A 120542-nucleotide genomic window follows, 5' to 3' on the forward strand; every position below is an offset into this window, starting at 1 on the left:
TAGGCACAATCCCCCGCCAAGACTCGGAGGGCCACTGTCGCCCATGCATTCTCAGTACAGCACCGCTAGAAACCCACCCAAGAGGTCTCCCTCGCGCGCCCTCCCGGCTTGGAGGAGCCTGCAGAGGCGGGTGTGCAGATGGGGTCAACGTGAGCCGAGAGCCGAGCAGCAGGCGGGAGGGGCGGGGCTGGTGGGAGGCGGGGGGCGGGGCCGAACGGGGGGCGGGGGAAGGTGAGCTGGGCGGGGCTTGGCGCGCCTCCGCCCCCGCCGCGGCCACTGTTCACAGGCCGGGTGCTGATCCGCGCCGAGGCCCTCTGGCCGCCTCAGAGCGCGCCCGGGTCCGGGCAGAGAGGCGCGGGCGTTCCCGGAAGCTTCCCCAAAGTACGAGCGGCGGTGCCAGGCGAAGCCGGCTATGCCTCCCGTCGCTGCGGTTCCCGCCGGCGACCGCGCGCCCGCGGCCTCGGGGGCACAGCCGGGCCCCGAGAAGGCCGCGCTGTGAGGCACCGGGCCTAGCGGCCGCCGCGGCCACACCAGACAGGCACAGGGTCCGGCGTTCGCCCGCCTTCCTCGCGCTCTGCGGCCCCTCCTAGGCCCGCTGCCTCAGCGCCGGCCGCCATGGCCTTCGCCGCCCCGGAGAGCGCGGGCGTGGGGCGCGGGCGGCCGCCGCGGCACCTGGCGCTACGCGGGCTGCTGCTGCTCTGCTTGTGCCTGCCGAGCGTCCGCGCGTCCGGCCCGCCGTCCGCGCCGCTGTCCGAGCTGCACGCGCAGCTCTCGGGAGTGGAGCAGCTGCTGGAGGAGTTCCGCCGGCAGCTGCAGCAGGAGGGGCCACAGGAGGAGCTGGAGCTGGAGCTGCGCGCGGGCGGCGGGTCCCCCGAGGAGGGCTGCCCGGGCCCGGGCGGCGGCGGCTACAGCGCCATGCGGGATGCCATCATCCGCACCAAGGACTCCCTGGCCGCGGGCGCCAGCTTCCTGAGCGCGCCGGCGGCTGTGCGTGACTGGCGGCAGTGCGTGGCGGCCTGCTGCTCCGAGCCGCGCTGCTCGGTGGCCGTGGTGGAGCTGCCCCGGCGGCCCGCGGCCCCAGCCGCCGCCCCCGCCGCGCTCGGCTGCTACCTCTTCAACTGCACCGTCCGCGGACGCAGCGTGTGCAAGTTCGCGCTGCACCGTGGGTACAGCAGCTACAGCCTCAGCCGCGCCCTGGACGGCCGGCGGGAAGACCTGGAAGTCTCGCCGCGCACGGGTGAGCACCCCGCGGGAGGAGGCCGGGCCAGACCTCCGGGCCCTGCTGTCCTGACACCTGTTGGGTGGCGGCCCCCGGGAGACCACTTGGGCAGTACAGTCAAGTTAGAGATGAAGCAACCTCGTTCCAAGGGATTTTAGTTCGGGGGCATCCAGAGGAATGGCTTTGACTCCTGTTTTATAGATGGTTTCTGAGAAACCCGGAAGGTTGGGCAGAGAGGGCACCATGGCCTGCTTCTGGGATTTTTCTAGCCTGAGGCTAATCTGAGAGGATTCACAGAAATTCGATTTAAAGGAGGAGAAAAGCTCTAAAGGAGAAAAAAAAAAAAAGTTTATCTTAGGCTCAGATTTTTTTGTATTAAAGATTTTATTTATTTATTTGACAAGCAGAGATCACAAGTAGGCAGAGAGGCAGAGAGAGAGAAGGGAAGCAGGCTCCCCACCGAGCAGAGAGCCCTATGCAGGGCTCCATCCCAGTACCCTGAGATCATGACCTGAGCCAAAGGCAGAGGCTCAACCCACTGAGTCACCCAGGGACCGCTAGGCTCAGATTTTCAGTAGGCTTAGATTTTTATAAGTCGTGGTTTGTGTCGAGTAATCGCAGGAGCAAAATCCAATTAGATAAAGACTGCTCGTGGCACACCCGTTTCTGAGCTTGGCTCCCAGAACTCATGATTCCATGTGCAGTGGCTTTCATCAGACAAAAATGAGAAGGGAAACTTGGTGTCAGAAATTTTGAAGTGGGTCCAATTGATTCCCATAAACTATGGTCCCTTTTGTAAAGAAGGCTAGGAAGGGATTTGATTTTAATTGAAAATAAGAAAGTTGAAGGCACGCCTCTTTAAAAGAGTTAATGAAGTTTTTTTCATTCTGTGGTTTTACTTCAGGCAGATGCTATGAATGATAGTCAAAGCCCATACAAGAAGCACAAAAAAAAAAAATGTAGTTGGAAATTAAAGCCACTGAGGGAAGAAAACCTTGATTGGGCCCACATGTGGTTGGCTGTGTGTTTGATTGCATTTTGCTGTTTGATTTATGATAACATAAGAATGATATAGCGACATTGGGGGTGGTGGAGGGAGCCTCAGCCACTTTGGAAATCTGGAGTCTCTAGGACCTGGAGGTCCAAACCATACCCACAGGTGGGCCCATCTCCTTACTCAGTTCCACCTGAGAGAAAGCACAGGACCCTTGTCAGGGGAGCAGACATCAAAAGCCACCCTGTGACTGATCAACCCTGAGGCAGACATTGGAAAGAACCCCAAAGTTTTCTTCCTGAAGCAAAAGCAAGAGACACTTTCAGTGTCCACCAACCTCCACCAAACTCCACCAACATCCCTGAGCCTGCCCCAAGGCTATTACACACACATTCTTCCTCCTTGCTCAAGCATGGACTAAAAAAATCCCAGCAGTGAAGAAACAAACCCTTTCTCTTGTTCTCGCTCCACATCTGGAAGAAACCAACCTCACCAGGTTTCTTATAAGCTAGAGGAAATTAAAAGGAAAATAAGCAAGGGAAGAATATGCTCATGGAAATTTAAAAAAAAAATTTTTTTTTTAAGTTAGGTTTAGTAGTAGGAGTTTCTGAGTCACTTTTTTTCCTCTTCCTTCTTTCCCCTTCCCTTCCCTAAGGGGTGTTTGTCTGGGAATTCAATTATGTAGATGTTAGGGATAAAAATGTGTGGCCACAGGGCTCTATCCTCATTCTGGGAAACACTGTCATACTCACACTTCAGATCCCCAGCAACATGTCACTAGAAGGGTATAGCTCAGGTCCCCAGGTGCCCTCATTTGCAGCTAGGTCAAAGGTTATCTACCCACACACCCTGTGTTTGCCTTGCCTAGATGCTTAACCTCTTAAAGCTCTATGCATCTCAAACTTCTACGTTTTTCCTTCTAGAACTGCCTTTTTTTCCCAACTCTTGTGAGTATACAGAGTTGGAGGCTAACTGAGCATGAATATCATTTGGAAAAGCTCTTGCAGAGAATTTGTCAGGGGGCCATTTGAGATTAATAAAAACATGAAATGATGAAGGGGCACGTGGAATGAGATGGCACAAATTTATGGCAGAACCCATCAGCCACGTTTGTCACAGCTGCTCATTTTGGTGCTGGGCATTATTATAAGGTCCTTAGACACATGAACTCACTCTCCTCACAACAGCCAAAGATCTAGGTTCCATTATAATCCCCAGTGTACTAGAAGGCTCTGTGAGAGAAAGTAAACTGCCATAAAGGGCCTTGCCACACATGAGTCATGGAGCCGTGTCCAAGTGTCTCATAGGAAATACATAGCAGACACTATTAAAATGGTCATTCGTTCTTCTGGGATATTTTTATGGGAAAGTGATCCATACTAAAGAAAAAGTAGGAGCCAGGAAATTTATTGTGCCATTATTTATAATGGTGAAAAAAATTGATAAATTATATGTCCAATAACAGAGGTTAAAAATTAAAGTGGCAACTGTGAAATTTATGTGGTAACATAACTAGAAATGTTGCTAGAATATATAAGTAAATATAATTATTATTATTAGTAGCAATATTTATTGTTAATGTTACTAATGTTACTAGAATATATGAATAAATATCAATAAATAGAACATATTGGTAAGTTAGTAGGCTAATTCAGGATATAAAATTTATATTTCCTATAACTGGATATACTTTGGGGATATTTAGAAAGATCTGGGCTGACATCCAAACTGACGAATTTATCATTTGTGTCATGTTAGGCAACTAAGCCTCTGCCTCTCATTTCCTCATGAGTCTGACGCAGATGATAATACCTACCCCAGAGATTTGTGAAAGTTGAGTGACGTTAAGGCTCATGAGCAGTTAGCCTGGAGCCTGGTACAAAGAAATCACCCAATAAATGGCACCTCTTACTTATTATCATTAGCTCATACAGAGAAAGACAATAACGCTACACACCAAAAATGATGATAGTCACATTGAGGTTGTGAATAATCTTTTCCTGAAGTGTTACAATTAGGAAGAAGACACAATGAAAAAAGAAAATCACAAAAACCAACCACATGGATTTTGACACATAGTATCTAAGCCTCTTCCCTTAGTCTTGCCCCCTTCTCTGTCCGACTTCAGGAGTCTCTGTTAATTTCTCAACCTCCTCTATATCATTTGTGTCCACACAGTTCAGATCTAGGTTGCAAAACCTCCTTGTTATTATTAAGGCTTCGTTCACAGCAGTGTGTTGTAAATCAGATTACTTAGCAATATTCTTATCTGTACAAAATGTCTTAACTTGATATGCTTCTTCAAATTTGGTATGAGTCTTATTTTGCCTCTGACCAAGTGTGTTTAGTTTTCAAAAGAAATCAGTGTTTCTATAGTACTTAACATTGATTTATTGCAGTTTAAGATGAAAATTCAAATTTACCTTTATCTTGTTCTTTATCAGCAAGCCAAGCTTTTTTTTTTAAGTTGGGTGGGGATTTTTTGTTTGTTTGTTTTTGTTTTGAGACAGCAGGTGTTGGACGGGGGAGCAGAGAGGCAGAGGGAGAGAATCTCAAGTAACCTCCATGCCCTGTGCAGAGCCCCATGCCGGTCTTCATGTCATGACCCTGAGATCATGACCTGAGCCAAAATCAAGAGTTAGTTGCTTGACCGACTGAGCTTACCCAGGCAGCCCTTCAAGATTTTAAGTAATCTCCACACCCAATATGGTACTCAAGCTCACAACCCTGAGATCAAGAGTCCCACACCCCACCAACCGAGCCAGCCAGGTGTCCCAGCAAGTCAAATATTTTTAAATGATAGCACACTCCTTTCCTCTTCTGATTGTTGTTTATTTTTAAGACCTGTTCCTGGGTAGATAAGCTCTGACTTATTTCAAATACATTATGCAGCATAATTTGCCCAGACTTGAACTGAGGAGGGAATGTATCTGCTACTTCTGTTACAACAGTGTGGAAGATATGAGGGTTTTGCTATGCTCATATATCATATCTTAAAGCTTACCTAAAGAAAAGTAAACAACTAAAACTCCTTCTTCCAGGAGAGGCAGGATGAATTAGTTGTGTAATTATGTGGGATATTTCAGAACTTACCTAATTTTTCTAATTTAAGACTTTGGGGTTACATCTTTGAGAGCTTAAAAATATAGCATTCATTGTTTTTTATATTGTATAGGTATATTTTAGTTTATTTACTTACAAAAAGTATTTTAAAACAAATTTTCATGCAAATAGTTGCTAACTATAATGTATTACTGCAAAATATAAGATGATTTCCAGAATTATAAAATGGTAAACCATTGTGTGGAAAGCAATGAAACTTCCAGAGCCAAAAGAAAGTTCTCAGTAACACTCTGTAAAATGGCTTATTAGTAGCAAAATTGTCACCTCTTTCCTTACCTGGGAGAAGCAGAATAAAGACCTCAGATACTAGTTCTTTGCTCTGCGATGGAAAAGGTAAAACAAATTTCTTTTTAGGCAAAGGTTGCTTGTGTGGCTTATTTAAATCTGAATTATGAGTCTTCATTGTTTTAAATGACTATAAAGATAGGACTTGTCTTAGGGTGCCTGGGTGATACAGTCAATTAGGCATTCAACTCTTTTTTTTTTTTTTTTAAGATTTTATTTATTTATGTATTTGACAGAGAGAAAGGTCACGAGTAGGCAGAGCTGCAGGTAGAGAGGCAGACAGAGAGAGAGGCAGGAAGCAGGCTCCCTGCTGAGCAGAGCCCCAGCCCGATGCAGGGCTCAATCCCAGGACCCTGAGATCATGACCCGAGCTGAATGCAGAGGCTTAACCCACTGAGCCACCCAGGCGCCCCTAGGCATTCAACTCTTAATTTCAGCTCAGGTCGTGATCTCAGGGTCATGCCCCATGTCCAGCTCCATCCAGCTCCGCTCTCAGTGCCCAGTCTGCTTAAAGACTCTCTTTCCTTGGGGCACCTAGGTGTCTCAGTGGGTTAATAAGCCTCTGCCTTCGGCTCAGGTCATGATCCCAGGGTCCTGGGATCAAGCCCCACATTGGGTTCTCTGCTCAGCAGGGAGCCTACCTCCTCCTCTCTCTCTCTCTCTCTCTCTCAGCCTGCCTCTCCGCCTTCTTGTGATCTTTTTTGGTCAAGTAAAATATCGCCCTCGACCCCTCGACCCGCAAGGACGACAAGAAGCCCCAGTTCGGATGCATTTCTCTCTCCTTATTTCCGCAAGTCTACACACTTATATACGCTTACATGACCAATCAGTGAGCAGGATACAGGAGGGAGCGAATCAGGCTGTGCACCTAAACGAACAACTTCGCTAGCAACCAATGCTGTTTACTTCCTCTTTGGGCGTTCTGCTTAGTCTCCTGAGGCAATCCTAACCTGGCAACTAGCCAGGCGCCATCTTTTAATGGTGGAGGCCGCCCTGGCCAGGGGCCTGCCTCCGACAGTAAAAAAAATTAAAAAAAAACAAAACAACTCTCTATCCTCTCCTTCTGTCCCTTTTCCAACCTCTCTCTCTCTCTCTTTCTCTCTTTCAGATAAATAAATCTTTAAAAAAAACAAAACAGGGGTGCCTGAGTGGCTCAGTGGGTTAAAGCCTCTGCTTTCGGCTCAGGTCATGATCCCAGGGTCCTGGGATTGAGCCCCACGTCAGGCTCTCTGTTCAGCAGGGAGCCTGCTTTCCTTCCTCTCTCTCTCTGACTGCCTCTCTGCCTACTTGTGATCTCTGTCTGTCAAATAAATTTAAAAAAAAAAAAAAAACCAACAACAGCAACAACACCCGGAAGCCTGGGTGGCTTTATCATTAAGCATCTGCCTTCAGCTCAGGTCATGATCCCTGCTCAGGCACCCTGCTCAGTAAGAAGCCTGCCTCTTCCTCTCTGACTCCCCCTGATTGTGTTACCTCTCTCACCGTGCTTCTCTTTGTCAAATAAATGTATAAATAAAATAGTAAAAAACAAAAAACAAAAAAACAACACCAACAACAAATGGGACTCATCTTCTCAGTAGACAAATGTAACCATTGGCAGTAGCAAGTGTGCTTATTCCCTATAAATGGGCTAATAAAAAAGCCATCTCTTTTTGAGGCTACCAACAGCATTCTCATTCAGAAAAGCCATAGCTCTAAGAGCTGCCAGCCCCTTAGAGAAAACCTCTGTGTGGATATTGGGAGGATGAGTAGATGAGAAGATAGGGCTGGACAACTTCTGAAAGATCATGGTAATTTGTTGAAGAGTTTTTCTTAAGCAGAGAAATAACCCAATCAGATTAGAATCTCAAAAAAGTCATTTTAGCTGTAGTGTGTCAACAGTCACATTTGTTGCCTAGTGAGAAACAAATAGGATTGCTTCTAGCCTCAGGTGCTGGGATATCTGGGTTGGCCCTTAGATGTTTGCTTGGGAAGCAGCTGGGGCTCTGGAGGAAGAGAGCAGTGTCTCCACAACGCATTCAGAGAAAGTTAAGGAAGAATCCAGGCCAGAATCTGGGCAGAGCTTCAGCGTGGGAGGAAAGAGGAAATAGTGAATGCCAAAAAGGGTAAATTACAAGAACCTATAGATTTTCCCCCAGTTGTATTACTAATTTTCTTCAAGATATAAGTGCATTTGGGCAAGTTTACTAATAAACCTAAATCAATAAAATATTCACAACTCTGCTTTTAGATATGTTTTCTGTATGAAGCTTCTCCTATCCGTCAGCACTAAAGCAGTGATCAGTTAAAGGTTAGTGGATAGTGAACACTACTTCAGGTTAGCCTTGAATTATTTAGTACCATTCCAGATCAAAGGTAAATACATACTTCTTTTGCTATCATACAGAAACTCTGTGCCAGCTTCTGTTATAAAAATCAGTTGTTTGGGGCGCCTGCTCCCTGGGAGCCTGCTTCTCCCGCTCCCTCTGCCTGCCACTCCCCCTGCTTGTGCCCTCGCGCTCTCTCTCTCTGTGTCAAATAAATAAATAAATAAGATCTTAAAAAAAGGAAAAAGAATTTATTTTATTTTTTTGTAAAAAGATTTTATTTATTTATTTGACAGACAGAGATCAGAAGTAGGCAGAGAGGCAGGCAGAGAGAGAGAGAGAGAGGGAAGCAGGCTTCTTGCGGAGCAGAGAGCCTGATGCGGGGCTCGATCCCAGGACCCTGAGATCATGACCCGAGCCGAAGGCAGCAGCCCAAACCACTGAGCCACCCAGGCGCCCCAGGAAAAAGAATTTAAAAATAAATAAAAATTAGTTGTTAGAACCTGTGAATGTTTTCTATGTTCCAAGATTAAAAATTATATTCTGGAAAATTTCTAAGTGAGTTTTATGTTGTATGAATCCAAGAACTTGCCTTAACTTTCCAAACTATTTTCTACACTTTGAACACTTTATATCACTTGTATTTTAAAAACTTAAGGATAACGGAAAAAAAAATCCCTATCAAAGGTGGATTAAAAGAAAAAAAGATGTGTTTCAGAAGTCTTTTTTTGATAAAATTTTTTTTAAGATTTTATTTATTTATTTGACAGACGGAGATCACAAGTAGGCAGAGAGAGGAGGAAGCAGACTCCTGCTGAGCAGAAAGCCCGATATGGGGCTCGATCCCAGGACTCCGGGATCATGACCTGAGCCAAAAGCAGAGGCTTTAACCCACTGAGCCACCCAGGTGCCCCTTGATAAATTCATTTAATAGAATTTTGAACTTAAATTATTTATGAATTAAATGAAAACTTGACTCTAGAGAATTTAAGTACTACTCCAGAATGGATAGCTTAGTACTGGGTCTTGTACCCACCACCTTGTTCTAGCTACTGCCACTAGCTGATGCTCTACACTGCCTCTTCTGCACCTGTTATAGTTGAAGTCCATATTCCTACTATGTTGCTATTTTATTGTTTATTATGTAAAGAGAATATGATGAAAACCAGTGAGAAAATGACTTTTAGTTGCTATACATTCTCTTAGTAGTTGTTTGCTGGATTACATCTATTCTAGCCAACAAGATACTTCTTTAAATAAATTATTTTTAAAATAGGGGATCAGGGGCGCCTGGGTGGCTCAGTGGGTTAAAGCCTCTGCCTTCGGCCCAGGTCATGATCCCAGGGTCCTGGGATTGAGCCCCGCATCGGGCTCTCTGCTCGGCAGGGAGCCTGCTTCCTCCTCTCTCTCTGCCTGCTTCTCTGCCTACTTGTGATCTCTGTCTGTCAAATAAATAAATAAAATCTTAAAAAAATAATAAAATAGGGGATCATCCCTCTTGTAAACTGTTGATTTTCTTTCACAGAAAAGGATAAGCCCCCACTTAGCAAGGCCGGGCGGGATGTGATCTTGCAACTACCTACAGACGGAGTAGTTTTGGATGGCCGTGAGAGCACGGATGACCATGCCATTGTCCAGTATGAATGGACACTCCTGCAGGGTGACCCATCAGTGGACATGAAGGTAATTCGTGACGTCGTTGTAGCGGCTCCAAATAATTTCCCTGAGGTGATCTCTCATAATGTTTTTCTACTCCTGTTCCCAAAATATCTGTAAGCTGGCAGAAGAGGTGTCAGATGGAGAATGCGCAAGGGTGGTGGATGAAAAGGTGGTTTATTATATGAATTTACTTTCCTACTGAGTAAAAAGTGTTCTGATCCTTTGTTTTGAAGCTTTCTCTTGTTCTTGCTGCTTTTTTGGCAAAACACCTCAAGGGAAAAGACTCAGGCTTTGTTTTAATTACTCAGATTACTTTTTAAATTTTTTATTTCTTTTCTTAGCTGAAGGTGCAGGTAGAAAATTTTAAAAATATGAAGGAATATAAAGAGGAAAATAACAATAGAATAAACGAATTCTTCACACACTCCAGAAAGCAACCACCTCACCTAGCAATGAGGCCAGCGTGAGGTAACTGAGTTAGCAAGTGAGAGGAAGTGTTCCTGTTTAGGCACTCCCCACTGATTTTCCTCAGGCTTATGTGGGCCCATCTGGAGTTGCTACCGATGAGAATGAGTCACTCTCCCCTTGGCGGCCTACGTCCAGCAATCTTTCTGGGTTGGTTTTTTTTTTGTTGTTGTTTTTAATTAGCTATAAAAAATTATATTAGTTCTAGAAGAACAACATAATGACTCGACATCTATATATATTGTGAAATGATCACCACAATAAGCCTAGTTAACATCTGTTACCTCACATAGTAACATGTTGCTTGTGATCAGAACTCTTTTTTTGAGGAAGGCTTGAAAACTTTTTTAAAGGATTTAGTCTCAGTAACTTTCAAATACATAGTATAGTGTTATTAACATAGTCACCATGCTGTACATTACATCCCATGACTTAATTATTTTATGACTGGGAGTTTGTACCTTTTGACCCTACTTTACCAAATTTCACCCACCCCTCACACCCTGCCTCTTGCAGCTACCCATCTATTCTCTGTATATATGAGCTCAAGTTCTTTGTTTAGATCCCACATCTAAGAGAGATCATACAGCCTTTGTTTTTCACTGTGTGAGTTATTTCACTCAGCATGATACCCTCAAGGTCCATCCATGTTGTCACAAATGGCAAAATTCCTTTTTATGGCTGAGAATATATATATATATATATTCTATATATATAGAATGTCCATCAGTGGACATTTAGTTTGTTTCTTTATCCTGGCTATTGTAAGTAATGCTGCAATAAACATGGGGGAGTGCATGTATCTTTTCAAATTAGAGTTTTGTTTTCTTTAAAGAAATACCCAGAAATGGAATTGAGGGATCAACACAGGTTACCTTGAGTTGTGAGGCAAGTGGCTTCTTATTAACTCTATCAGGATCCTTCCTAGATAGGAGTATTTCCTGGCTGAACCACTTCAGTTGGAGGGGTGGAAAAAGTCTATATCGGTCAGCTGGGGCTGCCGTAACAAACTAGCACCGGCTGGACAGCTTCACCAACAGAAAGTTCTCAGTGTTCTGGAGGCTGGAAGTTCAAGATCCAAGAGTCAGCAGGGCTGGTTTCTTCTAAGGCCTCGCAGTTGGCTGTCAGCTACTTCCCATGTTTTCAGAGGGTCTTCCCTCTGTGGGAAAGCACTGATTTATATTCTTTTAGAACAAAAGCAATAATCTGCTGATCCTTCAAGACTAATTTATTTCCATTATTTACTCAAAGATCATACAGTCTTTGACTTGCCTGGACCTTTGATCAGCATCTTACCCAACCCCCATCCATCTAGGAGCCCCTTCCAGTGGTTGTCTACTCTCTGCCTGGTATTTCCGGAGGTGAAAGCTCACTACTTCACATCACATCCTATAACAGCTTTCATCACCTCTAATTATTAGGCCAACAGGATGTGCCTCCTATTACTTCTGTGTACTGGACTAGATCTTCTCTTTGGAAAAGTACTCAACACATCCTTTTATTCTGTGTATCAACCACTTAAGTTTTTGAAGAAAAAAAAAAATGAGAGGCTCTTGGGTGGCTCAGTCAGTTAAGCATCCACCTTTGGCTCAGGTCATGATCCCAGGGTTCTAAGATCAAGTCCCACATTGGGCTTCTTGCTCAGTGGAAGCCTGCTTCTCCCTCTCCACCCCACTGATGCTGTCTTCTCGTTATCTCTGTCTCTCTCTCTCTCAAATAAATAAATAAAATCTTTAAAAAAGAGAAAGAATGTTGAGGTTTCTGGGTGGCTCAGTCAGTTAAATGTCTGCCTTTGGCTCAGGTCATGATCCTGGGGTCCTGGGATGGAGTGTCCCATTGGGCTCCCCGCTCAGCAAGAAGCCTGTTTCTCCCTCTCCCTCTGCCCTTCCCCTGTTTGTGCTCTGCTTCTCTTCCTCTCTCAAATAAATTTTTAAAATCTCCAAAAAAAAAAAAAAATCTAACACCCTTATAAAGCCCATATGTAAACCGTGGTTCTTCCTGATAGACTATGACCTCCTATGATATAGACATTGTCTCTACTTCTACTAATGAAGCTTAATTTACATAAACTATTTTAGTAGCTGCTTCACACAACAGATTCAGGTTGAGTTTTCCATTAACAGAATTACCTAAAACCTGCTTCATCTTTCTGCATGAACTACTGCCCTAATGGCCTCTTCATCCTGTATTTGTATAATTGATTCATTGAAACCGAATGCAGGACTTTAAGTTTATTCTTTTTACGTCTCAGCCTTTTGGTTTTCATCTACAACAGAAATCATTTTGAAAATTGAGAGTTATCCAAGCATATTTATTATCCTTCGATGCATTTTGTCAGCTGCAAAATTAATGTATCTTTATTTAATCTTTGAGAACCAAGGTTGTTCAGGAAAGGTAGACAGATAAGCCATCGATCATACCACTAGAGAGCTCCCTTGAGATGGACACTGACTGGTAATTGGCCCTTCTGGGACATATTTGTTCAAGCAGCTATAAATCTGCCTCCACTATCATCTAGCTTTGGGTATTTGCTACTAAAAGCTTTATTCTGTAAGCAATGAATTGCGTATATGAGTGCTGAACAAAAATAATGCTGATGATTCAGTATTTAATTTATTGAAGGTATTTATAAAGGCCTAACAAAATTAGGCATTTCTCATGGGCTTTTACGTCTGACTGCTCTGCCGTCAAGACGGAAATATGGACCAACTCCCCAGCCAAGTATATAATGTGCTGGCAGATAGATCTAGAGTTATACAACCATGATCTAAGTGACAGAGTCTGCAGTAAGAGAGCCATTTGCTACCAGACTGTGACTGTCTTATAATGGTGTACACTCACGAATGCTCCCAAAGTAAACTGTCGTCCGACTGTGACTTCATCATAATAAAACTGTCATTGATTAAGCTACACACTCAATGCCAGGCCTTTTGGACCCCTCTGCCATCCTCAAACCAGCCTCCCAAGCAGGCACATCCCCATTTGTAGATTAAAATTATAATAAAACATCGTTAAAGACTTTGAAGTGGCAAGAGATTACTGAGTAGCTTTTAAGGAAATGCTGGGGGTGGAGGAGCAGGTCCTTCAAGGCTAGCATTTAGAGATTATAGAGAACAGACTGTAATGCAAATGAGTCTTGTCCTGAGAAATACAAATAGATTTTTCATGTAGAGATGCAATTGATTTCCGCCCTGTGGAAAAGTGGATTTCAAACATGACATTTTAACCCCTGAAGGTATTAATCTATTAATCCAGGCATGTCAGTGCCTAATAGGTACTAACAGGATACTTGTTTCAGCTTTGCAGCTGCTAGCAACTTCATCAAAACATTCTTGGCTGCTTATAACTGTCTGTTCTTCAAATTCTCCTTTGTTTTTTGTTTGTTTAAAATTTTTTTTTTCTTAAAGATTTTATTTATTTATCATAGAGAGAGGGAGAGAGCGAGCACAGGCAGACAGAATGGCAGGCAGAGGCAGAGGGAGAAGCAGGCTCCCTACGGTGCAAGGAGCCCGATGTGGGACTCGATCCCAGGACGCTGGGATCATGACCTGAGCCAAAGGCAGCTGCCCAACCAACTGAGCCACCCAGGCATCCCTAAAATTTTATTTTTATGAGAGAGAGAGCAAGCAAGCAGGGGGAAGGAACAGAGGGAGAGGGACAAGCAGACTCTGCTCTGAGTGTACAGCCCAACACAGGGCTCTATCCCAGGACCCTGAGATCGTGACCTGAGCTGAAATTAAGAGTCGCATGCTTAACCCGCTGAGCCGCCCTGATGCCCCTCAGATTCTCCTTTGAATCTATGGAATGTCTTATTGGTTTTCTCTTTAATTAATGAATTAAATTAAAAAAAAATTTTTTAGTTTTTATTTATTTATTTATTTATTTGACAGACAGAAATCACAAGTAGGTAGAGAGGCAGGTTGGGGGGGGGCAGGGCGGGGAGCAGGCTCCCTGCTGAGCAGAGAGCCCAATGCAGGTCTGGATCCCAGGACCCTGGGATCATGACCCGAATTGAAGGCAGAGGCTTAACCCACTGAGCCACCCAGGCTCCCCAATAAAATCTTTGAATCATGTTCATATTAGATTTGTCTGAGAGTCATAGTTTTAACATTTTGAGAATTTTCTTTTAAAGGAAATTAACATCCTTCAGCCACCATCTCACCGATCCCTTTCACTTGGGTAGCCTGATTTTATACCCCCAAATTTCCTTCTTCTTTTAAAGTTTATTTATGTTATTTTTTGATCTCTACACCCAATGTGGGGCTTCAGCTCACCACCCTGAGATCAAGAGTTGGTGTTCTTCCAACTGAGCCAGCCAGGTGTCCCTACAGCCCCAAATTTCTGACAGGAAAATTGGGACTGTCAAGTCAGGCGTGGGTTTTGGGTTGTTTTGTTTTTGTTTTTGTTTTTTTCTGAGAATGGGATCCAGTTTACTGGAATGTTACTGCAGTTCTCTATCCAGCTGCAAAATAGGGCTCACTTGGAAGGTTGTTGGGAATGGGGTGAGAGCAGTTCTAGGCTAGCACAGCAAAGCAAGTAAGTTAAAACCCAACATGGGATACACTTGTTCTTATGCCCCTTGATATTCTTATGCCCTTTGACTGTCCCCACCCCTCAGGAGCACTCACCGATCAGGCTCTCCACTGAGAACCCAATGTTTGCTCAAGATTCTCTCCCTCTCCCTCCCCGCTCTGGCCCTCCCCTTGCTCCTGCACAGAGAAAAACCAGAGCAAACAGGAACATGGATCCTTCTTGATAAAATCCAAGTTGGATAAAATCCAAGTTGGACACCAAGAGGTGTCCCCATTATTCTCATTTTTAAACCACCCCCAAATAGATAAAAATGGTATCTTATAGGAGTGCCTGGGTAGTTTAGTCAGTTAAGCCTTTCTCTCTCTCTCTTTTTTTAGGATATTATTTATTTATTTGAGAGAGAGAAGGAGAGAATACAAGGGGGAGGGGTGGAGGAAGAGGAAGAAGCAGGTCCCCCACTGAGCAAGGAGCCTGATGCAGGGCTCAATCCCAGGACCCCAGGACCATAACCTGAGCCAAAGGCAGACAGACACATAACGAACCGAGCCACCCAGGCACCCCCAAGCCTCTGACCCTTGACTTCGGCTCAGGTCACGATCTCAGGATCATGAGATTGAGCCCCATGTGGATCTCCACACTCAGAAGGAATCTGCTTGAGATTCTCTCCCTCTCCTCCCCTCCAATAGATCTTTTTTAAAATGGTATTTTATAATTCAGCCTTAGAGAAGAGGTTTCTGGGAAAGGAACATAAATAGAAACAATAGTTGACTTTTTTGACATAGGACGAGAGAGCGCAAAATAACTGTTGGATTTCACATTGCACTGTCTCCTTGTATAGGAGCCATTTTGTCACTTACTCCTCCTCAGATTTCCCAGGATATAATTTGGGTCAATTCTGAAAATGCTCACAAAAGGAACAAATCTTTACATGGTAAGGAGACAACTTAAAAACCTACTGAGAGACTTTAGAAAAATTTAATGAGCAGAATTTTCAAGGTAGCCTGCTTGTGTAACCAATAGGTTCCAGAGAACCTACCATGGTCTTTGAAGATTAAACACTAACTATATCTGTTGTCTTCTGTTTTCTATACATCTTCATTGATAACAGGTCAGAGAAATACATAAAATCTGTAAATCACACGAGAATTTATAACAATAACGAGAGATTCCCGTAGAAGTATTTTCAGAAGTATTTTTAGAAGGAACGATGAGCTGAAGAGAGGTTTTACTGACAGAAGGGCCATGTCTGCCTTTTCTCCTTCCTCCCTCCTTCCTCCCTTTATTCCTTTCTTGATGTTTTTCCCCTTCCTCTCCCAAAGCTTAGAACTGTGCTTATACTTACTAGGATTCTAATAATACTTTGGAATTGTTTGCTCAGCTAATCTTTCCAAAAGCATTCTTCTAGTCCCCAAATCTGTTTCATCCTTCAAAGCACAATGGGCAGAACAACATTGCTCAGGGCTCTGGACTCATACAGATACTTCAAAGCACCCTTGAGTGTTGTCTGACAATTTCTTTGCACCTCATCAGAGGAGAAACTAGGTACACAAAACCTATTGTTATTTCTCAGTTATTGAACAATTTCCTATCTTCATAAAAACAAAATAAAAATCATTTCATTAAAAGTTGTCCAAGACATTCTAGGCCTTTGGCTGAGGGAGAGAAGGCTGTTTCTAAATTTGAAAAAAAAAAAAGAGAGAGAGAGAGAAAAGTGGTAATTGGGTACCTGAGAGTTTCATATCGCACTTAACCTATTTCCTTCCTCCTTCAAGTACATCAATTCATCATAAATGTAAGAGAGCAAACAGGTAAGAACTGTAACAGAGCACCTACTTTGCTATGGTTTTTGAATCCTAGCTCTACCGCTTCCTGCCTATGAGACAGATGGTTTAAGCCATTTGTAAGATGAGAATAAGAGGAGCCCTCCTCTCAAGGCATTATTATTGGGGTTAAACAGGTTCAGGTAGGTAAGGCCCCTGGAGCTGTGAGCCACACACAGTAAACATCATGATATTCTATTTATTATGAGATCATTTTCCCCTTGATGGTATTCACACAATTCTTTTTTTTTCTTTTAAGATTTTATTTATTTATTAAACAGAGATCACAAGTAGGCAGAGAAGCAGGCAGAGAGAGAAGGGGAAACAGGCTCCCCGCTGAACAGAGAGCCCAATGCGGGGCTCGATCCCGGTACACTGGGATCATGACCCGAGCCGAAGGCAGAGGCTTTAACCCACTGAGCCACCCAGGCGCCCCATTCACACAATTGTTTTTTTTGCTTTGTTTTTAAGATTTTATTTATTTATTTGCCAGAGAGAGAGAGAGAGAGAGCAAGCGAGCACAGGCAGGCAGAGTGGCAGGCAGAGGCAGAGGGAGAAGCAGGCTCTCTGCCAAGCAAGGAGCCTGATGTGGGACTCGATCCCAGGATGCTGGGTTCATGACCTGAGCCAAAGGCAGCCACTTAATCAACTGAGCCACCCAGGCGTGCCTCACACAGTTCTTGATAGCTTTGTCTTACACCCAAGCAAGACTACGTTGCTGCGTGGGTCCTGTTCTTCTAGAGATTCTCCCAAAGGAAGCTCAAACCACAAAGACTCCCTCCACTCGCTCACCGGTACACAAAAGGACTTTAACAGGGAACAAAACCGCAAATGGCTAAAGAGTCAACCAAAAGGACTTTAAGAAGGAACAATTTTGACAATGAGAAAGCCAGAAGGTCTAGGTGTTTCCTGGGAATGAGAGCAAAAGCAGAAGGAGAAGAGAAGTGAAATATACCACACTCCACAGAACCGGACCAAGGGTGAACTGCCTCAAACTGTCACCCCCATCCTAGGACTCAGTCCTTCCATTCACCCAAAGCTTTGAATAAAGGACAAAAAGTAATGGCAGCCCACAGGGCATTTTCAGGACAAAGAAGATTCCCAGGGCTACAAATTTCCTAAGTAACACCTGGAGATAAGCTGGTGCACATGAATGAATAGTCTATTGTGGTTTTGAGGATTTCTTAAAAAATGAAGGGTGTAGAGGGGAGAAAAATCCAGCAAATTCTAGAACTCACAGCTCCAAGTAAGCATGCCAGATAGGGTAATAATTCATGGCTGCTGTGTTTCAATGTTAACTATGAGCTTAAACGTAGCCTACCCCTCACTTAGGTATAAATTCTTTTTACACAATACTCAAGACCTTGAATATTTAATTGCATTTTTTTTAATAACATTACTTATAAAGAAATGTTGAAAAATAATCTCCCTGGGGGTGGGAGATATATAATTTATGAAAAATAAATCTGAGTAAACCGAGTTAGGAAAGATCTATTCCAGTAAGGGTAGAAGCTTTGAAGTTCTTTGCCTGTTCAGAAACACACATACAACTTCTCAGACAATAAATCGACAGCACTGTAGGCTTCCAGAATCACAGGAGACTGTAGTCTATCTGTGCTTCCGGTCAGGTGGGGCTTCAACCTGATTTACTGTCTGCTTTTCTTAGACCATTACAGCTGGCCAGTCTGTATATAAACTGTGCCTAGGTTCTTTCTAAGAAACGGTTCTTGGAATAAGGACCTTGGAAGGCCTTACTCTGCTGACCAGGAGGTTGGATCTGGAACCACTGTGCATACGGAATTTGGAATCAAATGACCTGGACTCAAACCCAGTTTTGCCAATTCCCTAGCAGGATGTACTTGGGGAAAATATTTCATTCTTTAAGCCTTAGCTTCCTCAGCTGTAAAGGAAAATACCATTTGATAGAATTTCAGTAAGGGTCAAAGTAGGAAAATGCAAATAAAGCACTTAACTTAACACAGAGCATAACATGAGCAGTCCAGGAGAGGTCACTATTATAATGAATTCTAAACATCATGGGATTTAAATACTGGTCTCTTTTGACCAATAGTTCAGCTGAGCTACAAACAGAATAGATTTACTCACTTGTATATAAACAAGAAAGTATGAGGCCCTCTTCAAGGCAAGGGGCAAGGGTGTAAGGCACTGGGAAAAATTTTGTAGGGCCTAGTGCCCTTGACACCAGTTGAGGAGATTAGACACACACCTAAATAACTATCACACCAAGTAGAAAGGGCAGAGTTGTAAAAGGATGTAGATAAAGTGCTCCTAGAATTCAGAGAAGGAGAGATTACAATCCACTTCAGGGAAGTCAGAGACTTCACAGATGGGCGCCCTGTGGTATGTATCTCTGTAATCTTAATATTCTGACAAACAGGACTTATAAAATTATATTGACTTGAACTTTTCAGATTGAAAAAATCCACATTCTATAGTGCAAAAACTTTGGACATGCCGGATAGCATTCAAAATCAATGTGTATCCTATGAGTATGGTGACCTAGTGCCATAAAATCAGAATCCATTGAAAATGAGAATCAGGGTTGGCTTTGCCCAGTGGACAGTTGGCCATTTGCCCAGTGGCCTATATAGTAACATAACATACTTTTACTTTTTAAGTAATAACACAGAGAAATTTATATTATTTATATTTATATATTAATTTATATGTTCATAAATTTATTTATAATTGATATTTTTATTATATTGTTATATACTTATATATTATATACTATATTATATATTATATTAAATATGATTCATAATTATGCATTTATAATTTATAAGTTTTATCTACATATAGATTTATATTATATTATTAAATAATATTATTTCTAAGAAATATACAGAGATGAGTGCCTGGCTGGTAGAACATGAACACTTGATCTTGGGGTTCTAAGTTCGAGCCCCATGTTGGGTATAGGATTACTTAAAAAAAAGGAAAAGGGGGCACCTGGGTGGCTCAGTTAGTTGAGCTTTCTACTCTTGGTTTTTATTTCGGTCATGATCTCAGGGTTGTGAGGTCAAGTCCTGAGGCAGGCTCCGCACTCAGCAAGGTCTGCTGAGATTCTCTCTCACCTTCTGTCCCTCCCCCTGCTCCTGCTCTCTCTCTCTCTCTCACTAAAATAAAGAAAAATAAATAATACAGAGAGATCTTATGTACACTTTACCTACTCTACCCATATTTTGCCAAACCAGGATACCAATATTAATCTTCCCTAGTTTAGGAAGGAGAGAAGGGCAGTAGGAGAAGAAACAAGAAAGAAGCAGTACTAATCTTTTGTCTGTGGAAACTCTGCTTTATGGCCAGGTGTCAAGAACATCGGCTCATGTTCTCAGGGAATATTATCCTGAATCCTCTCGGTTCAAACAAGGAGAACGGTCGTCTTATTCTCTTTCTCCTATATGTATTTTTTACCCTAACACTTAGAAAATGTTTGTAAAATACTTTAAATCCTTCCCAATATCATATAAATATGAGAAGATATCTGGAAGGATTACCTGGGGGCTTGAAGGGAAAATATCCATCTCACTGTTCTAAATATTCTAAATATGTGATTTCAAGGAAAGATACCCTTTGTTAGCTAAATGAGTAATGAGGGTCGAGGAGGGGATATTAATCTGAATAGATCTAAACATAAGCTCACCCAGGACTTTGAAGGTTATCTCCATGGTCTGGATCTGGACCAGTGTTTCCCACATCAGAAAGGAGGTGCCTAGGAAGGCAGAGAGAGACATCCAAAGCCCAGGTGATCCTTGGCCTCTTTGACAGGGGATGCTCTGTCCTTCCAGCCCCAGCATTGAAAAGAGGGTTCCCAAACAACCTCCAGGTCCTCAGATTTTCAGTTTAATCCTAGTGTGTTAAATGTTGACATCCAAGGGGCTCGGGCACAGGCCTGGATAATGAAAGGGCCCACGAAGATGGCCCATCTGGATCCCTTGCTTCAGGGTCTCCCTGGTGTCTTTAAATCTCCATTCGCTTCACCTCCAGCTCACCCGTACGGCCCCACTCAGGGTCGCCCTGACCTTACAAATGTCATTCTGTTCAATTCTACAGTCTACCCTCTCCTCTCATGTACCCAGGCAGCAAAGCCCTCATCTGTTGGCTTTCTGCTGACTTAGGTCTTCTGTGCACTTGGGCAGACCAGCTGGGACAGCTTCTCTCCCTTGCAGCAATTTACTGGAGGCTGCAGGGCTCAGTATGGTCATCATCAGCCCATGTACCCATATGTCCCAAGAAGCAATAAGTAGTGGTCTCACCTGTTACATTGCTGCCCCCCAGCAAGGCCTCCCTGATTCTGAGCCAGAGCCTGAGAGAGTGAGAGTCCAATACCTGCACCAACCTTACCATCGCTTGCCCCTTGCAGTCATTGGCTCCCCTTGGTTCAGCCTCACACTCCTGCAGCCACAGAGAGAAGTCACAACTGACACTTACCTTACAGTCATGTGTACAGAGATGGGAGGAGAAGTTTCCAGAAGAAAGGGATGCTGGGCCCCAATCCCGCTGGGGTGCATATCTCAACTACTGCAATGACTCAGGCTAGAGACAGGGTGGGCTCAGACCAGAATGGGCTCAGAGCAGGATGGTGACAGTGACAGTGGACGTAATCAGAAGTGGTTAAATTCATTTTTATTATTATTATTATTATTCTGGATTTTTAAAAAAGAATTTATTTTATTATTAGAGAGAGCATGTAATTGGGGGTTCAGCAAAAGTAGAGGGAGAGAACCCCAAACAGACTCTGCACTGAGCACAGAGCCCACTGGGGAGCTTGGTCTCAGGAGCCTGAGGTCATGACCTGAGCCAAAAATCAAGAGTCTGATGCCCAGCTAACTGAGCCACCCAGGTGCCCCTGGATGTGTTTTTAAAGTAGGGCCAACAGGGGCACCTGAGTGGCTCAGTGGGTTAAGCCTCTGCCTTCGGCTCAGGTCATGATCTCAGGCTCCTGGGATCGAGCCCCACATCAGGCTCTCTGGTCGCACCTGCCTTCCAACCCCTCCCTCCCCACCGCCTGCTTGTCTGCATACTTGTGATCTCTGTCAAATAAATAAAATATTTAAAGTAGAGCCAATAGGATTTCTGGATGGATTGGATATGGGATGTGAAAGACAACAGGGGTTCAATTCGACCCTGCAGTCTCAAACCGCAGTTCTTGTCTCATTTTAAATCCCACTCATCTGAATCTCTGCTGTTCTCAGACATTGGCAGCACCCTTTTGTTCCCAAGGATCAGTGTCCCACTCCAGACTGCAATTATCTTGTCATCTTCAGCTTTCTCTCTGCGTGCCCCTCAGGTAGTGTTTTAGGTCTCACAGAAGTGACCCCTGTTTGATGTTCTCTTAGCATAGCTGGGCCTGAAGATCACATAACCATGTGGCAGTGAGCACTGCTTAACTTATCTTTGAAATAAACCACAAAGGACTGGTGGCCTTCTTTGCCAGCTGTCCAGCTTACAGCTTTTTCAAGGAGAGTGATGGGACTGCTTATAACTGGTTTTACACCTGGAGGTCTCAACTCTGTCACTGTCTCAGTTAGTGATAGTCATATTATTGAGATTTCATTTCCCTGTCTATAAAAGCTGGGTGACTCAGCTGAGATGAGAACTAATCAAGGGAGATAATGGATGTACTTAAGTGTTTACTATATCTCAAGATCTTTTGATATATATCTAGAATTCTATGTAACCCCTATTTTAAGCTCTTTTTACATAGCTATCTCGTTTGATCCTTATAAAGTAGGTGCCATTATTACTTCATATCACAGATGAAGAAACTGAGGCTTAAGTAGGTTACGTGACTAGAGCAAGGTCACATAGGTGGCACACGGTGAACCTGGCCAGTCCAGCTCTGTTGGACGCCAGACTCCACTCTTAACCACTTCACTCACATTTCCTCTGGTGTCATCAGTGTGCCATCTGGGTGTGCCTGCTACGCATGGATGCCCAGACCCATCCCTCACTCAGACCCTCTGAGTTAGACTCTGAGGCTGGGCTGGGAAATCTGTGCTTAACCAGAGCTCCAGGTGACTAATTCCTGAGAGGCCTGAAACGTGGCAACGATTGTATCTCCTTCCATTGCCTCTGAGTAATGGTAACACCTTCTGCTGGTGTGTGTATATAGTCCTGACAAAGCCTCAAAGCCAGGGTCATGTGCAGGAACCTCAGTTCTAGGATTTCATGAATACAAACCCCGTCGGATAGTTCTCATGGGGCAGCAATTCTCTGTGCCTTCAAGAGCGTTAGTGCAGCCCTGTAATAAACCAGGTAATGGTCAGGATTTATTTGTAGCCGCTCTCCAGACTAGTTCATTTAAGCAGAAAGGGTTTCTCCTGGAAAAATAGGATATTAAACCATTATAGTATCTTTGGGAGGGCTGAAAAATATGGTAGCTGGATTGAGCATCTAAACATGACTCCCGAAATCACAGCTGAGCCTCAGAAGCGATTGCCCTTCACCATGAGCAGGAGGCTGCTTGAAAAGTGGTATGAGGGGCATGGAGGATCAAGGGACCCTGGGTTTGGGAAGTGAGCAGAAGTGAAGTCCCTGGGGGTGATCAGCAAGGAACAGCTGGGGGAACTCAGACACAGAAACAGAAGCCAGGGATGTCAGAAGTTCCAGAACCCGGGAGTGGCCAACATTATAAAACACAGTAAGAGGGCCAGGGGACAGGGAGCTGGTGGGAGGCGAGGCTAGCAAGTACTATTTACCTTGAAAGCCTGGTGACCTTTGCTAGATCTGTTAGTGAGCTCTACGGGCAGTATCAGGGGTTTGGTGAGGAAAGAAACCAGATGGGTGGGATAAAAGACAAATGGAAAAGGAGCAAATGGAAGCAGAAGTGCAGCATGAACAAGGTTTTGAAAGGGTACATTGCAATGGAAAGGAGATGTGATTTGTGGCTAGAGATGATCTTGGAGTGTAGGGTTTTTTATTTGATATTGTTTGTTTTAGGTCCAGAGAAACTTGAGCATAGTGATAGCAGAGCCATCTGAAAGAGAAGTTATTTAATGGGTCAGTGTTCTGAGGGTCAGAGAGGGAAGCGGAGGATTGGCCTGGAGTGCAGGAGCAATAGCTCATCTTGTGACTGGAGGAAAGGAGGTGACAACAGCTACAGATACAGGTGCATTCCCAGCATGAGGGGAGTGCAGGAGCCATACTTGTGGCTGAAATTACATTCCAGATTTTCTTCTCAAAGCAGATGAGGTCATCTGCTGAGAAGGAAGACACCAGCCACTGAGTGTGGAGCTTGGAGGAGTTAGAGGTTTGGAACAGCGGCTGCTAAGGACAGGTGAAGGGTTGTCAGTCAAGGATAGTATCAGCCCAGATAAAATTGAGCATTGTGAATTCCAAGTGGGGCAAACTGCCAAAATAACATGTGATTTAGTAGTTCACATCCTTGGACCAGGAATGGAGAGGCGAGTCACAGGACTACTTCAAGGCTGGTGGGGGCTGCTGGACTCCATGCCTTTCTCTCTTTACTGAATGTGCTCTTTCCTGTTCGGTGTCAGGTGCCTCAGTCAGGAACCCTCAAGCTGTCCCACTTACAAGAGGGAACATACACCTTTCAGCTCACGGTGATGGACACCGCCGGGCAGAGAAGCTCCGACAACGTCTCAGTGACAGTGCTCCCAGGGGCCTTCTCCATGGGAGGTGAGAGGAAGGTCCTTCCCTTGCATTCACAGTGGCCAACCAACACCAGCTCTTCATGGAAGGATGGTATTACACTGGCATTTGATATTCTGACTGCATTTCATGGGCTCTTCCCTTCTTTTTTTTTTTAAGTAGACTCCACGCTCAGCATGGAGCTCAACCCAGGGCTTGAACTCATACACAGAGATCAAGACCTGAGCTGAGATCCAGAGTCAGTCGCTTAACCAATAGAGCAACCCAGGCACCCCTCTTCCATTCTATTTTTGGTTGTTGTTAAATAAGAGTCTCCTCTAAAGCTGTGACAAAAATAGGCTCCATTACATTTGGGGCTTTATGGCACTGCTAGGTTGGGGTAGTGGAGGCTCCGGGGGCAAGAGTAGACTGTGAACCACAGAGCCATCTAGGTTCATCTTACCTGACTTGCTTTTACAAAAGTCAATCATGTGGTTTTTCCCAGAGAGAATCTTGCTTAAAGGTGAGCAGTCTGTATGATATGTATGTTCAGAGAGTGCAGCTAAGAAGCGTATTTAAAACAAATTAAAATGAAAGATTTTAATAGTCCTGTTAAATTGTGTATGTCAATTTAAAAGGACTATTTAAAATTTTTCATGGACACATTAGACAGATACACTAATAATTTAGCTTTACATGTATGTGATGGGTCTCACACTCTGTTGCACGACATAAACTCACTCTTCTCATTTATCTATGTTTCTTACTTTCCCCAACACCTATGTTTCTAAGATTAGCTCATCAAGTTTAAGAAATATATGTATGGAACTTAAGAGCATTAAAGAAGAGGTATTGCAGAGGGAAGTCCACCACAACTCCCTACTGGAGAAATGCACAGATAAGTGTGTATCTGAGGGTCTTGTCCTTCGGTCCGCAGCTACTCTCGGTGTCTGCAGGATCATGGGGTACATGGGGCTGTGCTAGGCTCTGGGCGGATGGTGGTGTGCTCCATAGACCTGGCCCCGGACCCTCCCCCACATAGTGAGCCTTCATGGTCACTAGCCACGGCTCTAGTAAACCCACAGCTTGTCTTTGCCATCCCTGATTACTCGGTAATTAGATGGTAATTAAGCCAGCAGTTGGAATAGGGGTAAAAAGATTGGAAAATGACTGTATGTCGCCAATCTTGTCTTCCATCCCACATAGGTCAGAATGTGTACTGGAAACAAAGCAAGATTTTAGAATCCTGAGAACTTGGCAACCTTAATCATTTGCCTTCCGCAGGGACAGAGAGCACAAGTAGCATCCTGAATCTGGCTAGCTGACTCCCCATCCAACCCAGGTTCCAGTGTCCCTGGAGGAAGGAGGGTGACTGCCTGGGGACTGGCATGGCACCAAGCTCCTAGCCACTGCCGCCCTCTGAAGCCATGATGGCAAGTACGAGGAGCGTCCGGGTCAGGAATCCGAGCCAGCCCGGATGCCAGCTAGGTCACTGACTTAGTGCAGCCGCAAGGGAGAGCTCGGCAATTACTCAGAGTGTTTTTGAGGGGCACCTGGCTGGCTCAGTTGGAAGACTGCATGACTCTTAATCTCGGAGTCATGGGTTTGAGCTCCACATTGGGTAGAGCAATTACTTAAATAAATAAATAAATAAACTCTGAAAAATGAAAACATTTTTGGGTACCTTGGCGTGCGAGGCTTGCAGCAGGGCCATTGGAAACACGGCCTCAGCTCTGGCCACTCACTCCCTGTGGAGGACTGCTATCAGCCTGGGATCCAGGGTCACCTGCATAGAGAGCCAGTCAAGAGCTCACAGGAGGAAGGCAGGAATACCCCACTCTCCCTACAGAAGTTGGAAAGGGATTGCTTCTATACAACCAAGGTGCCTGGGAGGGAGAAAGGGATACAAGCACAGGTCCCAGGTGATGACCAACGCTGCACCAGCCTGGCATTTGCCTGGCTTATTTGCTCAGACCAATTTCCCAGGGCTCCAAAGGTCAATTACCAGTTGTCCATTTCTGGCCTTTCTCTGAGATGATAATAAAATGTATTTGAAGTGGCAGAAAGTTACATGAATCACTTTTGGTTACTGAAAGACCACTTGGATATAGGTCTTATGTATGTAACTTTATATAGAAAATAAAAAAGAATGTCTTTGTTATTGACAAATCTGGAATTGCTCCCCCCTAGACTGGAGTGACATACTATGAACTAAAGTGAAAAAACACCACATAGAGACACTGAAAACCAGAGTGGGGATAGAGAGGTGTTTCTCTCCCCTCTGTTATATACATAGTGGCCTTGCAGTTAACAATCCAGTTGTAATGGTAACCAAGGGTGTACCTTCTGGGGGAAACAGACAAGCATGTACCCCTGCTTATGTGATAATAATGTGATTGACTTTGGATATAGAGTCTGCATGTTTTCAAGCTTGGAGGAAAATCATCTCTTCAAATGCCAAGCCAAAAAACATCTCCAATATGATCTAGAATAGTGGTCTCCAAAGAGGATCCCCCAGGGATAGCATCTTTAGGATGGAGAAGAAGACACCTGAATTTTTATTTTTAGTAATTTTTAATCTCCTCCTTTAAATTATTAGTAGTTTTATAATGTGTTTAATATGTTAGTATAGTAGTATATGCATATTATTTCTAGATGGAGATATGTATTTACTAATATGTATAATATATAATACTATATGTATTGATCAGATGGGCAGTCAAAAAAAATTAGAGACCACTAATCTAGAAATGAATGGATAAGTTACAAATACCAATCTATCTCCCAAACTACAAATGAATAAGTAAAACCTTGAGATATTTGGGATTTTCATGTCATGATCTTAACAATGTGAGCAGTAGCTACATCCTGCTAGGTATGCAGGGTAACCTAGTTCCCCTTCACTTTTGTTCTAAGCTCCATTCCTGAAACAGAAGGAATTTCCCCCTTCTGGGCCAAAATCTTTGGTCATAACTGAAGCTCTTTGCTTCCTTTTCTTTCTCAGGAGCTTCTACACCATTTCTTCTCTTCTTCCTTCTGGGTCAAGGTATTTTCAAACTGCCTTGTACCCAGAGGGAGTCCTTTCCCAGGCCCCAATTTAACGGCCTTCCAAAGGAATATGTATCCAGGATTTCACCTGGGTTCAACCATTTGTTTCAGTAGAATATCATCATCTACTACGCTCCCATGTCCTGAGAGTCTAGCTCCTCCTGTACCCAGTAAATTATGAAGTTCCATTAGAGCTACTTCTAGCCTGATAACCTTTAGTCTGCATTAACCAGAGTAAAAGTTGTCCTGCAGTTGTTGTATAGCTAAGTCTGGCAAAGTTGGCTTAATCTGGAGCGGGGGAATGTCTTTTAAGAAAATACAGGTAACTCCCATGAATCACACTGTAGATTAAAAACTCCTAACAGCTCCAAACGGGAGGCAATTTTTTGGACAATTTTTTGGAGACCACTTGTCCTTATTTAAGGAAAACAAATTTGTACCAGCTACTAACTAAAGATCTTGGTTATTCTTGAGAGCACCAAGGATATATGATAGTTAACAAACAGAGTTCAATAGTAGAGAGTTAATCTCAGCAAAAATTATTACTTAGGAAACAAGACGAGACATAGCATGTGTAAAATGGTGTCTCTAATTAAGCTGTCTAGGTTAGAGCATTAGGAGGCCCACAGAGATGATGGGATGAATGAAGGAATGCAGAGGGAGAGCCGGGAGGCAGCAAAGCCAGGGATGTCTGGAGAAACCCAGAGCAGCTACTCCTCTGCTCGCACCTCTTAGGCACTGTTGCCTGGAGAATGCCACTGAGACAAGAGCCCATGGTGGTGCCTCAAAACATAGCCAGGAGGTCAAGGAGATATCCTTCACTATCTAGAAACCTGTTGCTCCAGCTCACACTGTTACGTGTCTCCCCATTATTTGCATCTGTAGACCCCAAAGCATTTCACTGTACATTTAGTCTTTGTGAATCAAAACACAGAACATGGTGAAGTGCTGACTATTCCCACATTCCTGTAATATGAGACTGTTTGTAAACAGGATGCCTGAAGGTTTGCTCACGCTACCACTTCTTTTGTGACGATGGCTGTTGCATTGACATCACGCTGGCTTGCGATGGAGTGGAGCAGTGTCCTGATGGGTCTGATGAGGCTTTCTGCCAAAATTGTGAGTCAGCTGCATGGCCTTTTCAGGCAGCGGGGGAGAAGGGATGTCTGTATTCTTATAATAAAACGCAAATTCACTATTGCTCTTTTTCTACCTAGTTTCAGGTATAACTTCATGTGAATAAGCTAAGGCCTTAAATTAAGTGAGCATTTAGTAGGAGTCTTAATCTGGGTTCTAAATGTCAAACCTTTTATATTGCTTACCTTTTTCAAAAATTGCTTTCAGTTTTCTAAAAGATTCTTCCCCATCCTAAAAAAGCTGTGTAGAATATGGTTTTTAGCGGCATCTGGGTAGCTCAGTCATTAAGTGTCTTCAGTTTAGGTCATGATCCCAGGGTCCTGGGATCGAGCCCCACATCGGGTTCCCTGCTCAGCAGGAAGCCTCCTTCTCCCTCTCCCACTCCTGCTGCTTATGTTCCCTCTCTCACTGTCCCTCTTTCTCTGTCGAATAAATAAATAAAATCTTTTTTAAAAGATTATGATTTTAAAGTAAACTAAGGTGAGTTGGGGTACCTGGGTGGCTCAGGGGGTTAAGCCTCTGCCTTCAGCTCAGGCCATGATCTCAGGCTCCTGGGATTGAGCCCTGCATCAGGCTCTCTACTCAGCAGGAAGCCTTCTTCCCCCTCTCTCTCTGCCTGACTCTCTGCCTACTTGTGATCTCTGTCTGTCAAATAAATAAATATTTTTTTTAAAAACTGAAGTGAGTTAGGATTTTGTTTTAATAATTTTTTTTGAAAATTTACGGTGTACTGGGTGTGCCTAAGTCAGGACTATAAACCCATCTTATAATGTCATCTACCTACACAAAAGGACACTGCAAGAAAGAAGGAAACTTCAGAAAGTATAATGAAGGTGCTGGTTTGAAGAAGGATGTAGAATCTCAAAACCTTAGATTTAAGCTTTGTTTTTGTCAATATATGGGTGACATTTAGAAAGTCAATTATTGGAAGAGAAGAGAAAATAATTTACCCATTGGAGAGAGAAGTTTTTTATGGGGCTCTGACATGCCTTAGATGATTATTATTCCCAAATACCCATGATTAAATCTACAGCAAATTTAGGTTTTGGGTTTTTTTTTTTTTTTAAGATTTATTTACTTATTTATTTGAGAGAGAGAGAGAGAAAGAGAGGAAGGGGGAGGTGCAGAGGGAGAAGGAGGTAAGTAGACTCCCCACTGAGCTCAGAGCCCAACATGGGGCTCTATCTTATGACCTTGAGATCGTGACCTGAGCTAAAACCAAGAGTCACCCACTTAACCAACTGGGCCACCCAGGCACCCCCATCAAATTTAGTGGTTTTAGTTAGAAACCCAACAACCAACAGTAGCTCTTCCATGTTCCAGTGAGCCTTGACCGGAAGATGGTGACCCACACAGCAACTGCCCAGTCTAGAACCACAGGACCAAGCAAAGATGCAGCAGGAAGCTCCTTCTTGGAAAAGTCCCTGAAAGTCCCTGTCCAAAACCAGCCACCAGCTTTATCAAACACGGAGAAGAGGAATCATTCCATGTTTGGGGGACCAGAGAGTCAAACCAGTCCTGTGATACCAGGTAAGGACCTGAGCAGGTGCTCCACAAACAGCATTATTTTCTACACTGACCCTTGGCTTCAAAATTCACGTTATATTTGGGGCACCTGGGTGGTTCAGTCAGTTAAGCCGCTACCTTCAGCTCAGGTCATGATCCCAGGGTTCTGAGATCGAGTCCCACATCGGGCTCCTTGCTCAGTGGGAAACCTGCTTCTCTCTCTGCCTCTCTGCCTGCCACTCTGCCTATTTGTGCTCTCTCTCTCTTTGACAAATAAATAAAATCTTAAAAAAAAATTAAGGTTATATTTGATGAGTGTTTAGGAAATACAAGAAAGAAGAGAGTTAAAATGAAGAATTTAGCCAAAAAGGAAAAAAAATCTATTTGCACTGGTTATTTATAGTAAGGAACACCTACTAAATACATTCATACATTCATGCATACTCCAGAGAGACCAGCACATTTATTAGTAAATAAGCTAGAATTAGGAAATTTCAACACCTGTATTAAGGAAACAAATGCCCTAAGTGTTAAATTTTAGGTTATTTTGAGATGAAACAGCATAACCCCTATGCATCCATGTAATTCCTCTTCACACTAAGCAAGTGAATGTAACGAAAATATATGTCACATGGAAATGGTTGCATGTGCCAGCAATTCGGTGTTTTGTCCCCAATTTAACTAAATCTGTAATTTTTTGTATTTTCTAATAAGGCTAATAAGAATTTTAAATATATTCACACCGCTGAAGGATTAGCATTCTATCATCTTAAATTTAGTTTTGCACATTTGTATTTGTTGATGACATAGAAAGAAATATAGAAGATCACATTTCTTTTTTTCTTCTTTTTTTTTTTTTTTAGATTTTATGTATTTATTTGACAGAGAGAAATCACAAGTAGATGGAGAGGCAGGCAGAGAGAGAGAGGGAAGCAGGCTCCCTGCCGAGCAGAGAGCCTGATGCGGGACTCGATCCCAGGACCCTGAGATCATGACCTGAGCTGAAGGCAGCGGTTTAACCCACTGAGCCACCCAGGCGCCCCTAGAAGATTATATTTCTATATGCATTTGTTAATGTCTTCTCAGTACTCCCAATTCTGCCTACAGTATATGGAAATAATCCGTCACTATTTTAAGAACTTCTTGATGAAAATTTTTTGTTCGTTGCAGATGATGCAAATAATAAAAAGGGAAAATGACTTAAAATACCACCCTTTACTAAAAACAACTTTTAATATTTGAGGATATTTCTTTCCAATCTTTTGTTTATCTACTATTTGTTTACTTATTTATTTTGGGGGGCACTTCTAATTTTATTTTATTTTTTCAATATTCCGAGATTCATTGTTTATGCATAAGAGCATCTACACAAAACCTTCCACTTTGTGCTTAGATTTAGGTGGTTTCTGTGCTCCTGCGTTGGGTCTCTCCCTTGTTGGTACTGCCACCTGCTGGGCAAATCAGTCAGTCCAGCCAAGCCTTGTAGTCCCTTTAACCAGAATGGAAGGTATGAATGGAGAAGACAACCCCACCCCACCCCACCCCCACCACCCCAACCCCCAACCACGAGGCCAGAGTCAGGAGAGACTTGTGCTCTGGGCAGCAGGGAAGGGCTGAAGAGCTGGCGGATAGGACAGAGGAGTTCTCACAGGATCTCTGTGGTAGAGAGTCTCACATGGGCGTGAGTGGATTAGCTGAAGACAGAGAAGAGACCAAAGCCCATGTCTCCTTAATTTGGGTCTAGTCTTGGCTTGGCCTTTAGAACCTTGAGCAAGCTGCTTCATACTCTGGGCCTGTTTCCTCACCAGTCAGTAAGTGATTTCAAGCAGACAACCTCTAAGCCCCCATAGCCCTGAGAGAGCTTCGGGAATGATCCACAGCCTGATGCTTGTGCTGGTATCCAGGCCAGAGTGCTCCCGGATCCCAGCACTGTCTCCTGGTCAGTGAGCACTCAGTCTCAGAATTTCTTTGAAAACAGTGCTCCAGGCTACACCACCACTGGATGGGAGCCATCAGTTTGAAAAGAATTTGCAGTCTCTGCGTTGTCCTTTTTGATAATAAGCCTCTGACTTTGGTTATAAAGATGTAAGGAATGGAGTTTCACAGATGCAGAGAGATTAAATGTCCAGTTACTAGGTTATATTATACATTATATTATAATATAATAACATATTTATAATATGTATTGTTCTTCCTATTTTTTTTTAAAGATTTTATTTATTTATTTATTTGACAGAGAGAGATTACAGGTAGGTAGAGAGGTTGGCAGAGAGATAGAGAGAGAGAGAGAGAGAAGGAAGCAGGCTCCCCGCCGAGCAGAGAGCCCGATGTGGGACTCGATCCCAGGACCCTGAGATCATGACCTGAGCCGAAGGCAGCGGCTTAACCCACTGAGCCACCCAGGTGCCCCCTTCCTAACTATTAAAGTAATACATATTTACTGTAGAAAATTTGAAAACTACAGAAAAATATAAAGAAAAAATTAAAACCATCTAGCAAAACTTACCGTTAACATTTTGTTACATTTTTTTCTGGTCACTTCAATTTATGCACATACGTACACACTTTTTTTTTAAGATTTTATTTATTCATTTCACAGAGAGATAGAGCGCAAGTAAGGGAACAGGAGTCAGAGGGAGAGGGAGAAGCAGGCTCTCCTACTGAGCAAGGAGCATGATGCGGGGCTCGATCCCAAGACCCTGGCATCACGATCTGAGCTGAAGACAGCTGCTTAACCCACTGAGCCACCCAGGTTCCCCGTATGCACATTTATTCACTTTTTAAAATATAATTAATACACAGTGTTCTAGTTTCGGGTGCACAATAGAGTGATTCAACAATTCTCTACATTACTCAGTGCTCCTCTTCATAAGTGTGCTCTCAATCCCCTTTACCTACTTCACCCGAACTCCTAGACCCCTCCCCTCTGCCAACCACCAGTTTGTTCTCTGTATTTAAGAATATGGTTTTTTTGGCTTTGTTTCCTTTTTTCTTTGTTTTGTTTCTTAATTTCAATGAGTGAAATCCTGTGGTATTTGTATTTTTCTGTCTGACTTATTTCACCTATCCTAATACCCTTTAGGTCCATCCACATCATTGCAAATGACAAGATTTCACTCTTTTTTATGGCTGAGTAATATCCCATTGTGTATAAATACCACCTCTTTTTTATCCACTCAGCTACAGAGGGGCTCTTGGGCTGCTTCCATATCTTGGCTGTTGTAAATAATGCTGTTGTAAACAAAGGGGCTTGTGTATCTTTTTTAATTAGTGTTCTGTTTTCTTTGGGTAAATACCCCTGTAGTGGAATTACTAGATCATATGGTAATTCTGTTTTTAATTTTTTGAGGTAACTCCATGTTGTTTTCCATAGTGATTTTACCAGCTCACATTTCCACCAACAGTATACAAAGATTCTTTTTTTTCCCACGTCCTCATCAACACTTGTATTGCTTGTTTTTTGTGTTCAGTTTTTTGTGTTCAGGTGTGAGGCGAGAGCTCATTGTGGTTTTGATTTGCATTTCCCTGATGGTTAGTGGTGTTGAGCATCTTTTCATGTGTCTGTTGGCTATTTATATATCTTCTTGGAAAAATGTCCTTAGATCTTCTGCCCATTTTTAATCAAAGGTTGTTTTTTGTTTCTTTGTGGGGGTTTTTTGGTGTTAGGTTTATTAAGTTCTTTATATATTTCGGATGTTAACCCATTACTGGATATATCATTTGCAAATATCTTCTCCTATTCAGTAGGTTGCCTTGTCATTTTATTGATGGTTTCATTTGCCATGTAAAAGTTTTTTACTTTGATGTAGTCCCAATACTTTAATTTTGTTTTTGTCTCCCTTGCCTGAGGAGACATATCTAGAAAAATGTTTCTACAGCTGACATTAAAGAAATCGCTGCCTATGTTTTCTTCTAGGGGTTTTATGGTTTCAGATCTCACATTTAGGTTCTTAATCCTTTTTTAGTTTATTTTTGTGTGTGGTGTTAGAAAGCGGTCCAGTTTTATTCTTTTGTATGTGTCTGTCCAGTTTTTCCAACACCATTTATTGAAGACTATCTTTTCCCCATTGTATATTCTTGCTTCCTTTGACCATACAGTTGTGGCTTTAGTTTTTTATTTTCTATCCTGTTCCATTGATTTATGTGTCTATTTTTGTGCCAGTACCATACTGTTTTGATTGCTACAGTTTTGTAATATATCTTGAAATCTAGGATTGTGATACCTCCAGCTTTGTTCTTCTTTCTCAAGATTGCTTTGCAATCCCAATCCAACATTGGGATGTTTTTGTGGTTCCATATAAATTTTAGGATTATTCTAGTTTTGTGAAAAAATGCTATTGGTATTTTGGTAGGGATTGCCTTAAATCTGGATTGCTTTAGGTATTATAGACATTTTCACAATATTGGTTCTTCCAATCCATGAACATGGAATGTTTTTCGATTTGTTTGTATCATCAGTTTCTTTCATCATCATTTTATAATTTTCAGACAAATCTTTTACCTCCTAAATTAAGTTTATTCCTAGATATTTTATTCTTATTGGTTCAGTTGTAAATAGGATTTTAAAAAATTTTTCTTTCTTCTACTTCATTATTAATGTATAGAAATGCAAAAAATTTCTGTATATTAATTTTGTATCTCACTGAATTTAATGAATTCATTTCATTCATTCATTCAATTCAATTCATTCATTCAATTGTATCCCAATGAATTTATTGAATTCATTTATCAGCTCTGGTAGGTTTTTTTGGACATTTATTCACTTTTAACAAAATTAGGAACATGTTATGTTTACGAAACTTTTATTTTTCTCAGGAGTATATTTGTTTGTTATTACATATCCATCAAAAACAAAAACTTTTTTAAGAAACAAACACCCAGGGGCTCCTGAGTGGCTCAGTGGGTTAAAGCCTCTGCCTTTGGCTCAGGTCATGATCCAGGGTCCTGGGATCGAGCCCCACATTGGGCTCTCTCCTCGGTGAAGAGCCTTCATCCTTCTCTCTACCTGCCTCTCTGCCTACTTGTGATCCCTGTCTGTCAAATAAATAAATAAAATCTTAAAAAAAAAAGAAAGAAAGAAAGAAATGCCAAAAAAAACTGATTCATAAATATAGAGAACAAACTGATGGGTGCTAGAGGGTACGTGGGTTGGAATGGGTGAAGAAAGAAAACACAGTATTCAAAAAGTCCAGGGTGGAGAAAGTGGGAAGAGAAGGACAGAACTTTGCAAATGTTTGAAAGGGTCCTCTCAACATGCGGTTTGTTGAGACAGCAACTATCTCCTCCCTCCCCATCCCTAAGACCCCCACACTAGCGTCCCCAGCCTCTGATTTCATGCAAGGTAAGTTATCTTCTACCCAGCATAACGTAAATAGATTTTAAAATGCACCACTGTTGGCAACCTGTGCCTGGGTTTTTCAAGGATCATCAGCTAGTATGATGCAAATGGACAAGTTAAATTTTCTGCCACTTCCTTCCCCCATGGACATGTTGTGAGGATAAAAGAAACTTAACTCATTGAAGGTATGTTAAAGATAAACTAGGATTGGTGTGCTCAGCTAGCAGGAGCTGCTGACCACCCGCAGGCGTAACAATAAAGATAAACTAGGATTAATAGTGATAATGTAGTACAGAAAGTGATGAAATGCAGTTTTTCCTATTCACATAAGCAGGGGAAAAAATATAATTACTGAACAAAGCTCAGAGAAACAAGATTCATGCACTTTGGGTGGGATTAGAATTAGTACAGTCACAGGTGCCTGGGTGGCAGCTTCCATGAAGCCACCGACTCTTGGTTTTGGTTTCTGCTCCAGTGGTGATCTCAGGGCCCTGAGATCAAGCCCTGCCAGGGCTCCCCTCTCAATGGGGAATCTGCTTAAGACTCTCTCTCTCTCTCTCCCTCTGCCCTTCCCCTCTGCGAGCACTCACTCTAAAATAAATAAATCTTTTTTTTAAATTTAGTACAATCTTCTAGAGGGCAGGTTCCGAAGCATTAAATCTGCATGTGGCCTGATTCAGTTATCTCACAATTGGGAATTTCTGGGGCGCCTGGGTGGCTCATTCGTTAAGCATCTGCCTTCAGCTAGTTCATGATCTCAGGGTCTTGGGATGGAGCCCTGCATCAGACTCCCTGCTCAGTGGGAAGCCTGCTTCTCCCTCTTCCACTTCCTCTGCTTTTTCCCTCTCTCGCTTTCTCTCTATCTGTGTCAAATAAATAAAATCTTTTTAAAAAAATGAATTTCTCCTAAGCATGTTACTACGAATAAAACCAAAGATGTGTGCAAACACTGGGTTAGGCAAACTCCTGCGCTGGGGTAGGGGCTGCCCAGCGTCCTGGCGCCGCCTGTGCTTAGCACGCAGAGGCTCCATGGCTGGATTGTTAGCCGTGCCTGCGTCTGCAGAGCCTGCCCCCTGGGTGCTCAGGTCTTCTCTCTGGCCCAGCCGGAGGAAAGAAATCTGCCCACCAGCACTGCAGAGTGCTAGAAAAGTGATGGGTCCACGTTTACAGTGAGTCCAGTTTTTTTTGAAACTGGAGGATTCGTGTCCAGCCCAGCAAGTCAGCCAGATTCCCTAAGGATCCAGATGGGGGCGCCTGGGTGACTAAATTGTTAAGCGTCTGCCTTCAGCTGGGGTCATGAACCCAGAGTCCTGGGTTGGAGCCCCAAGTCAGACTACCCGCTCAGCGGGAAGCCAGCTCCCTCTGCCCCTGCTTGTGTTCCCTCTCTCGCTGTGTTTCTTTCTGTAAAATAAATAAATATAATCTTAAATTTTTAAAAAAATTTTTTTAATTTTTTTTAAAAGGATCCAGAGGGAGCACGGACTGTGCTAAAAAAAATTTTAAATTTAAATTTTTTAAATTTAAAAAAATTTAAAAAAAAAAAAGGATCCAGAGGGAGCACGGACTGTAGGGTCACATGGGGCTCGGCCTGCACTTTCTCACATTCCCCTCCCCGAAATGTGCCAAAGCCCCGCCCTTCAGCTTCTTTCTGGTGGTAGCTTCAGGGAGAAACTGTGACCTTTGATTTATTGCGGGATGTGTTTTATCCAGAGAGGATATCCTTATAAATGGTATTCAAAGGGATTTTTTCATGTACGCTGTATTTTTTGTGGGTATTTCATCTTTTCATTATGCTGGACTATCTCTTTTCTTATTGAGAAAACATCCTGAATCCATGAAACAACATTTCTGGGAAGGTAGTTTGAATTTGTTGGAGCCTGATAAACAGCATAGCTGAATAGCCTGTTGGGCTCCAAGAAATTCAGCTGTTTTCGGAAATGGACAGATCTTATCCTAGAACGATCCAGAACATTTCTTGAAGAGAGCTCCCTCTTCCCGACTTTGCAGCATGCAGTGTTCTCTGCCAGTGAATAGTGACAAAGAACAATTCTGTTGTCTGTGTTAGTTGGCAGGTGGTTGCAGGAAGCCATAGAACATTCTGGAATGCAAGCCCATATTGTAGTCACTTTTCCAGCTGGTATTTCCACCTTCCTTCCAGAACATGCCTGCATGTTCTATGGTGACTGAAAATTAAAACAACTCATATCCACCTTCCAACTCCTTCTGTGAATGCAAGGCTGTGTGTGTACATATAACACAATAGGTCATTCAGAAAAGGGAAAAATCATTTCCTAAGACATTAACTTTTCTAAAAGGGTTATTAGAAAATTTATTTACAGAAGCAAATGCTATCTTTGTCTTGTTTGTTCTGACTTGTCACTCTTGTTAGAGCCTACCGTAGGACACGTGGAAGTGAAGCATTTCTCTCGGGTGTTACATACGTTGGTGTCTAGGAAAAGTGAATCAGTCTGGGAAATGGCAGTGAATTCCTCCCTGAAATGTAGAAAACAGAAATTTACATTTCAAATACCGACTTGGGCAAGACAAATCCCCTGAAAATTCTAGTCTGTGGCAGTGTGTCTTCTTAAGTCTCCTGTGTGCACTGCCCTCTCCCTAATGCCGGATCCCTCCCACCTCCTACAGCACTGGCTTTCTCTCCCCAAGGAGTAAGGGCAGCTAAGAAAATACTCTTCACGGTTGGCAACTGAAGATGCAGAATGAATTTGTCTAGTTTTCCACATGAACCCATCGCCAAGGCAATACCCCTTTCTAAGTACAATTAACTTCTTTCTCCACTGCATCCTTAATAGGCCTTTGTCTCAGACTTCCTAAGGAAATACTTACATTGGTGGTTTTTGCCTAGGTATTTTGATTTGCCTAGATAGGAGTAAATAAATACAGTCTCAACTCTAAATTTTTTGGATCTGTGGCTCTGAGAGCAGTGTGGCTGAGTAGAAATGTTCCAACTCTGGACCAGTCCTGGGTTCTAATTCCAGCCCCACAAGTTACTAGGATCCAGGGAACTAACTGCTCTCAACCTGCCTGTGAGAGGACAATAGTAGCTTCTCACAGTGTTGCTACAAGGATTGCATGAGACTTTGTATGTAAACATAATCTAGTCTCTCAGTAGCTATTCGTGCCTGACGAATTTTTGCTGGAGCATTTGAGGGCAGTGGCTTTCACTAGGAACCTCGGGTAAGAGAGCAACAAGCCTGTAAGACAGTTAATTCAAATAAAAAATAAAAACAATGCAGTGGTGGCCCCAGTACCGAGTTCCTCCTCAGAATGAGGATGAGCTATCACTCATCTCCATTGGAAAGAGACAGTTGGAGGGGGATTGTGAATGTAGTTATTTTATATTTTTCTACTGGGTAAAAGACAAATGAGCCAATCCTCTGAAAAGAATTGGAGGTTGGTAAATTTTGGTGTTTTTATTCCTGGCTCATTATTTTTAAAAAGTAGGACATGAGTTCTCAGCCATGTGATCTTCCCACTGCCAGATATATTATTGGAGAGAGGACTTCTTGAGTGCCCGTCACTGCGACTTCTTTGGTCTTTATAGCAACTGGTGATGTGCAGGAATCATTAACCGCATTTTATGGATGAAGACAGTGAGACACAGAAAGGTGAAGAACTTAGAGTCACACAGCTAGTGTGTAATTTAACTCAGCATGTCATACCAGCCCCAGTGGGGTGACAACTTCAGCAGCAAGCCTCTTTGAGTTCAAAGACCTTTTCTCTTGGTTGCAGAGACAAGAAACAGCTACAGTTCCCTTAAGACCTGCTTGTACAATACTTTCTATTAGGGCATTAGAAGCTCAGAAGGAAGAGAACAGTGGGTACTGGAGAAGTTGGGGTTGGCTACTTGTAGATCTGAATTATGACTTCCCTGGGCCCACTTAAAAAAAAATTACTCTTTATGACTGTGTTGTTATAAAGATTAATGTAATACAGGCTAGATTATGTGTTATTATCAGATGCATTGTGTTTTTGTGTTTTGTGATTTTAAGGGAAATCAAATTGAAACATTTTTACAGGCTCTGTGCCCATTGTGCCTCGTGGATAGGTAGCCCTGCCTGCAAAAGGCGTGGACATTCCACTGTGCTCTGAACAATGGGCAGAAAGAGTTTGAATACATGGAAAACAAGGGTTCTAGTTAATTGCATGAACAAATGGGTTTGGGAATGACAATTATAGAAGCAGGTGATCCCAGCTACCCAAAGAGAAGGGTGTTTTCGGGATTCGAGGACAATATGGGGACCTCGAAAGCCCACTAAGGCTTCCAGACCCTTGGAGTCAAGAAGGAGGGTAACCGAATTTAGTCCCAAAGACAGCAGAGGAAGGAACAGTACCCACCCATAATAAACCTTTCATTCATTCATGGCAAAAAGAGAAATAAGAGCAAAGCAGTCCATTTTTTATAAGGCTGAATTTATTCCATTTAAAGAGCTGTCCTTTTTATGTATTATGTTCTGTGGGTTTACACATTTCCTCACTTTATCATGAAGTGAAGGCAATGGCCTTCGTAAATGACCATTTCTTTCAAGATCTTTATTTGGCAAAATAAAATTGACAACCCTAAATTGGCCACAAAAATCACTTTGAATTTTTAATTGGTCCACAAAATCCAAAGGAGTTGAACTCAGTTTGCCATGTGGAGGACAGCCCAGATTCTCAATAGCCTCAGTGCTCCACCAGCCCCAGTGGCTTAAATTCAGTAGTCCCTGTCCCCATCCTACTGGGACACAGGTCCCCACTGCTCCAGGCAGCCATCCCTTTGCCCATGCGTATAGTCTCCCACTGGCTGCTCCTCTTCCTTTTGCTCCCCTTATGGTTCTGGGTGGGAGCGGGCCTTCCACCACCACAGCCAAATGGACAATCATAGCAATCAACTTGAAAGGTAAATCTGATTCACTGGCCTACAAGGAATTGCATATGCCTTCCTCGTGTCTTTCATTCTCTTGGGGCCTGGAGTTTATGGTTGACAGCCCACATTACTGGCCATATGCAGGTGGCCTGGATGGGTCCTTTTGTGTAACCTGGAGAAGGACCACAGAAAGCAGGGAGCCTGGGGCAGCCTGGGCTAGGAGCAAACTGGCCCAGCCTCCTGGAGGAGGAGTCTTTGCAGACACATCCCGCCTGGTTAGAGGCTCTGGCAGTGCTTGAGTTAAAGATGACAGAGACCTAAGGCTATGGCCATTAGGACAGAGAGGGGGCCACAGTCGGGGATATTTCACACTAAATCCTGGACAAGGTCCGCGCTGTATGGTGACAGATGGCTTGCGGGCCTCAGTGAAAAGGAGTGTCAAGGATGCCTTAATGAAAATAAATGTATTTGCAGTCCCTTGTCTTTAACAGTGTTAGCCTGTGACTGCTACGATCAGTTTAAGCCATGGCTTTCTGGCTCTAGTAGGTGCCTGCAGTAACTTTACAATTTTCCATCAAGCTCTTGATTTTTGTGATCCTTAGTAAATCCAGGCATATCCCTTAGAACAATTTACAAAGAATTTTGTAAATACTACGTTTAAGTCGCCTGGTTTCAGTTGCAGGAGTAACTAAAGTACCTGTTGATGACCTATGAGTACAGGAGCTTTAAAATTTGGTTTTGTTTCTCAGTAAAATTCCCCATATCAATTCATCATTTCTAATATATTGTCACTGAGAGTTATATAGTCCCACAGCCTCCCCTGTGATCACAGCAGGAGGGCCACTCCACTGGCTCATTCCTCATTATAGTGTCAATGTAATAAGCACACAAATGTCCATTCCTAGATAGGAGATGATACAATGGTACAATTGTGGCTCCTCAGACCTGGGATAAAAGTCCTAAGATTTGACCTTTCTCACTATTCGCTCTCAATAGTATCATCTAACTGAATAAAGTAAGCAATTAATGACATATTATTACATCACAAGGGCTGGTTTCTTCCCATAAGCAGTTAGACACACCTGGGTTTAAATCCCAGCCCTGGGGGCGCCTGGGTGGCTTGGCTGGTTAAGATTCTCTCTCTTCCTCTCCCTCTGCACCTCCCAGCACTTCCTGGCACATGCACACAGTCTCTCTCTCCCTCAAAAAAAAAAAAAAAAAAAAGTAAAGATAAATAAACCAAACCCCAGCCCTGTGACCCGCTTACTACTCGAAAGAACCTGGGCAGGAGTCAAACCTCTCTGACCAAACCAGAGCACATGAAGCAATGAACCCCTGCCAAGTAGGGTTGGGTGAGAAAGTCAAAGCGCGTGTTTGAATGCCCTATGTATGCTCACTGCTCACTTTTTCTTTAAGACCTTATTTATTTGAGAGAGAGAATGAGAGAGCACAAGAGAGGGGAGGTTCAGAGGGAGAAGCAGGCTCCCCACAGAGCAGGGAGCAGGACGCAGGACTCAATCCCAGGACCCTGTGATCACCACCTGAGCCAAAGGCAGATGCTTAAACTACCCGAGCCACCCAGGCGCCCGCTCTGTTCATTTTTTAAAAGAAAACCTCTGTGGACTGCTTCTGCCTTCCATTCTATGAAGACCAGACATTATCCCTGACTTTTCGAGCTGAGGCCTCTCCTCCCTCCTCCTGGGTTGGGGTAGGGTTTCCCGTGTGCCGTGTGCCTCTCCCCGTCCCTCTGCCACCGGTTTTGTTCCAGCCCCATCCTCCGCATTACGAAACTGGTCACGGGAGCCACCTAGTGCGCTAGTACCCAACACAGACTTAGGTTTACTAGAGAAATAAATTCTGTAAGTCCATTAAGTCCATCCTAAAAAAAAACGAATATAGCTGTATTTTCATGTCTGTTTTCTGAAGTTTCTGCTGTACCTTCAATATACGTTCTGTTTATTTCTTGTAGATCGTGGTTCCTCAGGGAAGAACAGAAAAGAGGAAAATTACATTTTTGAGTCCAAGAGCCATCGAGGAGGAGGAGGAGGGGAACACCCGGCCCCAGAAGCAGGTAAATGTGTGACCTGGAAAGTCACTGCCAAGTATAAGTGTCTGCAGAATCGCAGGTCCTCCTGTTGCAGTTATCAGAGGAAGCTGCCAGGGTCCACGGAAGACCCGTGGTCTGAAGAACCGTGGGATTCTCACCTCCTCTATCACGCTGCGGGGTTGGGCTCTTAAACTCGTAGCCTCACATCTTTGGACCTTGGCTCCTCTTTCATAAGTTGATTGGACTAGATTATTGCTACATTCCTTCCCAGGTGTAACATCTGATGCCAAGGTTCAAACCCTTGCTCCACCACTAAACTCCACGGACTGGGGCGGGCAATTTTCTCTCTCTGGATCCCAGCCTCCTCATTAGTAGGTTGTGAGGTAACAACTGTCTCTTCCTCAGAGTCGTTTGGGAGCATGAATGGGATGATTAAAGCATTTAGCGCACTTCGTGGCTCTTACAACGAGCCTGATAAACGGGGGCTCTTCTGCTTGACTTGGTTGTGATATGAGTAGAGATCTTAGAGCACCAGGTTTTCTCTGGCTGCTCCCGGCGATAAAGACCAAAGGTATGAGGAGTGTTGGAGGTCCAGAGAATGTATAGTGAGTACAAGAAGAATATCACAATTCCATGATTTTGGTGGTTTTTAACTAGAAGGAAAACCCTTTTGACCTGGTTTTGTAGAAATGTAGGTTTAGTCCTAAATCCCACAAACTAATTAGTAAAAGAAGATTTATGTGAAAGAAAGATGGTTCTTAAATTATAGATCTGAACGTGGAGAAGGCTTTCTTTTTGCCACAGGGTGTTCTTTGTAAAATCTGGACAACAGGGATGCCTGGGTGGCTGAGTCAGTTGAGCTGCTGCCTTCAGCTTGGGTCATGATCCCGGGATCCTGGGATCAAGTCCCATGTGGGGTTCCTTGCTCAGCAGGGAGCCTGCTTCTCTCTCTGCCTCTGCCTGCTTATGCTTTCTCTCTCTCTCTCTCTCTCTCTCTCTCTCTCTCTGACAAATAAATAAATACATAAAATCTTAAAATAAAATAAAATCTGGACAACATTAAAGCATAACCGTTAACCAATAGAATAATCCAGACCCCAAGTATCTAGATGTTGTGCGGCCTGCTGACGTTGATTCAAGCCCCTAATCTTCTCAGGTGTGTTTCTCCATCATTGATGAACTCTGAGGTGTTTTTAATCTGTTTCTCTATGGGCTCGTTCTCCCAACAGAGGCAGACACTTTCAGATCTCTCCCAACACATAAAAACAAGACAGTATGCCTTCTTCAATCTCCCTGAAAAGAATTTCTGATTGCTAAGTCCGTTGGCCTCTCCGGGCTTCACCCCACTTGAGCTCTTAGCATTTGGTTCAGCCAAGTGCTTCCTTGAAATAGTCTCTTCCCTGTACTTCCAAAACTCCTCTCCTTCAATTGCCTTGCCACTTCTCCGATCTGTCCCTTTCTGTTCTCTTGGGTTGTCTTTTGTCTGCCCTCTTAAATGCTGGCGTTTCCTAGGGCCTCCCTTGTGGGCCTCCCTCTTTTCCTGACAATCTCTTGCAATCTCTCTGGCAATCTCTTCTACTTTGTGGCTGCAGCCACAACCTTAACACTAAAGACTCTCACATTTTAAGGCCTAACTAACCCAGAAACCCATGGGGCGCCTGGGGGGTTCAGTCAGTTAAGCATCTGACTCTTGATGTCAGCTCAGGTCATGAGCTCAGGGTTGTGATATTGGCTCTGTACTCAGCAGGGAGCCTGCATGAGATTCTCTCCCTCTTTCCCGGTATCCCTCTGTCTCTCCCCTGTTACCAAGGGGGCATGCTCTCTTTCACCCTCTCTCTCTCAAATAAATAAAATAAATCTTTAAAACAAAATTCCAGAAACCTTAAGAAAATTCTACCTGGAACATGTATAAGCATCTCAATCCAAAAATGTCAGAAAATATACTTAATCTCCCCAGCCCCAAAGAAGCTCCATCATACATTTAAACCACTGGAGCAAAAATCCTAGGAACCAGATACACGTACCACTCCTTTTACATCTGCACTTCTTATCTAATTCTATCACAGTAATTATAGTACTTACTGGTATGTTTTCATTTAAATGTTTGTCTACCAGACCTGAAGTCATTAAAAATCATGACCTCATTTCCCTTTTGGAGAAGTTCTGTGTGGTAGTAGGTCTGGAGCTGCTCAGCCTGGGGCTCTGTCCTTGCTCCGCCACCGACCTTACAAGCTTAGACAAGTCACTCCATTCTTGATGTCTTAGTTCCTTCATTTGCAAAATGGGTAGAATAATAGTGCCAACTCATATGGTGGTCATGAGAATGAAATGATTTATACCATAAAGCGCTTAGAAGAGTGCGGGCGTCTGAGGGGCTCAGTCCGTCAGGTGTCCAGCTCTTGGTTTCGGCTCAAGTCATGACTTCAGGGTCATGAGATTGAGCCCCATGTCAGCTCTACACTGAGTGTAGAGTCTACTTAAAACTCTCTCTCTGTCTAAATAAATAAGTCTTTAAAAATATACATACCATTTTTTTTTTTTAAGACACTTAGTACAGTGCCGGGCCTCAGTAGCTCGGGCCTGCTGTGGGTCACCAGCACTCAGCTCTGTGTCAGGCACACAGCCCTGACTGAATGCTGCCTGAGTAAGGGAAGGAACGAGAGGGAAGGTTATGGAAGCAGCTTATGCGATGGGCATTTTTATCCCTCTAATTCCACGGGTTGGCAAGACCCCTGCAAGCTAAAAGTAGCTCCACCACATCGCCTCCAAGCCTGGTCTGGCTCCAGAATAGGTCAGACTAAGAATAGGGCCGGCGGAGCTTGATCGGGAACACCGACCGGGGCACACCCTGTCCCTTCCAGACTCCTGCCAGCCTCCAGAGGCTGCTGCTCCTCCTGGCGTCTAGGACGCAACCCCCAAGAGAGACCCGGGGAAAGGGGACTAGAGAGATGTTTTCTCCAAGTACCCTTAGCCGGAATCATGCCAGCATAGTTGGAAGTTGGCTCTCAGCAGTAGTTCTTACTGGCTGAGGGCAGGTTCTCTGGATTTAGAAAAGATAGTGAATTTCTTCAAGCCCTAACCAGTACAAGAAATCAGGAGTGAGTCCATACTTATTCCGAGAGACTGCTCATGTGCAAATCCCCCAGTGTCATCTGTGACTGCACTAAAAGCCATTCCCCTGGGTGCCATGTCTTCCCCACGGTCCGTTCAGTCTGCTGCAACGGGGGTCGGGGTGGAGGGGTAGTCCGGCTGCAACCCTGGGGCCCGCTATGCTACCCATGTTTGTAGGAACTCGGTACAGGATGTGGCTTGAAAGAAGTGTGGGTTGGAGCACGACACCTGTCCTTCACAGCCCACGTGCTCTCAGACCCATGACGTAACCTGCACACTTAGCTCCCCTGTAAAGTGGCGATAGACAAGGCCCTGCTTTTTGGAATGGTTCAGAAGAACTGGAACAGTGCCTGCCAAGCGCTTGTCCCGCAGGAAACTGTGGCGTCGTAGTGGCCTATCGCTGACCCGCCCTGTTTGCTCTTCTCCGCTTCACAGGCGCGGTGCTGCCACTGGCCCTGGGCTTGGCCATCACAGCTGTGCTGCTCCTCATGGTTGCTTGCCGGCTGCGCCTGGTGAAACAGAGACTCAAGAAAGCTCGGCCCATCACGTCTGAGGAGTCTGACTACCTCATCAACGGGATGTATCTGTGACAAATGTCACTCGAGGAGCAGGGGGCAAGGCTGTTTTCCTCATCATTGATCCGTAGATTGGTTCTGCGTCTTTATAACCTCTTTGATCTGAACTGGGCTGAGAAAAATACTGAAACCCCAGAAAATTCTGCAAACCCCAAACCTGTTTTTATTTATTGTAGAAAGAGTTTCTTTGAGGAGTAAGTGAGATGTTTGGGAATTTAGAGAGGAATCCATATGAGTAAAGACTCACCAATCTAATTCTGATTTAGGTACGCTGTCCCTGAAAATAGCAATTTTCCCTGAGGCAAGGCAGAAAATTCGGGCTCTTGAGGGGCGGCCTTCAAATGACAATGCTAACCCTTTACTGTTTAGAAGCCGACCAGTGGCCCCCAGCAGCCGTGGACCACTTCATGCACAGCGTTCTCTTGTTCGGAGGCCTTCCTGTTCTAGTGCCCTCCTTTCTTTTCTCCCCTTCAAAACCTACTTCTGAGAAAGGATCTCAAGTGAGTTTAGACCTCAGGCAGGAATGTCGAAATCGTAACCCTCGCGAACACGTCGAGGAGGCATCAGGGCATGTGGGGTGAGTTTATCCCAGGGCCTCTGACCTCAGGTCCCTTGGGTGGCTGTCCCCTCAGGCTTGCCTTTGGGAGAAGACGCCCTGACTCTGGATTACAACTAGCTGTGACATGGTCCTGGAGGGAGATGGGAAACCATGGTGGCAGCAGGGGTGGAAGTCAAACATTTAACATAAACTTAGCCGAGGGCACAGTGCCAAGAGGACCATTAAGACTTTCTCGAATCTACTCGACACGGCCCGATAGTCCAGAACACAGCCGCTTTATTTATACTGTCACTTGGTTTCAACAGGAATCTGTGTTGATGGAAGAGAAAAATGCATTCAAATTGAAAAGCAGAACACTGAGGGGATTTCTAGGTGCAGGTTTTGTAAAAATGTCCCATGTAGAAGTATCAGCAGGTTCTTGCATCTGGTGGAATAGGCCAGTTTTCTCCATCGTTTGTTTAGCACTGTAAGATGTTAAGCCAGGCAATCTGTTCATGGCAGGTTCATGTTTTCCCAGACCAGAAAGCAGCCTTGCACAAATTCTTCTTTACAGAAAACTGGCATCTAACTTAGCATCTTCTCCCTTTAGTCTGTAGGATTTTAAAGGCGAATTATTCTCATCATCACTTCATGCCGGGATTATACACATCCTAGAAATCCTCATCCTGAGAGGACTCTGTTGTGTGGTGCCTGTCTACACTCCCATATTACTCTTTATATAAAATGGCTTCTTATCAGAAGGGGCAAATCTTCTAAAATACTTGAATCAAAACTGTAGAACACTTTATTTTCAGACTGAACCTAAGGTAAGTTGTCCCTTTTGCAAAGGGCTTAATTTGGGTCAGAAATATAAGAGAGTACATTAATAAATGGAAAATTAGTTCTATAAAAAACAAGGAAATTGATTACTTTTATTTCCCAAGAGGTCCATGCATTTTGTTGAATGTTTAGAATTGAGCAAAGATTTAATGTTCTCCTCAGGGCAGACTGGAGAAACGACCGTGTGAATGACCTTAGGATATCTGCACTCTCTGTGACGCTTTGCAGTTTGCTTTTCTAGAAAAGGGTGTCACCTATAGCCATACCCAATAAAATAAAAACTGATAAGGCATTCATCTTTCGGCACATGTTTTTATATATGAAGAAATTAAACACGGTTTAGCATTGCTATGGTGTTGAAATACTTAAGATGTCCACCTCCATGTGTACAATATCCCTTTAATAAATTGTATTTTATTCTTACGCCTTTCTAAATAACCTTTTAATCTAATCATCATCGTAAGTTGCTTTTACTGTTACTATATTACCTGGATTTAATCATATCAACCTTATCTTGCAAAGGGGGAAATTAAGAATTAAAGAAGGAGAGTCAAGGTCTACAAAATAGTTATATTGTCAGATGGACTGAATGGGACTTCTAAAAGTACCTCCCCTGTCTCTGATTGAAGGAGTTTTGCATCTAAGATAATTTAAAAATAATTTCAAAGAGAAGATTATCCACTACTTATTGCTCAAACATGTTCTTGTGTCTCACGTGTCTTTTCCTGAGAGAGAAAAGGCCCATGTAAGCCGTCTTTCAGAACATGTACAGCTGGGCCCCTGGATGGCTCAGTCGGTTAAGTGACTGCCCTTCTGTTCAGGTCAGGATCCTGGAGTCCCAGGATCTAGTCCCGTCCCACCGGGCTCCCTGCTCAGTGGGGAGTTTGCTTCTCCCCTGGACCTCCCCCATCTCATGCTCTCTCTCTCTCACACACACTCTCTCTCAAATAAAACCTTAAAAAAGAAAAAAAGAAACCATACAGCTTCTTTGCTCTAATTCTCAGTACAAGTAGACAATAGCCATCACCAGCCCTCCCCAAGCATTTGAAGGTCTCCAGTCGTTTGAGGATCAGATTTGCTCTCTTCCACAGGCAGATGACAGAAGGCCTCATCTTTCTCCTACTGCCTTTTCATCATCTGTGATTTGGCTCCACCATTCACTTTCATACTCAGCGACCCTCCTCAGCCACTGATGGCTGTTTCAAGTTGTTCTTCACTGTTTTCCCACAACCCAGACGCAGAGATGCAGATTTCTATTCTTCAGTTTGGGGGTTTGAGGCAGACCTTACTGATGATTTCCCTGGACGTCACGTATAGAAATGTACCACGGTGTGGTGTGCCCAGGAGCCCAGGCACCGTCTGTACCCTCTCCCGTTCTGCCCACATCGCAGCGATGATGCCACATAACAGAAGCTTCCAAGCTTCCAAGCTTCTGAGATGGTCATTTGGGGTCTCTGTTAAGTTATACTGTCCCCAAGTTCCTGTTTAAGGATTGAGCCACTTTGTTCCTATCATAGTGACTTCAGTTACTTCTTTTCTTTTCTGGACTCCAGGTTTTCTGTAACTGATGACATTAAAACTGAATGGTAATTCTAATGAAAAACTGCCCACACCATACAGAAAGAGGGAAAAGCCTCACTTGCAGTTTGCTGTTCACAAATGTTCTCATCTCCCTTGCTTTTTAAGCAATTGTGTGGCTGACTTTTTCTTGGGCACTGGCCGCATTTTTCTCAGCTCTCTGGTCTTGCTCAATTCTAGAATCCTAAATAAAGTGCATGTTTCATGGCTATTTGAACAGCAAACAGTTTTTTGGGTTTTTTGGTTAAATATAAAACCACCAAGGATGAAAATAAGGTTAGACACATGGAAACCCTAATGTGTCCAGAGATGAACTGGTTAGAACCAAGCCTTCTCCCTTTGCTTCATGTACGTCTCTCAGTGTGTCTTCATTCCTACTCATTTTAATTCTCCCATCACCTCAGCTCTGAGTCTTGGATGTGAACTACCACACTGTAAATTGGAAAGAGATCAACATACAATATCATTCAGTTTAAAGATATTTCTATACAGTCATTTCAAAACTTACAAAACTTCTAAAAACATACTTTTGAAAAATTTTTAAGCTTTATTTAAGTAATCTCAACATCCTTTCTGGGGCTCAAACTCACAACCCCAAGACCATGAGTCACATGCTCTTCTGACTGAGCCAGCCAGGAGCCCCTCAAAACACATTTTAAAATTACTTTAATTTTTTATTGAAAACCTTAGGGAAAAATTGTATTGAGTATATGGACTTAAAAATTTTTATTTTCATTCATCATTTTGTAAGACCGAAGACCCAAAATTCCAAATACATCAAAAGCTATGTTCTCATATTTAAACAAAGCAGTTTCACAGATAAAAACAGATTGAGAAAAGTCTTTGTAATCTAGAGATGTGTGTATAGAAGAACGAGGAAATGAGAAAGAACCATGAGCTGTGCAATCTGAGATCATGCCTTCACTGTTGTTTATTATTGAGGGGCAATAGTTTGATTCTTCTTTACACCCCCACTTGTACCTTCCAGCCTACTTGATCCAACTGTTCCCTACAAGCTAATTGCATACAGCAGCCAAGATCCTAAAGAAGGGCAGGTATTTTTCCCCAGAAAATATCCTTTGTTATAAATTATTTACAACTGACACAATTGTGTTAATGTGGAAATCCTGCAGGCTTTCCTCTATAATTTGTAAGTTAAATCTTGACAGGATTATCACCAAAAAACATAAATAAATGGGGCCGGTAAAAAAAAAAATTCGCTCCCTGTGAGTGATCCTTTGGCAGGGGGTAGGGAGTGTTGCACAGTGATGTGTTTGGGGTGTGGGGATTCAAATATAAATGTCCTCAGCTGCCCTAGGCCTCTGGGTTGCTGCCCTCTCATATTTAAAATGTCTTCAGTGTTGGAATCACCTACCCTTTGAACAAAAAAGTATTCCTCTCGTGATGCCTTATCCTATTAGGACACTCCAACTGAGTAAGAATGAGTTCTTCGGCTCCAGCAGCCCTCAGCTGTCATGTCAGGAAAGGAACAAGGGGAAAAGAGAAGAGAGGGATTCCCTGACTCCAGATAACATCTATGGGAACTAAAAGTCAGATGTTCTCTTCCACCAAGCAAGGGAGCACTCCGTAGAGTCCTGGCCCAGACCACACAGTTACTAAGGTGAAGTAACACCTGTTACAGGGGAGGGGAGGGAAGTTAACACCTACTATTACAGCACTGGCAGATGGGTTAAAGATAAGGAAACTCTAGGACTTGCTTCATTTTTATATTACAGTACACAGATGCAAACTCCTCAGGCACGTGGCCCAGCCAGTTTTCTTCATGCAGGATTTTCTTAACGGCCATCTATTTCGGCCACCCTTTTAAACACATGGGGATGAAACAGAGTTATCTTCCTGAAAAATGGGAGGAGAAATCAAGAGAAATGAAACGAATTCTGATAAGACACTAATGTTTACTTGTGTAGTTCTCTAAAGAACTAAGTTGTAGGAGGAAGTGATGATTTATACCCTCTAAGAATTTTAGCACTTACCTAAGTTATTGGCCTTCTGAACCCCATTTAGAACATTTAAAAAATTACCCGTTTGCTATTTCATTTACATTAGTATTCAATGACCATTGTCATATGAGCTCTTTTCATGCCATACCAAGCTGCTGGAAAATTTGTTAACGTTGAGCTGAAAACCAGAAACACCTCCCTCTCTGATGAGGGAGGAGCTCTACTTCTTCGCTGACAATCTGATGCTAAGAATGGCTTCAAAAAATTCATGAGCAGGGGCGCCTGGGTGACTCAGTGGGTTAAAGCCTCTGCTTTCAGCTTAGGTCATGATCCCAGGGTCCTGGCATCAAGCCCCGCATTGGGCTCTCTGCTCAGCGGGGATCCTACTTCCCCCTCTCTCTTTGCTTGCCTCTCTGCCTATTGGTGATTTCTGTCTGTCAAATAAATAAATAAAATCTTTTAAATTAAAAAAAAAATTCATGAGCATTATTATTACTAAAACATGTTGTCCTATGGAATTTTTGGGACGCCTGGGAGGCTCAGTCAGTTAAGCGTCTGCCCTCCGCTCAGGTCACAATTCCAGGGTCCTGGGATCGAGTTGGGCTTTGGGAATCCTTGCTCAGCAGGAAGTCTGATTCTTCTCCCTCCACTTGCCTCTTCCTCTGCCTGCTGCTCCTCCTTGGTTGTGCTCACTCTCTCTTTCTCTGACAAATAAATAAATAATTTTAAAAAAATAAAATAAAAATGAAATTTTTAAGATGCTTTAGGATAGATACATTATAGTCAACTTAAAAAATGTAATCGAGGGGTGCCTGGGTGGCTCAGTTATGAAGCATCTGCCTTCAGCTCAGGTTATAATCCCAGGGTCCTGGGATTGAGCCCTGAGCCCCCATTTCAATCCCTGCTCAGCAGGAAGCCTGCTTCTATCTTCCCACTCCCTGCTGCTTGTGTTCTCTCTCTTGCTGTCTCTCTGCCAAGTAAATAAATAAAATCTTAAAGAAAAAAAAAAGTGTAATTGACCTTTTTTGAGCAATGGTGGTTTTCAAAAATCAGGGCAATAGAATTTTAAGTATTTGCACAATGTTAATGTATTGTTTTCCTAAAATGTCATTTTTTCCCCCTTAAGTTACTGATTGGAAAATAGCTGAAACCCTCATTAGAAACTGGAATTCTTGGGGTGGCTGGGTGGCTCAGTTGGTTAAGTGTCTGCCTTCAGCTCAGGTCATGATCCCACAGTTCTGGGATTGAGCCCTCCATGGAGCCTCCTGCTTAGCGGGAAGCCTGCTTCTCCCTCTCCTACTCCCCCTGCTTGTGTTCCCGCTCTCTCTGTCAAATAAATAAACCAAATCTTAAAAAAAAAAAAAAAAAAAAAAAGAAAAGAAAAGAAAAGAAACTGGAATTCTTAATTTTATTCTTAAGCAGGAGCTATATTTGCCCTTTAATAAAATCAAATCTGTAAAAACACCTTATTTCAATAGGATCTCATAAAACGGAACTTTAAGAAATATTTTCAGTGTCCTCTTTATACTGTGTGAAGGAATAATTTCTATGAAGAAAAAACAGCATGCTAAAATATTATAGAGATTGTGAATACTACAGATTAAAGAGATATTTCTTATCTCTGACCAGCACATCTATAAATACAGCTCCCTTAAAAAGAATGCTCTTTGACCTAGTTAAAATTCATTATTGCTGTCTCGGCCACTTATCGATGCTCCCTTCAAATCCATTCCTGTTTCTTCAACACTTAAAAATTTTAATTCACAAAAGCGAAGAACCCAACAGTAATCGTGGCGTGGCATTTGTCTATAACCATCAGGTGGCACTTGGCCCTACTGTGTTTATAAACTGCCCCCTCGGCCGATCTGTAAACTCCTTCAGAATAAGCACTTTTTCTCACCCCAAGACCTAACATAAGGGATTTACAAATAATAAGATGTTGGCAATGGCTATGAAGAATATAGACTAGTAAATAAGTTTAAGAATCAATTTAAGACCCAAAGAAAACCTAACCTTTGAAACTACCTCAAGTGACACTGAGTCCTGCCCCCAAAGGGACCATGTCCTAGGTTTAGAAGCAGCACCAAGAGCAGCAGACTGAAGCCAGCAGGGAACTGAAACTCCCAAGTTTGAGCCGCCAACGGATGCTGGTTTCTTATGTCTGACATCTTGCCCAAGAAGAGACACCAGTGAAAAGATGTGTGCATAAAAAACATTTTTAAATAAATAAAGCTTAAGACTTTTAGAGGTGGCAGAGAGGTGCCTCACACTAAGGACTGACTTGGCAGAATCCTACCCATCTGCACAAAGGAGAGGGGCTGCTTTCCTGGGAGTACTAGTTCTACTAGATCTAGTTTATATTTTTCTCAAGTTCTAGAACTCCTAGAAAGCCTAAGATCCTTTAATAAAAGGTTTAAGACCACAATATTTAAACAAGATCCCAAAGTGCTACTGCCCTCGTAGAAACTCATTTTCCAGTCATTATATTAATAAATCTATTTATAGATGAGAAATGGGTTTTGGTACATGTATCCTTGACCCTGTTGTTCCCTGACATGAAGTCAGTTCATTCACTCACTCATTCAGCATTTGCTGTTCCTCTACAAGAGGGCAAGGCCTATGTCAGGCAGAGAAGAAAGATGTAATCCTTGCATAGTCACAGTCTACAAACGCACAGCCAGATCGGTGTTACCAATCCAGGCCACTCCAATTTCATAAAACGGGGCATCAGAGACACAATTCTCTTTGTGAGCTCAGTGAGCATTCCATATCTGGTGGACACGTGGTTCTTTCTTCTGTATTCAAACACCACCCACGCCTCTTTTACTTTTAACTTTATTTGGCAAAGCAGCACTGCATAAACTGTTCAGTGACCGGGCCCCAGCTTATACAGCATGGTAAATTCATATACATTATCAGCAGCAAATTAGAAACAGAAAAAACGATACTGAGCTACAAGTCTCCTAAAATTGTAAAGAGGGAAAGGAAGAACTATGTTAGTTACGTCCAATCTGAACAGCTAAGTGTGTTAAAGGACATCACCTGCCATCTTCTCAAGTTTTAATATTTACAAATGCTTAGTTTTAAGGTAACAAAGCAGCTGATTGTATCTACAACATGCTACTCTATGACACCACATCAAAAGCTTTAAAAAGGAAGCTCATCTCTATTTTCTTAGTGGCAGCTAACAGACATCCAAAAACCAGGAATCTTAACTTGTGAACGGTGGTGTTATCTGATATGCACAAGAGCATTTTGATAAATTAATATTGAAACAGAATTAAGTGTCTAAGAAAAACCACTCCTCGAAATTAATTCACAAACTAGGTCTTCCATTTAGTGGAACCCCGTCTTTTAATATTTTAAAAGTAAAATGTGGGCGTGTTAAAGTAATAATACACAAATTTATACTCTGCATCGTTCTTTCACCAACTCGGCTTCTGTGCCTCTTTGAAGAACTAGAAACCCTACAAAACCACACATTTTCATGCTGAAAATAATAGTGTAACGAAGTCCAAAACAAGCTGTGATGCTGTTGGTTTTCAAAAAGCTCTGAGGACTGAGATGAGCAATCCACTGTAATATTATATACTGGTCAAGCTGATGGCGCTTTTACAGTTCATCCCTGGGGGTAAAAAGAGAAATATATAAGTAGGTGTTACGTACTATAAAATTTGGCTTTCTAATAATTTAGATACAATTAGTAAGTAAGTAAAAATACATCCATCCCCAAGCATTTAAAAAAAAAAAAAAGCAAACAGCCCCAAGTCAAAGCAAAAATGGAAGTCAGCCATCCAAACATCTCTCATGCTACTCCAGAATGAAATATGAGACCTGAAGGCCCTGGAGTCATTAGTTTTTGCTCTGAAGGTACCTTTCTTCCTCCAAGGCCAAAAATTCAAAGAAATTTTAACTTTTAGACCTAGGATCTTGCTAACACTACTTATCATAAAATGGTGATGGGTATTTAGAATTGGAATCACTTTTTATAGTTACATTGACAAAACTGGACAAAAATGTGGTCTTTTGCTTAGACTATCTGCTAACAAATGCTGAGTGGGTCATTCTCAACCCAAACTCTGGGAGAAAAAGCATCCTGTGTAGATGGCATCTGTCAGCTGATTTCAGAAGGCAGTTTCTCAGCTCTAAAGGAAACCACTCCCTCAGCTGGTGCCGCACTGTACCAGCCAGTGCCAGTGAGGGAAGGAAGGAAGGAAGGATGCAGCCGCAAGTGTATGGCGTGTAAATTATACCTCATTAAAACTGTTAAAAGTAAAAAAATAAAGCTACCAAAAGAGCCAAAAAGCTTCATACTTCAGGATAAACTGAGTGACAAAAACATTGTTCAACACTCAAGAATTTTAGGGGTGAAGAAGTATGATGTTTGAAACTAAATCTCAAATGATTTCAAGGAAAAATATGACCTGTGTGTATATAGAAAGAGAAAGAGGGAGCAAGAAAGCGTATGTGGAAAAATGTTAACAACTGGCAACTCTGGATGAAGAGATTCAGGAAGTCTTCGTACTATTCTTACAATCTGTCTGTAATAAAAATTAAAAAGTTTTTTAAAAGTTAAAATAAGTTTGAAGGGAAAGTAAATAAAGAACTAAGATTTTCCAGGTACATGGTGAATTAAGGGACTGTAAGATAATATGCTTTCTAAAAACTGAATTTTGTAAATTGTGTGAGAAATTATTTTAAAGATTATGTCTCCCATAAGCTGCCACTGTCATGGAGTACTGGATTATCTGTATAATGACAAATTACCAGTTCTGGTTGCTCTTAATATATTCTTCTAAATAATTTAAGCACTATAATTCTCATAGAATAGATTTTACTTAAATTCATGCAAGCATTAAAATATTTAATCTACAAAGAGTTCATCTGCAAAGTGCTCTATTCATAAATTCATTTGTGCTTTTTAAAAATGTGAATTGAAGATACTGTTGTTTTTGTAAAATAATATACCATATTTGACTTGCCTATTGCAAGGCATTAAGGATATTATAAATAAATATCCTTACTGCCCAACAGCACAGTACAAACATTTCCAAATATCCTCTTCAATTAAAAAAAATTTTTTTTAAAAAGGAAAAGGATAGAAACTCTCAATAAACTGGGTAGAGAGGAAACGTACCTCAACATAATAAAGGCCATATATGATAAGCCCACAGCTAACATCATACTCAGTGGTGAAAAGCTGAAAGCTTTTCCTCTAAGATCAGGAACAAGACAAGGATGCCCACTCTCGCCACTTTTATTCAACATAGCACTGGAAATCCTAGCCAGAGCAATTAGGCAAGAAAAAGAAATAAAAGGCATCAAAATCGGAAAGAAAGAAGTAAAACTATCTCTTTTTGCAGACAACATGTTATATATAGAAAACCCTAAAAACCACAAAAAAAATGTCAAAACTAATAAACTAATTCAATAAAGTTGCAGGAAACAAAATCAGTATACAGAATTCAGTTGTGTTTCTATACACCAATAATGAACTATCAGAAAGAGAAATTAAGAAAACAATCCCATTTATAATTGCATCAGAAAAGAATACAATGCCTAAAATAAATTTAAACAAGGTGAATGATCTGTACACTGAAAAGTATAAGACATTAATGGAAGACACAATGCTTTTGGATTGGAAGAATGAATACTTTTAAAATTCCCATACTACCCAAAGCAATCTACTGATTCAATGTAATCCACATCAAAATCCCAACAGCATTTTCACAGAAACAGAACAACTCTAAAATTTGTATAGAACCATAAAAGGCCCCAAAGAGCCAAAGCAATCTCTAGAAAGAACAAAGCTGGAGGTATCACTCTTTCTGATTTCAAACTATATTATAAAACTCTAATAATCAAAAGAGTATGACAGTACCATAAAAAGAGATACATGGGTCAATGAAACAGAATAGAGGGCCCAGAAATAAACCCACACATATATAGTCAATTAATTACAGAGCCAAGAACATACAGTGGGGAAAAGATAGTGTCTTCAGTAAATGGTGCTGGGAAAACTAGAAAGCCACATGCAAAAGAATGAACTGGATGGCCATCTAACACCACACACACAAAAAATCAACTCAAAATGGATTAAAGACTTGAATGTAAGACCTCAAACCATAAAAAAAATGTGGTAATTATCTTGTAGTATATACTTATATCAGATCACTATATTGTACGTGTAAAAGTAATATAATTCTATGTCAATTATATCTCAATAAAACTGGAGGAAAATCATATTGTAAGAAAGCTATCAGTGTGTGACAATGTTGATAACACTTAATAAAATGGAAAAAGGAGATTATAATATGATGGTACTATATGATCTCAAGATTAAAAAGATATATAAAGAACTATGGACAAAAGAGTAAAAAATATATCAAAAGGTTAGTAGTGGTTATCTCTAGGTTCTGAGACTGTGGGTAATTTTTATTTCATCCTGTGTACTTCTAAAAATTTTTACATTACAAATGTATTATTTTGGTAGTCAGAAACAATATTATTAAAAACAAATAAAGAAAATGTACAGCACTTAAAAAAAAGAAAGAAAAGGAAAAGAAATTAAGTCTATAGATCTAAATTTTAACATTTAGGGTGCCAAAGAAAACCAAAAATTTGACATTTCTTATAAATGTCACATCCCAATACTCCAAAATCCATATAACTTTCAAGTCATTTACTTTTGCACTTAATATTCCATATTTTACATAACTATCATTATCTGACTTACATGTGTAGATCACCGACAATAAAAAGTATTATGTCCTAAATTTCTAGAAAGTGTCATTATTATATATGTGCTAAACATATTCATTAGGTTAATAACTATATATTATTTTATTATATAATGTACAATTATATATAACTTATTAGGTTAATAACTCTAACCTACTAACATTAGTATTATATATTCTTTATCAACAACAAACGGGAAGTTGCCACCAAGAAACAACAATCAAAATCCATGAATGGGTTCTACTTAATGGAATTTCTGAGATAATAAAGCAAATTATAGAAAGCATTATGAAAGACATAAAAAGAATTCCAAAAGCAACATGTATCCCTGCCTTTAAGATGCAAAATGTCAAAATGCTATAACATATGTAAAGAAATTAAAAAGGGACAATCTAGAACTATATGACCACAGGACCTACCCCGTCAATCTTAGAAATGCCCAACCAACTCATAACATGTTTTTCATGTGCATATGGCACTTTGAGATGACATTGATAACCAAAGCGCTTACAGAACGAGAATCCAGAAACATTACTCAGTTTCACAAACCAGAGACGGACTTATTCCATTGACTCTTGTGACCATTAAAAACAAAAAACTTACCAGATGATGAACAAAATATTGATTTGTACATACACTTATGTAAAATAATACAAATTTTAAAAATATGAACAGTTTACAAAACAACTAATACAATTACTACACATTCATTGTCATGAACAGAATACTAAAGGTTCTAGGTCTATGGCTCATACATCTGATGTTGTCTCCCCTTTTATGACTCCACCAAAATTATGTGACATTTTTCGAAGTATACAGAAATAGAAGTCTACTTTTAGGCTTTGGTCTTTATTTGGCATGATAATTCGGCATGCCCACTGGGGCATATTCCCCCCCCGATAGTTTCTACCACCCCTCCTCAGCAAAGATTAGATCTCACCCTCAGGGGGCATGGCAACTAGCTCTGAATTCCTCAGGAAGAGAAGGATGGAAGGCTGGTGAGAAGCAAGAGAAGGCCCAGAAGCAAGCATGGGATGCGCTATTAAATTAATCCTTAAGAAAATCTGAAAGAACAGAGATCACCTAACCTGGCAATAAAACGGACTAGGAGCTTTTGAGATCGTAATTCCCAGATGTAGGCTGGGCACTGAAAAAATGGTGACTCTTTTCAACCCCATTCTATCCTTACTACCACTGCTTTAATTCAGGCCACCACCATTTCACCCTTGCTTCAACCACATTTTGTTTCTAAAAGTCATTCTGCCCCCTTCCAATTTACTCTCTATACCACAGCCAAAGTCATCTTTCTGAAATATAATTCTGATTACTTCACTGTCTGGCTTCAACACAATTGCTCCCTTCTAAACACACTACACTCTAATTGCCTGTTTGTCTTCTGTAGATTTTGGCGGGGGGTGGGGGGGGATCTCCCATGTGACTGTAAGTTCCACAAGAATGGTCAGTTTCAAATTCTCAGCTAAGTAACCATGGCCCTAGTACAGTCCCTGCTCTCAGTGAGCTCCAGGAAAATTGTTTCCTCCCCTTATAGCCTATCATGGTAGGTTCCTGGTCCCTGGGTATGTCAACGTCTTTTCCAGATTCCTGTAACCTTTCCCACATTTCTTTGAACGATCCTTCACTAAAATCGTTTCAAATCCAAGCTGAGCGTACCCTCTGTTCTGGACCCTGACTGACTGTCTAAGAATACAAAAAGAAATAGCATATTAATGGTCTCTTTAGATTTTAAGTAACTTGTTGCTTTACCCTTTGAAACACCCTATTTTCTAGTAATTTCTTTTAGTACCAAAGATACTTAATGTGGCAGTTGTTTTTTCCAGTTTTGTTTTCAGATTTTGTTCCACCTGTACATTCTTTAAACCTATATTCTTTAAATGTAGAGATTTACAATTAAGTAATTGATTAGCTTTGGGGATAGCTAGAAGGCCCAAATGGTAGAGCAAGCGACTCTTGATCTCAGGGTCATGAGTCCAAGCCCCACAGTGGGCACAGAGCTTACTTAAAACAAAACAAAAAAGACCCACTACATCTTTGGATGTAGGAAAATGTGTCTGAACCAACAGAAAATTTACAACAACTTGGAATTCCTCCTGGTACAACTAGAGAAAAGTTTCCAGTGATACATTGTGTAAAATTGATCAATCTTTTAAAAAGCTGAAAACCAAAAAGAAAAACAAGCATATATATGTAAATATTTGAATATTTGGTAAATGACTAAATATGTTTGGTAAATGACTTGTCCATAAATTTAAAAATTATTCTAAATTTAATACAAATAGTTTAGTTTTGTAAGGGGTGGATACAGGTGTTGTGGAAACCTAGAGCTTTTATGACCTGGGAAGGGGGGGAACCTCTCCATGAAGGGAAAAGAAGGACTAAAAACAAGCCTGGCTGGGAAGGCCCCTTAGCATGTGAAGGTCCTGAGGCTTAAGTTTCATTAGCTTCATGCTAAATCCACGTCTGGTTATAAAAACAAAATACCATTGTAATTCCTTCATCATCAAACTACAGGGGAATGTTCAATACTAGTATTCACTGTATATAAAAAGAAAACTTTTTGGACACCTGGGTGGCTCAGCGGGTTAAAGCCTCTGCCTTCAGCTCGGGTCATGATCCCAGGGTCCTGGGATAGAGCCCTACATCGGGCTCTCTTCGGGGGAGCCTGCTTCCCCCCCCCCACTCCTGCCTGCCTCTCTGCCTACTTGTGATCTTTGTCTGTCAAATAAATAAATAAAATCTTTAAAAAAAAAAAAAAAGAAAGAAAAGAAAACTTTTAAATGCTTAATGAAAATCTGAACTCTCACTTGATGTGAAATTTTGGTAAGTTCACTGTATATTTGCCCCTTTTACACAACAGCAACTATACAATTATATAACAACAAAACCATACTAGAAGCAAAGTCCAGGAAGGCTGTAATAGTTGTTAATAACTATATGATTTTAACTGACAGGATTCATGGCTTTTTAATTTTTTTTTAAAGAAGCGGCTGTGTTCCAGGTTAGAATTCAAAGAAAATAGTTAAATCCACATTGTGTGAAGAATAAAGCAATTCCTAGTCAGATATCTCAGAAATGGCCAATCAGAGTGAAAAGAAAAACTAAGTTAGATTATTATTTTTGCAATTAAACATTCACTCAAAGATATCTTTCCTCTTTCCAAAAAAACAAAATTAAGAAGTCTATGAAACTTCAAAATTATCATTTTACTTATTAAAAAAATAATTATCTTAAAATAAGTACCTCTGTCAAATAAAGATTCTAAAACAAGGAAACTTGTAAAGTCTTTCTTATTTTGACACTGAATTTTAAATAGTCTTAGCTAGTGCCATCCTTACTTCTTGTTCTCACTCCTTCCCACTGAAGAAACAGGGAGGGGAAGAGAGGAGGAGGAGAGAGGAAGGAGAGAAACCTTGGCTTTCGACAAAATACTCTGATAATGCTGAGACATCAAACACAAGGAGGCATTACAACGAGCCATGCTGTGCTGACGATTATGCTGCATGCTGTTGGCCCTTTGGGTGGGTTTGTGAGACCTGGGCACTGTGCTGGCTTTGCACTCACAGAATCCACTCCCCTCCCCAGGAACTCAGAGTGGCTTCAGAATGGGCTGGCCAGTTTTATAGACTGGCGAGAAGTTTATTCCTTATAGCGGCTCTGAAACAGGAGCTGAATGTAAAACAGGCACAGGTTGTTAGACAGGAATGTCAATGAACCTGATTGAAAGAGAGAAAGCAAAGCAAGCTGAGAGGAAGAATGTCCTCTCTGGGATTCTGACACCTTTGAAAACTGGGACAAGAGTATCTTTTCCCTTCTTTTTCTTTGTAACAATGGTTCAATAGGGTATGAACAAGGCAGGAAAGGATGGCCCCTCTCTTCAGACCAAAGCCTTTGTTTCCATGACCACAGAGCAGCTACAAAAATGATTTGTGAATACAGAAACAGAATAGCTGATAATAAAATATCCTTAGAAAGTTCTGAACTGTGGCTAAATGCCTCTTTAAAAAAAAAAAAAAAAAAGGAAAAAAAAACCCACCTTTGTGCCAACCAAGTCTCACCCCCCTTTCCCAAAGATATGAGTTAAACCAAAAGAAGGGCAGACTCATGCAAAATTTTTCTAGATTTTTTAATGTAGCGAATTTCTGATGTTAAAATGGAATAGCATAAAGGTGACAACCAAAAAAAGCGCTCTTGTGGTCTAATGTCTTAGAATCCACACCCTTCACCTTGCATGTGTGGAAGAAGAAAGAGCAGAAGATAAAATCACTTCCACCTGGACCACTGCTTCTCTTTATCTGTTAAAGGCACGTATATCACTCCCATCAGGGGTTTCATTTTGACACTGCCGTCCTGTAGCTTGTCGTACTGCTCCAACATCTGGTTTCCACCTGCGGGACCAACTGGCAATATCAATCTCCCACCAGGCTTTAACTGGTCTATCAGCTGAAAAGAAGGGAAAGAAAAAGACATGCACACCAAGTTACAAATTTTATATTGAGAGTCATTTTGCATCACCACAAACAACTTCCAGTGTCCGGGAGCAGAAAGCAGAAATGCACTTCATTTAGTATATCCATACTTTGATTGTTAAATCTATTACTCAAATCACTACCTATCCATTTACCTATAGATATCCTCTACTAAACTACAAGTTCTCTGACAAGAGGTACTGTGATGTTATTCATCTTTGTGTGCCTGGTACCTACCATGGTACTTGGTACAACTGGAGGGCTCAGTATGAGCTAACCACATAATGTAGAGCTAGCCTCTTCGGAAGACCAAAGGCAAAGCAGAACATTTCAATGCCCATACCCCTGTTTTGAATCTTTGTTTTCTGGAGCGGAGAAGGGAGCAGGGGACTGCAAAAATCAGCAAGGAGTCCCTATCCTGTCACTGTAGAATTTAGGGCATCACTGACCAAAAAATAAGGGAACCTCAGTTTTATGATGAAGTTAAGAATACTGGCACCATGACAAAGGAAAGTGGAGCTGGAGTTCCTACAGCATCAGACTGAAGACAATGAAATGAAAAACCAAGCCCTTCTGGTCTGAAAACTTCCAGGTCATATGTTAACATTTGAATATGGCCTTAGTAATGACTACTTATCAAACCCTGTAAGGGAGAAACTTTACTTTGGATGGGATTATCCCATAAAAGTGCGTCCTCAATGAAAATTTCAGTTGTCAGCAAGCCTATCTTATTTTCCCATTTTTATTTTTTCTCAAGTAATTCTTACAAGTATTCCTTGAGTTGTTTCTCTAAATGTCAAGGTTTACGATAAAATGAAGGAGACTTGCCCCCTATATCCAGTCATTTTAAATATTTTAAATGCTTTTGGCTGAATCATCAGTATTTACTTTTTTGTAGTGATTATTTCTAAAGCATGCCTTTCATCTTTTTCATTAAAATATAAAATATAACTGACATATAACGTTATATGTATATATCGCAAAATGATTACCACAAGTTTAATTAACAACCATCACCACAGATAGTTACAATTTTTTCTTTGTGATAAAGAGAACTTTCAAGACCTACTCACTCAGCAACTGTTCAAATACACAATACAGTGTTGTTACCTACAGTCACCATTCTGTAGTCTTTATGTTATTTCAAATTATACACTAGGTGAGGCCTGAGCTCTTATTTCTCCTTTCTCCTTTCCTCAATCCAACCAATATCATAATTTTTTAAAACCACTTTCAATTATGACTGTAAACATAATTTGCAGCTGAGCCAAGAGGTATCCAATGTCTGTTTCCTTTCTTAGACAACAATTGTTTATCCTGCACTTAGAAACTAAAGCTCTTTTGGGGTGCCTAGCTGGCTCATTAGAAGAGCACAACTCTTGATCTTGGGGCTGTGAGTTTGAGCCCCACACTGGGTGCAGAGATTATTTTAAAAGAAAAATGAATAAACTTTAAAAAAAATGCAGCTTTTTCTTTTTTCACTCAATTTTTTGGGTAACTTTTTCTAAATATTTGTACCCTCCAACAACTTCTCAATAAGATCTTCACAGTCAAACCTATCTAATTAGTGTTTTTTTCCCCTAAGATTTTATTTGTTTATTTATTTACTTACTTGACAGAAACAGAGAGAGAGAAAGAGTACACAAGCAGGGGGAGCAGTGAAGGAGGGAGGAGAAGCTCGATGCGGGGCCCCTAATTAGTGTTCTGTTGTTCTTTGGTAGCTTCAAGTGCCTTCCTCCTCCAGTTCCAAATCTGGGCTGGTTAATCCCCAGCCCCACTGCATAGCTCTCATCAGGAAAGGTCCCTTCTAACGCTGGGGACTCTTCACCATCTCTCTCCTGAGCCAGCTGTTCAACTTGCCCAGAGGCCAGGGCTTGCTCTTTCTGGTTTTCCCTACCATCTCTCTCCTCCCTCATTTTTAGAAAAGATTTTATTTATTTATTTGACAGAGAGGGACACAGCAAGATAGGGAACACAAGCAGGGGGAGTGGGAAAGGGAGAAGTCGGCTTCTTGCCCCTGAGCAGGGAGGCCAATCTGGGGCTTAATCCCAGGATCCTGGGATCATGACCTGAGTCGAAGACAAATGCCTAATGACTGAACCACCCAGGCGTCCCTATTCCCCCCTCATTTTTTGGCATTAAAACAATTCCTTTAGAAGTATTCTGAAACAGTGCATGGAGTATTTTATTTTATTCTTTTTAAGATTTTATTTATTTGAGGAAGAGAGAGCAAACATGAAAGGGGCGAGGGGCAGAGGGAGAAGCCGGCTCCCTGATGAGCAGAGGGCCTGATGTGGGACTTGATCCTGAGACTCCAGGATCATGACCTGAGCCGAAGGCAGTTGCTTAACCAACTGAGCCACCCAGGTGCCCTGCATAGAGTATTTTAAAAGAGAGAGACTGAGATTTGCAAATCTAAAACTATATTTTATGTATTTGACAATATGTGTGGGTACAGAATTCAAGGCTGGAAATAATTTTCAGCTGAGAATTGTGAGGACTTGTTCCTCTGACTTGTTGATTGTAATGCTGCTGCAGTCTGATGCCTTTCTGATTACCAATCCTTAACAGACTATGATTTGTTGTAGAATCTTTTCTTTATCACTCTACAGTTTTATGGTGATATTATGGTTTTTTTTTTCCCTCTCTTTTTAGAAAAAATTCATCATACTGGATACTCAAACTATAGAATCATGGCCTTTGGTTCTTGGAAATTTTCTTACTTAGGGTTTAAGGTTTAGCACTAATTTTTCTCATAGAGAATTTCAAGCAGCAGCCCCTCTTATCAGATCCACACTTGATCTCTGACTTCCAAGATCCTCATGCCTCCAATTTCTAAGCTCTTTTCAAGTTGTGCACAGCAAATTGCTTCTTCAATAACCCCCTCTGCAGCCTCTTTGGCCCAACTTCTACACCCTCCCAATTCAGTTACTGCTCCACCCACTTCCATCTGCATACACCACAGGGTTCAGGAGTGCAGGTATAATCTCCAAGATAATGAAACATGGAGTTTCTGTTTCCTGCTTTTCTAGTTGTTTTGAGGTGATATATAAAAGGAAGCATAAACATCTTTATGTTATCCTAAAACTGAGAGGTCTTCCCTTCAGCCTGTCTCTATTTATTTATTTATTTATTTTTAGCATGTCTCTCTTTAATCAGGTATTAAAGACCCCTACAATACTTCCAAGTGCTATTATAAACATTTAAATTCATACTGAGTTAGGGATGCCTGGGTGGCTCAGTCCGTTAGGCATCTGACTCTTGATTTCAGCTCAGGTCATGAGCTCAGGGTTGTGAGATCAAGCCCAGAGTTGGGCTCGGTGTTTAGCAGGTCAGTGGGGTCAGTGGGGCGTCTGCTTCTCTCCCTCTCCCTTTGCCCCACCTCCTGCACGCATACTCTTTCTCTCTCTAAAATAAATAAATAAATCTTTAAATTCGTATCGAGCTAAAGCCAGAAATGCCCTTCGAGATCATCTCAGGGACGCAACGGGGAAAATAAGCTCTGCAGTCAAGCCCCTTCATTTAAATACAGTTCTATTTCACGTATTAACTGTTCCTACTAAGCTGCATTAAAAGGAAAAAAAAGTTAAAAACCTACAGACCATGTGTCATATGTGAACATTCACTGAGCTATTCATTTATAACTTGTACATCTTTCTATAGCATATATGTTTTTAATTTTAAGTAAACTCTCCTTCACACCTGGGGCTCAAACTCATGACCCCAAGATCAAGATTTGCAAGCTTTACTGAGCCAGTCAGGCATTCCCTTTGCAGCATATCAACTCTTCAATTAAAATGTGTTAAAACCACCGGTTTATGGGAGGCCTAGGTGGCTCAGTGGGTTAAGCCTCTGCCTTCGGCTCAGATCATGATCTCAGGGTCCTGGGATCAAGCCCAGCATCAGACTCGCTGCTCAGCCGTGAGCCTGCGTCCCCCTCTCTCTCTGCCTGCCTCTCTGCCTACTTGAGACTTCTCTGTCAAATAAATAAATAAATAAAATCTTTTTTAAAAATAAAAAATAAAATAAAACCACTGGTTTAGTTTTAAAAAGGAAACAAACAACAGCAAAAGGTAACAGGACCAGAGAAAATAAGTAATTTTCTCAAAATCATTCAGTCAATAACCAGAACAAGTTCTCTAACTTTCAGCTTCTCATTAACTGATCTAAACATACAAATAAGAACCCTTCCAGACTGGGAAGTGGCCGAGACTGGGCAGAAGTGTCACTCTTAGCCCCTAGTCATCCACTCCAGAATGGTGGAAAACTCCAGACACCACAGAACTGAAGAACTCAGTGAACTTAACCAGGGATTATTAAGGGCTGACAGAAGGTCATCAGTCTTCCTGAAATAGAAAACCAAGATTGGGGGTGCCTAGGTGGCTTAGTCAGTTAAATATTCGACTCTTGACTTAGACTCAGGTCACGATCTTAGGGTCCTGGGATTAAGCCCCAAGTTGGGCTCTGCACACAACTCAGAGTCTGCCTGAGTTTCCCCGCATCCTCCTCCCTGCTTGTCGCACTTTCTCTCTAAAATTTAAAACAAACAAACAAAACAAAACAAAACAAAAACCAATTTTGTACTTAAATATTTTCTTGACTATGTAGCATACAATACTGGAATAGACGTCCCTCTCGCTGTAACTATGCAAACCCTACTATTCTTTCAGATTCAGTTCTAATTCCACTGTATGTAGTCTCCTTAGACCAGGTATGTAGATTATTCCCTTAACTGTTCACATGAAGTTCTCTCCCTCACTTGAACTTATGACAGTACGAGGTTTCTTTTCCCTTCAATATATATTATGTGCTATGCATATATTATATATTAATGCAATGATACACTATCATTGCATTAATTTCCCTGTAATATGTACAACACATTTCTTCCAGAATATAAGCTTTGTGAGGCTAAAATGTATGACAAATACCTCCTGGTTTCACCCATGCACTTAGCAATCTTGCACATTCTGGTACTTCATAAAACACCAAGTGATTATCGTATCTGGAACTCCAGATGGATTTTCCTAACTCCACTGGCATACTAGTCCTTAGATGGATCAAATGCAATTTCAAGTAAGACAGCCACGAACTACGATTTAGTAATTTTCCAAGTCATTTATACAACTCTTTGCATAAGAAAAAAACTGCCTACTAAGCGTAATTAAAATGTATGACATAAAAGTCTAATTATGTCTTGATCATCTAGAAGTCATTTCTCTTAAGTCTTTCACAGCTGTAGTTGACCCAAGCACAGAAACACAGGAAAAGACCCAACTCACTGCCTGCGGCACAACTGGCGCTGCAGCTCCTACATGAATAGCATCATAAGGGGCTTCTTCGGCGTACCCCATTCTTCCATCCCCCACTGAAAGAAAAAAAATTGTGCTTTAAAATCTGTTCAGAAAGAACTACCCAGTGTGAACAATTACAGGAGGCTTAAAGCAGAGCAAAGAGAAACTTCTAATAAATGATGCAGGGACAACTGGATATTCATGTGGAAAAAATATATACTTGAATCTCTATCTCTTACATGCACAAAAATCAATGTCAGAGAGATCAAAGATCTAAATGGGAAAAGCTAAAATAATGCCTCTGCAAAATAAGACAGGGACATAGCTTCATGATTTTATAGTCTTTTTTAAAATGATTTTTATTCATTTATTTGTCAGAGAGAGAGAGAACACAAGCAGGGATAGTGGCAGGCAGAGGGAGAAGCAGCCCGATGTGGGACCTGATCCCAGTACCCTGGGATCATGAACTGAGCTGAAGGCAGATGCTTCACCGACTGAGTCACCCTGGTGTCCTGATCTTAGAGTAGCCTTAAAGAAGACACAGAAGGGGAGCCTAGGAGGCATAGTTGGTTAAGCATCTGACTTTTGGTGTTAGGTCAGGTCGTGATCTTAGGGTCATGAGGTGGGGCCCTATTTGGGGCTCGGCACTCAACAGAAGCGTGCTTCAGATTCTGTCTTCCTCTCCCCCTGTCCCTCCTACTCATGCTCACTCTCTTGCTCTAAAATAAATAAATTAATTTTTTTTTAAAAAATGACACAGAAAATGCTATTAAGTCTGATACATTAAAATTTCTATTGGGGTGCTTAGGTGGCTCAGCCCATTAAGCATCATGATCCCAGGGTCCTCAGATGGAGCCCTGCATTGGGCTTACTGCTCAGCAGGGAATCTGCTTCTCCCTCTGCCCCTCCCCCCACTTGAGCATGCACTCTCTCAAATAAAAAAATAAACAAAATCTTAAAAAAATAAAATATTAAGTATTTCTATTAATCAAGAAGCACCAATATGAGTGAAAAGGCATGCTGCAGAGTGAAAGAAAAGATTTAATATGTATAAATAAAGGGCCAATCTGTAGAGGTCCTTCATATCAAAGAAAAATATAAACAACTCAGTATCTGAATAAGATATTTCACAAAGGAAGATATCCAAATGGTCAAGCATATGAAACAGTGTTTGACCTCACCAGTTGGGAGGAAAATACAAAATTAAAATCACAAAGACTTACTACTATACACTCACTAAGTGGGTAAAAAGAAAAATCTAGCAATACCGAGTGTTGATAAAACAAAGAGCACTAAAAACAATGATACATTGCTGATGGGAATGCAAATTGGTTCAATTACTTTTAAAAAGTTTTGCAATGTGTATGGTTACCCTATGAACCTGCAATAATGCTCTACCCAAATGAATGCTTGTCTGATGAGTGTACATACGCATTTGGACCTCTGTCCTCGTATGTTCACAGCAGTACTCTGAATATCCCCAAATTAAAAACAACCCAAAATATCCATCTACAGTAGAAAAAACAAACACATTTTGGTAATGTCCTTATAGTAAGATGTTATATAGCAAACAATAAAAATTAATTATACAAAAAAGATGGGTGAATCTTACAAACATAGTGAATGAAAGAAGTCATTCATCATAGAATATATACTGTATGATTCTGTTTATCTAATGCTCAAAATTAAATTGAGCATCATTTATGGATGTGCAACTAAGTAGTAAATACATAAAAGTAATGATGCTGGTTAGCACTTCTCCTGAAGGGAAAGAGTTCTGAGGAGAGAAAAGCAAGCAGGGGACATCCCAGCTACAATGCTGTTCCCCTTTCTAGATCAGTGTGATGATGAAGCAGGTATTTTTGCTAAGCTTCGCATTTATGCTCTCTGCATGTTTTAATGCTTGCTACTTCTCATAATAGTACAGTGTGCTCACATGGAAATATGTTCACTGTATACTGCTGAAAAAAGCAAACTACGAATGTATGAGCCAATTAAAAAGAAACTGTGTATATGTATATTTTTTCATATGTATATTTATGTCTACAAAACTTAAGATGGAAAAGAAGGGGTTTCTTTTTTACTTTACATATTTCTGCACTTTAAATTTTTCATAATGGACACTTGCTACTTTGCTATTCTTCAAAAGCAATGAATAAAGAATTCAAAACATGAGCATTTTCTGAAATGGTTAACAGTCATATCACCACCGTGGTCAAGGTACAGCCAGCATAATATTTTACTATAACTGTTTTCCTCACCTAGTACTTAAAAGTGAATGTTTAAAAATAAAAAAAGCAAAAACTAGCTTGAGTATTATTTAGCTTGCATGGGATCTTCTGAAAACAAAAATCCTCCAGAGAGGAAATTTTCAAAGTTTTCTGATACTCACCAACAAGTTGCACTCTCCCTGAAGACAAAAGCATTGGATCGTCCTTTCTGACATTATTTATTGAGTCATCTACTAGTTCTTTAATGTGGTCAATTCCTATGACTTTTCCACTAGAGCCAACCTGGAAATGAGGGAATAATTCAATAGCTCACTGGCCTAAATTTGTCTTTCTGAAATGTCATTAAAGTGTCTCCTCACCTAAAGTCACATTCTGCAATGAGAAATGAAGACAAACGGCTCAAGCCACCAATTAGATTGTCATTCAGTTTACTGCATTTACCAAATACAACTTTTTCAGTTATAACCCTCAAATGGATAATTACATCTCAGTAATTAAGGAGATGGAGGTACAAAAACTTGCAATACTAAAAAAAAAAAATCCTTTCTCTGAGTTCTCATTTTTAAACCCCACACCCTGAAATAAGACTTAACTGATTAACTAATAACTGACAAATATTAAATGCTTATTATTAATATTAAATATTAAAGCTTAATAATAAGTGCATAATAAATTAACATTAAATACTTAAACTGCATTTAACTAATATTAAATGGTAGTTGGTAAAATCATTTTTAATTCAATTCCATCTAAAAGTGTGAGTTTAAACATTAAAATGTTACATAAAAAATTGTATAGAGATTTCTATACCCGATTCTATTGCCATATGTGGAAAATATAAAATACATAAAAATATAAAAAGGTCCCAAGTATAAATATAAATTGTAAAATAAATTTAACAAAATATAAAGACTCTGCAGTCAGACAACCTGGGTTCACATCTAACCTTCATCACTTACAACTGTACAACCTTGGCAAGTTATTCTATGAATCAGGTTCCTCAGCTGTAAAATGATGAGGAAAAGGGTACATACTTCTTAAATGATGTGAGACTTAAATAAAAGAATACATGAAAAGCACTTAGAACACTCACTAGCACATCGTAAATACGTGAAAGACATTAACACTACTTTTAAAAAGGTAACTGAGAAATCTAATGATTTTTAAGAGGTGAATTTTTCTCTAAAACCATAAATACATCAAATATCAAGAACATGTCATTAATACTGTATCTAAGCATAAAGAAAATCCTAGGGTGCCTGGGTGGCTCAGTTGGTTAAGCATTTGCCTTCTGCTCAGGTCATGATCTCTGGGTCCTGGGACAGAGTCTTGTGTTGGGCTCCCTGCTTGGCTCTCCCTCTCTCTGCCCCTCCCCCTGCTCATGCTATCTCTCTTGTGTTCTTTTCCAGCGCACACTCTCTCTCAAATAAATAAAATCCTAAAAAACAAAAAAATTAAAAAACTTGACATTCCATTAGGGAGCTTAACTTTTACAAAACAAGTAAGACAACTGAAAAGAAATACCTGAGTCGTCGTCTTATGTAACAAGCACTGTTCTGGATGCTTAGGATACATCAACGAGAAAAAAAAAAAATCAAGTAAAATTCCCACCCTCCCTGGAGCTTACATGCTGGTGGTCTGCCAGTTAAATATGTACAGTAAGCTAAATGGATTCTAAAAGATGCATCATCCACAAATCCCAACCTAACTAGACCAGAATCTTCCTATCTAGCCTTCAGGGACAAGATTTTTCGTAATAATCAAATTGATTTGATTATCTGAGCACAGGTAACTCCAGACGGACTCAGGAGAGTCACTAACCAAGATAAGCCTCTGATGACAAAACTCGAAGTATAATAAGGCATTTTTCTAAGAGTACTTTTCTTAATATAAAAGAAGCTCTACTCTCATTTCTAATAACCCTATAGGAGTGTTTGGAAATCAGATGCTCTACATCATTTTCTGCCAGCTGAGAATCTGGAAGAAGGCAGTCTGGAAGCTACTGGTTGCCATCTTGTGATCACAAGGGAAGAGCCTGACTGAAGCCAACATTTGGAGGAAAGCAAAGCCAAACTAAGAACCAAAGAGAAACCCACTGTCAGTAACAACGTCTGATCTTCTTTTGAATCCAGCCACACAAAAAGCCAGATACACTTTGGACTTTTCCATTATATAAACCAAATAAATTCCCCTTTGGGACCGAATTTGGACCATATCTTCTGTTATTTGCAACAACAAAAAACCCTAAGTGATACATGTTCCAACTGCTATATTAGTAGAATTTAAAAAAACAAAAAAAACCCCTCCAAAACTGCTAGTAAAAAAATGTACAGCCAAATATATAATATGCTTCTCCTGGAATGGAATGAAAAATAAAGCTCTTACCATACGTGCAAAACATGCAGTAAGGATTCCACTTCCAGATCCTACATCGAGAGCTTTAGCTCCTTCATGCAATTGATCAAATAGAAGTTCTAGCGCATATGCATGCTGCCAAAAGAAAACAAAGCAAATATTCATTTCTTTTCAAGACTCTATAAAGTATATATACCATGGCATATAAAGTTTCCAACTTCATACCAATTTTTCTACTACTGTCACCAACAAGTATAATGAAAACACAACATATTATATACTTAGATATACAGAATTATGTAAGAAAGTTTTCACTGATTAAATTACATTTATATAAAATGTTTTAGTAGGGGCGCCTGGGTGGCTGCCTTCAGCTCAGGTCATCATCCCAGGTCTTGGGATCCAGCCCCACATCATGCCCCACCTCAGGGTCCCTGTTCAGCGGTGAGCCTGCTTCTCCCTCTCCCTCTGTTCCTCCTTTTTCTGCTCTCTCATTCACACTCTCTCTCAAATAAAGAAACAAAATCTTTTAAAAAATAAAATAACATGTTTTAGTAAATTTAGATCTCCAGTGTGTGAATTTTTTAATTTTAATTAATTCGAAGTCAAAAGCTACAAAAGGTTTTACAGTTAAGTCTCTACCCCACCCCCGTCCATAACCTTTTCCACCCCCAACCAATTTCACTCCCTAAAGGCAATCTATGTTGTCAGTTTCTTATGATTCCTTTCAAACATACCTATTCTATGCATACACAAGCAAATATGAATCTATTTTTTAATTTATTATATCTTGAAGAACCTTTTTTTTTTTAAAGATGTTATTTATTTATTTGACAGAGAGAGAGATCGCAAGTAGGCAGAGAGTGGGGGGAAAGCAGGTTCCCTGCTGAGCCGAGACCCCCCTCAACACACTCCATGCGGGACTTGGTCCCAGGACCCTGATATCATGACCTTAGCCAAAGGCAGAGGTCCAACCTACTGAACCACCCAGGCACCCCTTGAAGAACCTTTCTTATCAATACTTTTTTTTAAGGTTTCTTTTTAAGATTTTTATTTACTTATTTGACAGAGTGCAAGTGAGCACAAACAAGGGGAGCAGCAGGCAGGAGGAGAGGGAGAAGCAAGCTCTCTGCTAAACAGAGAACCCAAGGTGGGTTCCCAGGACCCTGGGATTATGACCAGAACTGAAGACAGCCGTTTACCGGCTGAGCCACCCAGGCGCCCCTTTCTTATCAATAATTAAATAGCCCATTCATTCCTTTCTGAGACTGAGACGTATATTCTTATACGGATAATAAGAAAACCCACCCCCAAAAAAATCCCTAATGAGAGATATTTAACTTAGCTCCAATCTTCTGTAACAAAAGGGATGAAATAATCTTAAAAGCTGTACATATAGGATAATATAATAATCTTTATAAAAATCTTATAAAGTGGGACACTTGGGTAGCTCAGTCAGTTAAGTATCTGACTCTTGGTTTCGCCTCAGGTCCTGATCTCACAGGTCATGAGATCGAGCCCCACACCCAGCTCCACAATCAGCAGGAGTCTGCTTAGATACTCTGCCCCTTCCCAAACTAGTGCATGCAGGCTCTCTCTCTCTCTCAAATAAATAAGTAAAATCTTTAAAAAATAAATAAATAAATCTTGGGGCAACTGGGTGGCTCAGTGGGCTAAAGCCTCTGTCTTTGGCTCAGGTGGATCAAGCCCTGCATCAGAATCTCTGCTCAGCAGGGAGCCTGCTTCCTCCACTCCCCGCACCACCCCCCCACTCTTCCTGCCTCTCTGCCTACTTGCAATCTGTCAAATAAATAAAATAAAAATTTTTTAAAAAATCTTCTAAGTGTATCTATAGGATAAGTTCCTAGAAGAAGAACTGAGGGGGGTCAAAGGATATATATTTTTATGTTTACAGTATACACAAATTACTAATTAAATAAAATCATATTGGATATACTTTAGACCAAACCGAGAAATAAAGCCTTTTCTACTCCCTCCTCTTTATAAATTTACATTTCAATGCTTTTCCAAAATATGGAGTTAGAACTAATAAATATTATCTCAAAAGCTGTCCTTAAATGCCTGCTATGTTCATTATTAAAAATCATCAAATGGGGGGGTGCCTGGGTGGCTCAGCTGGTTTAGCAATTGCCTTTGGCTCAGGTCATGATCCGGAGTCCCAGGATCGAGTCCCATAGTAGGCTCCCTACTCAGCAGGGAGACTGTTTCTTCCTCTGATCCTCCCCACTCCCACGCTCACTCTTTCTCTCATTCACTCTCTCTCAAATAAATAAAATCTTAAAAAAAAAAATCAGCAGAGGGGCACCTGGATGGCTCAGTCTCTTAAATGTTTTGGTTCAGGTCATAATTTCAGGGTCATGGGATTGAGCCCTACAAAGGGCTCCACATTCAGCATGGAGTCTGTTGTTCCCCTACAATCCGTTCTCTAGAATAAATAAATAAAATATTTAAAAGGAATAAAAGAAAAAATTTTAAGCATTAGAAACAGGTAATGTTCAAAATGGAGGACAGACTGTAAACTCCCTATTTAGAAAACTAATTTAGGTGATCAAAGCCTTAGAGCCTAAGGAACCAGCTAGAGAGCAGGCTTTCTAGCCTGCTAGGACACAGGAAACAATCTGATCTTCATCTAGGTTACACATATACATATGTGAACATTCATTAAGCTATACACTTAAGATCTGTGTATTTTTCCAAGTGTGTATAATAATTTAAAACATTATCAAGGGGCACTTGGATGGTGCACTCAATTAAGCATCTGACTCTCGGTTTCAGTTCAGGTCATTATCTCAGGTCCTGGGATTGAGGCCCATGTCAGGCTCCACACTCAGCACGGAGTCTACTTGTCCCTCTCCCTCTGTTCCTCCCTCTGCTCTCTCTCTCTCTCTCTTTCAAATGGATAAATAAAATCTTTTTAAAAAGTAAAGTTATTGAAAAGACTATTTATTCCAATAACTAAAAGTGGACGATCAGATACCATGCACCCCAGCCAATGTGATGAAACAACAAAAAAAAAACCATTAGGCAGTATTCTTGAAAAGGAAAAGGGAAAGAAAAAAAAAAAGGTGTGTGTGTCAGTGTGTGTGTGGGGGGGTAGTAAGTTAAAATACACTAGCAAACAATTAACCAAATTTAGAATATGGGAAATTCTATAGGACAAATGGACAGCTTTGTTTTATTTTGTTTTTAAGAATTTATTTATTTGAGGGAGATTGGAGAGGGAGGGAAAAAGCAGAGGGCAGGGGTAGAGGGAGAGGGAAACAGAAACTTAGGCAGACTCTGCCTTGAATGTGGAGCCCGACATAGGACTTGATCTCACAACCCTGAGATCAGGACCTGAGCTGAAACCAAGAGTTGCACACTCAACCAATTATGCCATACAGGCTCCCCCAAATGGATGAGTTTTGTCAGTAAATAAGTGGTACTTTAAAAAACTTTTAAAATTAAAAGGTATGAAAAAGACTGAAAAAAACTAAAAAGATGCAAAGTCTGGACCTTGTTTGGATCCTGATTTAAGCAAATTAACCATAAAACAATTTTTTTAAAACACTTGGTACAGTCTGAGCATGAACTATGTGTAAGATATTAATATACTAAGGAACATTTTTAGGTATGATATAGTATTGTAGTCATGTTATTAAAGTAATCAGATTTATACTTAAATATTTAGGGGTGAATAATATCATGTTTGGGATCTGGTTTTAAATAGTTCAGCAAGAATGAAATAAAGATAAAACAGGATTAACAAATTATGGGTAATTATTAAAGGTGACGATGGCTACATGAGGGTTCATTATATTATTCTATTTGTATATGTAGTGTTGGAAACTTTCCACATTAAAAAGTTAAAACAGAAAAAAGTTAAGGTTACTATTCCACAACTAATGTAAAAAAAGGCCTTTAATAGATATAACTACACACAATCCAAGGGTTTTCAAACAATGTTCCAGAAAGTCATTAAGGTTCCAAAAAAGCCTATTAGTGATAACACACAAATGCATACTGAAGGATGGGTGTGCTTTGGGGAAAGAGTTTTAGAGAACTAAATTTTTCACATAGACTGCTTTACAAAGAGGTTCTTGACTGAAGAGTGAAAAACACTTGTGTTATGAAAAAGAGTTCTGGATTAAATATAAATAGCAGCTTTCAGCAGACTCTTACAATAATCAGTTATGAGGTTTAATAATTTCTACTAATAAGATAGTAAGTATGGCCTAGAATAGGGAAGTAGTCAAAGAAACAAAATAAGTCCTACAATATCTGGCTTTCCTGATCCAGAAATCAAAGGACAAGAAGGAAGCTTCTGAAGGTGCTAATCCTCAACCTACAGTCAGTACTGTACCATCTTAATTCCAAAAAAGCCTCAGGAATCTTTTTTTTTTTTTTTAAGATTTTATTTATTTATTTGTCAGGCATAGAGGGAGAGCGAACGAGTGAGCACAGGCAGACAGAGAGGCAGGCAGAGGCAGAGGGAGAAGCAGGCTCCCTGCCGAACAAGGAGCCTGATGTGGGACTAGATCCCAGGACGCTGGGATCATGACCTGAGCCGAAGGCAGCCGCTTAACCAACTGAGCCACCCAGGCGTCCCAGGAATCTTTTTTTAAAGTACCATGTTTGCATATAAGATTTTTTTTTTTTTTTTTAAAAAGAAGTATGCTGGGGCGCCTGGGTGGCTCAGTGGGTTAAAACCTCTGCCTTTGGTTCAGGTCATGATCCCTGGATCAGGCCCAGCATCAGGCTCTCTGCTCAGCAGGAAGCCTGCTTCCCCCCCCCACCCTCTGCCTGCCTCTCTGCCTACTTGTGATCTCTATCAAATAAGTTAAAAAAAAAAAAGAAGTATGATGATTTATTATTAAAGTCCCATCCAGAGGTAAAAATGTCAAGGCCTTCAATCACAATTGCTACCTTTTTTTATATTTTTATCAGCCTGGCTAATATTTTTCTGGATAACCCATGTTTATCTCTAAATTCTCAAACTAAGTTTTTTAGTTCTTTTTTTTTTATAATTATGAAAAATTTTAAAAGCACAAATACATTGAATATACTTTTTTCCTTATATACAGTCACCAACTTTATATATTGTGCCAACTGTTTTACAAAACCATCTGAAAATAGGCTGTAGACATCACGATACTTCACCCCAAAATACTTCAGCATGAATCTGCTAAAAAAACTAGGACATCTCCCTTTGCAACCACATCACCATTAACACACTCAAGAAAATAATCAACTTAGTATCATCTAACATACACACCATACTCGAATTTCAACAGTACCCAAAAAGTTTTTTTCTTTAATATTCTTTTTTTTTAAAAGATTTTATTTATTTATTTGACAGAGAGAGAGAGATCACAAGCAAGCAGAGAGGCAGAGATAGAGGGGGAAGCAGGCTCCCCGCTGAGCAGAGAGCCCCATGTGGGGCCCAATCCCAGGACCCTGAGATAACAATCTGAGCCGAAGGAAGAGGCTTAACCCACTGAGCCACCCAGGTACCCTCCAAAATGTTCTTTACAGCTGTTTCTTCCCTAGTCCTTTCAAGGTTCATGCACTTGATTTGTCAATATTAAATATTCCCCCCTCAATTCTCCTCTACCCACCACTTCTCTACTCTTTAGAACAACTGACTCCTTTAAGAAGTCCTGTTTGACTGTTCCACATAATACCCCATATTCTAGATTTCCTCAATTTCCTCAGGGTTAGACTCAGATCCAAGACTTATCAAGAACAGCTAGGCACCTCCCACTGTATCACATCAGGAAGCACATAATGTTGGGCCACCTCACCTCTGGACTTGCCAAGCTCAACCCACTCAGTCAATGTGGTAACAACTAGATCACTCTATTTTATTTTATTTTTTTTTTTTTTAAAGATTTTATTTATTTATTCGACAGGGAGAGATCACAAGTAGGCAGAGAGGCAGGCAGAGAGAGAGAGGAGGAAGCAGGCTCTCTGCTCAGCAGGGAGCCTGATGCGGGACTCGATCCCAGGACCCTGAGATCATGACCTGAGCCGAAGGCAGCAGCTTAACCCACTGAGCCACCCAGGCGCCCGATCACTCTATTTTAAAGGCCTAATTTTCTCTTTGTAATCAGTAATATGTACAGTAATAATTTGAGACTACTTGAACACTTTTGTTCCAATAACCTTCCCCTAAATTGTTTTAATTGATGATCTCTGCCCAATTCAATCATTATATTGATGACTACAAAATAATGATTTTTTAAAAAGTTCTATTATTCCCTCCATATGTATTAATTGCCATTCTTCTTTTTTTCATTTTTGTCTCTGACTTGCTTTTTTAAAAAATCCCTATGAACTCATGTATTTTTGTTTCTTAATTCACAATGTTATAATCCATTATCTTCATTATCTATCATTTTTCAATTTTCAAATTGTCTACAATTTGATCTCTGGGAATCTCTTCAAACCTGCTCCTATGTCCTTCCAACATCACCTCATAAACCTTTGAGTACTTCCTCACTTTCTAGTATTCAGTTACTTCTCCAAGGAGCTCTAGTCTCGTTTAGTGAGAAATGATATTGAGGATTCAATATCTGCTCACATCTACCGGGCTGCCATTTTAACAGGTTGCTTTTAATCTCTTGCCCAATGCATACAGCACATTTTCAATTAAGACTCTGGAAAATACTCCAGGATTATAGATACTTCTAAGCAAGTCTGTGATTTCAAAGTTCATTAAACAGAGATGTCATTTCTCTCTGCTCTTCACTTTCTGTTTTTCTTTAAACTTCTCAGATCTATGCAATAAATGATACAAAATCACAAATGCTTGTTCGCATAACACAATCATTACTGTTTTATTCTCCTCACATCCTGGTTCAGCAAGCATCAAAGGACAGTGTAGTATTACTGTTTGTACATACATACATACATATAGATGCACTGTGTGACTATATACATACACATAAATACACACATTTTCCTTATTAAGAGACAGCGGTAAGGATATATAAGTGATTAAAAAATGCATCCTTTTTAGCTGCCTGCGTGGCTCCCAGTGGGTTAAGCATCTGCCTTCAGGGCAGGTCATCATCCCAGGGTCCTGGGATTGAGCCCCACATCTGCCTCCCTGCTTAATGGGGAGTCTGCTTCTCCCTCTCCCTCTGCCTCTCTCCCTGCTTGTGCTCACTTGCATGTGCATGCTCTCATTCTCTCAAATAAATAAAATCTTTAAAAGTAAATAAATAAAATAAGTAAATCAATATTTTTAAAAAACAAAACTATTCCTATTCCATGGTCAAAAAACACAAAGAAGTGGGCATCTGGCTGGCTCAGTCAGAGAAGCATGCAACTCTTGATCTTGGAGTTGGAGAGTTCAAGCACAGAGATTACGTAAATAAACTTAAAACAAGAGAGAGAATGAGAAGAAAGCAGAAACTGGTAACATGTAGAGGGTACAGAGTGAAAAGGAGATCTCACTTTCAATACCAACCCTCTAATCATCTACTTCTGACCTTAGAATAAACCATTTTTAGTTTTCATGCCTAGAGGAAGACATATGTGTGTATGTATATGTGCAGATTTGATTTTCGTATATTATAGAATACTATAAATACTCTTCTGTACTCTACTTTTTTTTTTTAATATTTTATTTTTATTTATTTGACAGAGAGAGATCACAAGTAGGCAGAGAAGCAGGCAGAGAGAGGAAGGGAAGCAGGCTCTCTGCGGAGCAAAGAGCCCGATGCGGGGCTTGATCCCAGGACCCTGAGATCATGACCTGAGCTGAAGGCAGAGGCTTTAACCCACTGAGCCACTCAGGCACCCCCTGTACTCTACTTTTATACTTAATGTTTCCTGAACATCTTGCCATATTGGGACTTGCAGAGATTCCTCATTTAACAACTTTGCAGTATATCTCACTGTATGGATGTACTACAATTATTAACCATCCATTATTAGTGGACTATCAATGATCACTATTTTTTTTCCCTTTATAACTAATGGGAACAATGAACATCTTTAGTCATTTTGTACCTATAAAAATATACCATAGGATAAATATCTTGAAATAAAACTGAAGACTGAAAGGTTTATCTATTTCACATTTTATAAATTTGCCTAATTGCCTTCCAACACTATCAATTTCCTCTCAACAAAAAAGTATGTAACTGTTTCCCTCTTTCCAATATAAAGTATTAAACTTTTTGACCTCTGACAACCTGATAGGTGAAAAATGGTACTTCACTACAATTCTAATGTGTGATTTACTAAGCATATAAATATAAATGAAAATGACGTTTTTTTTCATTTGTTTAAGCGCTAATGTCATCTGTATTTCTTTTTCTATGAACTATCATTCTTGTACTTTGTACTTTAACTACATTCTTTTGGGTTCATCAGTCTTTCACTTCTTACTTTACAGGATACACACCCACATTTGTATATGGAAATATGCCCTAGATTGTTGTATGTATTATAAATATTTCCTGGGGCGCCTGGGTGGCTCAGTGGGTTAAGCCGCTGCCTTTGGCTCAGGTCATGATCTCAGGGTCCTGGAATCAAGTCCCGCGTCGGGCTCTCTGCTCAGCAGGGAGCCTGCTTCCTCCTCTCTCTCTCTCTGCCTGCCTCTCTGCCTACTTGTGATCTCTCTCTGTCAAATAAATAAAATCTTTTAAAAAAATAAATAAATAAATATTTCCCTCAGTTTTTCTTCTTTTAATTTTGCTTGTAACATCTTTTTCTCTGCAGAAATCCTAAATTTTTATGTTGCAAAATACATGTTTTTAATGGCTCCTCTTTTGTCATGTTTTATAAAGTCATTTCTAGAGGCACCCGGTGGCTCAATCGTTAAGCGTCTGCCTTTGGCTTGGATCATGATCCCAGGGTTCTGGGATGGAGCCCTGCATCAGACTCTCTGCTTGGCGGGAAGCCTGCTTCTCCCTCTCTCACTCCCCCTGCTTATGTTCCCTCTCTCCCTATGTCTCTGTCAAATAAATAAATAAAATCTTTAAAAAATAAAAAGTCATTTCTAGGGGCACCTGGGTGGCTCAGGCTCTTGATTTTAGCTGAGGTCATGATCTCAGGGTCATGAGAGCCCCACACCAGACTCCACACTCAGCAGGGAGCTGACTCCCCCCTTCCCTCTAAAATAAATAAATAAATCTTTTGAAAATAAATTTAGAAATAAATTTTTTGTTTTTTTTTTTTTTTTAAGATTTTATTCATTTGTTTGACAGAGACAGCAAGAGAGGGAACATAGGCAGGGGGACAGTGGAAGAGGGAAAAGCAGGCTTCCTGCTGAGCACGGAGCCCAATGTAGGGCTCAATCCCAGGACCCTGGAATCATGCCTTGAGCTGAAAGTAAACACTTTACAAGTGAGCCGCCCAGGCACCCCAAGTCATTTCTATTTAAAGTTCATAAATAATGATTTTCCTATATTTTCACCTAGTGTAATTATCAGTTCATCATAAATATATGTAAATTTATTTTAATATAAAGAAGGCTTTACATTTAAATAAGAGCTTCTCCAATCCCAAATACTCTCAGAGAATCAGAAAAGCTATTGTTCTTCTCCCCCAAAACCAACAGAGTACTCATTCAAATAACTGACATTTAAAACCCAAGAAAATTCCCAACAGATTAAAAGTGCCAGATAACTTAAAATAGGTCCTTCTCAAAGTTATATAAAGCTTCATAGCTGCTATACTTGACCAATCCCTAATGGATTTTCCAAATAAGATATAAAATAAAAGAAATAATATTCAACTTAGATTTTTAAAATATATCCATTGTATTATTTATAATAGTCTCTTCCTTGGGGCACTTGGGAGGCTCAGTCAGTTAAGTGGCTGCCTGTGACTCAGGTTCCGATCCCAGGATCCTAGGATCAAGCGCCCCATCAGGCTCCTTGCTCAGTGAGGAGCCTGCTTCTCTCTCTGTCTGCTGCTTCCCTGGCTGTGCTCTTTCTCTCTGATAAATAAATAAAATATTAATAAAATATATTCTTTTCCTTAATTTGTTCATCACTAAAGAACCTTTTATATCCCATTTTTATATGATTAGATAATGACAACCAACAAAAACTTCAATGACAATATCGACCAAGAAGACTTCTCTCTATATGTCATGTATTAAGAATAAGAGGTTCGGGGCGCCTGGGTGGCTCAGTGGATTAAGCCTCTGCCTTCAGCTCAGTTCATGATCTCAGGGTCCTGGGATTGAGCCCCACATCAGGCTCCTTGCTCAGTGGGGAGCCTGCTTCCCCCTCTCTCTCTGCCTGCCTCTCTGACAACTTGTGATCTCTCTCTCTCTCTCTGTCAAATAAATATTTTAAAAAAAGGTATTTATTTAAAACAAAAATGGTTCATTACCAATCTACATAACTCATAGATGATAAAATTGATCTAATCACAAATTCAACTTTTTTTTTTTTTAAAGATTTTATTTATTTATTTGACAGAGAGAGATCACAAGTAGGCAGAGAGGCAGGCAGAGAGAGAGAGAGAGAGAGGAGGAAGCAGGCTCCCTGCTGAGCAGAGAGCCCGATGCGGGACTAGATCCCAGGACCCTGAGATCATGACCTGAGCCAAAGGCAGTGGCTTACCCCACTGAGCCACCAGGCACCCCAAATTCAACTTTTTTAAAACCCTTTTTAATGAAGAAACATCTTAGAGGGAAAATGGGATCAATTTATCCAAATGACCAAAGTCAACTTACCATGTGTGGAGCACTGATTGTTGCTTGGAAACCTGCAAAAGAAGAAGAGAACTACTGACACATTCAGCTGCAAAAACATACCAGATACTCCACATAACTCCTTTCCTAACATTCACAAATTCTTTTTCATAATAATATTTTCTGTTTTTATGATCTCAAGAAAATAAAACTTTTATTTTGCATTTTAGAGTACTGTCAAGCAGCAGTTAAAATGAGAAAATACAATCATGCCAAAGGCTAATATGCTCATTTAGTACAACACTCCCACTATTTCCAAAAATTTCTTCTGCCACAGTTAGCTAACATACAGTTGTCAAGAAGTTGAGTTGGTGTTTATGACTTGTTTTCTCTCCAGGTTTATAAAAAGAAAATAAACTTCTATATATATATATATATATATATATATATATATATATCAGGCATGCAAAATCTCTGAAAATTACCTCCTATTTCTGGCAACTTATTGGGCAACTGGCAATCAGAGTAGCTTGAGACTAAAAAACTATCTCAGTTTACTCTATATACTATTGCGTGATGGTAATTCATAATCTTTTCTCAGTTTTTAGCTTTCAAGTTTTTTCTTCCAGTGCTGCTTTCTCGAACCTTATTTACCTGCTTCTGCATCTGAAGCAATTTTCACTGAGCGGTGGTAGCAGGTGCCTTCGGGGTTCAGAAGCTCCCCAGGATCTTCTCTGCTGTTAGAGTGCTTCAAAAGAAGAAAGCATGGCAGCTGGCAGACAGAATCCTGAGGCCCTTCTAAGCCTCAAAGGCGCCCACTGCCAAGGCTCAGCAGTTCATCAAAACCTGCTTCAGGAGAAGGAGTTAAATACCGAACTTACTAAAACCAAGCACAAACCAAAAAATTCAGGGCAAGTGAAGCAGAGAAGTCAGTAACCACTTAATTATACTTATTTCCTTTAATATTCATTTACAAAATTGATGTTAATGTCAAAAAAACTTTAGTCATTAAGGCCCTAAAGAAAGCTCAGCACTCAGCTTAAACTTAAATTTTCATTAAAAGTATGTTTCAAGGGGCGCCTGGGTGGCTCAATGGGTTAAATAAAGCCTCTGCCTTTGGCTCAGGTCATGATCCCAGAGTCCTGGGATGGAGCTCCACATCGGGCTCTCTGCTCAGCAGGGAGCTTGCTTTCCCTCGTCTCTCTCTTTCTCTGCCTCTCTGCCTATTTGTGATCTCTGCCAAATAAATAATATTCTTTATAGGGGCGCCTGGGTGGCTCAGTGGGTTAGGCCTCTGCCTTCGGCTCAGGGTCCTGGGATCGAGCCCCGCATCAGGCTTTCTGCTCAGCAGGGACCTGCTTCCCCCTCCCTCTGCCTACTTGTGATCTCTGTCAAATAAATAAATAAAATATTAAAAAAAAAATAAAACTCTTTATATATACTATATATAGTTTGAAAAAACAGAAAAAATACTTAATACATAACATCATTTTATTGAAAATGCCTGTTTGGAATTATGACACTTAACTGAGGCATAAAATTCATACTAGCAAGGTAATAATAAATATCTGTGTCCCAGTCCATTTTTACTTAACAAAAATTATACAGTAAGTGAGCAAAAACGTGACATTTTGAGAAGTCCAGACCTTACCTATTGATTGTGGAGAATCCATATAAGGATTACATTTTGCATAGTGGGAACGGTCTGTGGCCAGCATTACTTCAAATACTTTATCTGTTTTGATGATTCCATTTTCTGAAATGAATGAGGCAAACATTTTAAGCTAGGAGTGAGATGCCTAGATGTACTTTAGAATTTACTTTGGTTGCACTGGAGAGCAAGATTGGAAGTTGTTGCAATGGCCCAGGTAAACACAACCTGGTCTTCAGTGATGACACAAAGATGAAGAAAAGTAGATGGATTTGAGTTATATTTAATAGATAATATATACCTAACTAACTAGCTTTGTAGGAAAGATAATGGGTAATGGTTCAGATGCTGATATCATACACTGATTTGCAAAATCCTGGAAAAGCAGCAGAGTTAAGGAGGAAAAGGATAACTTAGTTATTTGTTAGTGGCTATAAACCATGCAAGTGGAGATATACAGCAGTCCACTGAACACGTGGCTCTGGAGCTCAGGAAAGAGATCTAGGACAGTGATATAGACTTCTAGTAATATAGATGGTAACTGAAGCAATGGAAGTGAACTCAAGCAGTCAGGGAAGAATACACAAAGAAGAAAAACAAAAGCAAACATTGAAGAGATGTTCAAAGGAAGTGGAACCTTCAAAGATTATGACAAAAAGCAGCTACGTGATGAAAATCAAGTAGATAAACTGTTACAGGGGCGCCTGGGTGGCTCAGTGGGTTAAGCCGCTGCCTTCGGCTCGGGTCATGATCTCAGGGTCCTGGGATCGAGTCCCACATCGGGCTCTCTGCTCAGCGGTGAGCCTGCTTCCTCCTCTCTCTCTCTGCCTGCCTCTCTGCCTACTTGTGATCTCTCTCTGTCAAATAAATAAATAAAATCTTTAAAAAAAAAAAAAAAAAAAGATAAACTGTTACAAAGCCCAAGAAAGCAAGGTCAATGATTATATTTGGCTCCCCCAATGAACTATAAATTCTTTGAGATTAAGTATACTATGTTAAACTCAAATAACCCTCATGGTACCATACACAGTTATTATTCAGTAAAGTCCTTATTAACTCACTCAATATGCTTATTGACTGTCTAATACATAGCAGAAACAATGGTACACAGGATTATTATTATATAGGATTAAAAATAAACAAGATAACATAATTATAATTTTACAATGTAAATAGGTGAATTATATAGTATAAAAGTATACTTTAGTAAAGCTGTTTAAAAAATAATTCAAAGGAGCCTGTGTGGCTCAGGTTTTTGTTTGTTTGTTTGTTTTTAAGATTTTTAAAGTACGCAAGGGGCAGGGGGTGAGCAGGCTTCCCGCTGAGCAGAGAGCCTGACATTGGGCTCCATCCCAGGACCTTGGAATCGTGATCTGAGCCCAAGGCAGAGGCTTTAACCCACCCAGGCACCCTGGGTGGCTCAGCTGGTTAAGCGTCTGACTCTTGGTTTTGGCACATGATCTTTGGGTCCTGAGATCAAGCCCCACCTTGAGCTCCATGCTTGGCAGAGTCTGCTTGTCCCTCTCCCTCTGCTCCTCCGCTTGCTTGCTGAATCTCTCTCTCTCCCTCATAAATAAATTTAAAAATTTACAAAAAATTCAATGGGACTACAAGTGGCATTAAGAAGCTTTGATTCTGGGGGCGCCTGGGTGGCTCAGTGGGTTAAGCCGCTGCCTTCGGCTCAGGTCATGATCTCAGGGTCTTGGGATCGAGTCCCACATCGGGCTCTCTGCTTGGCAGGGAGCCTGCTTCCTCCTCTCTCTCTCTGCCTGCCTCTCTGACAACTTGTAATCTCTCTCTGTCAAATAAATAAATAAAATCTTAAAAAAAAAAAAAAAAAAAGAAGCTTTGATTCTGGGGAAGAATGAAAAGGAAATAGGGAAAGAATGGTAACTTCTAGGGCACCTGGTGACTCAGTGGGTTAAAGCCTCTGCCTTCAGCTCAGGTCATAATCTTGGGGTCCTGGGATCAAGCCCTGCATCAGGCTCTCTGCTTGACAGGGAGCCTGCTTCCTCCTCCTCTCTCTCGGCCTGCCTCTCTGCCTACTTGTGATCTCTGTCTGTCAAATAAATAAATAAATAAATAAAATGGTGCCTTTTGGTGCAGCAATAAAGGAAAAAGAGAATTAAGGATCCTGTAGAAACAAGAGTAACAAGATGTGCCGACTCCTCCCCTTTTCCCAGTACTACTCCTAATATATCACCATCCATTAAAGAAACTGCAAGTCACTAAACTAAAAAAAAAGGTGTTCTGGAACTGTGTCCACAAAATGTTCAAAAATAGGAAAAAGAAAAAACCCAACTCCATTCAAAGATACTGTAAAAAAGAAAACAAAATGCAAATCAAAACATTTCAGCTGAGGGGCACTTCGTGGCTCAGCAGGTTGAGCATCCAACTCTTCGTTTTGGCTCAGGTCAAGGTCTCTGGGTCACAAGACCAAGTCCCACCCACCCACATTGAGCGCCAAGCTCAGCAAGAAGTCTACTTAAGATTCTTTCCCCTCCCTGCTTCTGCTCTCTAGAATAAATACACAAAATTTTTTAAAAAATAAAAACTAAAAACAAGGGGTGCCTGGGTGGCTCAGTTGGGTAGGTATCTGACTTTGACTCAGATCATGATCTCATGGCCGTGGACCAAGCCCCAAGTCTATCTCGGCACTCAGTAGGGAGTCTGTTCCTCCCTCTCCCTCTGCCCCTCCCCCTGGCTCATGCTCTCTCTCTCAAATAAATAAAATATTTGAAAAATTAAAATTTAAAAAACACAGGGGCGCCTGGGTTGCTCAGTGGGTTAAAGCCTCTGCCTTCAGCTCAGGTCATGATCTCAGGGTCCTGGGATCAAGCCCTGCATCAGGCTCTCTGCTCGGCAGGGAGCCTGCTTCTTCCCTCTCTCTCTGCCTGCCTCTCTGCCTACCTGTGATCTCTCTCTATCAAATAAATAAATAAAATATTAAAAAAATTTAAAAAAAACATATCAGCTGATTTAACAGAAACAATAATTTTAAAACTATACTCTAAGAAAAACAGCAGAAAGTAAGTGAAAGTATTACCAGGAAGAATCAACCTCACAACATATACTAATAAAAATATCAGACTTTAGAGGCACCTGGTGCCTCTGCTAGTTATGTGTAAACTCCTGATTTCAACACAGGTCATGATCTCAGGTTAGTGAATGGAGCCCCACAGTGCTGGGTGTGGATTCGCTCTCCTCCTTCTGCCCCTCTTCCCCCTGCCCCTGCACCCAAGCCTGGCTTGGGAGCACGCTCCCTCTAAAACAAAAACAAGCAACAACAACAAAAAAATACCATCAGACTAAAGGCATGGGGAAAAAAATCCTCAGAACCTCAAGGGAAAAATTACCTAATAAGGGTTAAAAAAATAAGGGTTAAAAAAAAAAAGTTAGGCAACCATCAGACTTCCTAAGAGCAAAATTCAAATCAAAGCAAGAATGAAGTAACATTTTCAAGAAATTCAAGAAAACAAAGTGCAGGGGCACTTGGGTAGCTCAGTCAGTTAAGCATCTGACTCGGTTTCAGCTCAGGTCAGGATCTCAGGGTCCTGGGATCAAGCCCCAGATCAGGCGTGGCATTCAACGGGGAGTCTCCTTGAGATTCCTTCTCATTCTCTGCCTGTCCTCCGACCCCACCCCATACTTACTCACACTCTCTCAAATAAATAAGTAAATCTTAAAAAAGGGGGGGGCAGAAAGAGAGAGAGAGAGAAAGGAAGGAAGGGAGGAAGGAGGAAAGAAGGAAGGAAGGAAAGAAGGAAAGAAAGACAAAAAGAAAGAAAATGCAAATCAACAATTAAAAGAAGCAAAGTACTGAGGCACCTGGCTGGCTTAGTGAATACAGCATGCAACTCTTGGTCTTGGGGTCATGAGTTCAATCACCACACTGGGCATAGAACTTACTTTAAAAAAAAAAATTTAAAAACCCCACAATAACAAAAAAACAACAAAAAAAGAAACTACCACTACATTCAACAACTTGGATAAATCTCAAAAGTACCAATCTCAGTGAAAGAAGTCAGACAAGGAAACTATACATTATATATTTCCATTTATATCTAATTCTAGAAAAGTCAAAACCATAGTGGCATAAGGCTGATCTATGATTGCTAGAGACAAGGGGTAAAAGGAGTAGATTAATTGCAAAGGCGCATCAGGAAACTGTAGGTAAAAGAAATGTTCTTTACCAGAGATCAGCAAATTTACATAAAAGTCCAAATAGTAAATATTTCAGGCTTTGCAGACCAAAGTCTCTGTTGCAAGAACTCAACTGTCAGTGTAGTATGGGAACAACCACAAACACCACCAAACAAAAGCTGTATTAAGAAAACTTTTACAACTAAAAACAGAGAGTTGGGGCGCCTGGGTAGCTCAGTCGGTTAAGTTGTGACTCTCGGTTTCAGCACAGGTCACAATCTCAGTATCCTGGGATCATGCCCCACTTTGGGCTCCATGCTCAGCCAGGAGGCTGCTTCAGGATTCTCTCTCTCCCTTTGCCCCTCCCTCGGGCACTCACACTCTCTCTACATAAAATAAATAAATACATCTAAATAAATAAACAGGGGCACCCGGGTGGTTCAGTTGTTTTAAGATCTGCCCTCTGCTGGGGTCATGATCCCAGGGTCCTGGGATAGAGCACTGCATCGGGCTCCCTGCTCTATGGGAAGCCTGCTTCTCCCTCTCCCATCCCCCCTGCTTGTATTCCCTCTCTCACTGCGTCTCTCTCTGTCAAATAAAGAAATAAAAATCTTTTAAAATATAAATTAAATAAAAAAATAAATACAGACAGACAGACAGTAGACCAGATTGGCTTGTGCAGTGTAGTTTCCTGACCCTTGTTCTGTATCATTAGGGTGTTGGGTTACAGAACTATATTTTCCAAATTTTTCAAATTGTAATATATTTTTTAAGTGTGCGTGTGTGGGGGGGTCAGAGGGCGGGGAGAAAGAGAGAGGACAGTTAGTGCATGCAAACATACACACACCCATGATGGGGAGCAGGCTCCAGACCCGGCATTGTTGGGCTCCATCTCACAACCCTGAGATCAGAACCTGAGTCGAAATCAAGAGTCAGACACTTAACTGAGTCACCCAAGCACCCCCTGAATGGTTTTTTCCCCCAAAGATTTTATTTATTGAGGAAGCGAAGGATAAGCAGGCTCTCTGCTGAGCAGAGAGCCCCACACAGGGCTTCCATCCCAGGATGCCAGGATCATGACCTGAGCTGAAGGCAGACGCTTAACCAACCAAGCCACCCACTCAGTTAAAAACCAAATGGTTTTTAAAAGCATGCCATTATTTATTAAAAAGCTGAACACATCAAGGCTTAGAATCAAGCTTTATTAGACCATTATTGGGTGGTTTCCAAAAATTCCACCACAAGATTCTTTTTATTTTTGCCCCAAATTCTGTATTTTGAAAGATGCCTAAACTAAGCTACATTTAATAAGTCATTTTGCCATTTTTGGTAATTTGACATATACAACTACCAGTACCCTGAAATGTTTTTATCAAACAGCAAAATAATTTAATGTTTCACTTTTGGTGGTGAGCCTAATTACGAGTAAATGTGTAATTACCATTAGGCTCTCTAAAACAGTGAACAGCTTTAGAACCACCCATACCCAATCCTCCTGCGCCCTTGGGACCAAGGACCTTAATTAAATAATTATAATAATGGGTAATGTTGGTCCAAATATGCAAATGATCCAAAGGAGAAGTCAGCAGGATTCTAAAAGGAGAATGCAATAGAATCCAAGCCATAAGTCAAATAATAAGAAACTTGAAAAGATTAGAGCCATGATAAATGTCTGTTTCTCTTTTCTATTTGTGGGATGGTAGAAGGCTGCAGAGGGAGATAAATACCATGGAAAAAACAAAAATGTTTTAAGAGTCATGATTTAGATATGAAGAAAACTAAAATGTGACATGATTTCAAGCAACTGATCAAATGTAAAAAACAAGGAAAAATATCTGACTATTCCTCTACAATAGTTGGGGGGAGGTGGGTCTGTGATGTTGGAAACTCATAGTAGGGAATAAACTCATAGCAGAGTACATAACTCAGCCAAGTGTTGACATAGTCATACAATTGATGACTACTGATTTCCAACACTTAAAAATCAAGAAAATACAGAAAATTTATTTACTGCTGAGGACAAAATACAAATTATCAACTTTGACAATGTAAAAGAGCCACTAATAAGTTGGAAAATAAGGGGGAGAACTCCCTAGTATCCTTTCTTACAAAGTAGAAGGGTTACCAGAGATAGTGTTAGTTTATAAATTATGAAAAAAGAACTGAGGTTAAAGTATATTACTAAAAGTTGGAAAAGTCCAAAAAAAATTACGATATAACTATATGAGGGAGAGCTGGGTTTGTAGTGCTAAACATTTCACCAGCTTGGCAGGAGGTCAACAGATAATGTCTGAAGTTGATAAAACACAAAATGACAGTTTAACCACATTATTTAAAGACATGAAGATAATCACCAGAAAAAACAAAACAAAACAAAATGTAGTTAAAAGTGGTTCTCTCTAGGCAATGAGTCTAGGGGTAGGGAGGAATGGAGCCAAGCAATTGTGATTTTTCAATAAATACCCTTGTGTAGGATTTTATACTTTAACCATATACATATACTACTTGACTAAAAATTAATTTTGGGGCACCTGGGTGGCTCAGTTGTTAAAGAGTCTGACTCTTGATCTCCATTCAGGTCTTGATCTCAGGGCTGTGAGTTCAAGGCCCACACTGGGCTCCACACTGGGTATGGAGCCTACTTAAAAAATAAATAAATAAATAAATTTTAAAAATCTTTTTTAAAAAATAAAAATTAATCTTAATTCTCCCAACCTTGTTATCATAGATTGTACATATTTATATAAATGTATACACAATACACACACACACACACACACAGCCCTCCAATTAGCAAGATGCAAGATGTGGCAGGGGAGTCCTCCTTCACAGTGGTAGAATTTTAATTGGGCGCATTATCTAGCCCCTCTGTAGTTACACATAGTCTTACAATTAAGTTCTTGTCAACAGAATATACACAGAAATTACGTATTTGCAACTTCCAGTTTATCCCCTTGAAAAGGAATGGGGTTTTTCTCTTTTCCCATTCTTTTTCCCACTGGCTGGAATATGGAAATGATGGAGGTAAACTATCTTCAACCTTGCAGATAAAGGAAAGACTTTAGGAAGCACAAGAGAGGTGGAACACAGGTCTTCAATGCTTTGGAACCACCATATTATCTCTGAACTGCTTATGCTTGGGTTGTTAGAGGAGATAGAAACTTTCATTTTGTTTCAGCCATTGTTACTGTGGTCTGTTACAGCAGCTGAACAGGTACCCTAATGCACACAGTATATGAGGAGGAAAACAAGATCTGTCTGGAGAACAGGACTGGAACTGGAGCATGGGAATAAGTGGTATAAGACCCTAAAGAGGCCTGAAATCTGAGCAACAGGTGTTTACACTTGATACAGTAAGCAATATGAAGCCTGGGCAGGCAAGCAACCTAACAGAAAACAGTATACTAGGGAAATGAGCATAATGTGTAGAATGGAGCTGAGGGGAGGGAAAGAGGGTGAGACAACTCATCAGACACTTGGAGGTCTATCATTCCAAGTGTGGACTAAGAACCCTGGCTGGGAGAGTACCGATGAAAGTAATAGTGAAGTGATGACTAAGAAAATACGTAAGAACTGCTGAATTAATGTGGTAATAGTCTAAAAGAATCAAGAAATACTCCAAGATTTTTGATCCAGGAGAACAGAAGAATGGAAGCAACCCTGGCAAAAATGGAAAGGATGAAAGCCTGTGCTGATATGAAGCACTGAACACAAGAGGGAAAAGGTAAACTGTCACTGACTTCAAACAACTTTCTCTAATCTTGCTACAAAGTTACATCTCAATAAAAGAAGTATTGCATTATATTATATTACTTTATTTGACCTGAACAGTTGTTAACCATCTACTCTATATTCCTTCTCAATTATCATCGTGCCAGGAAAAACAGTAAAAAATGAACAAACTGGTCACCTTTTACTTCCTCTCTAGAATGATTAGGCATAAAAGGTAAGCAGAGCTTGAGACACTTTCAGTATACAAAGTCTGAGAGAGATTAGTTTTAAATTCATACTATAATCAAAGAAGAGTTTCACATGATGGCTAATTATGATAAAGCGTATCATCTAAGTACCAGAGATTATTTAAAAATACAATTTTTTTTACTAGAGTTGTTAAATCATTATGTTGTACACTTGAAACTAATGTAGCACTCTGTGTCAGATAATTTAGAAAGAAAAAACACATCTTTCCTGGGACTGCTATCACTCCAAAAAGATACATAAAGTTAACTATTTGTTTTGACACTATTTCTTAAAGGAAGATGTTCCCTGGACTCCTCACATTTGACAAACTAAAATGCTATACAGAATTCTAAAATATAAGTAACCAAATGTTAACTTCTGTCGCTCTCTTCCTAACATACATGAGGGTGCGCACCCGCCCGCGAGCATGTTGCCCTGCAGCTGATTTTACAGAATCCATGATGCAACTGAAATCAGTCCTTAGGAGTTTAATGTACAGTTAAAGCTGATGACAGATCTCTTCTATGATATCCCTTACAGAAAAATGGTCAACCATTCCTTGCTTCAACATATTCTGCAACAGAAAACATTATTTTTCAAAGCCAACTCTTTGATTGTTAGGATAGCTTTGTGAATACTTCGTTACAATGAGCCAAGATCTGCCTTCCATTTGTCCTGGTTTGACCCTCAAGTCAGGACATTTTCTTTTCTAAAATATTTAAACATTATCGCTCTCTCAAGCTTCCTCATCGCTAATCAAACCACCTCAATCCCATCAAATCACCGTATAAAATGCTGACTCTATCTGGTCATCTTGATCACCCTTGTCTGATAATCTTTTTTTTTTTTTTTTCACTGCTACTCTTTAAAGCATGTTGGCCAAAACTAAATGTAATACTAATAAAAAAAAAAAATATGTGGAGGGGCGCCTGGGTGGCTCAGTGGGTTAAGCCTCTGCCTTCCGCTCAGGCCATGATCTCAGGATCCTGGGATCTAGCCCCGCAATGGGCTCTCTGCTCAGCAGGAAGCCGGATTCCCCCACCCCGCTGCCTGCCTCTCCACCTACTCGTGATCTCTGTCAAATAAATAAATTAAATCTTTAAAATAAAATATGTGGAACAGCAAAATGGACTTAAGACCACACGAAATAGAATGTAATACAATCCAGCTAGATCTAGTGCTATCCAATAGAACTTATAATGATGGAAATGTTCTATGTCTGCACTAACAGGTCTAGCCTCATGTGGCTACTGAGCTCTTAAAATATGGTTACTGTAACTGAGAAACTGAATTTTAAACTTCACTTAACCTTAACTGATTTAAATTTAAGTAGACTGGCATTAAAGCCCCTCCAATCATATAAATTAGATTCTACTCAATGTACTGTAAGTTTATCTATTAGTATGTACCCATAAGACTTACTTGAAACAAATCAAAATGAGGAGGACTGGACTCTAAATGCGGCCCCCATTTCTGAAAACAATCCCTTAGAATTTTCTTAGCTGGTTTATTTGGCCCATGAACACACATGGTAAAACTACTGGAATATTCTATTTTCCATTAGTTATGCTAAGAATGACACTCTAAATAGCGAAGAAAATAATTCCAATTTCCTAGCAGAAATAAGTAAGAATACAAAAACTACACATTATTATAATTCTTATTCAAATACCAAATCAAGGTCTCCACTGAAATGTCTTCTAAGCATCTCAAATACAACATCCCCAAAAATAAATTCGTGCTCTCCCACACCTCCTTCCCACAACCCAAAAGTCCCTGCTGCTCACTCACTCATTGTTTCCAACTCAGAAAATGGCAAATCATTCCAACTGCCCAGGCCCAAAACCTTGCTCTCATATCCTTCACTCCAATCTTTCTCCCACACCCCAAATCCAAATCTAGGGCATGCAATTTTCTCTGCTTGGAATGCCTTTCTCCCGGCTCTATCTGCAAAGCTAGAATTTCTTCCCATCCACCAATTCTGCTCAAGTGACAGTGCAGTGAGGCCTTCTCTCCCACAACTGCAAACCTAGGACCCCACACTCCCAATTCTCCTTCTCTACTTTGTGACTTATCATGGGACATACTAAGTATTGTACTTGTTTGCTCCCATTAGAAGTAATCTACGAGAGAGTATTTGTTTTGTTCAGTTTGGTATATAGAAGACAGTTAAGATAGTTAAATATCAGTTGACTGACAAATCCTGTAAACATTGTGGGCTATGCTAATGACATAATCAAGGATGCAAAATAAAAATAACTGATACAATTAGAACACTGGACTGAATTTTTTCTAACAAATAAAAATAGGTAAAACAAACAAACAAAAAACAAACCAAATGTTTTAAGTGGCCACTATAGCATTTGAAGTCTATCAGTTAAGAGTTAACCTTATACAAGTGCTCAGGTTTAGACACCCCTGTGCTAGGAGACCACCTTTCTCAACCTCAACTACTCCTGTCCCCATCTTTTCCTAATTTTACCATGGCTTGATATTATTCCAATAAAAGTAGAAAATAAATTCTAATATAAACATTACTGAAATTGTCACATTTCCTGGAGTAAGCAGGCTCATAGTTGTTTTAATTTGTTTTAAGAGCACATTAGCCCATAATTACAAAATAACTATATTCTTCATTTCTATAGACCTGCACTGTCTAAGATGGTAGCCATTAGCCACATATGGCTATTTAAGTTAAATAAATAAAAATCCAGTTCCTCAGTTGTGTTAACCACATTTCAAAAGCTGAATGCCACATGTAGCTCTAGTGGCTACCATATTGAACAGACCAGAGCTCTACTGGGCAGGACTGTTACATTTTTTTCCCTAAAACTTAATTCTAAAGCATAAAACTGATTCCACTGAAACACTGGCAGAATTTAACCTCAGAAGTTTCAAGTTTCTGTGTCAGTGATTCTCAAAGTGGTCCCCAGACCAGCAGCAGCATTACTTGGGAACCTGTTAAAAATACAAATTCCCGGGGTACCTGGCTGGCTCAGTCTGTGGAGCATGTGACTCTTGAACTCAGGGTTGTAAGTTCAAACCCTGCACTGGGTGTGGAGCCTACTTAAAAAGAATAAATAAAGTAATTTATTTAAAAAAAATACAAATTCTTGAGCCACAGCAATCTGTTTTAACTAGCTCTCCAGGTGATCCAGGAGGTTCTGAAGCATGTTCAAGTTTTAAACCACTTTCCTAAGTTACTCATGAGTGGTTGTTGGTGCACCTCAGAACATGATCCCAGGGTCCTGGGATTGAGTCCCACATGTCAGGTTCCCTGCTCAATGGGGAGTCTGCTCCTCCATCTTCCTCTGTCCCTCCCCACCAAATAAATCAATAAAATCTTTTTTAAAAAAGTGGTTGTCAAAAAAAAAAAATTGGTTGTCATCATAAGCTATGAAATACTGAGAATACCTTTTCATTCTACAATATGCCATAAATGATATATCAGCTATGAAATCATACATAACCAAATTTCTATTATGACATCTTATATAAGGAAAACTCAATAGATATTTTCAATAAAATTATAATATTAAAACTAAAACAATCGTGAACTTCGTTTCTTTTAAAATATATACAAGGGGCGCCTGGGTGGCTCAGTGGTTAAGCCGCTGCCTTCGGCTCAGGTCATGATCTCAGGGTCCTGGGATCGAGTCCCGCATCGGGCTCTCTGCTCAGCAGGGAGCCTGCTTCCTCCTCTCTCTCTCTGCCTGCCTCTCTGCCTACTTGTGATTTCTCTCTGTCAAATAAATAAATAAAATCTTAAAAAAAAAAAAAAGAAAAGAAAAAAATAAAACCTCTAAAAATATATATATATATATATATATACAACCGTAATTTGCTTCCTCTTCCAATTTGCAGATTCTTTTTCACTTCAACACCAACATAACAAATTTTTTTAAGTTCTTTATTTTAATTCCAGTATAGTTAACAGTATAGTGTTATATTAGTTTCAGGTGTACAATAGTGTGCAATAATTCAACAACATAATCACACTTTTATCTTTCTCTAAGAGTCAACTAAAAGCCTTTAAGTTAGGAAGAACACACAACAGTGGAATAACAGGAAAAGGGAGAAATTTTAAAATTTTGTGAAACCCTCACATGAGAAGATAGTGCTTTTATAATAAACTAATAAGTAAAAATGAAATCTATTAGCATGAATTCAGCAAGAAGTTGAAACTGACATTGTACAAGTGTTACAAGAGGCTTAACAATTTGAACACTCTAATTTCCCGCAATAAATCATAGCTACAGTATGAGACTAAATATTTGCAGTATCAACATCCATGTATGTTAAATAGTTATCATTAAATTTTCTGAGAGAAAAACATCCTTAGAAATTTCAGCTAAGAGGGGCGCCTGGGTGGCTCAGTGGGTTAAGCCGCTGCCTTCGGCTCAGGTCATGATCTCAGAGTCCTGGGATTAAGCCCTATATCGGGCTCTCTGCTCAGCACGGAGCCTGCTTCCCTTCCTCTCTCTCTGCCTGCTTCTCTGCAAATGAATAAATAAAATCTTTAAAAAAAAAAAAAAAGAAAGAAAGAAAGAAATTTCAGCTAAGAAAAATGCAATGCAATAAAATGATTATAAAACCACTGGGGAAAGAGCTAACTTGACTTACTAAAAGTTTGGCCCAAAAAGGAGAGTCATTAAGAGCCTGATTACAAATTTCTGCCATAGCCAAGTGTCTACTGTGACAAGTTACCAGTGGAAAATTACTTAGTCACAATTTGTGCAATTTGTGAATGTTTGGGATGTGTTCACTAAAACTGTAGGCACTTGATCATTTTTAAGTAATGTTGTTAAAATTTTTATAACATATTGAGTTTATGTGTAATCCACGGGAACCTAAATCACACTTAAAAACACTGCCTCAGGGGTCCCTGGGTGGCTCAGCTGTTAAGAGTCTGCCTTTGCCTAAGGTCATGATCCCAGGGTTTTTGGATGCAGGCCCCACATCAGGCTCCCTGCTCCTCAGGAAGCCTGCTTCTCCCTCTCCCACTCCCTCTACTTGTGTTTTCTTTCTCACTGTGTCTCTGTCAAATAAATAAAATCTTTAAACATAACAAAAAAAAAGTCTTAAACAACTTCTATATTAAAAAAAAAAAAATACAGCCCCAGCATATATAAACGTCCACTTCCACTCAAGTGTCCTTCGATAAAATGAAGACTGGCAAGGCTTGACAGAATTTTGAATTCTAAACATTCTTCATTAATAAATACAAAGGACACAATTATAAAATGTTTAAATAATGTAATAAAAAATAGTCAAACGTCTAATATTAAGTACTAACCACGTGCCAAATGAGGATATTTATTTCTGTCACTCATCTTGGTATTCCTAGCACAGATCCAAGCATGTAATGTATATTTAATTGCATTTATGAAAAAAGAATGAGTATAAGTTGAGAGAGTTCCAAAGATTAAAAACACGAAAGTCCTAACCCTCCGGGAAGTTGCAATTCGATTTAGGAAACACGACAAACACAAGAAAAGCTAAATAACATATGACAATTAAAAATACCACATGGCAGGATACGATTATTTACAAAGTTGGTGGCAAACAGAGTGATACAAATTCTGACTAGAGTGAAGGGATTACAGACTGCGGTCCTCGATTTTAAAAAAGTAAGTAACACAGCACTCATCTCACCTCAAAATTATCGAAAAGGAAGGAATACAATAACTAAAGAGAATGATGTAAAGAAACTGCCTTGAAATAAACTCCTAACGTTCCACACATACAATTATTTGCTGGATCGAGGACCTCTAACAGCTCCTGAAACACAAGTCTCTCAGGAACAGCATCCTCTGATTATTTCTTCCTCCGCCCCCCACGAAGATTTCCACTGGACAGCCGCCCCAGAAATTTCTCCCAGCATCCGCAATGACAATACTCTCATCTTTCCCTCCCTCCCCTCGCCTGTATCAGACGGCGGCATCTCCCTCCAGAGGAAAAAATGGAGGGCGGGGGAGGCTGTATAGGAAGGAGAGAAAGCTTACAGTGAGGCGGATTAAGGAGGAGGAAGGCGAGACCACGCGGGGGTCGAAGGTGGAGTCCCCTCCGACCCAGCCCAGCCCCTACGCTAGGCCAACATCTCCCCACCCGGAGGGCACGCCCCTCGCCCGCCAGACCCGAACGAGCAGGCGGCGAGCTCGAGTGACAGCCCCACCACCTGTGTCGCAACCGCTCCCCCAGGCCCGTCGGGGGACGCTTGCCCCTGCCCCACCAAGAGCGGCCCGTGGCTCTTTCTCTACTCTTCCAGTTCACGTCGCCAATGAGTGACAGGTCCCCGGGGGAGGCGATAGCAATGGCACGCCGCTCGACACTGCTGGTGCAACACTGCACCGTACCCTCCAGCCGGCACGGCGCGGGGGCGTAGACAGAGCGTTCCTGACCGCCCAGGGGGACCCAGTACAGGCCTCGCCTGGCCCAGTTGCCCCACATTGGGCGGGGGTGGCACTTACTGCGGAGATTGTGGATTAGCTCCGAGTGGCTGGCGCCGCCGGATTTCCAGGCCATCGCTAAGCACACCCGGAGCAGGTACAGAACCACCTTCAGCGCGGCGACGGTACCCAGCAGCTTCCCCAAGAGTGAGACCACCTCCCACACGGTCACCGCCCCGCTCGCGTCCCCGCTGTAGTCTCCGCTGTGACTGCTGTCGCCGCCGGTGCCGCCACTGCGCGCTCCCGGCATCCCCCGCGGCACGCATGCGCTCTGTGACGCTGTGCGGCCTCGGGTGCGGCGGGGTGGGGCCGTGGGCAAAAGTGGCCGCGTGCCCCGCCGCCTGCGCTTGTGGCTGTTGCGGCTGCTGCGGGCCGGCTGGGAGCCCGGGCTGAGTCAGCGCCGCCGCCGCCGCCGCCGCCGCAGCCGCCAGTGCGTGCCCCCTCTCTGAGGCCTCGGGATGCGCACCCCCGCCAACTTGCTGAGTTCGCCCTGCGGCCAGGCGGGGCGGACCCCGGCGCAGTCGGTCGCGTGCCTGACTGCGGCCTTGGTTACCGAGCGCCGTGGCACGACGGTGGGACCGGTTCGTGACGCCGCGTATGCCTGATCTGGTTACGCCGCTGCCGGTAACTCCGTAGTCGCAGCCGAGTCAGCTGTTGCGAGCAACGGGTCTGCTCCTATAGCTGTCCAGATTGTTAGACGGTGGGCTTCCTCCGTACTCCTCACCCAACCCAGTTGTCTAATATTTAGGTCCGTTAAAGTAAGAGCTCCGTGTGGTGGAGCCTGAATAATCATAATGGAACCCGAGGGCAAAGGCCCTCTTTCACCCGAGTACTGAGTCTCTGGCTTTGTGACAAGTGCATCAGTGTTTGGTTAGCAGAAACTTTGCGACCCTGGTTTGTTCTCAACTCTAAAGCACACACTCGAAGAGTGGAAGAACACCGTAATAACAAGGCTGGGGGAAGGGGTGGAGCGTGGGAATGCTTTGCTCCTGCAAACAGTGCAATCGGCTAAAATTACCACAGTATCTAATGGAAAATGTTCTTTACTCCCAATAGTGTGCATTTTCAGCTAATTAATCCCCACAAATTCCACCGTTAGACTGGACACAGCTTTATCGCTATCAGCCCTGCAAGACAGTTCGTTCGGGAAGCTGACTGGAAACATGGCCCGTCACATCCAACTTGCTGCCTCCTAATCAGAATTGAGAATGACAGAATCCAGTTATCATTTAGTCCAATAAACTTTCAAGAACAAAGCAACGTCAAGACCTCTAGGCTACTGCATGAGCAATGATTTTCAAATTCCAGTTCTCATCAGATTTTGTCAAATGAAACACTCAGCCTAAAAACTCCAAAGATATACTTGTACATTACCTGTTTTCTGGGATTCTGTGACAAAGGAAACTACATTAAAAACAGTGCTCTTGGGGCGCCTGGGTGGCTCCGTCATTAATCGTCTGCCTTCGGCTCAGTTCATGATCCCAGGGCCCTGGGATGGAGACCCACACTGGGCTCCCTGCTCTGGGGGAAGCCTGCTTCTCCCCACCCGCCTCCACCTCATCTCCTCTCTCAATGTCTCTTTCTCTCTGTCAAATAAATAAAAATCTTTAAAACAAAAACAACAACAAAGCATCATTCTTTATGAGACCAATGCACTGCCTACTGCCCTAAGGAAGCACCTTAGTGTTCTTTAATATTAGAAATAAAATTGTCGATTTGGGCCTCTACTAGTTTTCTATCTAATCTCTGCAATTTTCCAATATTCTAGTTAAAAGAACAAAATGAGTCTACTCTCAACAAGAGCCTGGTAAGCCTCTAAAGCTGATTAGACAGATCACATCTACATGTTGTGCTTCCATAAGCTGTGGGTGTGAACTAGGACTTTTATTTTTATTTATTTATTTTTTAAAGAATTTGTTTATTTGTTTGACAGAGGGAGATCACAAGCAGGCAGAGAGGCAGGCAGAGAGAGAGAGGAGGAAGCAGGCTCCCCGCTGAACAGAGAGCCCAACGCAGGACTCGATCCCAGGAACCCCCCTTCCCCATCATGACCTGAGCCAAAGGCAGTGGCTTAATCCACTGAGCCACCCAGGCACCCCTAGGACTAACTTTTAAAGGAACAACCAAGACACAGTTACCAATGTAGTATAAAGGAGAGTTTAAAAAAAAATTTTTTTAAGTCAGTGATACCTTTTGTATGCAATATGATTTGCATGGTAATTGGGGAGATATGCTTTGAAAGAAAACAGGCAGCAGAGGGCAAAATTTAAGTACTATTCTGGTCCAAACGTCAAGAGCTATGCTTATTTACAACATCATGGGCTGGAGTTATCAAGAAAAGACAGGGGAAGGAACCAGTCCTTGAAGGATGACCAGGATTCTAAGAAGTAGAGAAGAATAAAAGGATACTGTAGGTCATTCGAAGCACAGAAGCAGGAACCTAGAGCACTAATTCCTAAAACTGTCGACATTATGTATCAAACTCATTCATTACATGCTTAAATGAATTGAGTAAGTTTACACAGCTAGGCAGTGGATGTCAAAACTGTAAGTTTTGGAGTTTTTAGAATTCCAACTCCAGGTTCTGACAGTGTGTATTAACAACTAAGCAAATAATAATAAACGATTAGCAAAGTATTTGCTTGAGAGACAAAAAGGGAGAGCTTTAGAATGAGTTTGTACAGTAGTGAACGTACTTCTATAAGAATTTAAGGATTTTTAGTATTTTCTATGGATACTGAGATACAAAACTGAATGGGTGAAGCTACTAGGTGGTTCCTCTTGCATTGATTTTGTTTTGGTTTTGCTCTTAAATTTGTCTTACGTTGCACGATTATTGCACAAATGCACCGTTTCGGTGTTCCTATACTGACTTTGAGGACTCTGTTCAGAGGCACTTAGGTGAGGAAGGGCGGCCCAACTTCCTTCCGCTTGGGTGTTGATGGTACCCGCATTACCGAAGGACGAGAATTGGCTCTCCGCAGCCACCGTCCGCCTTGTAACGTTCGGCCCAATCAGGACTCCACGGGAAGGGGCGGGGCTCAGAGGCGCGCGCTGTGTTCTGGCTGTACCTGTCTCAGTTGGTTTGCAATGGAGGAGATTTATGCTAAGTTTGTGTCTCAGAAAATCAGCAAAACCCGCTGGCGACCGGTACCTCCGGGAAGCTTGCAGACCGCGGATACCTTCGCTGCGGGCTCTTGGGACAATGAGGTACCTCCGCTCCTGGGCGAGAAGCTCCTGCTTCCCCCTTTCTCCTGGAACCGCGCCGCTGGCGGTCCGCGCGCGAGCTCTCGCTTTCTGGCTCCTCTCGCCATCTCCGTCCCCAAGTTCCCGTCTTAGGATCTCTTGTCCCGTAACTCAGAGCCATCGATGATGTGCCTGAACCTCGAATCTCGTGTTTTAAACTGTCACCTTCCAGTGATCTGAGATGCTTTAAAAGGAAGGTTGCTTGAAGGCAAGACAGATTTTACTGTTAAACAGTTTGATGTAAATTTCATCTCAAGAGGAAACTTTCTGCTTTACAGGAAAATTATGTTTCACTGTGGTCTATTGGAGATTTTGGGAACTTGGACTCTGATGGAGGGTTTGAAGGAGACCATCAGTTATTGTGTGATATCAGACACCATGGCGATGTAATGGATTTACAGGTAAGTCTGTGTAATATCCACAAGCTAACTTTAAAAAACTGAGAGTAATAATATTTAGAGGTGCAAAGGACCTTAAAGTTTGTCTGCTGTTATTCAGGGTTTACAGGAAACTGAGTTCTCTGTAGTTATGGTTTGCTAATGTTAATTATATAAGCACTTTATAGCAGAATCAGAACTGGCGGAGGGGATGTGAATTTAATCAGACTTTTAAAAATCCTGATTTATTTGTTTGCTTAATTAGCTGGCCATCTACTGTATGCCAAACAGTATTTGGGGGGCTTTACAAAAGCCTAATTTTCATCACGTCCTGTAAATCAGGTGTTTTATGTCACTATGGGACAAATACTTAAGGTACTTTACATGGTTTTGCTTTTTGAATTCTTATAACAACCCCCTAAGTGGGGATTAGTTCTTCCATTTTAAAGGTTAACCAAGGCTTAAAGAACTTAACTTGGCCAATGTCTCAAAGCCTGTAAAGTGGAGGAAATGGAATTAAGTTTTCAAATCCTGGTCTGTAGGACTTAAGAGTCCCTGCATTTTCTTCTATAGAAAACTGCCTACCCCTGAGAATGATTATTTTCTAAACCTCTATGGTGATAGTCCAAAATTAAACCAGTTATAGGTGAAGAAGTAGAGGGGGAAAACTTTGTTATTTATTCTTCATGAAAATCTTTTCATTTGTGTAGTGGTTTTGACTTTTCAGATCCATCATCACATTTTATTTGTTTAGCATTTATAGGCTGTTTGCATTTTAAAATTGTTATACTACTAATTGAGTCAAACAAATAGCCCCCCTCAATCAACATTTCTGAATCTATAACAAGCAAGAATTTTCTGTTTAGTTTTTTGACCAGGAAAGAATAGTAGCGGCTTCATCAACAGGATGTGTAACAGTTTTCCTTCACCATCCAAATAACCAGGTAAAGAATTTTTTGCTCAAAAACTGAATTTATATTTTAATTATTTTTAAGGAGGCCTAATCTAGGTTGTATATAATAATGACACAAGTTAAGTTTCATACTCAAAATATGGAGGGGAGAAATACAGCATTACCTGTCTTTTAGCAGATTAATTCTTGCACCAGGTTTGTGTAAGCTGTTATTGAAAGTAGATACCTCTTCAATTCTGTTAGTACAGAGCTATCGATATGGTTTTCTGGCAAGTAATTTCCCAAGATACTATTCTGATCTTTCAAAGAAAGAGCACCTTCTAGCTCAGGTATCATGAGAGACAACAGGGACAGCTACTTTGCTTCTGTAGATAGAACCTAGGTTTTAATTAGAAGAAAGGATGCATTTTGCTGCTGTGGATAGAACCTAGGTTATAATTAGAAGAAAGGATGCACTATAAAGACATTTTATCAATGCCTTTCTTGTGTATTAAAAGCCCAAGTGGTGACCTTCATAGTGGTAGGGCAGTCCTTTAAAATAGCCCCATTTGTAGTAACATTTTTAAGTTGCTGGAAGAGAGTGCTCATTTGGATTTTTAGGCTAGTAAAGTTCATCTTCCTAATAGGCATGCCTAATAAATATAAGACCCAGATCTTCTTAAGTATTTTTCCTAATGGTTTCAGTTAGAAAACCCTAGAGATTTCTTTCTTAGATGTAGGCTAATTCCCTTAAGAATTTAGAGTTGCTGGGCGCCTGGGTGGCTCAGTGGGTTAAGCCGCTGCCTTCGGCTCAGGTCATGATCTCAGGGTCCTGGGATCGAGGCCCACATCGGGCTCTCTGCTCAGCGGGGAGCCTGCTTCCCTCTCTCTCTCTCTGCCTGCCTCTCTGTCTACTTGTGATCTCTCTCTGTCAAAAAAAAAAAAAAAAAAAAAAGAATTTAGAGTTGCTGTTAGGCACTCCTGGGTGACCCGGTTAAACATCTGCCTTTGGCTCAGGTCATGTTCCCAGGGTCCTGGGATCAAGTCCCTCAACAGGCTCCTTGCTCAGCGGGGAGCTTGCTTCTCCCTCTGCTTGCTGCTCCCCCTACTTGTGCTCTTGCACTCTCTCTCACAAATAAGTAAATAAAATCTTAAAAAAAAAAAAAAGAATTTAGAGTTGCTTTTGAACATACAACTGTCTGGTACCTAAACCATTTCTTTGAGATAAGTTTGATATTGAGTAGCATTTTTAAAATCTAATCCAGTGTATACAGAACTTTTTTTTTTTTTTTTTTTTTTTTTAAGATTTTATTTATTAGGGCACCTGGTTGGCTTAGTCATTGGGCATCTGCCTTGGGCCTGGGTCATGGTCCCAGGATCCATGGTTATCAGGGCTCCCTGCTCGGCCGGGAAGTCTGCTTCTCCTTCTCCCTCTCCCCTGGCTTGTGTTCTCTCTCTCACTGTCTGTCTCTCCCTCTGTGTCAAATAAATAAAATATTTTAAAAATATTTTATTTATTTATTTATTTATTTGACACAGAGAGAGAGAGACAGTGAGAGAGGGAACACAAGCCAGGGGAGAGGGAGAAGGAGAAGCAGACTTCCTGGCTGAGCAGGGAGCCCAGTGCAGGGCTCAGTCCCAGGACCCTGGGATCATAACCTGAGCCGAAGGTAGACGCTTAACTGACTTAGCCACTCAGGCGCCCCGTGTATACAGAACTTTGATGGAAGTAGTTTCTAGGCTTTAGTGTCCAGAAATACAAAGGAAAAATGAGAGAGTTACTGTTTTTCTAGAGGGGTATGGGATAGTCTATTCAGGCAAAAGTGCTAGTTTTTAAGACTTTGCTTTGATTCATCCTATTCTCATTTCTGACACCTAGACTCTGTCAGTCAGCCAGCAGTGGACAGCCGCTCACTACCACACAGGTCCGGGCAGTCCTTCCTGTGGCAGTGCACCATGCACAGGTGTTGTGTGCAGCAACCCCGAAATTGTCACTGTTGGAGAAGATGGTCGGATAAATCTCTTCAGAGCCGATCACAAGGAGGCGGTGAGAACCATAGGTAAGAAAAATCATCCTTCTTTTTTATCCCATAACAGTTGAGCACCTACCATGTGCTAAGCAAACCCAATGCTAAGTGTTTGAAGGATGTAAAAAGATATAAAGTGGGATCCCTTTACAAGACAATATGTTGCTAAGGCAAGTATGAATGAGTGACTACACAGGAGAAACTATTTTGTTTTTGTTTGTTTTGTTGTGGCCTGTGGGGATTCTCTAAGAATTGAGGAACAAGTGGCAATTAATTGAATTTAGGTTCTAGACCGTAAGTAATACTAAACGATGGCATACCAAACAAAGGGAATAACACGGGGGCAGGATAGGTCCACTTAGAGAAGGACAAAAAGCATAGTTATCAATACTTAACGATACTTAGGTAGGAAAGGTGACAGATGAAGCAAGAGAATTGAATTGGGGCCAGGTTGGGAAAAATGATGCATAGCTACCGAGGTCACATTTTGTTAGGTGGATCACTAAGGAGCCACCGGAACTTTTCGGTCAAGGGGATGATCTACTCCTTGCTGAGCTTGAGAAGAGTTAGTCTAGTTAGTTCTCAACTGTGCTAAAGACAGACTTGCCTGACAGTAGTTTTAACAACCTACCACCCTAGACCTCCTGAATCAGAACCTCTGTGGATTCAGCCCATGAATGAGTTTTTTTGTGGTATTACTCTATTTATTTATAGTTTTGAAGAACACTTATTTAACAGTTAAAGACCATTACCTGGAGTGTGGAGGAGTGTCACAAAACAATATCTAGAAGTATATGTTAAATTATGTGGTACAAGCTTAAACACTCTAGGAAAAGGGAAAGGACCAGTGTATACCAGTCCGGAAGGACTTCATGGAGAAGAGAGTTTATGAGGCTAAAGATGAAGAGATTTTTTTTTTTAAGATTTTATTTATTTACTTACTTACTTTTTTTTTTTTTTTTTTTTAAGATTCCACTCATTAATCTGAGAGAGAGAGGGAACATGAGAGGAGAGAGCAAGCACCAGAGTGGGGAGAGGCAGAGGGAGAGGGAGAAGCAGGCCCCCCACTGATCAGGGAGCCTGATGCAGGGATTTATTCAGGACCCTGGTATCATGACCTGAGCCAAAAGCAGATGCTTAACTGAAGAACCACCCAGGCATCCCTTAAGATTTTATTTTTAAGTAATCTCTGTGCCCAACATGGGGCTTGAACTTACATCCCTGAGATCAAGAGTTGCATGCTCTACCAACTGAGTGAGCCAGGTGACCCCAAAAATGAATAGATTTGAGATGAGTTGGCCAAATGATACAAGTTCAGAATGAACTTTATAGGAAGCATTGGGTTTGGAGGTTCTGGGTTAAGCACTAGTGGGAGATATAAAATTAGATACAGAGGAACGTGAATAGCTGTATCAGCAATGGAGGGTAATTTCTCCATTTGTGAAAACTATGGAGAAATTTGTGAAAACTATGTTGACTAGAAAACAGATGTTCTATAAGTGATATTTTTCTATCAAAGGAGAGTCTATTTTAATGTGCATTTTTCTATAGAAATTAAACTGATTTACTTAAAAGTTCACCTGTAATATTTCAATCGATGGAAGGAATTCGATTTAGGAATTTTGTGGAAAAGCAGGACTTCTTTTTTAATGTATAATGTATTATTGCCGCAGGGGTACAGGTCTGTGAATCATCAGGCTTACACATTTCACAGCGCTCACCATAGCACATACCCTCCCTCCCCGGTGTCCATAAGCCAGCCACCCTATCCCTACCTCCCCCAACCCCCCAGCAACCCTCAATTTGTTTCCTGAGATTAAGAGTCTCTTATGGTGTGTCTCCCTCCTGATCCCACCTTGTTTCATTTTTTCCTTCCCTAAACCCCCACGACCCCTCACCCAGCCCCTCAAATTCCTCATATCAGAGAGATCATATGATAACTGTCTTTCTCTGATTGACTTATTTCGCTTAGCATAATACCCTCTAGTTCCATTCACATTGTTGCAAATGGCAAGATTTCAGTTTTTTTTGTTTTTTTTTTTTAAGATTTTATTTATTTATTTGCCAGAGACAGAGGGAGAGAGAGCGAGCACAGGCAGACAAAGAGACAGGCAGAGGCAGAGGGAGAAGCAGGCTCCCTGCCGAGCAAGGAGCCCGATGTGGGACTCGATCCCAGGACCCTGGAATCATGACCTGAGCCGAAGGCAGCTGCTTAACCAACTGAGCCACCCAGGCGTCCCAAGATTTCAGTTTTCTGATGGCTGCATGATATTCTGTTATGTATGTGTGTGTATATATATATGTACACACACACACCACATCTTTATCCATTTATCTGTTGATGGATATCTAGGTTCTTTCCATAGTTTGGCTATTGTGGACATTGCTGCTATAAACATTGGGGTGCACATGTCCCCTTTGGATCCCTATATTTGTATCTTTAGGGTAAATACCCAGTAGTGTAATTGCTGGGTCGTAGGGTACTCTATTTCCAACTTTTAGAGGAACCTCCATACTGTTTTCAAGAGTGCACCAACACTGTAGGAGGGTTCCTTTTTCCTCTCATCCTCGCCAACATCTGCGTTTCCTGACTTGTTATTTTTCTCCATTCTTGTGAGGTGGTATCTCACTGTGGTTTTGATTTGTATTTACCTGATGGCCAGTGATGTTGAGCACTTTTTCATGTCTCTATTGGCCATTTGGATGTCTTCTTTGCAGAAGTGTCCAAGTCTTCCGACCCTTTCTTGATTGGATTATTTGTTCTTTGGGTGTTGAGTTTGTTAAGTTCTTTCTCGATTTTGGATACCAGCTCTTTATTTGATATGTCATTTGCAAATATCTTCTCCCATTCTGTCAGTTCTCTTTTGGTTTTGTTGACTGTTTCCTTGGCTGTGCAAAAGGAAAAGCAGGACTTACTAACACACACTACTGTTTTCTTAATTTGTAGACAATGCAGATAGCAGTACACTCCATGCTGTAACCTTCCTTCGAACTCCTGAGATTCTTACAGTAAATTCAATTGGGCAGTTAAAAATATGGGATTTCAGAAAACAAGGAAATGAGCCCTCTCAGATATTATCACTGTAAGTTGTCATTTGTAATTCACTAGGGTAATGCAAAATTAATTTGTTCAATTGTTTATAGCAACTGACTTTAAACCATATTGTATTTTAATTGCATTTGGAAAGAATGATCCCTGATTAAATTTGGTAAAGTGAGTACAATTTGTTGGGCTTGCTGCTGCTGTGCTGCATTCAGTAAATATTTGTCCTGTTGATTCAGAGGCTTTATCTCTTTTTGACGTTTATATTATTTAATGGGGAATTTATTTTTGCTCAGCAAATGATTGTACTGATAGTAGGTACAGTGCACTCCAGATGTGGTTGGATGAAAAACACAATCCAGGATACTTCTTTCTAAGCAAAAATCCCCATTCTGTGTGTGCAGTTTTCTCTTCTCTGTTAAGAATATAGAATGTGTCAAACCGAAAAAGTAATTATATAAACAAAATACTAAATAAGGTGAAGGTAAAGAATATGCTGCTTAGTTGTACATATTGTTTTTAAAATGCCAAGAAATGGAAGTATGTTTGCATATCTTACCATCAGATTATCATGCTCCTTATGTCTCCAAATTGAAGAGGGGATAACTTTGGCCTTAATTCCATTGCAAAGTTCTAATATTTAGAAATATATTTAATACACTCAATTTTTTGACATGATTTAAGTTCAGCCCACTGCTCCAGCCACAAAGTTATCATTTAGTTACTAGAGTGAAACATGTTTCATGGATTATGCAAAGATAAATCATACTCACAGCATGTTTGATGTCCTTCTGTCTCTCATAAAAGGACTGGTGACCGAGTACCCCTCCACTGTGTTGATAGACATCCCAACCAGCAGCATGTTGTAGCTACTGGTGGCCAGGACGGAATGCTGAGTATTTGGGATGTTAGACAAGGCACTATGCCTGTGTCTCTGCTGAAGGCTCATGAAGCTGAAAGTAAGTGTTGTGGCAATACGTAAGTTTTTGTCAGGTAGTAATGTGGTATATTGTAAGCAGCTTTCTATAATGATACATAGGGATCATTTTACATAGTAGCTTTTGGCTAAATTATATAAACGTATAATAATCCCTTTTTATTTGACACTTAAGTGTTTAAGATTTTATTTGACAGGGATAGAGACAGCCAGAGAGGGAACATAAGCAGGGGGAGGGGGAGAGGGAGAGGCAGGCTTCTCACAGAGCAGGGAGCCTGATGCAGGGCTCCACCCTGGACCCTGGGATCATGACCTGAGCTGAAGGCAGATGCTCAATGACTGAACCACCCATGCGGCCCAGATGCTTAAGTTTTTCAACATGTGGGACGCCTGGGTGGTTCAGTTGGTTAAGCAGCTGCCTTCGGCTCAGGTCATGATCCCAGCATCCTGGGATCGAGTCCCACATCGGGCTCCTTGCTCAGCGGGGAGCCTGCTTCTCCCTCTGCCTCTGCCCCATTCTGTCTGCCTGTGCTCGCTCTCTCCCCCTCTCTCTCTGATAAATAAATAAAAAATCTTTAAAAAAAAAAAAAGTTTTTCAACATGTTTCATTATTCTATCCAAAACCACAGTAATTATCCTTATGTGTTTATCTTTATGTGCTTCTTTTCTTTTTCTTTCTTTCTTTCCTTTTTTGATTTAAATATTTTTTTTATTTGACACACCGAGAGAGAAAGCATAAGCAGGGGGAGCAACAGGCAAAGGGAGGAGAAGGAGACTCCCCACTGAGCAGAGAGCCTGATGCAGGTCTCTATCCCAGGACTCTGGGATCATGACCTGAGTGGAAGGCAGACGCTTAACCAGCTGAGCCACCCAGGCGCCCTATATGCTTATTTTCTTGGGATAATTTTTTAGAAGAAGTGGCAAGCCAAAACATAAAACTGTCATACATGTTATCAAACTGTTACACATAAAAATACCAATTTATATTGCCATACTCTCTATAAGAGGATGACCTATTCCCATGTAAATGTAGGCTATTTTTAATATTGACTAATCTAGTGTTCCTCAATTTATTATTGTACCTCTTTTTTTAAAACAAGAGCAGTATTTATATATAGGATCTTGTCCCCTTTTTTGTTCATTTTTTTTTTATTTTGGTGGGGATTTTTTGACCAGACAAAAATTTTTCATTTTATCATTATCTTTGATATCATGACTGGATTATAGTTTTAAATTCTGACTTAAGTTAAAGTGCAAAAGTAGAAACATGCCAGTATTGTAACGTCGCGGTTTAAGTTTCACGTTATTACCTTGGAAAGATAAATGATTTTTAAGATTATATTTAAGAAGCAAATAAAAGGATAAAAATATTTTGCCTCTTCTAGTTATAACTATACCCAGGGGAAAAAAGAATAAAAAATAATGTATGTCCTCATAGAATCTGATGTTGACTAACCCAGTGGTAGTAATACTAGAAACTTTCAGATCTCTTCTTCCAGTGTCCCTTTTTAACTGCCAGCCTGTATTGCTAAGCAATACATACAGATGTAGCAGATTGTAATGTATTGTTTTGATTCATTCTGACTTTTAGCTAGAAATAAAATGTTTTATTATAGACGTTTGTGTTATACTTTGAAAATAAATACTTAAGAGTCTAGGTTTGTACAGTCAGCTTACGGTTCTATAGGCTATTTTCCTTCATTTTTAAAAAATGAAACAGTATGAATATATTTTACATAGGGGTTTTCCCAGAACACGTTCTCCTGAGGAAGATGACCTTGTAATGTTTTGTGGCTTGATGCTTAATTATGGTATATGTCAGAATAAAAATTGCCCACTTGCAAGCATGTGCCTTCTAATACTTTTTATGCTTTGTCCCCAGCACTTTCTATGCTGCCTCTTGAAGGTTCTTACCCAGAATCACAGAACCCTTGTTCACAGACTACCTGTTTGATTTGTGTGCTGCAGAGAACCTCCTAAGGCATCCTGGCCAGTCATTGGCTCCCGTTTGTCTACTGACACACAAAGTTCCCTTAAAGTTTAGTACTTGCAGGGTTCTCAATCCCAGATTGGCTTCTTAAAAGTCCTCCATCTGAAACAGTCCAGATTCTGGGAGCATTTCTAGGTTTTAGTTTGCTAGGAGCAGTTGCTATTTCTGTGATATATACTGGAGGTATCCAGAATACTGGCATGAAGCAAAATTGAACTGCTGCTTAGAAATTCACTTGTATGTTATCTTTATGGTCTTCTCTGTTTTTCCAGTAATATAAACTTCATATATATATATTTTAAGATTTTATTTATTTGAGAGAGAGAGAGACAATATGAGCAGTGGGGAGGGGCAGAGGGAAAAGGAGAAGCAGGGTTTGATCCCAAGACCCTGGGATCATGACCTGAGCCAAAGTCACTTGCTTATCCAACTGAGCCACTCAGGCGCATCTAACCTTCACATGTTAATAACACAGGAATTGAAATTAAGAGAACTTACCAATTTAAAAAAATATTTTAGGGACACCTGGGTCTGTTAAGCATCAGCTCAGGTCATGATTCCTGAGTCTTGGGATTAAGTCTGCATCGGACTCCTTGCTCCTGCCTGCCATTCCCCTGCTTTGTGTGCTCTCTCTCTCTCTGACAAATAAGTAAAATCTTAAAAATATATATTTTAGGAATTACCCCATTGTCATATTCTTTCATTTAAAAATGTAGTAAGTCAAATGATTGGCATTTATTTTCATTCACTTGCTGGCCCAATGCACAAATAGATTTACTTGGCTTCTTTATGCTATCTGTATGTTATAGCCATTTGGAGAATTATATTTTGTCCTTTAATTCTGAAGCCTTTGATTTTTATCACAGACTTAGGGTTTGAAGGTATGTGATGGAGGTTAATGGAAGATGATGCCTAGAGACAGAGCTTTAAAGTTTGTTCAACTCATTTGCACAGTTTTCAGCATCTTGGTTCTTACCTTTTAGTGTGGGAAGTTCACTTTCACCCATCCAACCCAGATCATCTATTTACTTGTTCTGAGGATGGATCCCTCTGGCATTGGGATGCCTCCACAGACATACCTGAAAAATCATCACTGTTTAATCAAGGTAAAAGGATTTAAGGAAGATATTGTGTGTAGTTTTGTTACAGTTTTAAATACCACATTGGAAATTCTCAGATTTTTAACATTAAATAATGATAGAATGTTTCCATTCTCCTGCCTCAAGGTAAATTCTGGTATCCTAGAGCTTGAAATCTATCAGCTGCTTATTGCTGTAGTGCTGAGGACTACAAATGCCATAGCTGGCTCACTTCGCACAGCTAGGGTCTTCGTGCTACATTTCCAAGACTCTCCATTAAAGAATCACCAGAAAGATGGTCAAAATCTGCTTACTTGAAGACTTCAGATTCGATACCCATAGTATCCCATAGAAATTTGAGTATTTAATATCACTGAATGAGTCTTTGGTGAAAAATGGTGATGTGTGATAATGGAGTCATCACCCTGATATTCTGAGAATTAAGTTTTGATCCTGGCCTTTTTAAAATATCAGTAGAATTTCAGATGTTTCTTAACATAATAGTAGTTTTGAAAGATGTTTTCCCCTTTTTTTCTTGCAGGAGGAAGAAATAGTACTTTTTTGTCTCACAGCATTAGTAACCAGGCTGGTGTTCACCAGTCTCTTATAAGCTCCTGGCTCAGCACTGATCCCGCAAAAGACCGTATTGAAATCACAAGCTTGCTCCCCAGCAGGACCTTGTCTGTGAACAGTTTGGATGTTTTAGGTCCTTGTCTTGTTTGTGGAACTGATTCAGAAGCGATTTATGTTACTAGACAACTTTTTTCATGAAAATACTGTCATTGCAAGATTTCAGGTAAAACATATTGTTAGCCTTTCGAAGTATAATAATAAAAATTATTGGAAAATGTGAAATTTGCAAAGGAAGCTTCAGTAAACCATTGGTAATATCGATGCCCCGTTTGGCTTTTGTCAGTTGAATGTTCTCACAGTTCCAGAGTCAGAGAGAATGCTGATGGAGAGAGAATTGAAATCTGTGAAAGAATATCAGAGGGATCCTTTTGTTGATGTAGACGTTGCCTTCAAACAGGATATTCTTTTTGATGTTGGGGGACTTCATAATTTTCTCAAACCACTAACAGGTTCCTATTTTTAATGACACTATGGTGGCTTTTACCCCTCCCTGGTGGCCCAGGCCAATGTTAATATTTATCCTTTTTATAGTAGATATTTTCTTGAATCTTCCCACATTTTATTTCCTTAATAAGTTTAATAAAATTCATGAAGAATTGAGTAGAGTAAAAATGACAAGCTTTTGTAAATGTGTTCACATTTTTTTAAAGGTTTTTGGTTTTTTTTTAAAGATTTTATTTGTTTATTTGACAGACAGAGATCACAGTAGACAGAGAGGCAGGCAGAGAGAGAGAGAGGGAAGCAGGCTCCCCGCTGAGCAGAAAGCCCGATGCGGGACTCGATCCCAGGACCCTGAGATCATGACCCGAGCCGAAGGCAGAGGCCCAACCCACTGAGCCACCCAGGCGCCCCAAAGGTTTTGTTTTTAAAGAAAAGTTTTGACAGGTTCCTCTGTTAGAGTAGATTTGAACAGAACTTTCAACTGCTTAGACCCAAATTCATTTTTCTTGAAAAAGGAAAAGTACATTTTTCCTAAGGATTTTTGCTTTTATTTAGTTTTAAAAGATAGTTCAAATGCTGAACTGGATGTTGTGCAATAAAGTAGAATTTGATATTAATAAGAGAGCTGACTTCCAAACTAAAAATTGATAGATAACATGTATGAGATGAGTATGATGATGTGGTAAGAGTAGAGAATTTTGCTGTCTTTGTCCTTATCTACTGTGTTAATGATAATCTAACATGTAGGTGTTTTAATTTTGAATATAGTTGACACAGTGTTACATTAGTTTCAGGTTAATGTGTCGTGCTTAAAAACAATGTTGTGGCATTGTCTTTCTAAAGTTAGTTAAATGTTAATTGAACGTGAAGACCTTAATGACAAATCACTGTTATTATGCTATTAAAGTGTGTATTCATTTACATTATTATTATTCATTTTTATTAATTCCAGTGATAGTAATTATGGTAAAGTTTTGTTTTTCTGTCCTAATAAATACTGTCAATTCTTTTATGCCACCTTACCTTGGGGGATTTTGGTTTGAGCATTTTTGTCAGCATTTTTAAATGGAATACATATATGCAGTCTGCTTTTTTATATAAATTTAACTCAAAAATATTTGATAAAATCGGTAACTTGAATTACAAAGAATGAGAGAAGGAAAGAAAATGTTGCCATAGGAATTTTTAATGTTTATAGTTTTATTGCTGAGACTAACTTTTAAGACTTTTCTGTTACTAGAGAAGTAATTTGTTACAGGAAAAAAAGTCAAAAGAAATTTTTAAGTACTTTTAATATCAAATAATAGTCTTTTCATTTCCTTTTCTATCAATGTGTGTAGAATTTATTAAAATGAAATATAGCATGTTATATTTATGAATATACATTCCCCAGCAGTAATCACATGGTTTCCATAATAAAAACATAGCTATTAATTTTCCTTTGACTCACTTCCCTTTATATGAATGTCTTGCTGCAGCCTAAGCTTCAGCGTCCCTTTCCTTACTTTCCAGGCATACTTTCATTCTATTCAGTAGGCTAAATCCTTGCTGTGGGTGGGCGCTAAGTTGATGTCACTCCTGGAAGACTAGCTCAGGTCGGGGGCACATTTTTCATGCACAATGAGTGGCAGACTTTACCTCTGCTTTCATTTACATTATATGCTGCTGAAAAGTTTAAAGGATTCATATACGTTCTTAGCACCCTTCTCAGGTTTCAGCAGCAATACATACAATTTCCCGAGGTTGTTATAATAAATAATTGGTAGAGGGAGGGAGCCAGAAGTGTAGGCTTAGAATATTAACTTAGGCTGCAAACAAGTTTCAGGTTTGAAGCTTTGCTTTAAGAGTATTTGTAACCATGAATAAAAGAAAGTACATTTGGATAGTGTTAAATTTCTTATCATTGATGAATTCTGCCAGATTTAATAAGAAACATAAGCTTTATGGAAGATAAATAAACCCTAATTTATAAATTTGTTCACATAGTGAACACATAGTTTCTTTTGAGGGGCTGCAGGATCACAGAGGTAGAAGGCATCTTGGAGAGCATATCTAACCCAAATTTAACCATCACTTCCACAGCATTCCCAACAAATTATCATCCAGCCTGTACTTGAGACTATATTGTGATTAAGTTTCCCATTTCCCAGTGCAGCTCTTGGTCAGCTCTTCTTGATACAGCATTATGGCAAGGTTTTAGTATATGAGTGGAATATAAAAAATCCCATAAAAAAAAGTAGAATCATGTTATGGTGGGTTAATGAAATGATCATGTGAATCTACTACAAGACAGCCAATCACCAGTTTACTGAATTTGCATTATGTGGGGGTGCTTTACTATAGGGTTTCACTAAGTAAATTAATTTACTGAATGCAAATTTGCTTTCATTTCTCTTCCTTGGGAGCCACGAAAAAATGTAATCCTTCATCACATTTCCAAATATTCAAAACTAAATAATCGTAGCTTTTTGGGGTAAACTTTTTTAATCCCTTCAATGGTTTCTAATGGGCAAAGCTCTCTTTGCAGCATTCCTTGCCTTATTTTTTTCTTTTTTTAAGATTTTAAGATTTTATTTATTTGTCAAACAGATTGAGCACAAGCAGGGGGAGCAACAGGGAGAAACAGGCTCCCCACCAAGCAAGGAGCCCAATGCAGGACCCAATCCCAGGACCCTGGGATCATGACCTAGAGCCGAAGGCAGATGCTCAACTGCCTGAGCCATCCAGGCACCCCTGCTTTTCCTTCTTGGTTAAATTCCAAACCTTCCAAACCCCTTTTAGGTGTCATTTTCCCAGAAAGACTTCCCTGGCCTCTGACAGTCTGGGCTAAATTATACTCTGCCTCAGAAGCTCCATTGTGCAGGGCCTGTGCTGTGCTTACAGCTGTATTAAGCAGCCTCTCTCAACTGGACCAAACAAATAGGACCCATATCTTAACGTCGTATTAACAATGTTTAATACAGTATCTAATATATGGTAAACACTGAAGCAGTGCAAACTGAGCTGAACTAACCTCACAGTCTTGTTTTCCCTGGAAATAAATACTTTTTTTGCCAAAGACCATCATTAAAGTGTGACCTCCAAAATGAACACTTTCCCAGGTGGTGTCTGCCTCCCTCAGAGGTGACTTAAGAAAGCTTACCATCCTGGTTCTTGGTACAATATTCCTTTGTAATGCTATCTCATTTTATTTTAAATATTCTGACATGTGCTCAATTAGACTACTGACTAGTTGAAATTAAACGCTTTGCCTTTTTCACACATGTATACTATACTATACTTCCCCTAGTGTTGAGTTAATGCAGATGATTTTGATCCTTACTATTTGGTCAATCCCTGTTCAACAAAGACAAATCTTATTTCCGTAAAGAGCTAACAATCTTTGAGGGTCTTCCTCAGAAGCCAATCATTTTCAGAATTTCCCAGCATGATCTATATTCTAACCCCATTGGTTAGGAGATAGGTAAGATAAATATACTTAAGTGCTTAGGCCCACTCCTCCAGTCCTCCCAATTAATCAGTGACATGTGAATCATTGGTATTTGACTATCGTTATTGAAATTTTATAAACAAACCTAATGTATTGACATTCTGCCCCATTTATCTTGTTCACAAAGCTGCTATGGGGAGATACCTGTGCTATAACTATCCCATCAAAAATTTTATATAATTGAAAAATTCCTTATCCTTTGTAACACTTCCATTTCATGGTATTAAGGAAATAATCCTTTAAATAATCCATTCTAGAGTTTTGACTAAGAAGAACACGAAGTCCACCAGTGTAGTTTATATCAAGCCTTCATTTAAGCTTATGGTATCAATATGGTACCCAGCTCAGACTAGTTACACAGTTTGAAGCAGTAGCAGTGCTCTAGTCTTATAGATCAGAAACTTGGGGACTTTTGAACTCTACCAAGCAAATATTCAAACTTTCAACTGTATTGTCTGAACCACAACATTAAGTGGCAGTGTAGAGAACTAACAGACTATCATCATCTTCACATCAAAACAATTCCAACATTTTGCTCCATTAGGTCAATGAGGAGGGAGAAAACTATAGGGGAAGGGTGAGAAGGGAGAGTAGAGGAGTAGAATACAGCTGATCAGGTTTTAAAAAATTTAAAAATAAACTAATGTTCAGTTCCAAACTGTTATAACTAGACTCTGGGGGACAATAGCTGACACACTAGTCTAACAGAGCCATCAGAAAAGCATCAGCTGTCAAAAAGTAATTTTTGTTCAGGCTGTGGACATAAGAAACTAAACTGTGATAGACTGTAAAATAATAGCTGCAACTCATCAAAACACAGATTTTACCCCTTCATTGTATAGAAGGAAGTTACATTTTATTTTTTTTTTTTTAAGATTTTTATTTATTTATTTATTTGACAGAGAGAGATCACAAGTAGGCAGAGAGGCAGGCAGAGAGAGAGAGAGGAGGAAGCAGGCTCCCCGCTGAGCAGATAGCCCGATGTGGGACTCGATCCCAGGACCCTGAGATCATGACCTGAGCCGAAGGCAGTGGCTTAACCCACTGAGCCACCCAGGCGCCCCGGAAGTTACATTTTAAAACTTGTTAGCAAGAACTGTCCTACAAATCATGATCCTCCAGTAGTAAGCTTTTTGGGGTAAACTTTTTTTAATCCCTTAAAAAAACCCCAGATTTGGTTTCTAATACCCTTCTCCAAAAAAAGGAACAAGGACTTCTTAAAGGAACAGGGAATATATAAGATAGCTTGAAGCATCTTGTACTGTCAGAAAGTAAGGGAGTTTTAAAAAAAAATTTTTTTAAGTAGGCTCTGCACTCAGCATGGAGCCCAGTGTGATGGTTTAACTCATGACCCTGAGATAAGACCTGAGCTCAGACCAAGAATCAGATGCTTAACTACCTTAGCCACCCAGGTACCCCTTAAGGGAGTTCTTTTAAAAAATGATTTTAAGGGGCGCCTGGGTGGCTCAGTGGGTTAAGCCGCTGCCTTCGGCTCAGGTCATGATCTCAGGGTCCTGGGATCGAGTCCCGCGTCGGGCTCTCTGCTCATCAGGGAGCCTGCTTCCTTCTCTCTCTCTCTGCCTGCCTCTCTGCCTACTTGTGATCTCTCTCTGTCAAATAAATAAATAAAAATCTTTAAAAAAAAAAAAATGATTTTAAAAGGTATAATAATGGGGAAGATCAGCATGTCAAAGGGACACAGAAGCCAATTCAACTGGAAGAGCTCCCCATAGTGAAAGCTGGATCAATTTGATCAACAAAATAAATTACTCAAACCATAAAATAAAAATCCATGAGCCCACATTGATATGAATGTTTTTAAAAAATGGAGAAGAGACAAATCTGCTCAGAATTCCACCTGATTTATGTAAATTCTCTGCCCAAAAAGAGGTAGAACACAATTTTCACTCTTAAGTATGGGCTGCTCATAGTCTATAGTCTTCCCTAAAACTGAAGGAGGAACTTAACATTCTCAGGGCCACATTGCTCTTCAGGCTTCTTCCATATTTGCTGCCCCTGTTTCTCCTGTCATCCAAGCATGAAATCTGGCCCCTACATCTGTTGATAAAAACAAAATGAAATCCCAAGTGCCCATTTCCATGAAGCATTGAAAAGTTGAGTAGGTTGAAACTGGACCAAGGGTTTTCCATCACACCCAACACAAAGCCCTTCAAATGCAGTGGTAGGCATTGCCATACAGAGACATCCAGCAGCCTTAGTAAGCATTTCCCTTGCTCTTTCACCTACGCTCAATCCCCAGTCTAAGCTGCTTTTCATCTTGGGGATTGCTTCATCTTTCCTGATCATTCCTTCTCTCCTTTCCTGCTCTTCTCTCCCCCGGCTTCATTGGAGTTAAACCTCCAGTCCCAGACAGAACAATTCATTGAACTTGAATTATCTAGAAAATTTCCCCAGAACAGTAGTTTATGGAGATACCTGGAGATAACAGACTTTAGGCTTAGAATTAAGAGCTTACATAAAGAAGTCCCCTGGATGGTGACAGAGGTGACAAGATTTGGGGAGCAGTATGCTTTTTCAGATACATAATCCTTCTGGAAAGGGCAAGCAGGCCTGTGAACATATTAGGTTCATATAATTTTAAGGCTGAAAGGGTCCCCAAAGGTTACTTAGTCCTGCAGTTGACGGAAGTAAGAGCTAGGGCTATTATGTGACCCACCTTGGGTCATATACTGTACCTTTTTTTTTTTTAAAGATTTTATTTTTTATTTGATGGAGACACAGTGAGAGAGGAACAAGCAGGGGGAGTGGGAGAGGGAGAAGCAGGCTTCCCGAGGAGCAGGGAGCCTGATGTGGGGCTTGATTCCAGGATCCTGGGATCATGACCTGAGCTCAAGGCAGTCCCCTAAAGACTGAGCCACGCAGGCGTCCCCATACACTGTATCTTCTACAATCTTTGCCTGTGCTTACAGAGTTTCAACCAAGTGCTCTTGGAATGGAATTTTTTAAAAGAGGTTTTCACATTTGAACTTCAGGATACAATGTCCGGTACCAATTTAACATCATGAACCTTAATATGAAGAAAATTTTTATAGTTAGTCTCTAGTAGAAGAATGAAAAGAGGTTTGAGGGGCTCCTGGCTGGCTCAGTCAGTGGAGCCTGTGACTCTTGGATCTTCCAGTTGTGAGTTCCAGCCCCATTTGGGAGTAGAGATTACTTAAAAAATAAAATCTAGGGACGCCTGGGTGGCTCAGTCCTTAAGCATCTTCCTTCAGCTCAGGTCATGACCCCAGGGTCTTGGGATCAAGGTCTTGGGATCAAGCCCGGAATTGGGCTCCCTACTCAGTGGGAAGCCTGCTTCTCCTTCTCCCTCTCCCACTACCCCTGCTTGTATTCCCTCTTTCTCTTTATCAAATATTTTTTTTTTTTTTTACAAAATCTAAAAGAAAGAAAGATGGTTGAAAACACTATTTTCTAGAGGCAAATGTGTAAAGGCTCGCTTTACAAAGGGTATATGGTACTTTCAAATACCATAAACCCAATGATCCCATCCCAAACTTCTAATTCAACTTAGCAGGAAATAAAACCCCTTCTGGCATTCGCCGTTATTCCAGTTATGGCAATAATGACTTCCCCGTCTACCGATTCGGTTGACAGGTTAAAAATCTCCAAACTCTGTTAACCTTTCCTGGCTCAAGAATATATTAAGCTGGCTGATTCAGCAAACACTTAACTACGGACTTATTCAGGGAGAGCACTGAGCAAAACTCAATTCATCTCAAAGCCTGTAGAAATCTCGATCCTAGTGCCCACAGCCAGGTTTCAGAGCAAATCACTGACGTTTCGTTCTGAGAATTAAACTCCTTATTGCGCGTCTTACACTCTTTCCGTGCA

General features: G+C 40.8%; 3 protein-coding genes and 1 long non-coding RNA gene across 10 annotated transcripts; 2 read left to right on the forward strand and 2 right to left on the reverse strand.

Annotated features, from left to right (window-relative positions):
* Positions 1–239: 239 nt before the first annotated feature.
* LRP11 (LDL receptor related protein 11) lies at positions 240–47451 on the forward strand. Of its 4 annotated transcripts, none has more exons than XM_059177267.1 (7): positions 242–1237; positions 9453–9610; positions 23928–24135; positions 28063–28188; positions 29530–29736; positions 41887–41988; positions 45511–47451. In XM_059177267.1, the coding sequence occupies exons 1-7, from the start codon at positions 616–618 to the stop codon at positions 45663–45665; spliced, it is 1578 nt and encodes a 525-aa protein (XP_059033250.1). In that variant the 5' UTR covers positions 242–615; the 3' UTR covers positions 45666–47451. The 4 variants fall into 4 exon arrangements, with proteins under 4 accessions (XP_059033254.1, XP_059033250.1, XP_059033253.1 ...); XM_059177269.1 differs by having other exon boundaries at positions 244–1237; positions 23928–24069; XM_059177271.1 differs by lacking the exon at positions 29530–29736 and having other exon boundaries at positions 240–1237.
* A 5935-nt stretch (positions 47452–53386) lies between these two features.
* On the reverse strand, positions 53387–98911 carry PCMT1 (protein-L-isoaspartate (D-aspartate) O-methyltransferase). 3 transcript variants are annotated; one of them, XM_059177274.1, is made up of 9 exons: positions 98557–98911; positions 83984–84088; positions 82375–82406; positions 71703–71807; positions 69479–69599; positions 67075–67160; positions 61597–61766; positions 55705–55848; positions 53387–54192 (listed from the first exon to the last, which is right to left on the reverse strand). In XM_059177274.1, exons 1-9 carry the CDS (start codon positions 98783–98785, stop codon positions 54180–54182), a joined length of 1005 nt encoding a protein of 334 aa, XP_059033257.1. In that variant the 5' UTR covers positions 98786–98911; the 3' UTR covers positions 53387–54179. The 3 variants fall into 3 exon arrangements, with proteins under 3 accessions (XP_059033257.1, XP_059033258.1, XP_059033259.1); XM_059177275.1 differs by lacking the exon at positions 55705–55848; XM_059177276.1 differs by lacking the exon at positions 55705–55848 and having other exon boundaries at positions 61550–61766.
* A 2644-nt stretch (positions 98912–101555) lies between these two features.
* NUP43 (nucleoporin 43) lies at positions 101556–114639 on the forward strand. Of its 2 annotated transcripts, none has more exons than XM_059177272.1 (8): positions 101556–101745; positions 102060–102182; positions 103025–103102; positions 104930–105110; positions 108025–108160; positions 108928–109079; positions 112031–112153; positions 112668–114639. In XM_059177272.1, exons 1-8 carry the CDS (start codon positions 101626–101628, stop codon positions 112895–112897), a joined length of 1143 nt encoding a protein of 380 aa, XP_059033255.1. In that variant the 5' UTR covers positions 101556–101625; the 3' UTR covers positions 112898–114639. The 2 variants fall into 2 exon arrangements, with proteins under 2 accessions (XP_059033255.1, XP_059033256.1); XM_059177273.1 differs by lacking the exon at positions 101556–101745 and adding an exon at positions 101752–101887.
* Positions 107874–112126, reverse strand: LOC131833688 (uncharacterized). Its single transcript, XR_009354571.1, has 3 exons — positions 112024–112126; positions 108894–109073; positions 107874–107966 (listed from the first exon to the last, which is right to left on the reverse strand). It is a non-coding gene; the product is annotated as an uncharacterized LOC131833688 (long non-coding RNA).
* Positions 114640–120542: the final 5903 nt, after the last annotated feature.

Source organism: Mustela lutreola, chromosome 6, assembly GCF_030435805.1.
Source record: "Mustela lutreola isolate mMusLut2 chromosome 6, mMusLut2.pri, whole genome shotgun sequence".
Classification (NCBI taxonomy): domain Eukaryota; kingdom Metazoa; phylum Chordata; class Mammalia; order Carnivora; family Mustelidae; genus Mustela; species Mustela lutreola.

What these genes read in the sequence shown, in the direction of transcription:
- PCMT1 (XM_059177274.1), bottom strand. Translation starts at nt 98,785, where the DNA reads ATGCCGGGAGCGCGCAGTGGCGGCACCGGCGGCGACAGCAGTCACAGC. An exon ending in GGATTCTCCACAATCAATAG is followed by an intron (nt 82,407 to 83,983) that starts GTAAGGTCTGGA and finishes CTTCTTTTGCAG; the next exon opens with GTTTCCAAGCAACAATCAGT. An exon ending in CGCCAGTTGTGCCGCAGGCA is followed by an intron (nt 61,767 to 67,074) that starts GTGAGTTGGGTC and finishes CCTTCTTTTCAG; the next exon opens with CTGATAGACCAGTTAAAGCC.
- NUP43 (XM_059177272.1), top strand. Translation starts at nt 101,626, where the DNA reads ATGGAGGAGATTTATGCTAAGTTTGTGTCTCAGAAAATCAGCAAAACC. An exon ending in GCGATGTAATGGATTTACAG is followed by an intron (nt 102,183 to 103,024) that starts GTAAGTCTGTGT and finishes TTTTCTGTTTAG; the next exon opens with TTTTTTGACCAGGAAAGAAT. An exon ending in ATCATCACTGTTTAATCAAG is followed by an intron (nt 112,154 to 112,667) that starts GTAAAAGGATTT and finishes TTTTTCTTGCAG; the next exon opens with GAGGAAGAAATAGTACTTTT.
- LRP11 (XM_059177267.1), top strand. Translation starts at nt 616, where the DNA reads ATGGCCTTCGCCGCCCCGGAGAGCGCGGGCGTGGGGCGCGGGCGGCCG. An exon ending in GGAAGTCTCGCCGCGCACGG is followed by an intron (nt 1,238 to 9,452) that starts GTGAGCACCCCG and finishes TTTCTTTCACAG; the next exon opens with AAAAGGATAAGCCCCCACTT. An exon ending in AACCAGTCCTGTGATACCAG is followed by an intron (nt 29,737 to 41,886) that starts GTAAGGACCTGA and finishes TATTTCTTGTAG; the next exon opens with ATCGTGGTTCCTCAGGGAAG.